General features: G+C 44.7%; 1 protein-coding gene, 1 long non-coding RNA gene and 1 other non-coding gene across 6 annotated transcripts; 1 reads left to right on the top strand and 2 right to left on the bottom strand.

The window, feature by feature from the left end:
• Positions 1 to 14,273: 14,273 nt before the first annotated feature.
• INF2 (inverted formin 2) lies at positions 14,274 to 101,625 on the bottom strand. Of its 4 annotated transcripts, none has more exons than XM_036748906.1 (23): positions 101,374 to 101,541; positions 62,708 to 63,107; positions 56,391 to 56,506; positions 55,725 to 55,884; positions 53,884 to 53,917; positions 49,171 to 49,312; positions 47,315 to 47,456; positions 41,161 to 41,949; positions 35,884 to 36,029; positions 35,563 to 35,624; positions 33,758 to 33,860; positions 33,148 to 33,233; positions 29,641 to 29,741; positions 28,731 to 28,801; positions 28,528 to 28,635; positions 26,862 to 26,932; positions 26,060 to 26,180; positions 24,474 to 24,638; positions 22,220 to 22,322; positions 21,604 to 21,765; positions 17,984 to 18,574; positions 16,608 to 16,667; positions 14,274 to 15,661 (listed from the first exon to the last, which is right to left on the bottom strand). In XM_036748906.1, exons 2-22 carry the CDS (start codon positions 63,096 to 63,098, stop codon positions 16,609 to 16,611), a joined length of 3,723 nt encoding a protein of 1,240 aa, XP_036604801.1. In that variant the 5' UTR covers positions 63,099 to 63,107; positions 101,374 to 101,541; the 3' UTR covers positions 14,274 to 15,661; position 16,608. The 4 variants fall into 4 exon arrangements, with proteins under 4 accessions (XP_036604801.1, XP_036604802.1, XP_036604803.1 ...); XM_036748907.1 differs by having other exon boundaries at positions 16,608 to 16,664; XM_036748908.1 differs by having other exon boundaries at positions 17,984 to 18,571.
• On the top strand, positions 20,828 to 26,711 carry LOC118841474. Its single transcript, XR_005009859.1, has 3 exons — positions 20,828 to 21,045; positions 24,465 to 24,560; positions 25,031 to 26,711. It is a non-coding gene; the product is annotated as an uncharacterized LOC118841474 (long non-coding RNA).
• On the bottom strand, positions 51,857 to 51,979 carry LOC118845214. Its single transcript, XR_005010076.1, has one exon. It is a non-coding gene; the product is annotated as a U6atac minor spliceosomal RNA (small nuclear RNA).
• Positions 101,626 to 123,111: the final 21,486 nt, after the last annotated feature.

Below are 123,111 nucleotides of genomic sequence, written 5' to 3'. Positions count from 1 at the left end.
TAGGCGGAGTCAGGGCAGACATAGTATCCAGGTGTATTGATTTTTACCTGTCCTTCACCCACATAACCAAAGAATGTACCTGCGTCACTAAAGATATAAAGGTGCTGCTTGCTGAACTAATAAACGGAGTCACTCACCATCTTTTGGCTCCCGCCCCATTCATTGTCTGTGAGATCAGGTCCTTTGCTAGGCAAAGGCCTGGGTCTTGGGGGGAACCCTGAGAAAGTTACGAGGCTTCGGGAGCCTGTAACACAGAGCTGCGCCAGCATCTTGTGGAGAGGACAGTGTAAATGGGCCCTGCAGCTGGGAGAGCAAGAGGGGATCAAGCCATGACACAAGGAAGCAAAATATCTGAACTTTACCCTCCATAACTCCCATAAGTTACCCATACAGTGTAGGTCCTAGGGGAAGGACCTTTAATAGCAATCTTGGTTTTGTCTTCCTTCCCGGGGGGAATCTAAGTCCTTAGGATAGTACCATAAAACTGGAAGTCTGTAAGAGTGAGACTTACCAGTTGGGGGGTTGCCTCTTTGGTAACTTTAAGTTCCTCTTTCAAGGAGAATCCAAACCACTGGGTGGTATATAGAGACTATATAGGGCCCAGGGCAGGTTGAGGATGGGGGAGAAGGCTGGTTTTAACAATGAGAATTATGCTCATTGTTTATGGACTGCTATGAGTCCTATTCCTGATATTCATTATTATCTTGAGTGCTTGTTTAGGAGCTGGAGATCCTTTTATGCACATCTCTGGAGACCTAGACATGAGCTTTGTTCTTGTTATACTTGGAGATTTCTCAGAGGCTCTGGGTGGAGCAAAAAGAGCCAAAGTGAGTGATTTGGGGGAACATCCCCAATATTTTACCCAGTTTATGAAAATGCAGAGTTTAGAGCATCTGGGGGCACTGGGCTACAGTATGCACAATTAGAAGAATAAAACAGTCCCTGCCCTTAAGGAGCTTATATTCTGCTGGGACATACAATATATACATAGGTATGTAAATGGAAATTAATTTGAGAAAGAAGAGAACTGAGCTGAACCTTGAAAAAATCTAGGGATTCTTGTAGAGGTCAAGAGAAAGTACAGTCCAGGCATGGGGGACACTGTAAAAGTGTGGAGGCAGGAAATAGAGTACTGAGTTGATGAACTAGTAGACACATTTAGCCAGACTATAGATTATATATAGGGGAATAATGTGAAAATGTGGTACTGGAAAATCAGTTATTGCTAAGGAGACCCCTGAGAAAACCCCAGTTTGTGTAATAAAGACTGGACTCAGACATTTTGGCATTTAGCAAATGTCCCTGGGGCTCCGTGACTCCACCAAGGAATGTCAATAAGATTATCCCAATTAACAATGATAACCTGTCAGAATCTTTTGATCTGTCAGGACCTTTGTTCCTGTTCCCCCCCACCCTGTGACCTGGCCTGTAAATTCCAAGAGATAATTAACCTCTGTACCCTGTATTTTCTATATAAACTACTTCACCCCAATTCGGGGTCATTTTGATTTGGGTGAAACTCCGAATGGTCGCCGGCTAATAAATTCTCCATTTAAATTTATACTCTGTGGCATGTCTCACTCGCTTCTGGTATAACAAAATGAGTCTGGAAAGGTCAGTGGGAACCAGATTATAGAAGGCTCTAAAAATGTTTTGTATTTTGCTCTAGAGCCAATAGGGAGCTACTGAACATTTCTGAGCAGCAGGAGATGCATGCTCTAATTGTGTCTTCAGGAACTTATTTTGGCAGTTTGGGAAGGGTGGGTTGGATAAGAAAGGGACTGAAATCAGGGAGGCCAGTTAGGAGACTATCAAAAGAGTCCAAGGGAGAGGCAATGAGGACCTGAACTAGTCTGGGAGCCCTGGGACTGGAGAAGAGGGGGAAGATTAGAGGAATATTGTAGAGGCAGAATTGATGACTTGGCAATTGATCAATATGGATATGAGGGAGAGGAAAGAGTCAAGGAGGGCTGCAAGACTGGAAACTGGGTGACTGAAATAATTGTTATGCTCATAATAGAAATAGGGACATTTGGCAGAGGGGAAAGTTCCATTGGACATCTTTTGTTTGAGATACCGATGAGACATCAGGGTAAAGATGTCTATCAGGCTGTTTTTTTTTGGCTTTTTTTTTTGGTTTTTGGCAGGGCAATTTGGGTTAAGTGACTTGCCCAAGGTCACACAGCTAGTACACGTGTCAAGTGTCTGAGGCTGGATTTGAACTCAGGTCCGCCTGACTCCAGGGCCGGTGCTCTACTCACTGCGCCATCTAGCTGCCCCTTATTAGGCTGTTTTTGGCTTTGGCAGTCATTTGTTCGTTCGTTCGTTCGTTCCTTCCTTCCTTCCTTCCTTCCTTCCTTCCTTCCTTCCTTCCTTCCTTCCTTTCCTTCCTTCCTTTCCTTCCTTCCTACCTTCCTTCCTTCCTTCCTTCCTTCTTTCTCTCTCTTTCTTTCTTTTCTTCCTTTCTCTCTTTCTTTCTTTTCCTCTCTCTCATTCTTGCTACCTTCCTTCCTTCCTTCCTTCCCATAGATGTGTCATTTTCTTTTTTTATGTATGTATGTGTGTATATACATACACACATATATATTCATATATACATACATATATACATATATACACACATATATATGCATATATACACACAGACACACATACATATCCCCATTTTATTATTTGCTTTTAGCATTTTTTTAGGAAATTGGAGTTAAGTGACTTGCCTAGGGTCACATAGCTAGTAAGTGTCTGAGGCCAGATTTGAGTGCAGGTCCTCCCAACTCCAGGGCTCCACTGCACTATCTAGTTTGCCCTTGGCAATCATTTTCATAGAGATGATAATTGAACCCTAGGAAACTGGTGAGAACCACAAGAGAGAAAGTATAAAGACAGAAGGGGAGAGGATCCATACAGGAGACTTGAGGGACACTCAAGATTTATGTGTGGGAGATCAATGATGAGGCAGTGAAGGAAGCTGAAGAGGGGACATCTAGGCAGGAGAAGAACCAAGAGGGAACAATGTCATGGAAACCAGAAGAAGAGAGAATAAGCAGGGAGACAGAGTAATCAACAGTGTTTAAAGCTGTATGGGGCTCATTTGATTTGATTCTGTTAAATACTGGTTAAGCACTTTGTATGTGTGATGCCTTATGCTGGATTAAATATGCATACAAACACAGTCTCTGCCCTCAAGCAGCTTAACATCTAACAGTGGCCATATGAGATACACAAATATCTATAATAAAAAGTAGAAAGGGTAAAGGAGAGACCCAGAGAAAGAGCTCTAGGAAAATTAGAAGGAAGAGAGATCGCTTTCAAGTGGGAGGATAGGAAAAGTTTCGTGGAGGAGGATGGGCCTTGGAAGGAGAGAAGGATTTCAGCAGGCAGAGAGGCAAAGAGTATGTTCCAAGCACGGGGGAAAGGCCTTTAAGAAAGCACCAGGATAGGAGGGAAGGTGGGATCAGGGAAGAGTGAGTGGTTCTGTCTGGTTAGAACATGGAGTTGAGTAGAGTGATGTCTGCAGCGGTAGGCTGGAGCTAGATGATAGAGGGCTTTGAATGCCAGGATAAGGAGTGGGTTTTTAATCCGAAAAGTAATGCAGTTGTCAGAAATTTCTTCATGTTGAATCTGTCTGATCTCCTGAAACTTCCACCTGGTCCTGCCAAGCAGAACAAGTCCAATCCCCTTCTTCTACAGCACAGCACTATAAATACTTGAAAAAGAGATCACAACTTGTCTTCTCCTTTCTCTCTCTTTTCCATCCCCCACTCCAACTCCAAGTGTTCTTTTCCCCTGGGGAACATCTCCAGTTCCTTCAGTTAATTCTCCTATGTTAGTATAATAATAATAATAATAATACTGAAAATGATAGCTAGCGTTTACCCAGCACTTTAATGTTTGCAGAGTGCTTTATAAGTGATCTCACTTCATCCACACGATAATCTGGTAAGGTAGGTGCCGTTGTTACCCCTAGTTAACTGAGGAGGAAACTGAGACTGAAAGGTTGTGACTTTCCCAAGACCACACAGTCAGTAGATATCTGAGACAGGATTTGAACTCAGGTCTTCCTAAGTCCAAGTCCAGAGCTCTAACCACTATGCCACCTAGCTTCTGACTCCTCATCAGCTTAGACGAGCTTGTCTGGATGTCCTTTGGCTTGATGATGTCCTTTCTAAAAGGGGCCCCTAATTTCAGAAAAACCTGGAAAGAACTGATGCGGAGTGAAATGAGCAAAACCAGGAGAACATTGTACACAGTGACAGCCATACTGTTCAGTGACTGACTTCGATAGACTTAGCTCTTCTCAGCAATACAATGATTCAAGACAATTCCAAAAGACTCATGATGGAAAATGCTATCCACATCCAGAGAGAGAACTGTGGAGTCTGAATACAGATCGAAGCATACTATTTTCATTTTTCTTCCTTTCTCATGGTTTTTCCTCTTTGTTCTAATTCTTCTTTCATAATGTGACTAAGGTGGAAATATGTCTAACATGATCGTACATGTATAACTTATATCGAATTGCTTGCTGTCGTGGGGTGGAGGGAGGGAAAAAATTTGGAACTCCAAATCTTACAAAAATGAATGCTAAAAACTATCTTTACATGTAATTGGAAAAACCAAAATGCTATTAAGTGCCAAATAAATAAATAAATGAAAGGGGGCCCTGTAGGAGCAGCTAGGTGGTACAGTGCACTGGCCTTGGAATCAGGAGGACCTGAGTTCAAATTTGGTCTCAGACACTTACTAGCTGTGTGACCCTGGGCAAGTCACTTAATTAACCCTGATTGCCTCTAAAAAAATCCCAAAACAAAATGTGGCCCTATAATTTAACACAACACTTCAAATGGGTGATCAGGGCCATGACTAGAACATTCCATCGTTATGATGGAATGGTGCTGGGAGCCAATGAGGCCTATAAGACTTCCCAGACTAAGTCCCAGCTCTGGTCTCCAACTAAGCCATTAACCTCATCACAAATATTCTCTTGGTCACAAGAGGGACTGCTTCTTCTTTGCATTTGCATAAGGCTGAGAAGATTAAAATTGATGCTGTATAATTTCTTATTTATCTTATTTATAATTAATTGATCTTGTCCTGTAACTGTTTAAATTGTGGTCATTAATCTCCAAACTCAGTTCAGAGATTCAGGCTGGCCTGTAATGAATTGAAAGGAGTAGATACTGGTTTGGCATTTTCTATTCAATTCTCTTATTTATATTCTGTATATTATATGTTATTCCATTCTGTAAGCGGTGCTATTTTGTAACCATATTCTGTATCATGTAACAAACCTAATCCTTTTTGTCTCTAAGTAAAATGGTTCACAAGTTCAGAAGCTAAATCTCCCTCTCTGAGGCTGGATGTATAAGCTATAGCTCTCCTATAAACACTATTAATTAAAGAGAATTTCTCATGGGAAACATTTCAGATGCACCTGAAAATTATGCCTGCCAAAAGAAGTTTGTTACCTCATGTAACTTCAGATTCTGAGAAGCTAAATGATATCTGTGTGCCACCCTGGGAACCAGATTAAGTTGACCTCACACTAAGCCCCTATCCTTATAAATTTCAGATGGCTTTATCTTAAGCCCAGGTGCTTCCAAGACTGGTACTCCTGTCTGGTATCTCTGACCTTAAGATGCAGCTGGACCCTATAAATTCACGAAAGGATTCCTTAGAGACAGAGAGTGGTGAGCCTGATTTCCCACATGTTTATGCCCTCTCCTTAATGTGACCAGTCATAATTTCCTAAATCCATGATGTTATCAATCCTATAACCAATGTTGTGATTTTTTTGTTCTGTTCTTTGTTCTTTGATTATAAAAGTGTAATACACCTGCAATTTGGGGTCTTTTGGCTACTCGAGGAGCCAAGAGGTCTGCTTTGTTGGTTGGTAGTGCCCCTGTCAATAAAACATTCAGAGAAAGCTTCCCTCTATTTATCCATTTGTTAAATTCCAATTGAAACAAGGCATTCCTTATATGTGGAAAGTACTTTTTACATCTACCTCAATTCCCTTCCTTCTGGGCTCCACTCAGGCACTCTATGAAGCCTTCTCTTGACCATAGCCATACTCCCATGTGAATACTCTTTCCCCCCTCACTTCATATATTCCTAGAGCTCATTGTTCAATCTTTACGCCCTTGACTTCGTACCTTGTATATGTATGTGCATATATAATAAACATATATGTGTGTATATATACATGTGTATATAATATATATGTATATGCATATATATATATCCTATTGCTGATACTTTCTCCACATAGAATGTAAAGTAGAATGCAAACTCAGTAGAATGTAAACTCAAGATTTATCCTCTCTCTCTGTCTCTCATTTTGTTTAATGATAATTTCTAAGCAAATGATTCAAAGATGTATATACCCAGTTCCAGTCTCTCTTCTGAGCTCCAGCCTCCCATCACCAACTGCCCATTGGACATTTCAGACATCTCAGACTAAAGCAGAGCTTCGTTATCTTTATCCCCAAACCCACCTTTCTACTGAACTTCCCTATTTCTGTAGAGGACACCACCATACTATCCACCATACTATACTCAGCTCCTCACTCTCCCTAGTCCCAGATATCCAACCCATTGCCAAATCTTGCTCTTTCTAGTCCCACAATAGTTCCTGTTGTTGCCTTATATAGCCCTCACCTTAGCTTAGGTCCTCATCAGTTTCCATGTATCCTATTACAAATCTGTGGCCCTCAAGTCTCTGCCCACTCCAAACTATTCTCCATTGAGCTGCCAGAGGGATTTCCTTTTAAGCATAGAACTTGTCATGTCAGTTTTCAGTAAATTACAGTCACTCTGTCATCTCTAGGATCAAATCTAAACTTTCCTGTTAGGCTTTTAAAGTCCTTCACAAACCGGGCTCAGCCTCTCTTTTCACTTTCATTAAATTTTACTTCCCTTCCCACACGTGGCAGTCTCTATGTTGTTCTCCCGCATCATCCCATCTCTGGCCACATTCTATGTTTATGATGCACTTTCTTCTCATCTCTCCTTTAGAGAAGTCCTCACTTCAAGATAATGCTCAAGCACCACCTCTTCTATAAGGGTTTGCCTCCCCCACATGTTAGTGCCCTCCTTTCCTAACTACCTTGCATTTAACTATCTTTTTCTGTATGCATATATATATGTGTGTACCAATATATATATGTGTGTATATATGCATATATAAATATTTATGTATGCGTGTATAGTCTCCTCTGATGGGATATAAGTTTCTTTGTATCTCTAGTACCTAGCACAGAGCTTGACACATAGTAAGTGCTTAATAAATGCAGGTTGTTTGATTGAACTAGCACTTTGGGGTGGCAAGAGTATTAAGAGACTTTGCAAGATACCATGGTAGATGTGGGGTGTTTGGGGATCACAGAGGATCAGGGGAAGCAAGGGACATTTGAGAGGGCACAGAGTATCAAGGGAGCCTTATACTGTCAGAGTGACTCAATTCACTGGGGGGATACTACACTAGAATAGGACATTATAGTAGATATGGGACATTAGATATATTCAGGCAAGGAAAAGCAGGTATAGAGACTTTATGGTAGATACAAGGCATTAGGGAAATCAGGAATTAGGAGGACACAGTGTCGAGGGAAGCAAGGATGAGTTAGACAGGGAGTCACAGCATTAAGGGCTGCCTAGAGCAAAGCAGGGGCACCTCTCACTTAGACTGCTGCAGTAGCCCCCTCACTGGTCCCCCTGGCTCAGATCTCTCCTCTCTCCAGTCCATCCTCTGTTCTCTGATCATAAATCTCTGCTGGTTCCCTTTTACCATGGACCAAATACAGACTCTTCTGCTTGACTTATAAAGCCCTTCTCCATCTGGCTGTGACCTATCTTTCTAAGCTTCTTATACAACAGTTCATACATAGCCCCTTCAAGCATCTCAGTTTGGCTGTTCCTCACACATAACATTCCATAGTCATTCTCTATATCTTTTGTACTATCTGTTTCCCAGGTCTGGAATCCACTCCTTCCTCATCTCTCTCTCCAAGAATCCCTAGTTTTGTTTTTCAGAATTCAACTCAAATACTACCATTTCCTCATTGGTACTTCCCCACATCTTACTTGCCTTGTATATATTTGTGTTGGACTCAGTGGAGAAAACACTTATCTGCCCTACTCAGCACACAGTAGGCCCTTGATAAGTACTTATTGATTAATTAATAAAGAGCTAGTAGAAAGAGAAAAAAAACCTTAGGGGAAATACAGTGTTACTGGATTCACAATGTAGGACATGGGGTGGTAGTAGTGGTAAATATATAGGACATTATGGTAGATATCAGGGGCAGCTAGGTAGCACAGTGGATAGAGTGCAGGATCTGGAGTCAGGAAGACCAGAGTTCAAATCCATCCTCAGACACATACTAGCTGTGAGAACTTGGGTAGGTCACATCACCCTGTTTGCCTCAGTTTCCTCATCTGGAAAATGAGCTGGAGAAGGAAATGGCAAACCACTCCAGTGTCTTTGCCAAGAAAACCCCAAATAGGGTCATGAAGAATCAGAGATGACTGAAAATGACTGAATAACAATAGCAAAGATGGTAGACATAGGACATTAGGGGAGGCACAGTCCATTGGTGAGGGGCAGAGGACAATGGGAGGGTATGTGGTGTCATGGGAACACAGGACCTCATGGGAGGAATTGGGCATCATTATACAGGAGATCAGGGTGTAATGGGACATGGAGCATTAAAAACGACACAGAATGAAAGGGAGTCACAGGTTACTAGAGGAGACAAAGGGATAAGGGGAGGCATAGTGGGCGAGAGGAGACATATGGCAGTAAGGGAGGCACAGGGTGTTAAAGGAGGTGCAGAACAGAAGGGAGGCATAGGATATTTTGGTGAGAACATTGTGTTACAGGAGGCAGAGGGTGTTAAGTGAAATTACAGGGTATTAGGAGATAACTTGGTGTTTTTTTCCTGGGATGGAGGCAGTTCACAGGGAGTTTGGGAAGGCACAGGGCATTTGGGAGGACAAAGAGCACACACACACATACCACAGGCTTGTTGTGGAAACAGGAAGTTTGGAGTACACAGGGCATCATCTCAGGCAGAGCCAAATTAGGGAAGTCATAGGATATTAGGGGAGACATTTGTGGACATATAGGGTTTTCTTGGGGGTGGCACAAGGCATTTTGAGAAGTACAGGACATCAGGAGCATAGGGCATTTTGAGAGATAGAATTCAAAGAAACAGATGACATCTGGAAAATCATGGATTGTTAGGGTATATGAGGTATTAGGGAAGATGAGAATGTTAGAAGAGGCACAGAGTGTGAACAGGGTGTGAGGGATGCATCTGTCATTAAAAAAGCATAAGGCTTTTGTCAAGACCAGGGGTGGGGAACCTGCAGCCTCCAGGCCACATGTGACCCTTTGACTGAACCAGATTCAGTCACAGGGTTGCACTTGAGGACCTAGAGGGCCACAGGTAGCCTCGAGGCCGCAGGTTCTTCACCCCTGCCTGAGCATTAGGTGAAGTACAAGGCGTTAGGGAAACAAGGTTTATTATAGGAAGAATACACAAACCATGAGAGGAGATAGGAGAAATTATGAGGGACATGGGAATCTAGAAAAAGCAGGTCATTAGGGACATTAGCATGTGATAGGGAAGGTGTAGGGCATTATGGCAAACTTGGATTGCTAGGGGAAGCACAAGGCAGCATGGGAGATACAGGGTATTAGTGGGAAAAAATTCAGATCATAGATTTAGGACTAAAGTCATCTAGTTCACTCCCCTTATTCTACAGCTAAAGAAACTAAGGTGGGCAGTAGTTAGGTGACTTGCCCTGTGTAGGAATTAGATGGCAGGTTGAATTCACCTCTCTTCATCCAGTGCTCATTCTTCAGTGCCATCCAAAGGGCACCAGGAAAGGTCTGGAGCAGTAAGGGAGGTGGAGGGCACTTGTGGAGACACAGGGCATTAGGGGAGACAGTGTATTAGAGGAGCCCATTGGATGTTAGAGGGGAAGCAGAGGGCTCTCCGGTAGAACATAAGTTCCTGAAGGGCAGAGGCTCTAGGTATTTAACAAGTATTTGCTGAATACATGAATTAAGGGAGGCCTAAGGAGCCTGGGGAAGCACAAGATGTTAGGGGAGGCACTGGGTAATAAGGGAAGCAAAAGAATCAGGGACCATAATTCAATTTAATTCTACAAATATTTATTTAGCATCTATTATGTACAAGGGACTGTGCTAAATGTTGAGGATATAAAGGCAAAATCAAAATAGTCTCTGCCCTCAGGAGGAAGAGAACACTGTCACCTGAGGGAAGGATGGCATTCGGGGAAGGTTTTCTAGAGGAAGTGGGAGCTGAGCTGAATTGGATGGAATTCTTAGAGGCAAAGGTGAAGGTAGGAGGGAGCGGGGAGTACGTTCCAGGCATAGAAGAAAGCAAAAAGCATGGAGGTGAAAAAAATGTTTAGTCCTGGTGCAGGTAGACCAGTTTGATTGGAATCTACAGTATGTGATGGGGAAAGATGCCAAAGGAGTCAGAAAAAGTCGGTTAGGAGCCTGATTGTGGGGGTGTTGTCTGACGAATTCTTATTTAATTTTGGGGGCAGTGAGGAACCGTGGAAAATTTTTTTTAACAGGGAAGAAACATGGCCTCATATGTGCCTTAAGAAGGTCATTTTGGCAATTGTGCAGAGGACGGATTGGGGAGGGGGGAGGTTGGAAGCTGGGAGGTCAATTATAATAGACCAGGCGATGAAGGTCTGAAATGGGATGAGCCTTTTAAGAGAAAAGAACTGAATGGACATGGCTACTTTTTGGACATGTGGATCATGGAAGCAGGAAGGGTCAAGGGTGACTCTGAGGTGGCAAGCCAGGGTGACTGGAAGGACAGTGCTGCCCTCAGCAGACATCAGGACATTTGGGTCAGGTGTGGACATGCTGAATTTGTGTTGGGGCACCTTGGAGATGCTGGCAAAGCTGGACTAGATTTCTAGACTAGGGGACAGCTTTGGGCTAGACATACAGACTTGGGAGTCACCTGCATAGAGATAATTGAAGCTGCATGAGCAGATGAGCTCACCAAGAGTTTAAAGGGACAAAAGACAACACAGGCCACTTTTCTCACAGCCTTCTGCCATGACTTTTACTACCACTTTACAGATAAAACTATGAGGCCCATAGGGATTAAGTGACTTGTCCAAGGTCATATAGATAATAAATATTAGAGGCAGGCTTTGAACCCAAGTATGTCCTGATTCTGGGTCTCACACTCTTCCCACTAAACTGCACAAGGCATTATGGAAGACAGAAGGCTAGCTGGGGTGAGGGGTGTCATGGGCAGCATAGGACATTGGTGGAGGCACAAGGTCCTTGAGACAGGGTATTAGGAGGGCACATGGGAGTTAGGGGAGGCATGGTATCTCAAGGGTGGCACAAAGTATCAGGGAGATACAGTGTGTTGCAGGAGGCACAATGTCAGGGGGAGGTAAGTTTTGTAGGAGCACAGGTTGGCGGGAAAGGAAGAAAGGCTTGAGGGGGGCTTAGAAGGTTGTGGGAGGTGGAACACTGGAACGTCTTCGATGGGAAGTAGAGAGGGTTATAAGGGCCAGGAGGCATTCAAGGAAGCAGTTAATATTACAGGTGGCACAAGATGTAGGGCAGTAACATGCTAGAAAAGCACAATGTGTTCTAGGAGGTGCAAAGCATCTGTGGAGACATGAGACATCCCAAAGGGAACAAGATAGGCACCACAGGAAGCAAAGCATCGGTGGAAACACAGGCAGTTGTCACAAATGGTGTTCCTGCACGCCTAGGACATTGGGTGGGGCGGCACATACTGTGTGGAAGGGGCAGATTACAAGGATCGATGGGGACATAAGGCCTTAGTGCCGGTACAGACCATCAACAAAGTCACAAACAAGACTTTATTTAAACACAAAATGTTAAGGGGTAAAGAGAGGAGTTATGGGGTACCCAGGTTGTCCCAGGTACCTGCATGTGCAGACTTCATGACAAAGGGCCTATGCATAAATAAAGCTTGTAGCTCAAACCTGGGGCTGGGCCATCAGGTCCAACCCTGTGCTTCAGGCAGGCTCAGGGCACCCACAGTGTGGCCTCAAATAACTGCTGGGCTGAGCCAATGAGAGGGAAGGAGCTTTTCTAAAAATGGCCGGGCCGGTCCCAGCAGCTGGGGCTCAGGCCTGTCACATGCAGGTCTAGAATTAGAACCACCCTCCTCTCTCCAACAGGCCCGTAGCTTGAGTGGGAGTGAAGGCAGTATCAGGGATACATGGATCTGTCTCTATAGGGAGCCCTGAGCCCAGCAGAGAGTTGGGAAATGTTAATAAAATTCTCAACCCCTCCTGCCATTTAACAACATGCATGACCTTGGCAAGCCTCTGAACTTCATTGGGTCTCAGTTTCCTCATCTGTAAAGTGGGGAAGTATAAAAAGCCAGGGTCCAGATAGCTCACAGCCCTCTCAGGGAGCGGCAGATAGTAGAAAGAACCCTGGTCTTAAAAGTCAGGAAGCTAGGTCTCGATGATATTTCTGGAGCTGTGTGACTTTAGGCAAATCACTTCCCCTCTCTGGGCCTCAGTTCGATCATCTGCAGGATGGAGCTAATACCCCCACTCCCTCCTCAGAGGGTTGAAGTGAAGAAAGTAATCTGGTAATCTGCAAAGCACCACAGAAAAGGGAACTCCGACCCCTCACCCCCATCCTTGCCTTGCCACCTCTGGGTATTTACATCTCTCCCAGGATGATTCTGACTTGAATTTTACTGTGTGGCCTAGGACAAGTCACACTGTGCCTGTGGGCCCAAGTTTCTTCATCCTCCATCCTTATTTCTAAGATCCTCTCTAGTTCTGTCACTGAGTTTATGACGACACAATTAGAAAAGTTCTCTTCTCAGGAACCAGAGACGTTCCTGATAGAGTCCAAAGAGGATTTAAAGACTGGGCCTGGGGGGCATCTAGGTGGCGCAGCGAGTATAGCGCACTGGCCCTGGAGTGAGGAGGACCCGCGTTCAAATGCAGCCTCAGACATTCGACACCTTACTAGCTGTGTGACCTTGGGCAAGTCACTTAACCTGAATTGCCCTGCCTCCCACCTCCCCCTCCACATCCAAAAAAAATATAAAGACTGGACCTGGGAGTTGATTGATATAGAAAAGTTATAGGAAGGCAGGTTTCATTTCAGTGTAAGTGAAAGGTATAGGAGTTGGTGCTGTAATTCATAGGACTGCTCCCTGTGTGAATGGGGAACTCCAGAATGAGGGAACTCCCTCCACCAATACAGGTCACCGCTTTGTCTGTCATTTTTATTCTCGGAGTTGTCTAGAGCAGCACTCACACACACTCAGGGTCACGCAGCCTGTTCTTCCTGGGTCCTACGTCGGCTCTTCCTCAGCTTTGCCACAGTGCCTCTAGAGTCTACAGAGCCAGACAAGATTCTCCATAGATGTGGAGACAGTTACAGACACAGAGACAGAAAGACACACCAACACCCAAAGGAGAAACAAACAGAAGCATGGATTTTAAAGTGGAAGAGGACAGACAACCCGATCCTCATCTGTGCTTTCAGAAAAAACCAGTTGGTCAGGCCAGACAGGCGGAACACACTTTGCTACCTCTAAAGAACCACCAGGCCCACTAACACAAGAGGTTCTTAAACACAAACCAGCAAAGAATGGTGTACAGCTGTTAACTGTGGCCTTGGGGAAATTCACTTTTATTGGGGGTGGGGAGGAGCATCAGCATCAGTACAGTGGACAGCCTGACCCACGCAGGGCAGTTGTTTGGGGGAGGAGACAGCTGCGCCCACTCAAGACTGTGGGGTAATCTGGAGCTCCACAGTGATAACAGAGCTAAGGGGTGGTGCCACCTGCCCTCACCCCCAACTGCTGGTGCCTTCTGCCAACTAAGTAGGCCTCTGTGGTGAAAACTTCCATGGGTGAGAGGGATCAGTCCACAATACTCAGGGGAAGGGGAATCTGCCTGTTATTACCACTAAGCCCCCCAGATATGGTCCTCAGATACCCCCATGAAAGCAGCGGGCATGCAAGGGACTTAGGCTTTCAGCTTAGAGGAAGAAAAAGATTGTGGGCGGCTGGGATTTTTTAAGCCATCAGCTTCCACAGTCAAGGCCATGAGAAGCCACTCCCCCCTCCCCACCACCTACAGGTGTCCCCTGCACCAGGGGATCATGGTATACTGCTAGGGAAGGGATGTGGCCTATGAGGCCAGCTGGACCGGCTCACTTTGCCTTAATGAGATTTGACACTTGCTCCAGTGAATAAAGGAAGATGTAAAAATTTTATTTCTTTGAACAATTTTGGAGGATTGTGTGGCCAGCCTGGCAGGGGTCACAGATGGTGAACTCTAAACATCAGGCCACACTCAGACTCTGTTCCTCTTGCCGGCCTCTTCCCCAATCCGAGTGACATCCCCATACGTACTGCATGTTGGCTTTCCTGTGGTTGGCTTTCCATCAAACTCTCCCATCTACTAAGGCTTCCATAGCCACTGCTTTTGAGTTAAAGAACTAAGTTTGCTGCTCAGTCTCTCAACTTTGCCAAAGGGGAGAAGTGAAAGCCTTCGTTGGAGCTTGGATGGACTGGGGTGTAGGAGGCAGCCACTCTGCTCTCTCTGATCCCCATCTCCTTGCCACTCCTGCCTCCCCACCCCACCCCGCCCCGCCCCATTGACTTTTAAATAATAAAGTAAAGAGGATGTTAACTACCAGTCTTGGGAGGCATCCGGGTAGGTAAATGATCCAAGAAAGCGAGTGGATGGCAGAGAACATCAAATCCCCGTAAAAACCCACATCTCATTTAGGATACTGCTCAACAACTCAGTTACTCTGAGCCTCAATTTCCAAATCTGCCAAATGGGAATAACGCTGGCATTATGCCCCTCACAGGGCTATTGTGGGAAGTGCTCTGTAAACCTTAATGCGCTATAGACGTGGGAGTTATGTTATTTTTATTCCAAAGGAATGAATATTTACAAAGCGATACATGCCAGGGGGTAAAAGCTAGGATGGTTAACCAGGAAGGTCAGAGGCATCTCGTGAAACAACTGCCCCATTACCATTGCACATGGTAACTCACTGGAAGCGCACTGCCATCGAATATCGACACTCTGAGTCCCAACAATCACCAGAGCCTTTGCCCCCCAGGGGTACTTATGAAAAAGAGCTATTGGGAGGGGATGTGGCGGACACTGGGCTTTGGTTTGGGGGTGTGGGTAGGCTTGCTAGTTTAATTGAGCAATAGGTCTGGGATTGGGCCCCACCATCCAAACGAGGTGATGGCTAGAGCATTCATCTCTAGCTGCCCTCCAAACGGGAAAGAGGCTGCCAGGAGTCGTCCCGCGGATCCAAGGCAAGCTCTGTCCACTGCCATCTGTCCCAAGTCTGGGGTGTCACTGGTTAGCAAGCTCAGTAGACACTGCCCTGGGTCCCATCAATGTAAGGCACTGAGTTCTAGGGTCTCTGGTCCCCAGTCCAGAACTCCCAAGGAATAGGAGTATCTGTCCCTGAAACTCTCCATGTGCCCTCCCACCCCGGCCCCTTGTGGTATAAGTGTCCTCAGTCCCATGATGCCACTGCAGCAGAGGGCATGTATGAAGTCAGCCTCTGTCTCCAGTCTTCCTCACTTGGCTATGGTCTTGGGCCTGATACCTGTAGGGAAGGAAGAATAAATAGTTTTGTTAAGAAGGACCCTCCTCTTCTTCCCATCCTCATCATGCCGCTGAGCCGTCTGCATTCGAGAAGGGGCACAGTGCAGACTGAAGTGGGGAAAGACCCCCTGTTAGTGGGAACATCAGCCAAGGAGACAGGACACAAAGATGCTGCACCTCCGACTTTGCTTCAGCCTGAACAAATGGCTTCACGATTTTCCAACAAAAATCTAAGAGTAATTTCATTCAGCCTTAGATGATTTTACTTCCCATTCTTAGGATGATAGCAAGGGATCTAAGAGATCACCCAGTCCTGCCCCCATATTTTACTGAAGAGAAAGAGGCTTGGGAAAGGAAGGAGACAGTATCAGACACAGCAAGTATCAAAGCTGAGATTCAAATCCAGATCTTGAGTAGACAGTGGAACAGACCACTGGGTTTGGATTTTAGAGGATCTGGGTTCAAAGCAGAGCCTTGCTACTTACTGCTTCTGTGACCCTCAGCAAATCCTGACCTCCTGGGGCCTCAATTTCCTCCTAGTGAGTCCATTCACTAAAGCTTAGCAATGATAGGCTAGGACAGAAAGAACTAGCCTATTGACGGACTTGGAGTCGCATTTGCCTCAGTGCAGGAGAGAAACAGTCGGCGAAAGCGAGACCAATGGTTACCTTAACATGGAAACGTTGGCATTTTAAGATAACCAGCAATCTTTCCTCATCTGAGGAGTCAGAGAGGGGAGAAGATGAGGAAGGAGGAAGATGGGGGGAAGAAGAGTCTGATCAGCTACCAACAGCGCATGTTTGCCACCAGCAGAGAAGCCTGCCAGCTCCCAGGGGAAAAGCACCACGTTAGCGGAGAGTTGTCGACACAGGACTTGGGAGAGCACCGTGCCACCATCGCCACCCGGGTTAGTCGACAAGAAGAAGCCTCTCTGGCCATTTACCTACCTCACTGGACCACACAATGCCATTTTGTTTTATGATCTCCAGAATCAGAGTCAACCTCTGCTTTTGAATAAAAGACACATGAGATACCTTGTCACACAGAGCCAAAACCAAACCAAACCAAACCAAAAAAGGAGACCTATAGTTCTGTCTGAGAAGGCAAACTCCCCTAGGACAGGGAAAGAAGGGAGACAAAATGAGGCTCTACAACCAGTGATATCAAACTCAAATAGAAATGGGGCCTAATCCATACATACACTGGCCACATGTTGACTTAACTTTAACATGTAATGCTGTCTGTTTCATTATATCATTTATTTATTTTATTACATATTTCCCAATTACATTTTAATCTGCCTTGGGTGACCCTTGGGAGTGTTATGGGCACTCTACATTGTTTAATAATGATTCAATAAACATTTAATAAATGTGTTAATGAACTGTGTGCAGAGCCCAGTTCTTGGCCTAGTGGACAGCTCGAATTCTTTTCCATGCTAGGTCTGGAGAGCAATAGGAACCAGTAAGTATATTGGTTGGTGAGTGAGTACCGGATATACCCTGAGATTTGTAATTGAATCCTATGAGTGAAGCAGTGAATCAAGTGCATCGGCATTCCCATTGTATGGACAAGGAAACTGAGGCTGAGAGAGGTTTAGTGACCTGTCCCAGGATCAGTAGAGCTGGGGTAAGTGCCTGAAGTGGGTTAGAACTCAAGGGCGCCTGGCCCCAAGTCCAGCCCTTCTATCCACTATGTGTCATTACCATACTGAAAAAGGATGATGGGGGTGTGTGTGTGTGTGTGTGTGTGTGTGTGTGTGTGTGTATGACAGTCTCAGCCATGAGTCCCTGTCCAAAAGATAAGGGGAAAGTGAACGAAGCTCCGAGTTAGTATTAGACATGGCGTTGTCCTTCATGTATGAAAATGAAATGGCATGAATAGCGCTTTAAGGTTTGCAAAGCGCTTTATAGAGGCTGTCACATTTGATCCTGGGAAGTAGGTGTTCCAATTAGCCCCACTTTGCAGATGAGGAAACTGAGGCTGAGAAAGGTTATGGGACTTGTCCAAATGTCTGAGACTGGATCGATCTGACTTCAGGTCTTCCTGACTCCAAGTCTAGCACTGGGCTACCTAGCTAACTCACTAGGGGGGATGGGCTTTACTGAGCCATCCACACTCTCTTAAGCCTAGTCTCTTTTGTGACCAAAGGGCTGGCTGGGGTCTGGGCTCAGTCTAGAGGTAGAGTCAGGGCTTAACTGAGTTCTAGCTGGTATCACCAGGGACCCTAGGAAGACCAGGTACCATAGGCCCACACAAAAAGAAACACCATTAGCCGCTCAGACTTAGTGGAGAGGGCCCGGGAATGGACAAAAGAAGTTACCTTCATGGCTCCTAGGGTGCCGCTTCTTCCTCCGCTTCCCAGATCCCTTCTTGGTCCGCTCCTGGGATCGAGGGAGGGTCCCAGAGCCTGAGGAATCAGTAATAGCCTCTTCAGAGAAAGACCTGTCCAGAGAAGTGTCTAGCACAGAGTCTGGTGCTGTGTCTTCCTCCTCCTCCTCTCCCTCCTCTGGAGGTGTTGGCTCTGCATCCTCTGACCTCTGACGGCCATTCTCAGGTCCCTCGGCTGTTCTGCCAGCCTGGTGCTCTGTGTCTTCATCCTCTGCTCTGCTGGCATCGACCTCGCTGCCTATGTCCGTTCCCCAATGGAGGGGGCCACTGGAAAACTTGATGGGCTTCAGAGCCTTGGAATCTTCAAGCAGCACTATATGAGAGTCATCAGGAAAGCTGGGCATCGGTGTGGAAGCTTTGTTGCCCTCTGGGCTTGGGCGGCCAGGGCCACTGACTTCGGAGTGTCCCCCAATAGACCTGGGACCATCTGGGTTGTCCTGGTTCCAAGTCTCTCCAACAACAGCAGCAGCAAGGTCAAGGCCCTGCCCGGGCTTGGAGCCGTTGCCAGCATCCTTTATGACTGCTGAGAATAAACATAAGAATGTCAGGCAAGGTATAACTACTCTGGAGGTGGGCATGGTGCTGAATCGTCCTCTTACTTGGTTTTATTCTGAGGAGAAAGCTCAACGTAGCCACATCCACCCCACCACATCATGTTACTGCTTGCATGTAAGCCTTCACTCATGTCTTTCCTGTGTCCTGGAAGTCTCTTCCCTCTTTTCCCCCCTCCCTCTGAGGTCCACCTTGAATGTCACTTTCTCTAGGAAAGGCCCTGACAACCTTTCACCCTCACTCAGCTCTCCCTTCAGGGACCTCCTATTAGCCCTTACAGCCTGAGTCACACAGCCTTGGAGTGAACTTGTTTTATATGTGCCATATTTCCCATCTAATCTTAAAACCCTCCTAGGTCAGGGATTGTTTGTCTTTGGACAGTAACAGACAACAAGACCACCCAGAGCATCTCCTGAAAGAGTGGGCTATTAGGAGGTGTCTTAGTTCTCAACTCAGGGGGTCCCTGCTTCACTTAAGTTTCCACGAGATATGAAATCACTGGCATCAGGATATACTCTGGGGAACCATCTTCAAATAGGCCTACACAGTAATTAGGAGAATCAAGAGGATCATAAAAGGACCTTCAAGGTCATCCAGTTGACATGGAAGCCCAGAAAGACTAGATGCTTTGTCTGAGGTCAGACGGGTAAGTAAGTGGCAGAGCCTGGATCCAAACCCCAGACCTCTGACTCCAAATCCATGACTCTTTCCACTGTGAAATCACAGCTAATTTTCAGAGTTTGCAAGGTAACACACAGATAAACATGTCATGTTTGTTGGTGCTCACCCCTGAAGGGTACTTCCCTACAATCTCCTGTTACCGACATCCTCAGGACTGTAGAGAGACATTGGACAGGGGAGGAGTAGGTAGGACTTTTTTTTTTTTTAAAGATTTTATTCTGAACTTAAGAAATAAAACAAGCATTTCCTTAACGTACTGGAATAGGAAAAAAAAAAAGATGATTGCCCATGAAACTGCAAATTTATTATGTATTAACTTGCTATTCCTTTCAAATATACAGCAAAATTATCATGTGAATTAATTTTTTCTCCCTTGCCCTAGAGATGGCTACCATTAGACACACATACGTGTGTGTATAAACACATATATAGTGTGTATATACATACATATACACGCACATATATGTCTGTATAGATATACATGCACATCTATGTGCGTACGTATATGTACGTAACATACATACGTACGTGTGTGTGTGTGTGTGTGCGTGTGCGTGTGTATGAAATCATTCTATACATAACTTCTATTTATCAGTTCTTTCCTGGGATGTAGATAGTGTCCTCCTTCACAGGTCCTTTGTAGTTATTATGGGTAGGGCTTTGATAATGACGATGATAAAAAATAATAGTAGATGGCATTTATGTAGCAGCACTTTAACGTTTACAAAGTGCTTTACAGGTTACCTCATTTGGTCCTCATGAGGTAGGTGCTATCATTATCTCTGTTTTTACAGTTGGGGAAACTGAGACAGGCAGGGGTTAAGTGACTTGCCCAGGATCACATGGCTAGTTAGCCAAGTCTAGCACTTTCTCTACTGCCATCTAGCTGTCCAAGCCCCTGGCTTTAGTGAGGAGCTATCGATGCAAGGAAATGAGTCCAAGGTCAAGGCCAAAGTGGCGCATATGCCAGTCTGGAGTTGTGGCTGACAATTATGCCACCTGTGAGTAATCATGGACACAATTTCAGCTACTTCATGAGGATGCTGCTGACACCTGTGAGCTTGGCAGCATGCAGGTGAGACCATCCTTCTGGTGCTGTAAAAGGGAGGTGATCAGGACAGGGTCAAGGGCCTGGGTTTGCGACCAAAGCCCAATGGTGGCATTGGGCACCATTCCCATCTTACTTTTCTGAGTGAACTGTCAGGTTCAGAGCCCTGGCGGGGAAGGTGAATCCTATCTGGGCATACCTCACAGAGAGCTGGGATACTTTGGGGAGCCCCAATAAGGCTTGTCTGCCTGACTGCCTGACTGGGAGAGAGAGAGCTAGGATCTGGAGGACTGCTTATGATGATACCCTAATCTCAGGTATGGCTTCGTGATCATTACTTGATAAGTTTCATCTGAGATGTTTTCCTTTTTCCTGGTGAAGGTAGTTAAAATGATAGAGAAAAAGAGGTCAGGGGCAGGTCTGGCTTCCTTCTTGTTCACTCACTCTCTGTGCTCCACTCCCATACCTTCCTCCTAATGAAAAGGCAACCTCAGGGCTTGGAGAGGAATTCCTCATTAAAAGAGAAGGGAAGCAGAAAAGATGGCAGGGCAGAAGTAGCAAAAATTCAACTGACCAGCTGATCAACCAACCAACCAACTGACCAACCAACCAACCGACCAACCCAGACTTCTTGAGCCTTGCTGTGTGTCCAGTTCCAGGTTCATCTGGAGGGATAAAGAGAGGGACTAGACCAGATTCAAGCCCTACTTCTGGTGAGTTTACAGAATGGGGGAGACTCAGGCCTTTTCCTCAGGGATTTCTTAACCTGGGGGAGATAGGGCTTCACAGACATGAATAATCAGAGAGTCTCCAAATCCTAAGAGCAGAATTGTAGGCTCTTAGAATTGTATAGGGTTATGTACTGTCAAAGCTGGAAAGGAGGTTGGAAACCATCTCCTTCAAGTTCTTCATTTTACCGAGGGAAAACTAAGGCAAAGGGAGGCAAAATGTATTGTTCAAGGTCACACAATGAATTGGTGGCAAAAGCCAGGATTAGAACCCAGGTCCTTTGACTCCCAATCCACTGTTCAGCTGCTTTCTCCTTCTAGGCCTACATTTCCCAATATGTAATATAGGAGTACAATTCATATACATAAAACATACTGTGTGGCCCACACTCTTAAGTCCTATAAAAATTCTGAGAAGGAAGAGATCACTAAAGTCTGGTATGAGCAGGGAAGGCTTCATGGAGGAGGTAAGATTTGAGCCCTGAAGGATGGGCAGGTTTAAAAGAGGGGGGCTATCAAGACAGAGAGGGAGCTACATCTTACCAGACTCTTTTTCCTTGCAGGTTTCAGTAGGAGCCACTTTCAGGCCATTCTCCGAGTCCCCTTTGCCCTTGGCAGTCTTCCTCAGCTGGAAACCTTTCCTTATATCAGCCAGAAGGGCATCGATGACACACACTTCCTCCTGTTTTGCCACTCCCTTCCGAACTATAGAAATCCCAGAAGTCCCCCAGTCACCCAGCAGATAGAGCCTGACCAGTCCTGAGCTCTCTGGGACCAAAAGAGCAGAAGACATAGCTTCTGCCTTTTGGGAGCCCCAAGTCTGAAGGGGAGGAAAGAGATGTGACCTCTGCCCTCCAGGAGCCCCCAAGGGGAGGAAGGGATCTAAAAAGGATGTAAGGGTATTTAGAAAGAAAATAAACAATTTCTGGGGACTAGGGTTGTACAGGACTGAAGGGCTGCTGGAATTTCTGGCAGAATTAACCAGGGAGGGCCTTTTGTAGGTGACATTTGTCACCTTGAACCTTGAATTTTAGTCTTGGGTTGGAAAAACTGGACTTGGGCTTGAAGAACAGTAGGAGGAGAGAATTTCTCCCCACCCTGTATCCTAAGCCACTCACTTGGCCCAGATACCCCATGGCTCTCTGGTCCCCCTGCTTACTGATCTTCCCATCTTCCCCCCGGAGCCTTTTGGCTTCTTCAGCCTCCAGCTGCTTCTTCCTCTTCTCTGCCTTGACAGCCTGCTCCTTCCAGTCCTTGTTCTCCTAATAACAAAAAGAGAGAGAGACAGAGAGAGGGAAGGAGGAAGGGAGGGAGGGAGAGGGGGAGAGGGGGAGAGGGGGAGAGGGGGAGAGGGAGAGAGGGAGAGAGGGAGAGGGAGAGAGAGACAGAAAGGGCTTCTGTCAGCCACTGAGTCTCCAGGGGCCTGGGCCTGGGGATTTGGATTTTGTCATAGATGGCTATTTATAGCATCCTAGAATGTCAGAGGTCTTAGAGGAGACCATCTGGTTTAGCACTCTCATTTTCAGAAGAGGAAAATGAGGCCAAGAGAGGGGAAACCACCTGCCAAAGATGACACAGTGAGTCTAGAACATGGGCCTCCTGACTCACAGCCCTGCTCTTCTCTCAATCACTGTGCTAGGTTTCTGTTCAGTTGTCTTTGTGTCCCATGTAAGTATTCCCCGAGATGGTGAGCTCTCTGAGGGCAGGAACCATAGTTATGCATAGTTCTTTTGTGTCAGTGTGGCACTGGGACACAGTAAGCACTTAATAAATACTTATTGACTGAGATGGGAAGGGACCTCATTTGTATAGATGTATCTGTCAGATGGTGACCTCTCCAAGGGCAGGGCAGAGATCACAATGTTTATGTCCTTCTGTCTGTCTGTCCAAGATGGGCAGGGAACCTGTCTTCATAGCTTTGTCTGTCTGACTCAGTGGACTCCCTGAGGGCACTGGCTGTGGCTATGGCATCCTCTCTGTCTGAGATGAGCAGGCACCATGCCAGCACAGTTCTCTCCAGTGGTGCCCAGCCTGGCATCTTGGTCTTTAGCTAAGCCATCCTGATGATGCTGGTATAAGTGCCCCAAATTCCTGGGTTCAGAAAAGAGAGCCTGTGAGGAAGCAGGGTGATGCTCTCTGATGTTGAGGTAATCCTTTGGGTAGAGAAAAAAAGTCAGATGCAAGTTGTTAGATTAATTAAAGAAACTGCTGTGATCATGCAGGCCATCCTTGTGATCATTATCAAAGGACCCTAGGAATCCAGGGCTCCCCTGATGACAGCTTTGGAGTGGAATAGGAAAGATTTTATTGGTATAGACAATTCTAGGTGTGGACAGTCCCTCTACTGATGCAGATGGGGAATCTCATTTGTAAGTTACAGCCTCGGATGGTTGTCTGTAGGCTCTGAGAGGTGAAGGAAGATTTGCCCACAAACAGTACGTGTCAGAGGCAGCATTTAAATCTAGCTCTTCTGGACTCTGGGGCCAGCCTTCTATCTGCTTTGACACAGTGCCTCTCAAATAATATTAGATCCCATTTCTATCATACATTGTTAATTTAATTAATTAGAATTATTTCTATAATAAATACATACAATAAACATTTCCACGGTGCTTTATAGCTTTTGAAATGTTTTCTTCACAACCTTGTGAGGCAGGCTGTGGAAACATTTATGGAAGAGCCTCAGAGAGGGGAATGATTCACCCAAGATAACTTGGCTAATGAGTGAGTATCAGAGCCAGGATTCCAACCCAAGTCCTTATACACAATGCAGACTGGGAATTCTGGTGGCTGTCCCTGTGTGTGCCTCCGTGCCCTCAGCTGCAGCCACAGGTCTTAGAATCTTGGGGATGTTATGAAGTTGCAATGATATGAGAGGCAAAAGGGCTTGGGGAAGTTACGAGTAGCCTGTAGATGGCAGGCATTACTGTGGCATATCTCGCTTATTTGTTTTTACATCCCCAGCACTTAGCGTAGTGCCTGACACTCTGGTATCATTGTTGAGTGGTGTATGACTCTTCTTGACCCTGTTTGGGGTTTTCTTGTTAAAGATACTGGAATGGTTTGCCAGGTTTTTTCTCCAGCTCATTTTATAGATATGGAAACTGAGGCAAACAGGGTTAAGTGACTTGCCCAGGCTCACACAGCTAGGAAGTGTCTGGGGCCAGATTTTGGACTCAGGAAGACGAGTCTTTCTGACTTCAGACCTGGTACTCTATCCACTGTGCCACCTAGCTGTCCCAAGTCAGTACACAATCAATGCTTGTTCTATTTATCTATCTATAAACATTCTTTGTACCCAGCAAGTACCAATGCATATCTATGCAATTTGAATTTGTATTTATAGCACTTTGAATTTGAATTTGTACTTATATCACTGAATGAAAGTTTTCCCTTGTTCACAGGACACTCACCTTCATGGCTCTGATGAAAAGTTCTCGAAACGTCTTCATGGTGCTGAAGGTGTCCTCCAGGGACAGCTTGTGGGCATCCTCACAGAGGTAGTCAGCCAGCTCCACCTTCTTCCTTTCAATGACCTTAAACTCTTCCTCTAATTCCCTGGAGGCTGAGATGCTATCCTGGGGAGAGTCATTCATTCACAGTCTTGCTCAGGATCCCTTAGACACCCCATGCATGAATTGCAGAACCTCTACTAGGAGATCTGCTCCATCTAACTTTGGGGCTGTTTTCAGTACTAGGGATATTTGTTTCCCACTGGGCCAAAACTAGCCTTTCTCTAATTTATGATCACACAGATGTATTGGAGCTAGCCTGAACCAGCTAGAGAGAGGTGATTATTAAATTTCCAGAGTGAGCATTTACTTAAACCTTGGAAATTGGTGAATGCTCCAAATCACGGTCGATTTCTTATTTTGTTGATTGCCTATAGACTTAATAAAGTGATAGACAAAATGCTAATAATGCAGATTAAACTTAAAAATGTCTCTTGTGTATACTTTTTTCCCTTTAGGGAACCAGCTATTAAACGTTTACCAGTATACCACTGGGCAGAATCTTCGAGTCAGAGAAGATCTCAGAAGGCATCTAATATTCTCTCCTGCCCAGCACATGAATCTTCTTGATGGTATCCCCCCAAATTCAGCTTGAACACCTCCCATGATGGGAAGCCTACAAACTCCCAAGACTTCCTACTTAGCTTCTGGATAGCTTTGAATGTAAAGGAAATCCTCCCTAACAGGATCTCTCTGTGACTTCTGTCTCTCTACAACTTCTGTCTAGTGCCTGGTTCTTCCCTCTGGGATCAAGCAGAGAAAGGACCCAGATGTAGCCACTGATGCTTATTCAAGGAGGTGTTGCTAAGAACAAATTCATTGTAAGTTCAAAAGAGCCCTCCCCTTGGATAGCAGCTGATGCTAAAGCCCATTCCCTGCTTGATAATGATGCAGAACAAAAGTCACTAAGGTCTGGAAAGGCCAGAGAACTGGGGCTGGGAAAGGAGAACTCACTGGCCCTCAGCCCACTGCTAGGAACACCTCACTAGTGGTCTGGTTCTTCTTCACTTTCAACCTGCTCAGTTCCACCTTTGGGGACCTTGGTTCTGCCAAGGGCAGGTCCAGACCTGCTTCCTTTGTCCCTCCCACACTGTGAGTTCCCTTAAGCAGGGCCCAGGTCTGCTTCCTCTGCTGTTTCCCCAACAGTGGGTCAAGCACTGACCTGGGCACACAGAGAGAATGGAAGCATTGGTGGGTGAAGTTCAGGAAAGACTTGCCAAATTGCTTAAGTGTCTTAGCACCCAGGGCACCCGACTTTCCCTTTCCTTTTTATGTTACTGTGTTTCTTTCTCTTTCTCTGCCTTTATGTTTATCTGTCTCCCCCACCTCCCCACTTCCCAGTTTCCATCCATCTCTGGTCGTCTCCAAAAGATGCTCCCCCAATATAACACATACTGTCACATGCCTCAGATTGACTGTGCCCCAGCACCCACGAGTTACACCCACCTCCCCCATTCAGCCTGAAGCTTCAGCTGGTGGGCACTTGCCTGGAGGGGCTTTGCATACTGCTCCTGAACCTCAGGAATCCCTGAGGATACCTTCTGCTCCATGTCCAGCAACTGCTTCAGGTTGGTGCTGGCTTCCGAGTGGATGATATCAATATTGATCCTGAGAGTCAGTGAAGGGGGCGGGGTGGGAGAAGGACCTCATTGTGAGACCACAGGTCAGAGATCACCTGGTGTAAAAACTGGAAATGCCTATTTCCTCTCTCCTGATACCTGCTCCCCCCATATTACAAATGAAGAAACTGAGGACCAGAGAGGGCAGTGATAAAATGTAACAGCTGGACATCATTGATTACATCATAATCTCCCCCTTACTGTCAATCATACAGATGGGAAAATGGGCCCATTTTGAGAATCAAAGGTAATAATGTATGTATAGAAGTAGGTGACACCCTTAGAGTCACCGAATGACAGCTGGAAATGAGCTTGGGAGGATGTTTAGTCTAACCCACTCAGTTTTAGAGGAGAAAACTGAGGCCCCTCCAGAACAATCAAAGCCACACAGCTGGTTATCGGCAGAGCCAGCATTAGAATCCAGGTCTCTGACTTCCACTATAAGGATCTTTCTAATAGCTGCATATTCTCCCAGATGTGAAGGATTCTAATTCCATTAAAGCCATTTCCCAAGGTCTAATAGAGAATTTGTTTATTTACGATCCAAATGTAGGATTGGTAGATAATTGAAAATGCTTTTCTTCTGGCTGATACCAAGTGGCCTGGGTGTAGCCACGCTCTCTTCCTCTTGGACATGGGAGCCATAGCAATGGCCAGGGAAGTTTCTTACCCTGCTGCCCGGGAGATGTGCTCTAAGTCATTGGGGAGCTGCAGGAGATCAGGGTGATTTTTCTCCACTTCCTGGAAAAAGACAGGGACATTTCAGAATCAGTGAAGGCGAGGACAGTGTCTTCTCTACAGCAGAAATCTTCCCCAGCTCCACCCAAAACAGTTCTCTGCATATAACAGGCACTTAGTAAGTATTCTTTTTGAATTGAATTTCAGCCAAAGCATCCCTTCCCTTAGTGCCTCCAAACCCCAGCTCCTCTCTGAGGCCTCATTAAATTGGCCACTAGGGTGAGAGCTGCTATGTTCCCTGACCCTGTCTGATCTGGACATGAGCCATCTCTCATGGCTCTTCACTGTTGGTGTGAACCAGATAGCCACTCATTTGTAGAAAAACTTTATTTTCAGCAACATTGCCTTGCACCATTTTTCTCACGATAGCCCCAGCCCCTGTCCCTCCGGGCACGTCCCCTTAGCCTATTTGTGGAAAGGGTCCACCTGGATGTCTGTTAACTGTGGCTAGTCTGTCTACCTGATCTTCCCCAGCTATGGTCAGCTTAGCTTGTTTTAGTTTTGAGCTCCAGGAAGGGCAGAGACTGGTGCCATGGAATTCAGAGGACACTCTTTATGTGGTATCTAGCACAGTCAGCCTGGCCCCTGGTGACTGCTCATGAATGTTGGAGCTGGAAGGGATGGACGCTGGGGACACTGGGGACTGCTTAGTCCAACCTCCTTGCTGTACAAAAGGGGAAACAGGCCCCGAGGGGAGAAGAGTCTTTCTCAAGGTCAGAACTGGTTAAGTGCCAAGCCACTGACTCACTGGGGACAAGTCTGGGCATCTCTAAAACGGGGATCTTGAAAAAAAAACCATCTTATTGATGCTTTTTGTCTTGGCATCACAGTTATTTACCAGCCTCACTTTAGATGAAACTCTTCTTGTGACATTGTGGGGGAAAAAAAGCAAAACCATCACATATCGTGACCATGTCTGTCAATGTGCAAAATAGCCTGTTCTGGTCCAGAGGGCTTGTAAGGTCTCCTCCACCTCTACCATGCTACAATGATGTGAAGTGAATTTCCAGAAGCTGGGGACTTGGGATACTCTGGCCAGCAAGACAGTAAAGAGGTCAGAGAAGCCTGAGAGTGGAGACTTTATGCCCTTTTACTTCAACTTCTATAGGAGGACGGTGTGGCCCTGTGGATAGAGATCTGTCCGTAAAATCTGGAGAACTGGAGTCAAGCTCTGCCTCTGACTCATACTGGCTGCGTGACCTTGGGCAAGTCACTTAACTTCTCAGCATAAGTAGATGAGTGAAAATGCCCCTCTTCTGGCTGATACCAAGTGGCTCAGATGTAGTCATGCTTTCCTCCTTTGGGATGTGGGAGCCATAGCAGTGGTCAGGAAAATATCTTACCCTGCTGCCTGGGAGATGTGCTCTGGGTCACTGGGGAGCAGCAGGAGATCAGGGTGATTTTTCTCTAAGACCATAGAAAGTGCCAGCCTACTTTGGCTGAGGAGTTATCCCCTCTCAGGAGCTCCCTACACCAATTAAATCACAAGAATGATGGAAAAAACAAACAAACAACCTTTTTTATCAGGTAGCAGTTGTGAATGTGGAGAACTAAGCTCCCACCAGGGAATCTTTGGCAAAGGCCTCCAGGAGCCCTACCTCCAAGATGTGATGTAGTAGGGTCACACGGCTCTGGTTGGCCTTGGTTTCTGTGAGTTTGAGCAGGGTACTGATCTTAAAACCATCAGCATCTCCTGTATGACTCCCCTGGAAGAGATCAGGAAAACCATTACTAAGGCTCCTGTTGGCGGGGAGGGGCAGGACCGTCCCTGTGGTCTGTAGTGGGCTGGCAGGCCACTTACATAGTTGAGGAAGTTTCCAATTTTGAGAATCAGTTGGCAGAAAACTGGCAAACGCTGACTGGTGAGGAGACCTGTGGAGCAAGGGATGTTTTTAATGAGTCTGTTTTATGAACAAATCTGGTTTCCAGGTGTCCAAAAAAGCTATCAAGGGTCTGCTCAGGATCTCTTCCAGGGGCCCTAAACGTGGGTTGGGGGTGATATAGTTGTCCTCATGGTTCAGGGATGTTCCCAAACCTAACCAATATCCTTTAATGGCCTCTTACTCGTCTGTCAACAGAAATTTAACTAAACCCTTCTAGAACTAGCTGATATTCCTTCACGAAACAGTTCATAGAATCATAGTATGTAGATTTGGGAGGAATTTTGAGATCAATTCATTTAAGAGACCTCAGAAACTCAGGGTCAGAGGACCTGTGTGATAAGACCAGGGTTGTGGTAGGGGGTAGCAGACCTGGAGTCAGAAAGACCTGGGTTCAAAAACAGCCCTTACTGTGTGACCCTGGCAAGTCATTTAAGCTCTGTTTGCCTCAATCTGCTGAAGATTTTGTCTCAGTTCCTCATCTGTAAAATGAGGATACACTAGAGAAGGAAATGGCAAACCACTCCAGTATCTTTGTCAAGAAAACCCCATGGACAAAAGTCCATGGGGTCACGGAGAGTTTGAGGTTCCTTTCAGTTTTAAATCTATGGTCCTAAAGGAGGACAATGGGGGAGAGACTCCAGTTCTAGCTTCTGAGTTTTAGTCACCATGACTATGTCATATTTCTTGATCTATTCCCTTATAGATTTTACTTGTATCCTCTCTCTGTTTCCACTTTTCAGACTGAAGTGATAGCTTTTAAGCTTGTATCCATACATTTGAGATCCACCTGTGAGTCCCACCCTCTGAGGTCCCTGTGGCTCCACTTACTCTCACAGGCCCTACGGATGACCTCGGCTTTGGGTCGGATCATGTCCAGCATGATGACTGTCTCCTCACAGAGCAGCATGCACTCAATCCGCAGCTGGTAGCTAAAATGGGGAATTAGTGGGGAAATAGGTCATAGGTTCTATATGGAAATAGACGTAATAGGATATATGGAATATATGTGGAATAAACATGGAAATAGGTACTTGGTTCCCCATAATGGGCTCAGCTCCACTGGGAGCCACAGAATCTCAGAACTGGAAAAGACCTGAGAGGTCATGTAGTCCAATCCATACTTGGAGAACCACCATGACTTCCCTAATATGTGGTCATTCGGCCTCCTCTTGAACCCCTCTAGTGATGGGGAGCTTGCTGTCTTCCAAAGCAGATCATTCCACTTTGCTACACTTTAAAAGCTTTTCTTTACATTGAGCCAAAATCATCCTTTCTACAACTCTTTCCCTCCCTTCTCCCCTTTCTATTGCTTTGGGTTTGGCCTTTTGGGGCCAAGAAAAACAAATCTAACGCTTTTTCCAAATGATAGGCCTTTGAATATTTTAAGATAGTGAGAATATGACTCCCAAATCATTTCTTCTTTTGTTTTCCCTTTCCCCTTGAGATATACTTACCCCCTACCAAGGCTGGGTCCTGATACTTACTATGTATCAACTAGATTTTCAGTATTTTGGCATATGTTTTTTACTTCTTTGACAGGAGGAAGATATAAGTGAACTAAAGTATTTTGAAGTACTCACCTATTCTTTCCCATAGCTCCCTCAGTATCATCAGAAGACATTCAGATTGGTTAAGAGTGAGGCTGGGATTGGGAGAATGGGCCAACGAGCTCAGTCCAGACAATATATTATAGGTGGATGAATTTCATATTTAGCTAGGGATGAGACCACTCTACTCTGGGACCATGAAGGGAACAGATGGTTCCAGACCAAGGGAGAATCTGGGCTGGTCTAGAAAACTTTATTTAACCACTAGGCTGGAAATCATAATGCCATTTAGTCTCAGGCAAGGGAATTTTCTTGTACAGGGTGTTCCTAAAGTCTGGACACATAGGCAAAAACACATATTTTCAAGAAACAAAATGAAAGAAATTTTCAACAACATTTTATTTAATTGGAATATTAATAAATAACATCTTAAATATAATTTCCATCATTTGTGATACAAAGGTTGCAAGATTCGCATGAACTCGATGCGGTAACTCCACATTGCCGTCCATTGCTTATGTGTCCAGACTTTAGGAGTACCCTGTATATCCACATCCAATGATCTTCCCTGGTGTGTTATTTCTGAATTTGCATATTATTTTACCCTCTGTGAACCAGCTCTATAAAAGGTGCTTGTAATGTCTAGCATATGTGGAACTGAGGAGGGAGGAAAAGGGAGAAGCAGGGGGTAGGAAGAGACACCCGAAGGTGGTAGCAGTATGTGAAAGGGCAAGGAAATTAGAACTTGGATGCTACTAATTTCGGAGCTTACAGGACCAAGCTGGCTCAGGGGCCAGGAATATCAAGAGGTTGGGCCCTTTGATGAGGGATCAAGGAAGGTTGACAAAGTGGTGAAAGGCTGTGGCAAAAGTCCTCTGGACCAGCTCTGAGAGGAGGAAATGGTACTCTAGGAAGCTGGCCATGGGGTCAGCAAGTCCTAAACCCAATCGAGGCCCAAGCTTGTTTGGCTTTGATTAATTTGTTAATAGCTAGATGTACTGCACATAATCATAGAAGCTTAGAGTGTCAGAGCTGGAAGAGACCTAATAAAGAACTTAAATGGCAGAATTGGAAGGGCAATTACAGACCATTGTGGAGGAAGAAGTGGAGGCTCAGAAAGGAAGGGTATCTTAGTCAAGGTCCCAGAGCAAAGAAGCAAAGAAACTAAAATCCAAGTTTTTCTACCTACCTGCCTGTCTAGGGTGCTGTACAATGCACCATGAAGCAGGGGATGATGGGAAAATCCAGAATCCCTTTGCATCAAGGCCTGATGGCTAAACCTATACAAGTCTTAGGACTACAGATCTGGAGTTATAAGAGACTTTAGAAGCGGCTCTAACTTAATGTAATAACAATGTTCTTGGAAAGAAGAGTATAAAATATTTTTCTAAACAAATCGAATTTTAAACATTATTAGAGAGGTGTTATTTTAAGCCTGTGGTAAATTCCATTCCTTCATTTATCTGCTTTGTAATTTTGGATTTTCACGCTGCTTTCTCTTAAATAAGTTTACCATGCATACAAGACCATGATTCAAGTTATAATTAATGTCTCCTTGACCAGGGTCATGAACCATAACCCTTTCCTCTCTGGGTTCTCCTGCCTCTCTGGCTGTTCTTTTTGTCTCCTCTGAAGGATCATCACCTGTGTCCCACCTTGGAACTGTGGGTGTCCCTCAAGGCTCTGTCCTGGACCCTCTTCTCTTCTTCCTCTGTACACTCTCTCTAAGGGATCTCTTCAGTTCTCAAAGGTTTGTTATTATCTCTATGAAGATGACTCTTGGTTGTATGACTGCCTAGAAGACAAAACCTACTAGATGGGCTGTAGGCACTTTAAAGGTAACATGTCCCAAAGAGAACTCATTATGATCTTTCCTCCGCAGCCCGCCTCCCCAACATTCCTAACTTTCCTCTTTTGTGGGGGGCACCTTAGTCAGGCAGGTTTCAAAGCCTCAGTCATCCTTGACTCTTCGCCTCTCATGCAGAATCAGTTGCTGAACCTTGTTTATCTTTAACTCCCCAACATTTCTCTCATACATATGCTCATCCAGTTACCACCCTGGTTTGGGGCTAGCCTCCTGATTGTTCTTCCTGCCTCCAGTCTCTCCTCTTTCCAGCCCAGCCTTCACACAGCTGCCAAAGCAATATATTCCTAAAGCATAGCCCTATGTCACCCCCTTGCTCAGAAGCTCCAGGACCTTCCAGTTACCCCATGATCAAATACAGACTCCTCTATTTAGCATTTAAAGCCCTTCACCATCTGGCTTTAGCCCATTTTTCTAGGCTTATTACATGCTACTCTCTTTCTACACACTGTTTGTGTATCAGCTAAACGGAATTTTCTTATTTCGAGGTCCAGCATACAACATCCCATCTTTGTAGAGTCAGTCTTTCGTGTCTGGAATGCATGCCCTCCTCAACTCTGACCCTTAGAATCTCTAGCTCTCTCTTAAGTTCCCACTGAATGCCACCCTCCTATGGGAGGTTCTTTGCTGATCATACCCACACATCCGCCAGGACATCTTGGAAGTTATTTGGGACCTACTAGATATATATTTCGTATGTATTTTTAGAGCATAGGCTGTCTGAGGGCAAGGATTCTTTTCTCTATAGCTTTCTCTTCCTAGCACCCTGACACAGAATGGGTGCTTAATAAATGCTGGTTGATCCCCATTCTAAATCTTCCTCATTCTGGGGAGTCAGGACCCACGAGGCTCAGTGCTGCTGTGTTATTAGAGGGATAAACCTATAGAAGGAAGGGGCATGGCTCAGTGCCTTGAAGCACTTACCTGGGAACACTGAGAAGGAGGAGATAGAACTGGTCAGCACTGGCTAACTTGGCTTTCTCCTCTTGGAATGATTTCAGATTTTCTATCTGGTAAGGACAGAAACCAGAAAGGGATGAGGGCTCTTGACCCTAGGAAGACCCAGGCCCTGGGAGCCCAATCTACTGGCAGCAGCCCCTCTTCTCCCTCCCACAGCATTCCTGTGCTTCAAGCCCTGTGTGTTCCAGGGAGTGTCCTCTGACCCCTCCCCAGCCCTCCTCTGACTCCTATCGCTCTTTTGGCTAAATAGCACCCCTTGGTTCTGGATCACATTTTGCCCCCTTTTAATCTAATATCTGATCTGTGCCTGTGTGAGTGTGTGTGTGTGTGCGTGTGAGGGTGTGTGTGTGTATCTCATTCCCTCTTAGACTGTAAGCTCCCTGAAGGTGGGGCTCCTTCCTTGTCTCCTCCAGACCATGTAGCCTCAGGTCTTGGCTAGGATCTCTTCTTTCTCATTTGTCCCCATTGTGTGGACAAACATAGGACTGGTCACACAGAGAGTTTCATAATGTTACTGGGCATCTTCTTATTGAAAAGATAAAGTCAAGAATCCTTTCACCCCAGCACAACTTACTTCATGCTTCTCAGGGAGCAGTTTGAGGAGCTGCTTCAGAACTTCCACATCAAACCTGGTCCTGTCCCCTCTCCGGATCATGTCTGTGATCTCCTCATTGGAGCTATAGAAAGGGCAGTTAGGTGTGAGCTCAACGTTCCAGTCAGCAAAGCCAGGACTGGCCCCGTACGGGCCTCACTACTAAGGAAGTAGTCAAGGGCAGAGAATATCTCACAGTCACAGAGAGACAGTCATAGCCTCAAAGTTGGAGGAGACCTCAGAATCCATCTGGGCCTAGAGTTGACTAGCTTAACCACAGATTGTCCTCTCCTCCCTCGAGTCCCTTGCTCCCTTGTGCTGTTGCCCCTCGAACCCGGTCTATCAAATGAGTTCCTGTACCATTACCCCTACTCCTTCCATTGCCGCATCATTATATGCTAATGTTCTGGAAAGTAATTTGGAACTTTGTGCTCCCAAACTTACTAAACTTTGCATACTCATTGATGCGGCTATACCCCAGTTAGGCCGATACCCCGAAGAGATGAAAGAAAGAGGGATTTTTATAGTATTTTGTGTGTGTGTGTGGGGGGGCAGAGAAATGGAAACTAAGGGGATTCCTATCAATTGGGGAATGGCTCAATAAATTATGGCACGTATGATTGTGCTATAAGAAATATAAGGGAATGGTTTCAGAGAAACTTGGGAAGCCTTATATGAACTGATACAGAATGAAGTGAGCAGAACCACGAGAACAATTTATAGAATAATAAGACTTTGAAAGTCCTAAGAACTCAAGTCTCTACAATAACCAATCGGATTCCAGAGGACCCATGAGGAAACGTGCTACTCATGTCCTAAAGAGAGGTGATGAACTCTGAGAACACATTGAGACATATATTTTGTGGACATAGATACAAGGCAGGAATTTATTTTGCTAGACTATGTATATTTGTTAGAAGGATTTTGTTTCTCATTTTTTTTAAATGTGGGGGGGGAATGGGGAGAGGGTTTTTTGTTCATTGGAAAAAAATAAATTAAATTTTAAAAAACATTGTATGCTGCTAGAGGAAGCTGCAGAACTGGGTCTCTTTCCTCTCAAAAGATGCCCTTTCTTCGTATTTAACTGAGAAAACTGAGGCCAGCTACTGTGAGCTCTCTCTTCTCCCCTACTCCCCTCCTCAGAACTCATCAATGACACTCTCCATTTTCTTTTCCTTAGATCTAGGCTCTAAGATGGAGATCAGAGGCTCATAGGATCATCGATTCGGAGTTGGAAAGGACCCTAAAGTTGGTTCAATCCAAAGTTCCTCATTTTACAGCTGAAGAAACAGTGATAGAGAGAGGTTAAGTGACTTGCCCAGGATCACACAGCTTGTCAGTATCTGAGGCTGGATTGAACTCAGCCCTGGAGTTCTATCCACTGAACCACCTACCCTCCTATCTCCCTCCAGGAGTTTGCCTTTTGGGTCCTTCAAATCCTTATTCATTTCCTCTTGCTCTTCTCTCTTTCCCTCATCTCATTCTTCCCCCCACCACTTTGTCTACTAGGTCCTTCCCCACTGGCTACAAACAGGCCTGTACCTGGAAAGGAGCCTCTTCTATCACAAACCCGAATATTCATCAGGGATTCTGTAGGAGGGACTCCTGTTCCAGAACTGTATTTTAATAGGCATCTCTGGAAGATACAAAGTTCTTCAAAGGAAAAGGAAACTGAAGACTAATGGTGGCATTTCAGGCACTGTGACAGTCAGGCCTGTGATGGAGACTCCCCACGTGGGTGCTTTTGGTGCCAACATTTGGCTTGCCTTTCTGACTCCAACACTTACCATTTGAATTGCTTCAGAAAAATGTTCAGATTGAGACTTTTCTTGGCATCTAGAAATGTAATCTGGGAAAAGAAAACAAAGTGCAACCCCCAAAGGAGGGGTCACATGAGAGGAAGTAGAAAAAGCCCTGGGATGATCTTAGGCAAAGTGCCTTCCCTGTTCTGAGTCTGTTTTCTCATCTGTAAAATAGGATTAATAACCTTGCTCTACCTTGAGGGGTATTGCAAAGAAAACACTCTGTAAACTCTGAAGTGCTTTCCAGATGGGAGCTGCCCCTTCCCAGGTAGCACATCTTGGGCCAACACCCCCCAGCCAGGCTACCTCTTTGGGCTCCTTCTTGGCTGGGGCTGCCTCCTTTTCCTTGGGCTTCGTGGTTGGGAAACAGAAGAGCTGTTCGATGCTGGTATAATCAGGCTCCATGTCCTCACTGCTCATGCTACTCACTGATGCCCACATGGAGTGACTGTCTGGAAGATAGGTGAGGAAGAAAAGTGTCAGCTCGAAACAGAAGTGTGAGGAGGGGAGACTGAGTACGAAGCATACCTTCCACCCCTTGGCAGAAAGGTGATGGAATCTAGGTACAGATCCATTCTCAGGCATGGCGAGTGTGTTGATGTGTTTTGTCTGACTATTTTTATTTGTTATAAGGAAGCAGTTCTACTTGTGGGGGATAAGAAGGGTGGGAGCATGGGTTAATGAAGAAAAAGAAAAAAGTTAGATTCATGGAAATTAATTTAACTCTCAATCATCATTAAAAAATAAAAGTGGTTGTACCAGGTGCTCAATATTCAATCAATAAACCAATCCATAAACATTTATTAAGCACCTGCTGTGTGACAGATACTGTGCTAAGTGTTGGAGATACAAAAAGAGGCAAAGGGCAGCCCCTGGCCTCAAAAAGCTTACAATCTAATTAATGGAGGAAACTATCTGCAAACAATTCTATACAAAGCAAGCTATATACAGGATGAATAGAAAATAGAGTAAGCAATGAATAAGACATTTGGTGAAATGAAAGAGAAACAGTCCTCACCTAAAATTAGTGGGAATGATATGTGGACCATGGAATTTCAGAGCTAAAAGTGGCTATCTAGTCCAATTCATAAATTTAAAAGGACCCCAACAATATACCTAATGAGTAGGCACCCAGATTCTATTTGAAGATCTCTTCTAGTAAAAGGGAACCAGTGGTATGCTGAAGCCAGCTTGAAATGGCTGGGAGAGCTGTTAAATTTCCAGCAAGCATTCGTGACTTGGAAATGTCCAAACTCTACAAATCAGGGCTTGATTTACTGTTTTGTGGTCTGTCTAGACCAGAGGTTTCTGAAGTGGGCAATGCCAGTCCCTGGGGGGGTGTGCTGGAATGATTGGGGGGTAATAGTAGCCTCGGGTGCAACTGGGGGGCATTGAATAAAAATAAGGGGGCGGCAGAAGCATAAGGAAAGAATGGAAGATAAGAAAATTTTGAAAAACCATTTGTACATGTTTCATCTGTTGTGTAAGAAAGTTAAAGTCACAGTGATTACATTATTTTCCAAATAAACACACAAAATACAAGTTATAGCCAATCAGTGGTCAAGTCCGCTGGCAGATCTTAACAAGCAAATGTTGGCAGGTAAATGTGCCCTCATGCATTGTTGGAAGTCCAGCATGCATCAGCAGAAATATGTGCATGTAATGACTTGGCTCTAGCAAAGATCTAGCTCTGCAAGGTCTAAGGCTCCAGGCTGGATCCTTTACAGCAGTGACGTACAAAGGTGGGCCATTAACCAGTAAGGATCCCTGCAGTCTGCATACTGACTTACTTTTAAAAAGCAATATTATCTGTTATATTCTATTTTTATTTGTTAAATAGTTTCTGGTTACATTTTAATCTGGTTCAGGCTACACTGGAATTGTTGTGGGCTGCATGTTTGACAACCGTTTTACAGGGAAGTCTATCAGGACGAGTTGGTTGCCCCAGGAAGCTAGCTCTGGAACCAGGTTAGGGGATTGTAGAATCGCGTTCCCTGAGCTCTATAACCCCAATAGTCTTGGGCTCTTAGTTTGCTCTGTTTAATCTGGTTCCCTAAGTGCTGGTAAAAATCTCAGGTAAGCTAAGATGAAAACAAAGGGATGTAGATGCTTAGGCTAGGCACAGACAGAGGATGAGCAGAAAGAAAGGCCCCAGAGGGCCCTGAAAGCCTGGGCAGGAAAGGTTGAGTTAACAAAGAGAGTCAGAAAGTAAGAAAACTCCAGATAAGACTGGCGCTAGCTGTCTTTTCAGCCTAGGGTCTCATGTCCTCACATGTGGTACTTACTCATGGAGCTAAAATTTCTGGACTGACCTACCAGGGAACCTGTGACTAAAGGGGAGACCAGCTGACATCTGTGCAATGGAGGGAGATATACATGTTCCAAAGGGAACAGAACAGGGGTGGATGGATGGAGGAGTAAGTTGTGTGGATCTAGAGACTTCATGAAGGACAGCTGGTAAGAGCAATGCTCTGTCTTTAAGGGTAATACAGAATAATGGAGGCAACACTGGTTTTAGTCCATAGACATCATTCTGATGCTCAGTCACTGTGTGACTATGGCCAAGTCATTTCTTCTTCTCTGAGCTTGTTTCCTCTGTAAAGACTTGCACTACCTACCTTACTTTCCAATCAGGCGAGGGTGGTGGCCATGGGGAGGGTGCCTGTTTCACCTACAACTTGGGACATTACTGGTTGCTGGTGTGGGAAGTGTGGCTATGGGTACCTCCTAAAGAGGGCGAGGGAACATAAAAAGCAAAGGCAGACAGAGCTTTGGGGAGAGTTTGGGACATGAGAGAAGAGGGCATGTCAAGTCAAATGGGAGGCCTGCTAGTCCTGAAAAGCTGCCTTTACAACCATGTTAGTGATGAAGACTGATAAAGACAGAGGTCTGGCCTGGGGAACTGGAAAAGTCGATCAATTCTAGCTTGCTAAAATAACTTGAGAAGTGTAGGACTAACCAGTCTGAACCTTGGTGGTTTTAAAAACTTCCCATCTCTAATGACATTTCTCTGGTGGGTTATTGCAAGATCTCTTTTCTCTTGTCAATAAGCCCTAGAAAATACACAATTGTGGCTTGGTAACATGTGGAAATGGTGTTTAAAGCGAAAGGTGGAGAAGCTGCCAGATGAGGGTGACCAGTTATTATGGAAGTGTTGAGGGAAGGGGAAAAAGTTACTGGGGAGCAGGACTGAATATCTTTAAGTCCAGGATGCCAAGCAAGCCAGCTAAGGGGCCAAGAAAGTCAGGGAGTTTGGGGCCTGCCTTGGAATGATGTTCAGAAAAAGCTTTTAAAAAAAAGAATGAAAAGGTGCAAATCCTAGGGTGGAAGGCAAAGGACTTCTAGATGAACTCAAAGGAAAAGGTGGTATCTCAGGAAGTTGAGGTGAATCACTGAGGCCAGGAAACCATGGCAACCACCTCAGGAAGTCTCCTTAGTCGATCCAGTCTCAAACTAAGTTTCACTAACTCTGAAGGAAATAAACAACAGTTAAGTGATCTTGTATGGGAAAAGATAGGCTGGCCTACATGGCACAGACCTAGGAAATACTGCTCCTACCATGGTTGCTATGTAACAGTTTCTATCAATTCTTTGCGTGACCTACATGGATCACTAAGTATAGACTCCCAAGAATGTCATCCTTCTATAACTTCTGACGGCAATGATCTGTTACCAAATTGCCAACATAAAGCCTTCCATTTCCACAAATGAATTCACATGACTCAGTCATCTGTCAATATATCGTTGGCTGAGTTCATGCAGGTGTCACTTTTGGGGGCCTTTTGATTCCATTCTTGGATCTTAACTGTGTCCCAGGCGCCATCTTGAAGTAAACCACTTTCAGTTACATTCAGCAAATTCAATGGTAAGTACCTGTTATCAGCCTTTACTGTGGTTTGGTCAAATTATGCCTGTGGATCCCAAAAGTATTTCTGAAGACTTTTGACCTGGTTATTATGTGCTCTAAGAATGTCTATCAGTCTTATTTCTCCTTTTTGGCGAGGGAGTGTTAATCTTTCCATAGCTTCTTCAGAACAACGAGCTTTGAGTTTCACTAATCTTGTATGGGGTTTCTGGTTAGTATACTTGCCAAATCTCTTGTGAACAATTTTACTGTGGATTGAGAAAGATTTGGAGTCAGAAAATCTGGAAAATCTCATCCTTTGCAATAACTAGCTGTGTGACTGAGAACAAATCACTTTGTCTTTCTTGAGTTTTTATTTCCTGATCTCTAAGGACAATGAAACCTGTAGTACTTATCCCATAGGGTTGTTATGAGGCTCTAATGTTCTCATCTCTGCAAACTTTTCCATCTTTGCACACCTTAAGGTGCTATGTAAATGTCAGCTAATATTCACCCTAACAACAGGAATAATTTATGCATCGTTAATACAATGAACTTACTCAGCGGAAGCTGGTAAAGTTCTTTGCTAGTAATTCGTGGGCCATTGAGAAGCTTTAAATTCCAGCTTTTACCTGGCCCTCCTGTTTTCCAGTTTTGTGGAGAATCAATAATCATATTCCCCAACATAATCGTTTTCTTGCTCATTAGATATGGGCTTGTCCATAGTCACACAGCTAGTCACTGTGGAGTGGGATCTGAACCCAGACCTTCCTGATTCCAAATTCAATATCCAATCCACTGGGCCCCATTACCACTCCAGACTACTATGAATTATGTAGTTTGGTGACATGCTGTGTGGCTATTATCCAAGAACCAGCAGAAAGGTCCATCCCCAAGGGTTGGCTTGAGAGGAGGAATTTTTTTCAACCACAGTTAACTCATGAAGGGTCCTTAGTCCATGAACCTTTTTTTAAGTATTTTGCTAACTATCCCTTTGTAATCTTATGTATTTATTTTATGCATTTAAAAACGTTATTCTGGAAAGGAATCCATAGGCTTCATCAGATTGCCAAAGGGACTCATGGAACAGAAAAAGTTGGGAATCCCAGGACTAAAGGATGGTGGGTTGGAGATCAATGTTGAAAGGAGGACTCATACTCATGAAAATGATGGATCCTTCAAGTGTTGAAGGGGGTGCTGTGAACCAAAAGGGCTGATGGGTAAATCCTTCCCTGGGGGAGGGTGATGTAAACCAGGGATGTAATCAGGGGAAGCAGGCACAGCCTTGCAGATATGTGGCTGAGATGATGGCCTGATCTGCCTTCTAGTAGCTGGTGTGAGGACAACAGTGAAGCTGAGGCTACAGGGAGAAGGAGAAAGAAGGGGTTTTTGATCCCCATACCCAACTTCTGCAGCTATGGGGGAGCAGCTGAGGACGGATCAAATCATGCAGTGGAAAAAAGGGGAAAAACTATAGATGAGATGGATCTGGGTGGTATCCTTCCTCCCTTCCTACTGCTCTGGCTGAGTCATAGCTGCAGAGGACTTAAGAGACCTAAAATGGAGAAACTGAGGCCCAGAACAGAGAGGGGATTTGCCCAGGCCTTCTGACTCCAAATCCACTTTCTTTCCAATAGACCACAGTGCATCTTTGCAATATCTGGCTTCTCTCATGACTTGCTCTTCCACAAACTACTCTCCAGCTGCCCAGGAAGAAGCTGCCCCAATACCAGACATACCTCTTACCACGTTGGAAGGGAGTTTCTGCCAGTTCAGCTTTTTCATCCTCAGGGTAGGAGGGTTCACTTTCCTATGGTTTGGAACTCTTGCAAAACCCAGACCACGGTCTACCTGGGCAACCACTATTTCTTCAATGCCATTCATTGGAGGGGGAGGGGGGACACATGCCATGCCAGGCAGAGGGGGAGGGGGAGGGATGCCACCCAGGCCAGGCAGAGGGGGTGGGGGAGGGATGCCACCCAGGCCAGGCAGAGGGGGAGGGGGAGGGATGCCACCCGGGCCAGGCAGAGGGGGAGGGGGAGGGATGCCACCCAGGCCAGGCAGAGGGGGAGGGGGAGGGATGCCACCCAGGCTAGGCAGGGGAGGTGGAGGTGGAGGGGGAGGAGGAGGAGCAGGAGGAGGGGCACAGGTTTTATTGGACATAGGAGTGGCTGGAGGGGGGGCCCATGCAAAGTTGGGCAAAGGTGGAGGGGAAGGTGGTGGGGGGATGCTGGCTGTATTAAGGAGGGGGGCTGCAGCTTGGGCTGGAAAGGGTGGCTGTGGCTCAGGAGTGGCAGAGGCTGTCTGCAGACGGATGGCTTTAACAGTCTCTGTACTATCATTGTCTGAGGACGGCCCAGAGGCTTTTTTCTTTGGGCTCCCTTTTGTTGATGGTTCCACTACATCCAGGCTAGTTTGGATACACTTATGGGCCGTCTTGACCAGGCTACGGATCTTAGGGCTCTGATGAGGCCGCATCTTCATGGACAGGAGTCTCTCCACTATTTCTTCAATGCTGCTTTCTTGGACTGCAGAGAAGGGACAAAGACAGAATAGAGTTAGGGAGATAAGTATGATGGGAGATAGAGGGGGGGATAGGAGATAGAGGGTGGATGGGAGATAGAGGGGGGATGGGAGATAGAGGGGGATGGGAGATAGAGGGGGGATGGGAGATAGAGGGGGGGATGGGAGATAGAGGGGGAAATGGGAGAGAAGGAAAAGAACAGTGAGTACCAGAAAGGGATGGACAGCCCCCACGAGAGCTGGACTGGGGGTGGGGGGAAGCAAGTGGTGCCCTTTTGCGAACAGGCAATCAAAGAGGAATAAAATTCTAAAATCTACTTAGCCTAGAGAAGAAAAGACTTGTGTGGACATAGAGGATCATAAATTTAGAGCTGGGAGGGATCATGAATATTTAGTCCAAACTCCCTCATTTTACAGATGAAGAAACCTGAAGTACAGCAGTGAAATGATTTGTCCAAGGTCACCCAGCCAGAAGGTGGCAGAGCTGGGATTTGAACCCAGATCTTTTGACTCCAAATCCAGTCCTCTTCCCACTAAACCACTTTTTAAAACCCTTCCTTCCCTCACTCCCAATGATCATTTTCCAGTATGGAAGGACTGTCATACAGGTAGGATTAGATTTGTTCTACTTGTCCCAGAGATCAGAACTAGGGGGTGAGCTTGAACTTGGATCTGATAAGTTTTTCTAAAAAGACTTCCTAACTCATTGGAGCTATCCAGAGGCAATCAATATGTGGGCTGGGAGACAGTGAATTCTCCATCACCAGCAGGAGCTGGGTGACCCTGTCAGGGAGGCTATAGGGGGGCTCTCAATCTGGGTGGGTAGGGTTGGATAGGTAGGACTAGAAATTTCTGAAGTTTTTATCCCCCCCAAATCTGAAATTCTGATTCCGTTTAAGTGAAGTGGGAGACTAGAAATGAGCCGAGAGGCTGAGTAGAAAAAGCTGTCAGCAGCTCAAAAGTGGAAAAACAGGATTTCATCGAAAAAAAAAAGAGGTCCCCTCCGTCTTTGACTGAGACAAGGCTAAGATGAAAGTCTCTAAGCCCATATAGAGGATGGAGTTAGAGAAAATCAAAGCGAACACTAATGGAGAAGTGGTGTGGCCCAGGAGGAGTATGGGAATTAGCCAGAAGAGGTTTGAATCCTGACTTGACCATTTGCTACCCTTTGGACTGTGGGTATGTTCCTTCTCCCTCTCTTGCCTCAATTTCTTCTGTAAAACGATGGGTCAAGAAAGACGAAAGAAACAGGAAAAGGATCCACTCATGCAAAAATATTTGTAACGTTTGTCTATGGTGGCAAAGAACAGAAACTAAGGGGCTGTCCATCAGTTGAGGAAGGTCTTCACAAATTATGAGATATGAATGCAATGGAATATTATTATACCCTAAGAAGTGGGGGGGGGCAAGAGAGGAAGAGCAACAAGCATTTATTAAGTGCCTACTAGGTGCCACGCATTGTGCTGTAACTTTTCAAATATCTCACTTGATATGAGAAAAGGGACTGTTTCAGAGGATCCGGGAAGAGGCTTGTGTGAACTAAAGAGGAATGAAGTGAGCAGAAACAGAATAATTTATCCAGGAACAACAAGACCCTCAAGATAAACAACTTGTGAAATATTCAGTGACCTAGAACAATTCTAGCACAGACAGCCTTGAGCTGCCCATCCCCCAAGAGGTGGGCGACCTATTCAACATACAGTAAGAGATGCATATTTTCAGATACAGCCAATACAGGAATTTGTTTTGCTCGACTACATAAAGGTTTTGTTGTTTTCTCTTTTTTTCCAAATGGTGGGAGAAAATAAGTGCTTGTTAATTGAAATCAGTGGAACTTTAACAAAAACAAGGGGCCATCCAGCTCTAAAACGCTATGACCCTGGCTGTGTGTCCTGCCTGCACATTCTTAGACCTCTGTCAGCAGGGAGCTCCAGGGCAGAGGGTTAACTTGCCCTCTGGCCCATGACTCTTCCCAGCTGGGAGCTCCTTAAGGCTCTTGATTTCAGGGGCCTGAGTCACCAGAATGGAATGTTCTAGGATGGACACTTGGCTCCAAAGGGCTGGCCTGTGAAATTGGGTGAGTCTCTTCCCTTCTCTTAAACTCATTTTGCTCTGTAAAATGAGACAGTTGGACCAGATGATCTCTAAGAACCCATAAAATTTTATGTTCTTCTCCACTGGTTCTGATTTCTGCTCCTACAGAGCCTGCTTATCCTCACATTTTTCTAGGGGCCTCATCTTTAAGGTCCTGGTCTTTTCCAGCTCCAAATCTTGTTATTTTAAGACAGACTCATCCACTAACTCCTGGAGAACAGACCAAAGGAACAGCCTGCCTCACCTAGCAGGAACTGAATCTGGGAGACAGATTCCCCCCAAGTTAACATCACAAAGTGGGTCAGGATCTGTGCATAGCAGAAGCATCTAGCACCACTGATGGGAGTTTGGGGGTCCTGGAAGGGATCCCCTTCACCTGGCTTTCTGCCCCCATTTTCTTCCAAAGGGCTTGTTTAAAAGCTGGACGTTAGTTGGCATAACATGGGACTGGTTTATGACCCTCATAAGCTGAAGTTCTGAATCTGAGAACTAGGAGATCTGCCTTGGAATCCTGGCTCTCCAATTTACTAGCTAGGTGACTGTGGACAAGTCCTGCCTCTCTGAGCCTCAGTTTCCCTTTCTATACAATAAGGGATGTGAACTAGATCAGAGTCTTTTCAACTCTAAAAAAGTCTATGACTCAGATCTATAAGTAGTGAGCGACAGTTAGATAGATGCGACAAGGACTTTGTCACTTACTGGCTATGACCTTGAACAAATTAATTGTTCTCTCAAGGCTCTGGTTTTCTCATCTTTAAAATGAGAGGCTTGAACCCTGAAGTCTCTTTTGAGTTCTAACATGTGGGCATGCACTCTGCCAGCCCCTTCTTTCCAGATCCAGTAAATCTGTGGGGCGCGTCCAGGATGGCAACGAGGCAAGGCAAGGGAGTTCTGTACATAATCCCTAATCATGCCCCATTCCAAGGGCCAGTCTCATCACTCCCCGAATGACCTGAGCTCCCACAGGGCAGGAACCATGGTTTCTTCACTTAAATAGATCAGATAGATATAAAGTTTTTGACTCAGTCCAAAAAGCCAACTCCACAAGTACAGTGTGGAGGAGGCACAGAATGTCTGTGAAAAGAAGCTGGAGGTTTTAGTGGACTGCAAGCTCTGTGAGTCAACATTATACTAAATAGTAGACAGAAACTCGGGCTGTATTAAGTGAGGCAGCGTGTCCCGAATACAGAAGTCATCATTCTGCTATCCTCTGGCTCTGGTCAGGGCGCACATGGAGGACTGTGGTCAGCTAGGTGGTGCAGTGAATAGAGCACTGGCCTGGAGTCAGGAAGACCTGAATTCAAATCTGACCTCAGACATTTGCTAGCTGTGTGACCCTGGACAAATCACTTAACCTTGTTTGCCTCAGTTTCCTCATTTGTAAAATGAATTGGAGAAGGAAATAGAAAACCACTCCAGTATCTTTGCCAAAAATACCCAAGTGAAAAGTCGGAAAGGATTAGTCTGAAAATCTCTCTCTCTCTCTCTCTCTCTCTCTCTCTCTCTCTTTCTCTGTCTCTATCTCTCGGTCTCTGTCTCTCTCCTCTCTGTCTCCCTGTCTCTGTCTCTCCTTCTCTCTGTCTCTGTTTCCCCGCTCTCTCTCTCCCCTTCTCTGTCTCTGTCTCTCTCTCCCTTTCTCTGTCTCTATCTCTTTCCCCCCTCTCTCTCTCCCCTTCTCTCTCCATCTGTCTCTCTCTCTCTCTCTACCTCCCTCTCTCCCTCTGATCAGTTCCTTCTATGCCCACAGGAGGGCAACTGGGAGGATGAGGTGACTGGAGAATATGCCATGAAGGTCAGGTGAAGAAATTGAGGGCATTAAGCCCAGAGAATATGAGCAATGGGCCACAATCGCTGCTTCTAAGCACCAGCAGAAGGAGGACTGGACATGTTTTGCTTGACCTAAAAAGCAGAAGTGATTGGGAGTTGCTAAAAGACAGATGCTAGATCAGTCTAAGTAAAAAGTTACCATCCGAGCCACCCTCCCTCCCAAGTAGAATGGGTGACCTCAGGAAAATGTGATTGCTAGAGGACCAAGATGCTGAAGAGAGGAATCCTGTTCAGGTCTGGGTGGACTAGATGCCCTGTGAATAAGCTTGGGGACTCTTGCAAGTTTGGGAACCAGGGGTGGGAGTGGGGATGGCAGTAGGAAAGGTTTAGGGCTGAGATCTCTCATCTCCTTCCTTAGACCCAGAATGAGACTAGAATGAGTTAGAGGCCAGTTTATTTCACCCCATCCTGTCAGCCTCTCCTGAGAGCTTTCCTTTTCTTCTCAGACATATCACACTGCATGCCCCAATGTCTCCTAGAGACAGGCTAGAACCTCAAGGAGGTCCTCAGGGGCTAGCGGAGTGTCATGTATGAGGTGCTAAGAAGGAGCAAGTACTGGGATAAATGGCTGGCTTTCTAGGAAGTCAGAGCAGACAAAGAACATCAAAGCTGGAAGGGTATAGTAAGGTCTAATAGCCAGGAGAGGATGTGGAATTGGGAAGATATTGTTGTTTGTGTCCCAGTTCCTCCACTTCTCAGCCTTCTGATTCTGGGAAAGTCACTCCCACAATTATCACCAATTTCCTCAGTTAAAAAAAGAAGTAATATTTGTACTACGTATGTCTCACAGAGTTGTGAGGAAAGCATTTTCTAAGCCCTAAACTATATATATATATGTGTTATTACTGCTCTTACTTTTACTATCTGATCCAACCCTCCCACTTTACCAAGGAGGTGAGTGAACACCAGCAGGGCAGTGCCTTGCCCTGGGCCATAGAGAAAGTGCTAGAAAGGGATTTAAGAGTTCAGGTCTCTTTAAGATTTGGCCTGTGTAAGTACTAGGCTGCCTGTCCAGTGTGATGGGAGGGTCATCAGAGTGGCCCCTGGCCGGAAGAGTTCTCTCCCACTTACCTGGAGAGGTGAATTAAATACCACCACTAGCACCTCCTTCATAGAATCACAGAAGCTCAGGTGTTGGGAGTGACCTTGGAAGTCATTTTTTCTATGGGTTCAGGATTGCCCTCTCAACCAATTTGCTGAGGGCAATTTCCTAGTGCAAACATTTCCTAGTGCAAACACTTCCTAGTGTACCTGAAATGATCAGATCCTTTCTGAAACAGGTTTAAATCAGTGAGAATCTGAGTGGGAAGAGGACTAGGCAAGGTTCAGAGTAGGCCTGGCTGTCTGTGGGCCCTCAGAAAGGAAGAAGGTGGGAGGGAGGCCATGTTGTACAGTGTTGTCTGAGACAGAACTGGAGGATGGAGATGGTGACCAGGGATCAATCCTTACCATCACTGGCTAAGAGCACAGCTCTATTCACCAGGATTTCCAGGGCTTCCCACAGCAGCAAGCTGGAGGGCTGGGTGGGTTCCAGGTACAGGAGGCCTTGCAGGACAGAGAGTAGTTGGACTGAGATGGGGGAGCAGCTCACCTGGAAGCCAAGAGAAGGACCTGTGGTCAAAATCATCTGCAGCTGTCTTCCTTGTGATTCCTCCTTCCCCTCCCCACAGAGTGAGGAAGGACACCTCTGCTCCAGCCTGGGCCAACCAGGCCCATTCCTTAGGCCAGGGGTGGGGAATTTGTGGCCTCGGGGCCACATATGGCCTTCTAGATCCTTAAGTGTGGCCTTTTGACTGAATCCAAATTTTACAGAACAGATTTTAGGCCATGCCCAAGGGCTAATGCTTCAGGGGTTCAGATTACTGTGTTCTACCTTTGTCTCCATGTCTCCCCAACTCAAGCCCTGACTAAGGCCACAGAATCCTAGAATCTCTGAAGCTGAAAGGAACCTCAGAGGTCTCTTATCCAACCTCTCCCATAAGAGTACAAATCTCTTCTGCAACTCCTGAAAGGATCACCTAACCTCTGCTTAAACACTGACCGTGACAGGGAACTCATTACCTCACTAAATAGTCTATTTTATTATTAGGCATTTACAAATGTTAGAAAAACTTTCCCTTCATATTGAGCTTAAATTTGTCTCCTTTTAATTTCCCTGTCTCACTGCTAGGTCTGCCGTCTGGGACTGAGTACAACAAGTCTGCTCTTTCTTCCAAATGTCAGCCCTTAGGATCTGAAGGCCTTTCTTTGTATCCCCAACACTTAACACGGAGCCTGGGACATAGTACCTGTTTATTAAGTGCTTATTGACTAACTGTGATTCACAACATGGTTTAGCAGAACACCTGCTGCAGCAGGACTGTGGGAGAGCTGAACTGGATTCCCAGATCTGTCACTAACAAGTCCCTTCTCCTCTCTGGGCTCAGTTTCTTCATGCATGAAACGAGGTTTTGGGGCTAAATCATCTGTAAGGCCCCTCTTAGCCCTAACATCCACCCTATGTTCTAAGATTCCTTCAATGAATCATTCCTCTCTCGTAGGCCTTCTTTGCCAGACACAAAGTCTCCATCTGATCCTCTTATGTCCTGGTGTTTCTCTCTCCTTATGTTAGCTGTTCTCCTCTAAAACGCATTCCAGTTTGTCTGAGGCCTTCTTAAGATGTGGTGACCAGAACTGGTTACCATCTACACAATCTGCCCATTCCCCAGCTACGGTCTGACTGGAGCAGCAGGCATTAAGGATATTATCTGCCTTACTCTGGATGCACCGATTCAGTCTTTTTCCACATTTTGCTACCATCTTACTCAAAGGCCATTCCTGGGATTTAGAGCTGAGGGGATCTTTTAGATGATTTCATCTTGTCATCTCTTACCCTCCCCTCACTTCCAGTTTTATAAATGAGGTGATCGAAGCTCAGGGAAGCTGGTTTGTCCAAAGTCACACAAACATCAGAGATGGGATTTGAATACCAAGCCTTAAGTCAGAAAGACTCATCTTGCTGAGTTCAAATCTGGCCTCGGATACTTCCTAGCTGTGTGACCCTGGGCAAGTCACTTCACCCTGTTTGCCTCAGTTTCCTCATCTGTAATATGAGCTGGAGGAGGAAATGGCAAACTGTTCCAGTATCTTTGCCAGGAAAACCCCAAATGGGGCAACGAAGAGTTGGACATGACTGAAAAATGACTGAACCTCTAACTCTACATAGAGTGTTTCTCCCCTTTCCTCTACACTAATTCCCCTTCATCTTTACCTGTATCTCATTATCTAGGGCAAGAGCTACTTCCTTCCCTTGGATCTCCCCTGACCTTATTAAACAGAGTGGAGAAGACCTCTTGGTGACTGCTCATGTCAATCCCATCGAAGATTCTGAGCAGCTCCTCATCATCCTCGGACTTGGCATCCACAAAGGTATCAATCTGGATCAGGATGTCTGCATCTTCAGTGTCTCTGCAGCAGGATGAAGAGCGGGAAGTGGAACTGAGAGGGGGTAGGTATATGGTAGGGGGAGGGGGAGTAGGAGAGGGAGAGATCTCTGCTCTCCACCTCTAACCCATCCACCCAGGGACAGGAGGGTGGCACTACCACTACTTCCTCAGCAACCCAAAAGGTCCCTGGTATCAGTATCTCCACAACTGCATCATACAGAGGTGAGAAAAAGCCCGGGCCTCTCCTGGGCTGGTCCAGGTTGGGAGCATTGCAGGACAGCCTGCTGCCTAGTCATTCAGTAGCCACTGAGAACAATTGGTTCTCATATATATAGGCATTTAGGAGATGGGGCTTCTCCCAGGGAGATACAGAAGCAAACAAGACCACATGGTGTCTGGGCCCCAAAGCCCACAAAAATCCAGGTTTGATGTCTTGCTTCTATCAGGGTCACAGGACATTTGTGTGGTCATTCACGTACATTCTCTCTATGCTGCGAGATTACATGTTCCTATCTTTTAAGTTCCCAGGGCTGTACATGGAGGAGGTGCTAGATAAATGTTTGTTGAATCGAATTGTATTCTTGTCCTATTTCCAAGCAGAGGTTCAACTCTGAAGGCTAAATCTGTGTCCTCTAATTCTCTTCCCCTTTCTTCTTGACCTTTGCATAGTAGATGCTCAAGAAAGGCCAACTAGCTGACTGGTCTCTGGGATTGTTTTGGGTTGGATTCCTGTCTTTTTCAAACACAATCTCTCAAATGTTGATCACTAGAAGCCTACATGGGTTTATGAAGCACAGGTCATATCAGAGCAACCTCTTTTTGAGTAAGCCTTTTTTGACTTAGTTACTAGACTGGTAGACCAGGGGACACTCTAGGCATAGAATATCTGGATCTTGGCAGAGCATTTGCCAAAATCTCTCACCCTAGGGGTCAAAATGAAGAGGTATCAACTAGATGGTAAGTTTGTCATAGGGATTTGAACCTGTTTGGTCAACAGGGACCAAAAAGTTAGGATTAATGATCTAACATCAAACTGGAAAGGGGTCAGTCAGTCAGTCAACAGAATCCCTTGGCCCTGTGCTATGCTGTTATCAGTATCCCAGATCTATGGCATTTTCCAATTACACAAAGCAGGGAGAGATTTCTAACATGTTGAATGATAGCATCATTCCCAAAACTATAATGATCGGTCAAATCTAATAAGATTACATTTAACAAGGGGAAATGTAGATAAATTCTTACACCTGGATTAAAAAAAAATCAGTTCTAACAATAGGATGGAGAAAGCCTGGCTAGACAATTATTTGTAAGAAAAAAAGATCTGGGAGTTTTAATGGACTGCAAGCTTAACAGTTGGACATGACGTTTACCTGAGTCTGGGTGAATACAGGAATAGTGTGCCCAAGATAAGAGAGGTGCTGCACCCTACCCTCATCATACTATATCTGCACTACAGAGCTCAATCAGGATGAAGACAGATCAAAGTGGGCTTGTAGGTAAATGAAGGTGACCAGGATGGGGAAGAAAGTGGTGACCAAGCTGTCTGAGACCCAACTGAAGGAACTGAAGACATTTAAGCCTGGAGAAGAGAAGACTTAGAGGGGATAGGAGAGCTGTCTTTCAGTGTTTGGAGGCTGTGTGGTGCAAGAGGGATTTGGCTTCTTCTAATCAGCTCCACAGGGCACAACTAAGAATCCCAGACAAAGCTGTATCAGGAGGCAGGTTTCGGTTTGATAGAAAGAAAAATGTCCTATCAGTAAGAACCATCCAAAGATAGAGAGCCTTGGGTTATAAACCCTACATTTCGAGGAGCAGCTGGATCACAGGATTGCAGATTCAGAGCTGTGACGGACACTAGTGACCACGAAGTCCAACTCCTTTAATTTACAAATGAGGAAACCAAGGCTCACAGATGTTGACTTGCTAAATGACTTGTTCAGAGCTTCACAGCTGGTAACCATCTGAGGTAGGATTCAAACTCAGGTCTCCTTCACTAGTTCCTTCCCTCTGGTGATCACCCCCAATTTATCCTGTTTGCATCTTTTTTGTACATACTTATTGCATGTTGTCTCCCTCATTAGACTGTGAACTTCTTGAAGACAGGGAGTGATTTTTCCTCCTTTCTTTGTATCCCCAGAGTTTAGCATAGTTCTGGGAATATAATAGGCATTTAAATGATGTTGGTCCAAATGACTCATGATGGAAAAAGCTATCCACATACAGAAAAAGAACTACGGAGTCTAAGGATACTATTTACTCTCTCTCTTTTTTTTTTTTTGTTTCTCCCTTCTCATGGTTTCTCCCATTGGTTCTAATTCTTCTTTACATCATGACTAATGTGAAAATATGTTTAATATGAATGTATATGTAGAGTCTGTATCAGATTGCATGCCATCTTAGGGTGGGGGGAGGGGATAGATGGGGGAGAAAATTTGGAACTAAAAATCTTGTGGAAGTGAATGGTGAACATTAAAAATAAACTAATTAATTAATTTTAAAAAAAAGATGTTGGTTGACTTGATGACTTCAAAGGCAGGGCTCTATCCACAGTGCGACCTACCTGCCTAGGAAAATGTGGTTAAATGCCACTGAATACATGGCACTGTTATATCTGTACATGAGCAAAGCTCATTTAGAACCTCTTCTGTCCTCAAGAGGAGTACTAACTTTCTCTCCTTTCCCACACGACTGCCTGTAGGCAGGGGTATGCTGGAGCCAGTTCCAAATGGCTCAAGAGACCCAACTGTTTAATTATCAGTTTGAGTCTGAATGCAGATCAAGGCATACTATCTGCTCTTTCTCTTTTTTGTTGTGTTGTGTGCCTTCTTTCTCGTGATTCATTCCATTGGTTATAATTCTTCTTAATAACGTGACTAATGTGAAAATATGTTTAATATGAATGTATATGTTGAGCCTGTATCAGATTGCATGCCCTCTTGGTGATGGGAGGGAAGGGGAGAAAATTTAAAACTCAAAAGCTTGTGGAACTGAATGTTGTAAATTAAAAATAAATAAATAAATTTAAATCTTAAAAGAATTCACAAAAAATAAGTTTGAGCATTTGCACCTTGGAAATTGGAAAATGCTACAAGTCAGGGTTTGATTTATTATTTTTGATTGTCTAGATGTAATAAAGTGACGGATAAATTGTTATTAATACAAACTAAGCTTTTAAAGTGTGTCATAAGTACATCCCTCCCGCCTCCAAGCTGGGTTGTTAAATATTTACCAACGCACCCTCGCTTGAAGAGGACAATAGAGGGATTTCATGAGGTGGCACAGAAACCCCTGAAGCCATTTCTAAGAGATTTTGACTCCCTTCCAGTGAAGCCAAGTGAGAGGGGCCCTATGATTAGGTGATCTAAGACTGTATGACTAATTCAAACAATAACTCAATTCAGATGGGGAGTCTGCGCTGCCATGATATCGAGACTGAATCATCACTAAGGATATTGGCAAAAGATGGACAGGGATGGATGGGTTGTGAACCTATGTGGCTAGAGGGAACATTCACAAGGATGAAATCGCAGGTCCATCTGAGACGACGGTTACCGTTCCCCTGAGTTTAACAAACAAAGGTTGGCTTGAGTGACAGCACAAACACGAGCGTTCTGGAAATGGCTCCTACCAGCTCTGAAGTATGGGCATGCGTACCTTGGAAATGAGCAAATGTTACAAATCAGGATTTGATTTCTCAAGGCAGCTGGGTGGTCAGTGCGGAAAGTGCTGGGCCCGAAACCTGAGTTTGAATCCGGCCCCAGACGTTTACCAGCCACGTGACTTTGGGCAAGTCACTTTTATTACTTTTTGTCTCAATTTTCTCAACTGTAAAATGGGGGTACCTCCCAGAATTGGTCTGAGGATCAAATAATATTTATAAATGCTTAGCGCAGTACCTGACACGTACTTAGTGCTATATAAATGTTACTTATCATTACTGTTGTTTTATTGATTGTCTAGACTTAAGTGATGGAGAAAATGTTAATAATGCAGATTAAAATTAAAAGTGTGTTGGAGAGCCGGTTGTTAAACATTAGCTAGTAACCCCTTGAATAAGGGATTCTAGTTATAACTAAGAAAATACGTCTTACGAGCATGGATTGTTTTGAATGATGATCGAAGGCAAAACAGATCAGTAGAAAGAACCCTGGGTTTTAGTCTGAGGACCTGGGTTGAAATCCAAGTTCTGCTACTTATTAGCACGTGTATGACCGCAGACCAGTCACTTCCTTCTCTAGTTCTGTTTCCTCATTTATGAAACGAGAGGGTTGGGTTTGTTCTCCAAGTTCCCTTTCTTTATATTTCAGTTCCAGATCTATGATCCTATCATCCCTGACTCCTGATGGGATACAAGGCTGAGAGTGCCAGGATGCCCCCTGCTGGAGAGATAAGGAAGAGCTGTCCAAAGACTGTCCTCAGGGCACCCAGCCTGAGAGGGGTTTTGCGCTGACAGCTGTTTGGGAACGGAGTGGATGGGAAGGGGATGGAGCAGGAAGAAAGCCTGGAGGAGATTTGGGGATACACATTTAAACTGAAAGCGAATTGGGCTGGGGTTAGGAAGATGGCGAGGGATGGGGAAAACAGGAACCTTACCTTAGCTTGGTTAAAATATCCAGCACCTGGAGACCTGGGGAAATCAGACCAAAAGCAGTTATTGCGCTTGTTATCTCAGATAGGTCAGTGACCATCATTGGTTAAGAAGGGGTATATTATCTGCCTCGGCAGAGCAGCATCAATAGATGAACACTGCTCTATCTTTATTTAATTGCTGTGAGAGGTGGCGGGGAGGAAGGTAGGGAAAGGCCTGTTATTCTGGGTTTGACAGATGAGGAAAATGATGCCCAAAGAAGGGAAGGAATTGCAGCAAGCTAAGGGCAAAGACAAGACCTGAGCCTAGTCTCCTGACCCCTAAGCCCTGGCGGGTGGGTAGGGGGACCCCCGGTCTTTCCACTGCACCAAGTGACCATTAAAACTGCAATCCAAAAACAACCTTTGGTAGCTCCCTCCAATTCACAATTCCCAGGCCACCACATTCTCAGGAGCTGCCTTGCCTTGGGGACCACATACTCGGTCCATACCCTTTCATCTCCATCCTCCCCTCCACTTCTGATTGGTGGGTGCCTGGGGTGTGGTTGGGGGAGACACCAAATAATTCAGACTAGCTGTCTCGCTTTACTCCTGGACCCGTTTTCAACAGCTGGGGCTCAATATCGTGCTCCCACCTGCTCTTCCAATGGGAGGAGGAAGGTTTGCCACCTCTAAGGAAATTCTAATGAATTCTAAAGAGACTCTACAGGGGAGTTTCCTTATATGGCTTGAGCCAGGGGAGCTTAGGTGGGAGTTGATGCTTGACTTGCTTTGGAAGGGAACAAGGCTTCTCTGGAAGGTGAAGTGTGCCTACAGTAGGAAGGCCAAGGCCTGGTGCTCAAGGCTGGCCGAAGAATACATGGAACACTTGTAAAACTTTATTTTAGGAATGCAGGGATTATCTGCTGTAGGAAGATTAGGTGAAGGGGGGCCATTCTGGGACAGGTGGAGGTGCCAACAGAGGGTCCCCAGGGCAGCAAGGAGAGGGGCACCAATTACACAGATAACCAGGAAGGAGTAGTCCAAGGGAAAGAATTTAAATAAAATCGGTTGCTAGAAAAGCAATGGTCTTCTACTGTTATAACACTGCTACTTAGCTCCACCTGTAATTCATTTAACCTTTCTGTTACAAATTTAGATGCGATAGTATTTTTGTTGGGACAAGTACCATAAACTACGTAGCAGGTTCAGTATTGATATATATAGCATATAGGTTCAGTACTGACAATGCTTCATCGTCTATGGTACATATGAAGAAAGATGTTATCTGCATCCAGAGAAAGAACTGATAAATAGAAGTATATACAGAATAATTGTACATATATGTACCCATTTGTGGCTAATGGTGGCCATCTCTAGGGTTAGGGGGAGGGAAGAAAAAAAAAGAAATTTTCATGATAATTTGGTTGTGTAATTGGAAGGAGTAGCAAGTTGTGCATAGTGGATTTGTGGTTTCATGAACAATCATCTTTTTTTGTTGTATTATGTTATGGAAATGCTTGTTTTATTTCATAAATAAAAATATGTTTTTTAAAAAGCAGTGGTCTTTACGGTCCAAAGAGCTGACTGCAAGTGCAAGCTCAGCCATCTACTAGCCTGGGCGGTCCCTTCCCTTCTCTGGGCCTCCATTCCCTCATCTGTACGATATCTGCGCTCGCTCCTCCCCTCCCTTCCAGGGTTGTTGTGGTCCAAGTGCTTCGTAGACTTTGGGGGCTACGGAAATGGGGGCAAGCTGTTTTTCTCGTCGGGTCAATGCCTCGTCTCTCACTGAGGTCGGCTCAAGGCTTCCTTCCTTCCTAGCTTCGGCTTTCTCTTCAGGAAGGAGGGGAAGGGGCAGAGCTGGTTACCGATGAACTCATTCCGGAGCTGAGTTCGGGCCCTGAGCTCCTCTGTACCCAGGATGATGGCATTGATGACGCTCAGTAGGGTGGTGATGTAGGGGACGTTGTCCGTGTTGGAGAGCTCGTTCATGATTACACTGAAGCGGTACTGCTGGCTCTTGACCACCTAGGTGTATGGGATACGAGGGAGGTCAGAGAGGGAGATCAGAGCCCTTGGCTAGGTCCCATTCCCTCCTGTATCCAGATAGTCCTATTGGCTATGTCTTGATGAAGCGACAGCCACCATTACTTAGTGTCTGCCCAGGAAGTCTCTATGGGCATTGTTGGGGAATATTAACTTATGTCCCTCCCATCTCCCCGCTCAGCTCACTGAGGACAAATGTGTGTCTCCCTCTCATACTAGGAGTCTTGCCTCACCTCCTCAGATGGGGCATCCTCCAAGGGAAAGGCTGTAGCTTCCTCTTTCTCTGGCTCTTTTCCCCACCCCTTGTCCTGGCCTCTGTATGTAAGGTTGCCTAGTGGTGGTGTGTGTTTGTGAGCGACTGGAGGTCTCTGGTTAAAACAGAGTTCCAGATAGGAGGTTCCCTGGCCTGTCGGTTGCCATGTGTCCATCAGCGTGACTTCCAGGCTCCCTGTGGGATACCAGGGGCGAGCACTTTGTCTCCATTTTACCTTACAGTGGTCCAGGGCATCCAGCGTTTGCTTGTGGCCTTCAGGGGAATAGATGGAGAGGGCGGCTAACAGCTCAAACACTTGCTTTTTGACCATCACGTTAGATGTGTCCAGAGCTGCAGAGAGAAAGGAGATGAGAATATGAAAGGAATTCTCTCTTCGCAAAATGCCATATTCACTGTCTTTCCAAACAAGGAAGCCTTCCTTGACTGCCCTAGTCAACAGTGAGCTCTGCGTGACTTCATCTTCTAGAACATTTATAGTTTAAATCACTCAAGAACCTCAGAGGGCCATGGTGGGAAGGAGCCTTAGAGATGGCCGGCTCCAACAACTCCTTTAATAGATGGGGATCCATAAGTCAGGAAAAGGGTAGCGATTTGTCTCAGTTCACCATGCAGCCCCCATGATGCTCTCTACTGCTTTCTAATTGTTTGTTTTCTCTCCCTAGACTCCAAGTTCTCTGAGGAAGGGCTGGGCTGGGGTTGGTGGAGGGTTCTGCCCATCCTGTCTCTTTAGAACTCTGAGCTCCCAGAGGGTGGGATCTGCATTTGGTGCTCTAGTTCCTCTCCCACAATGGGGTCTGCACAAGGCTGTTCTCTCTGCAAGGCTTAGAACGGATCTCCATGTCCGTCTATTCTGTGTTTCTTCTTGAGGAACCAGTTCGCCCTCTCCTGGCATAAGCAGTCTTATTGGTCCGGGGCTTTAAATCCCGATCATCCAATAAGCTGTCCTGGTAAAACCCTGGCTGTGGCTTGGCACTGACTCCAGAAGTCACAGCTGGGTTCTGGGGACGCTTAGAAGCCTCAGGACCTAGAACCTTCACCCTCAGTCCGTTCGCTCCAGGTTCCCTGGCTGTTAATACCCAGCCCACTCTAAGGATTTTTCTGTGAGAATTTTTCTCTTCTGGCTGGCACATGTAAATGTGTCTGTTTTTTTTTTTAAACTCAGCACCAGCTGCTATTTTGATAGATGCGGGCTGGATACCCGACTTTGTCTTCCCCGAACCCCATCACTTTCGGGCGCTTCAAATGTATGTGGGTTTTTTTTTTAACCTGACCTGCTTTCTGAAGCACTTGGGTAGAAAGAACAAGTCCTGAATAGAAGCTAACTGAGCCAGGCTACTCCCACGGGCCCTTGGGGTGCTTCCTCTGAGTTACTTGCTAGCTATCTTTCAGCTACTCAATGGAGGGCATTCAGGGCCTCGGGGGAGTCCATCCAGAGTGGGGGCCCTCCTCCCCAACTGTGCTAGGGACCCAAATTACACCAACACTCCTATGCCTCTGATCTGGCTGTGAAAACTGACTCGAGCCCAGTGGCTGAGAAGCCTCCCTGGATCTTGGTTTGCCTGTCTGTGAAATCATGGGACGTGGAATGAATGATTTCTAAGGTCTGGATTTTTACATTCTATTGTTTTTTTTTTACTAATATGCTATAATATATGTCCTAAGATTCTTCCTTTCCTCAGAGGCAGCTAGGTGACATGGTAGATATAGTGCTGGGTCTGGAGTCAGAAAGACCTGAGTTCAAGTCCAGCCTCATCAGCTGTGTGACCCTGGGCAAGTCCCCTTACCTCTCCGTTTTATAAACTATAAAATGGGAATAAACAGCTGCTATCTCTTGGGGTTATTGTGAGGTAGAAATAAGAATAATTGTAATGCATCTGGCATATAATAAGTGATAAATAAATGTTGGCTATTATTATTATCAGCACCAGGCCTGGAATTGGGACAGACCTCAGTTCGAATCTGGCCTCAGACACTTATTAGTTGTATGTTCCTGACCAAGTTACTTTACGTCTGCTTGCCTCAGTTTTCTGATCTGAAAAATGAGAGTCATACTGAGCACCTCTCCCCCAGGATTGTTGTGAGGATATGATGATGTAATATTTGTAATGTATTTTGCAAAACTTACAGGGCTCCACGAACGGTATTGTTATTTATTACTATATATAATGTTACACATATATTATTATATATAACAGATAATATTACACATAAACATACATGCATACAATATTATAAAACCCAGGACCTGCTCTCCAGACATTTACATTCTTGTGAGGAAAAAACGACAAAAGGATGAAGCGGTTTGTAAACCTTAAAGCGCCTAGTGTTTATAAAAGAATCCAGATAAATGATAATTTCATTGCTACGCTTCCCAGATCTGATAGGGCTGGAATCAACATCAGAGAAAATACAGAACAGCTGAAACACAAGGCCAGAAGAACCTTCTAACTTGTGCCCTCGGCTGTGCCTTCCCTGGGACCATCCGTTCCTGCTCTGCTCTGTCCCCAAGAGACTTCTGAACGGGGTACAGAATAGCTGCATCTAGAAAGATGCTGATGCTGACACACTGTGCTCTATGGAAGGACTGCCTGACTGTCAAAAGTCTGCTTCTGATCACGTTCCTCCGCTACTCAAAATCTTTCCTTGGCTCCCCATTGCTATGGAATAAAGCCAGAACTCCTGGGTGTAGCATTTGACAGCCTTTGTAACAGGGTCCCAAATGAAGTCTGAATTCCAGTGTTTGTATCTGTGTGGCATTGGGCAAGACACTAACTGTCTCTGGGTTCTTCCTCCATAAGATAAATGGGTTATGCTAGTGGATTGCCAGAGGCTATTCCAATTTTAAAGTCCTACAATCCTACTATATCTTATATGCACCCTCTACCCCAATTAAATTGGGTGACTTGAACACATTCCACTGTCCCACTCTCAGTCCTGACTGGTGCCATTCCCTTTACCTGCCATGCTCCTTACCCACAACCCTTCACTCGACTTCATCTGTCAAAGTCCTACCAGTTCTTTCTGGCCCAGCTCAAGTGTTGCTTTATCCAGGAAGCCTTCCCTGATCTCCACCAGCTGGAGCTGATTTCTGCCCTAAACCCACACAACACTGGGTCTAACTTTAGTGTAGAATGGCTGTTATAGCAAGATTGGCAGTGCAGGGTGGCAGAAAGAGCTCCAGATGGAGTCGGGAGATCTAGGTTCTTATCTTGGTTTGCCACTTATTTCTTTTTTCTTGGATTATTTATTTATTTAATATTTTTAGTTTTCTGCATTGATTTTCACAAGAGTTTGAATTACAAATTTTCTCCCCATTTCTACAATCCCCCCCCACTCCAAGATGGCATATATTCTGGTTGCCCCATTCCCCAGTCAGCCCTCCCTTCTGTTACCCCACTCCCCCCCATCCCCTTTTCCCTTACTTTCTTATAGGGCAAGATAGATTTTTATGCCCCATTGCCTACATATCTTATTTCCTAGTTGCATGCAAAAACTTTTTTTTGAACATCTGTTTTTAAAACTTTGAGTTCCAAATTCTCTCCCCTCTTCCCTCTCAATCCACCCTCCCTAAGAAGGCAAGCAATTTCACATAGGCCACATGCGTATCATTATGTAAAAGCCTTCCACAATACTCATGTTGTGAAAGACTAACTATATTTTGCTCCTTCCTATCCTATCCCCCTTTATTCAATTTTCTCCCTTGACCCTGTCCCTTTTCAAAAGTGTTTGCTTTTGATTACCCCCTCCCCTTATCTGCCCTTCCTTTTATCGTCCCCCCTTTTTTATCTCCTTCCTCCTCCTTTCCTGTGGGGTAAGATACCCAATTGAGTGTGTATGTTATTCCCTCCTCAGGTCAAATCCGATGAGAGCAAGATTCACTCATTCCCCCTCACCTGCCCCCTCTTCCCTTCCTACAGAACTGCTTTTTCTTGCCACTTTCATGTGAGGTAATTTACCCCATTCTATCTCTCCCTTTCTCCCTCTCTCAATATATTCCTCTTTCATCCCTTAATTTGATTTTATTTCTTTTAGATATCATCCCTTCATATTCAACTCACCCTGTGCCCTCTGTCTATACATATATGTACATTCCCTTCAGCTACCCTAATACTAAGGTCTCATGAATCATACACATCATCTTTCCATGTAGGAATGTAAACAAAACAGTTCAATTTTTTAGTAAGTCCCTTGTGATTTCTCTTTCTTATTTACCTTTTCATGCTTCTCTTGATTCTTGTGTTTGAAAGTCAAATTTTCTATTCAGCTCTGGTCTTTTCACTGAGAAAGCTTGAAAGTCCTCTATTTTATTGCAAGTCCTTACTTTGCCTTGGAGCATGATACTCAATTTTGCTGGGTAGGTGATTCTTGGTTGTAATCCTACCTCCATTGATCTCTAGAATATCATATTCCAAGCCCTTTAATCCCTTAATGTAGAAGCTACTAGATCTTGTGTTATCTTAATTGTGTTTCCACAATACCCAAATTGTTCCTTTTTGGCTGCTTGCAGTATTTTCTCCTTGATCTGGGAGCTCTGGAATTCGGCAACAATATTCCTAGGAGTTTTCTTTTTGGGATCTTTGTCAGGAGGCAATTGGTGGATTCTTTCAATTTCTATTTTACCTTCTGGCTTTAGAATATCAAGGCAATTCTCCTTGATAATTTCTTTAAAGATGATATCTAGGCTCTTTTTTGATCATGAATTTCAGGGAGTCTAAAAATTTTTAAATTATCTCTCCTGGATCTATTCTCCAGGTCAGTGGTTTTTCCAATGAGATATTTCACATTGTCTTCCATTTTTTCATTCCTTTGGTTCTGTTTTATAATTTCTTGATTTCTCATATAGTCACTAGCTTCTACTTGCTCCAGTCTAATTTTTAAGGTAGTATTTTCTTCAGTGGTCTTTTGGACCTCCTTTTCCAATTGGCTAATTCTGCCTTTCAAGGCATTCTTTTCCTCATTGGCTTTTTGGAGCTCTTTTGCCATTTGAGTTAGTCTATTTTTTAAGGTGTTATTTTCTTCAATATTTTTTGGGTCTCCTTTAGCAAGTCATTGGCTTGTTTTTCATGGTTTTCTCACATCACTCTCATTTCTCTTCCCAATTTTTCCTCTAATTCTCTAACTTGCTTTTCCAAATCCTTTTTAAGCTCTTCCATGTCTTGAGACCAGTTCATGTTTTTCTTGGAGGCTTTTGATGTAGGCTCTTCGACTTTGTTGATGTCTTCTGGCTGTATGTTTTGGTCTTCTTTGTCACCAAAGAAAGATTCCAAAGTCTGAGTCTGAATCTGAGTCCGTTTTCACTGCCTGGCCATGTTCCCAGACAACTTACTTGACCCTTGAGTTTTTTGTTGGAGTATGACTGCTTGCAGAATATAGAGTACTTTGTCCCAAGCTTGAGGGGCTGCGCTGTTGTTTTCAGAGCTATTTCTCACAGCAAACTCTGCCACAGCAGCGCTCCTCCTCCCCCAAGAACCGCCAACCAGGATTGCGCCCCATGTCCAGGCAGGGCAAATCAGGCTTTGCACTCCCACTCTAATCCACCACTTAATTCCTCCCACCAGGTGGGCCTGGGGCCAGAAGCAACTGCAGCTGTAGTTCCTCAGAGCTGCACCACCTCCTCTGCCCCTGGAGTGGTGGCCTAACCATGAACTCCTTTCACTCTGTCCCCAGCAGCTTTTCCCACTAACCTTCTCTGGGGAAAACACATACCCTCTTTCAGACTATTTCTTCCTCTGTAAAATTAGGGGACCAAACTGATGCTGTCTGTGTTTCCTTTGAGCCATCATAGTCTGTGCTTCTGTGGTTACTAGGTATATTTCCTACTCTGCCCCACTGGACTATTAGCTCTGTGAGAGCAGGGCCTAATTCCTCTACCTCCTCTAGATTCACAGATCCTCATAGTTGGAATGGAGGATCCGTCTTGTCTCACTTGTACCTGAATAAAATTCTCCTTCAGCTCTCGCTTGTATTCCTCCAGTGAAGGGAAACTCACCACGTCCCAAGAGGCCATTCCCTCTTGGGCGGCAGCTCTTAGGTTTACCTTCTATTTAGAGCTGTCCAGAATTTGCGGGACATTGGACAATACTGGGGTCTGAGCCCAGATACTTAGAGTAGCACAGCCTTAACACCTGGACCTGCGAGGCACTTCAAAGCTCAAGTCTTAATCCTTATTATACTGAAGAGGAAGGTGAAACACAAGTAACTCTCATTTATATAGTGTTCTAAGTTTTCTAAAGGGCTTTCTGTACAGTAACCCTTGTGAGGTATGTCATATTTTAATCCCCACATTATAGGGCCTAGATAGGTCATGCATTTTGCCCTATATGGTCATATATCCAGTTACTGGCAGAGTGAGAATTTGCACCCAGGACCCTGACACTGGAGATGTCAGTGATAAAGCAGTCCTTTTTTTCACTACCACTACACTCTTCCTTCCCAGGCTTAGCCACATTTGGAGCTGATTGTCCAGTTTCCCCCATGCCCTTGTCCCCTCTCTCCCTGGCCAGCCCCTCAGTGGTGGCAGCCAGCCCTTACCCTCTGAGAGCTTGCACACGTAGCCCTGGTTGCTCAGGATGTACTCGATTCCCTGGTGGGCATTCATGATGGCCCGCACACAGCTGATGCATGTGAGCTGCAGCAGGGCATCAGCTATTCTTGCCACACCCCGGCCCGATAGCCGGGCCAGGGCCTCCAGCAGCAGGTCGAGGCCACTCTGCTCCAGGAACTGCACCAGCCAGCCATCATCACTGTTTTCAAGCCGCTTGCGCAAGCCAGAGTAGTTGACTACGGAGGGCATCTGCAGGAGGCGGATGCATAGCTCAGGGTCGGCATTTTCCAGGTTTGCCTCAGTGGGGTCCCCATCCTGGGGCCCCAGCTTGTCCTTCAGGGCAGCCCATTTCTTCTGCACTCCCTCCTTCCCTGACATCTTGCCAACCTGGGTAAGGGAGAGAAACAAGAAACAAACCAGATGTATTAGCACAGTGTCAGAAGTCTAGAGGCGGGAAAAAAGAATCAGTCTAAGGAAGCAACCCCATCCTATGAGACAAGAACTTGGATTCTGCCACCAACTTTGCAGTGTCAGTGTGGGCAAGTCACTTGATATCTGTGAATAACGGATTTTCATCTCAGGATGGTCCTTAGAGACCATCTAGTTCAAACTCTTGACCTTACAGTTGAGGAAACTGAGGTCCAAATATGAAAGGAAGGAATGATGGAAAAAAGCATTTACTAAGCACCTAACGTATGCTGAGCATCGTGGTAAGCGCTCTCCAAATAGCATCTCATTTGAGACTCACAACAACCCTAGGCTGGATGTCACTATTATCCCCATTTTACAGTTGTGCCAGCTGAGGCAGGCAAATGTTAAGTGACTTGCCCAGGGCCGCACAGCTAAGAAGTGCCTGAAGTCTTAACTTCAGGTCTTCCTTACTCCAGGCTCGGTACCTCTTACTTAGAACTTAGAACTTAGGATTCAGGAGACCTGAACGTGACATCTGATGTTAAAACTTGGTCCACAGAAAGTGGTACCATCTCCTATCTCTGAGCCTTGGCATAGGCCAGGGGTGGGGAACCTGCAGCCTTGAGCCCATGTGTAGCCCTCTAGGTCCTCAAGTGCAGCCCTTTGACTGAGTCCAAACTTCACAAATCTTTAATAAAAAAGATTTGTTCTGTAAAGCTTGGACTCAGTGAAAAGGCTGTACCCAAGGACCTAGAGAACCACATGTGGCCTTGAGGATGCGGGTTCCCCACCCCTGGCATAGGCTGCCCCTTATGCCTGAAGTGGGTAGAGGGGTTCTAGCTCTCTCCCAATAATTTGCTGCATGACTTTGGGCAAATCCATTTCCTTTGATGGGCATCCCCCAGCTACTTTTAGAAGCTGTTGATGGTGCTGCCTTTATGCATTAAGAATCAAAGACTTGAAAGAGAAACAAAGTGCCCCATGCATGACAGGAAATTTTCGTGTATCTGTGAAGGCAGAAAAGTGGGAAAAGGGTTTAATATAAGCTGGGCATGGAAATGCACTTGCCTTCCTAGGCAGAAGAGCATCAATCTTTGAGGGAAGGGAACATATACTTTTATCTGTGTCCCCAGAATGCAGAATAGTTCTTAGCACATAGTAGGTGCTTACCAAATTCTTGCTGACTATAGTTTTTATTCAGATAACCTAGACTTGAATACCTACCATCCTGATCCTGCTCATTATTCTAGCTGCCCATTTCTAGCATACCACTTTCATAACAGTGGGCACATACACAATGACAATGCTGGCTGATGCAAGGAGAGGAGGACAGTTTGTGATTTCTTTCCAGTTTCCTTCCTATGTATGCCCCACTCAATAAACATGAAGAGCTTCATATGGGCAGGGGAATTGACATAGTCCCTCACCTCAAGGTGGGTTCAAAGATCTCTGCAGACAGTGACTGAAGTCATGAATTTAAAAGACATTTGCTCCTTGGAAGGAAAACTATGGCAAGTCTGAACAGCATTCTAAAAAGCAGAGACACCATCTTGCTGACGAAGGTCCATGTAGTCAAAGCTATGGTTTTCCCAGTAGCAATGTCTAGCTGTGAGAGCTGGACTATGAGGAAGGCTGAGGGCAAAGACTCAATGCTTTCAAGTCATGGTGGTGGAGAAGACTTTTGAGAATCCCTTGGACAGCAAGGAGATCAAATTGGTCAATACTTAAAGAAATTAATTCGGATTATTCATTGCAAGGTCAAATACTGAAGCTAAAGCTTAAATACTTTGGCCATATAATGAGAAGACAAGACTCATTGGAAAAGTGCTGGGAAAGATTGAAGACAAAAGGAAAAGGGGATGGCAGAAGATGAGATGGATAGCCTCATGGAAACAATGAACATGAACTTGGACATATTTTGAGAGCTAGTGGAGGCCAGAAGGGCCCATGGGGTCACGAAGACTTGGATCCAACTGAGCAACTACCCTCAAGGAACTCACAGCGTAACTGAGGGGATTCAATGTGTTCAAATAAATTTAAGTAAGATAGGATGCGATGGCGTCAAAGGAGAGATCTGGATATAGTGTTCTAGGGAAACAGGAGGGGAAGGTGATTGGGGAGCGGGTCAGGGAAGGCTTCATGGAGGAGGTCGCTCATGCGTGAGACCTAGAAAGGAAAAAATTGTTTCAACAGGTAAACCCAAGGACAGTGTTCCAGGTTTAGAAAATGGCTAGTCTGAGCAAACAGGAAGATATGGAAGATGGCAGGATGAGGGTAGGAGTAATCTGGAACTAATGAAAGATAGGAATGCTGGGCTTGTACTTTTTGTATATACCATAAGGCACTGCTCAAAGTGCCTGCAAACGCTCAGGCACATCCAACATTAGCTTCCATGTATGCTCAGGGAACCACTATGATTCACAGATCATTTTCCTATCCTTTTTCCCAATCTTAGGGTTCCTTCACATTTTGGATTGTGGATATTCACGAGCAAGGGTGGAGGCTCACAGATGGAATATCTGAAAAGGGCAGTATAGCCTTCCATAAAGAACATGGGATATGGAGTCGGGACTGGGTTGGAATGCTAGTTTTGTAATTTACTACTCATTCACCTTTCGGTGGGCCATTTCGTTTTTCTGGGTCTCAGTTTCTTTACCAGCAATATAAGGAGATGAGACTAAGTTGTCTCAGGCCTTTCTAGCTCTAAATCGACGGCCCCCGATTGTAGGCTGATGACTGGTATGACCCGGGTCACTGTCCCTTCTTCATTGCAGAGGATTGTTCCTATTGTTAGCTGGCTCTCCCTGGGACAGTATAGACTCTAGCCCAGTGGCCCCACAGAAACACCTGGCTTTTATGACTGATCGAGTGCAGTCACTAAAAAGGAATGTCCTGGCTAGCCTTCAGGGTGGGAGCTTGGCTCAGGCTGAAATCCAGGTGTTCCCATTGAAACTGGCCCTGCCCTAGGATTCTGCTTCTGGAAGCAAAGAGAGGCCAGGGTTTTAAGAGGGAAGATTTCTGTATCATACAACATGAAATGGATCTAAGCACTGCGCTCACCCAAAATAAGACACCCATTCCATCCAGAGGCTGCTTTTCATCTCTTACCCCACAAACCCCAAAGCTCTGGGCCACTTGTCCAGGGAGAGTCTTGAGGGGAAGGGGGAGAATGTGGACAGAGGGAGGAGCTCCCAGCATGCATTAGGGAGCGCCCAGGCACCAAGACAAAATTGGGTCAAAGTCCAAAGGTAAGGAGGAGGAAAAAGATCCAACCCAATTTCCTTATCATTGCCTAGGCAAACACGTTTTGTTTTTTTTTCCCTTCCTTTCCCAAACTTTTAGCAGAGTTTAGAGGGAGAAGGAAAGTTTCCACCCCGTCCAGGCCTTGGAAATCATCTCTACCATAATGGGGTTAGGCAAGCTCCTTCAAGTTCCTTCTACTTCTAAAATCTAAGGTTCTACGAATGCTTTACCTCCCCCACCCCTCCCCCAGGGCTTCCTACTTGAGTCACTCTACCAAAATCCCTTTCCTCAACCCCCCAGGTTTTAGGTGTGTAACCACGAGAAATAAAGTACAGTAACTGTTAGTTAATGTTTATTTATTGTTCCTACCTGTGTGACCAGGCAAGGAACATGGGCCAGTCACACAGCCCCAAAGAGATAACACCTGGACAGTTACATCAGTTCCTTTGAGATCCTAAAAAGATAAGAGGGAAGTCCCCAGTACATTGAGAAGCTCTGGGTGAGAATCACACAGGACAAGGAGCGGGGCTGGAGAGGCTATGAATTGCATGGGTGGACTGTTTACCTAAGGGAAATCATGGTGTCCTTAAGGACATCTCAAGGTCAAAGTCCATGAGGCGGGGTGTGGGGGGGGTGGGGGGTGCCAATATAAGGGAAAAGACTGTTTTCTTTCTTCTCTGACCCTAGGGTTCCTGGGGAATAGAGCTCTGTCTCGTCTCAGACATCTGGTTCCTGAGGGATCATCGTGATCTTTCTGCCTGGGCAGGGAGTTAAGGATTGTCACTCAAGACAGTTTATGTCGTCCATTCATTCTCCTCCCACAAATGCCTTCTACAACAAGTTCCTGAGTCCTCTTGTTATCTCTCCATCCCATGATCCTCACCCACCCCCTCCCCGTGATGAATGTTCTTTTTTTGAGAAACTTTTGATTCCTGTATTGTCCCTCTACCCCCCCCCCCACCAGCCCCCAAACTATCGGGCTGCTTTCTCCATCTGCCCCAGCTTCTTTGGTCACGAACATTCCTGACTCACAGGAAGTCTCTCCCCATCTCAGGCATCCGTGGGAGTAATTGGAGGTTCTGATTCTGGCAAAAAGTCACCGTGTGACCCTACTCAAGTCCCTTCCCCTTCCTTGGCCTGAATCAGCAAAATGAGGGGCTGGAGTAGGCATTCTCTTAAGGCCCCTTCCTGCTCTGACATCCCAAGAGGCATTTCTCTCATTAGTACTTATCAAAGCCTTTTCTGAACTCCTACAGCATTCTAGTGATCTGGGTGGGTATCTTGCCTCTCCAACCATATTCTGAGCCTCCCAAGGACAGGATCCAGATTCTTCTTCCAGCCCCTCACAGTGGAGCAGCTGGACAAATAAAGTGGGAGAGGGAAGGTGGGACTAAGTCTATTGAAACTGGGTGATGGCACAGGCTCAGTGCAGGTGTGGAAGGGATACCCCAGTGAGTCTTCATCACATACTGCCTAAGGCTCCCTACTGGCATCTGATTGGCCCCAGTCAGTACAGGCTTGGGAGGGAGGGAGAAGCCCAAGTCTGTTTTTGTTTTTGTGTGTATTTTTCTTTTAAGTTGCTTAGAGCGATTCAGGTCAGAGGATTTTTCCCACGACTTCTATTTAGAATCTGGTGTCCTGTTCCCAGTCCATTCTGATCCCTCTGATTATTTCAGGCAGATCCTGTCTGGTCTGTCTGCAATGCTCAGTGTTTTGCTGCAAGCAGAATGGCGACATCAACAAAGGTCCTTTTTTGTTGTTTTAACAAAACAAAGAAACGCAGAAAACCAAGAAAGTATATTGCATGAAAATAGCTAAGCAGAATACAACACAAAAATGCAGTAGTAAATAACCCAACAAGGTTTAGTAAAAGAAAGGAAAACTGAGTGTTTTCAGTTACAAGGTAGGAGCAAATATCGAGAGCAGAAAAGGACCCCCGGACTTCTATTTAAGATGTGAAAGGTGGTAGATAAGCCGATCTAGGTCAGCCAAGGAGCTGGTCTCCTCTACAACCTTTTACGATGTCATCTTGATATTTACTGTATTCGAAATTAAAACATCTTAGTATTATCATACAAAAAGTTTTGACCTTGTGGATCCCTTGAAAGTTTCTGGGAGACCTTCAAGAGTCCCTGGACCACACTTGGAGGACCACTGCTCTACACTACTCTCCCTCCCATAGAGGAATCTAGGTGGCTAAGCGGATAGAGCCCTGGGTCTTGGGACAGGAAGACCAGAGTTCAAATGCAGCCTCAGACACTTACTAGCTGTGTGACCCCAGGGAAGTCATTTCACCTTGGTCTACATCAGCTTCCTCATCTGTAATCCTGCCTTCCAGGATTCTCAAATGAGATAATATTTGTAAACACTTAGCACAATGCCTGGCACATAGCAGGCACTTCATAATTGCGTATTCCCTCCTTTCTTTCCCAGTGCTGGGAGCTCTTTACATGGCATCTTGGATGGGATCTATCATTTTGCCTTAAGGCAACTGTGCTGCCTGGGGGTGGGGTGGGGTGAGAGGAGCAGAATCTCCTCAGTTCACTCTCCTACTGAGCCAGGAAGATGAGGAGTTTCCGGGACTTCCAAGGTAGGATAGGAGATATTTTTAGTTCCTCTATGAGCCCAAATTTTTTGGCTGCCTAGCAACAAGCAAGGAGCAAAAAGCACACTAGAGATTTCCAAGACAGGCTTCCCATCCTTGAAGGCGGTGGTGATGACAGTGAGGACAGAAGCAGCAGCCCCAGAGGGAGAGGAACTCCAGGAAGTCCTCCAACTCCTGGAGGAAGCCAGTTAGGTAGGAAGGTGCTGGAGGCCAGTAGGTGCATCCACATGAACTGAGATGAAGAAGAGTCAGGAGGGGACATAGAGGGTCCGTAATAGCTGCCTTTGAGAAAGCAAGAACCAGGTCCAGGCATCTTACAAGGAGACAGATTTCAGTTTAATACAAAGAAAAACTTCCTAATAATCAGAGATGCATAATGCTGTAATGAACTGCCTCAGGAGGAAATAAGCTGTCCACTCCTAGAGGCTTCAGGAGGAGACCCAATCAACACATGTCAGGGGACATAGGATCATATTATGAATATAGACCTGGAAGAGGCCCTCAGACACCATTTAATCTCCCCCCGCCCAATTTTACAAATGCAGATGCACCGAGAAAGTCCAAAGAAGTTAGTCGACTAGACTAAGGTCATACAGGTTAGCAAGTAGCATGGCTAGGATTTGAACCCAGGTCCTTTGACTCCAAACCCAGCTGTGTAGAGGGAATTTCTCAGAAACAGTTTGGACTAGATAACCTCAAAAGACCAGGGAGATGGGAAGAGGGAGGGTAGATGCCATCCCTTTAAAGGGAATAAAGACCACCCTAGACAATGAGAAGCAAGTCTCATTCTGCAGATGTTCTCTCCCCCCTAGGGACCCTTTATTACAAAGTTCCTATCAGCTCTCCTGAGTTTCCTCTCAGGAACCCCTAAGCATCAGGAAACCAGGCAAGAAGTCACTGCTTGATGAGCAAATGAAGGTCTTTGGAGAATTCTGGGATGAATCTGCACAACATCCCCTCTTTCTTTTGAAAGTTCCTTCAACAATCACCAGCTTCCCAAGGGGAATTTGTACTTTCAGAGTTGGGGCATGAGACCGGATTCTAGTCCTGGCCAGGACCCCTACCCTTCTCTGGGCCTCAGTTCATCAGTCTGTAAAAAAAACGAGGTGGTCAGAGTAGATGCCCTTCCAATTCTGATGTTCTCTGTGTTATGATTCCAAGTGGGGCCAGGAGAAGGGGTGGGGAGATTTGTGGGGCAGTGACAAAGTATTTATTTGCAGCTCTTACCCCCATACAAACTCTGCTCAGCTCCAGTCCTTTAGGCACTGACTGGCAAGCCTGAAGCACCCTGGCCAGTAACCTTATCACGGGGTGTGTGAACAAACGTCCGATTCACCGCCCATCAGTATGGGAGCATTCTTGGCCCCATGACAAGGCTTTCAGAGAAACAGCTGCCCTGGCTCGGAGCCGGGTTCTGGCCTCTCCTTAACTGTTTATGCTACTACCACAAGGCTCCCCGAGTTTGGGTAAACCCCTGCAGTCTCCTCCACATCCTGTGCTCACGGTGCTGCTCCACCCAGGAAGTTAAATCTCTCCACTCTGACCCCACCTGCAGGAGTCAGCCCAACCCAGACAGCCGAATATGCCCAAAACAAAGGGAAATTGAGTAGGAGGGCTCAACAAACACACTGAGAGGTTTCTGGATATAGGAGAAAAATCACTCCGCTGGAAAGCAGGAGATCTGGGTTCTAATCGGTGACACAGTGAACAGAACATTGGAAGTGTGAGTTCAAATCCCACCTAGGCCAGTTACTTAAGAAAAATGTTTTTAATCAAAAGAATTCTATTTTTTTCTTCCTACTACCCCTCCCCCTACTAAAAAAGAAAAGATCTTGGTAACAAATAAACATAGTCAAGCCAAACAAATTCCCTCACTAGTTCTATTAAAAAAATGTCTCATTCTCCTAGTCCACTACCTCTCTTGTCAGGAGGTGTATAGCATCGTTTATGATGGGTCGTCCAGAATAACGGATGGTCACTGAAGCTAGATGGTGAAACGGATAAAATGGAGGAGCTGGAATCTGGAAGACCTGAGTTCAAATCTAGCCCCAGACATCAGCTGTGTGACTCTGGGCAGGCCACTTTAATAACCCCGGGCTGCCTCAGTTTCCTCATCTGTAAAATGGGGATAATCACCACACCCACCTCCCAGGGTTGTTGTGACAATCCAACAGGAATATCTGTAAAGTGCTTCGCGAACCTGAAAGCTCTCTATATGAACGCCAGCCATTATGACTCCTGTGAAGATTCTCTAAGTGATTTGCTCCCATGACCTTAGATGAATCACCTCTAAGACTAGGGATGATAATCCTCACATTGCCCACCTCACAAGGAAAGGGCTGTTTAATGTGGAAGCAGGACAGAAGTGGTGGCGAGTATGATGGTGAGGTACCAGCAGCTTGTTCCTCTGAAGCAATCCCCAGGGTCCTGTCTCCACAGGGGCACAGACTGGCTCTGCTGACACCTCTGTCTGTCCCAAAGCTCAATAGTATGCCAAGCAAATTGGAGAGAGGGAGAGACAGAGAAAGAGAGAGAGAGAGAGAGAGAGAGAGAGAGAGAGAGAGAGAGAGAGAGAGTAGAAAGAGAGAGAGAGACAGAGGGAGAGAGAGAGAGAAAGAGGGAGACAGAGAGAGAGAGAGAGAGAGAGAGAGAGAGAGAGAAGAGAGAGAGAGAGAGAGAGAGACAGAGAGAGAGACAGAGAAAGAGAGAGACAGAGAAAGAAAGAGAGAGAGAGAGAGACAGAGAGACACACACACACACAGAGAGAGAGAGAGACAGAGAGAGAGAGAGATTACTACAGGGGGAGCTCACCCAAACTGCTTGGGTCCCGGATAAGAGAAGTGATGAGCACATTTAGGAAACCTGTTATTGGCTCCCATAATGATGGATCGCCAGAGCCACCTGTCCCATCCCCCGTCCTCCGTCCCGTCCCGTCCTGTCCCGTCCCCCCCCCCCCCCCCCGCCCAACCAGGGATGCAGCTATGCTTGGTTCCTAGGTCAGGTTGGGCTGACTCTGCCCCATGGGGAGCAGAGAGGAGCCCATCTACAGGAGCACTGAGGGCTTAACTAATTTATGAAAGAAGAGGAGGAGAAGCCAGGGCTTCTTGGCTTGACCCCCAATAATGATGTCTTACATCTGCACAGAGTTTCCCCATTTGTTCTCTCATTACAACCTCACAAGAGCACCAGGAAGGAAGCAGAGCAGGAGTTTGCCCTCATTTCACAGGGGAGGGAGGTGAAGTTCATAGAGGGGCAGCAGTGATTTACCAAGTCTGGTCCAGGCTGGCTGGAGAGCTGCCTTGATCACTTTGGCCCCCCACAGAGATCTTGCCTTCCCTAAATCTTACAATACTTAATGGCTCCTGCCCCTACCTTTGTTCCTGCTCACATCCTTCCACTGACAACTCCCTCCCTGCCCCCTGGCCCCCACCCTGGGGACATGAGACAAAAGAAACAAAACTCCCTCATCCCCACCCCACCCCCACACACAACCCCCACCACCAACCTTTTCTCTGACCAGCTACATGCTCCTTAGACCCCAAGGTTCAGTGTCTGTGTTGGTGATTTTATTAATTACTCAACTCCCAATGCTGGACAGACATGAACCCTGCCCTGGGAAAGCTCTGGGAGAGACAGGAGATGGAGAGCCAAGGCCCAAGTTGGGCAATGATTGGGCAGTCATAGATTTGGAGCTGAAAGGGCAAGGGAACAAAGCCTTGAAACAAGCATTTATTAAGCATTCACTATGTGCCCTGCACACAAATACAAACAAAAAGCAAGACAGTCCCTGCCCTCGAGAAACTTACACTCTAACAGGGCAAGACAACACACAAAAGGGAGCCGGAATGAGAAGGATCAATATCAAAGTCCAGAAAGTCCAAAGTATGACTGGGAGGAGAATGGACCTTATAGGTCATCCAGTCCAAGTTCCGTATTTGACAAAGGAGGTAAATGAGGCCCAGAGAAGCTGGATCCCATTAAGCCTACAAACGTTATGAGTCCACCATATTGTAAGACATTGTGCTGGGATAGAAAGACAAAAACAAAACATAGTCCCTGGCTCAAAAGAGCTTACATTGTACTGAGGAATACATGAAAAGAGATAAGTAAACTCAAGATAATATGAGGTGGGAAAGTATTAAAAACTATGGAGAAATCAAGAATATTTCCCTTCTATTGGTCAGGTGCAGCATTCAGGAGGAGTTTCTATCTTATCCTAGTGGAAATAGGGAGGTATTGAGAATTCTTGAGGGAGTGATGTGGCCAGCCCTGTGCTTTAGGAAGATTATTTTGGCAGAAGTGTTGAGGGGAATAGAATGAAAGCAGGGAGATTAATTAGGAATCTACTGTTCTAATTCAGGTGAGAAGTGATCAGTACTTGAAAGAGAGGTGGGAATGGGTGTGGGGTGGTGGATGAAGAGAATGGATGTGAAATGTTGTGGAGGAGAATTGTCCAGACTTGGCAGCTAATTGTATATGAGTGGGGAAGAGGGGAAGGAAGAGTGAAGAGCCCGAGTGACTAAAAGAATGTCAAATATAGCACTATGGGAAGGGAGAGGGGTGGGGGGGGAGGTATGTGTATTATTTGTGTTTCAGACACTGAATACGATTATGCTGATGGATTGTCTAGGAGGAGATGGCCAGCAGGCAGATGGTGAGGTAAGACTGGAAGGCAGGCAAGAGCTAAGGTTTGGATATAGAAATTTGGAAGTCATCTGCATAGAAATGGTCCTTGAACCTGAGGAAGAGGATTGGGAAGGATGCTGGGTTTGGAGACAGGATTTGAATCTGAATTTTTGCTGTGCTATTTAAAACCTGTGTGATCATGGATCGCTTCCCTCTTTGGGCCTTATTTTCCTCTTCTGTAGAATGAGAGGATTGGGGTAGATACCCTTCCAGGCCTTTCCTAACTTTAGAGCTGTGATCCCACAAGCCTATGATATGCAATGGATCCAGGACTGAACCCACAGATAGGGAATGGTGCCGTGATGATCATCCAGTAATGGAGACACAGGTAGGAGAACCAGGAGAGAATATCCAGGAGAAGGGGATAGTTAAAACTGTCAAAAGCCATGAAGAGGTTTAAAAAAAGGAGGATGAGGACTGAGAAAAGGTCATTAGCATTTAAAAGAACATTGGTAGAGATAGCACTACTAGGTCTATAACCCCAGAGCTAAGGAAGAGGAAAAGGACCTGTATGTACAAATATGTCTACAGAAGCTCTGTAGAACTGGGGAATGGCTGAACAAAGTATGGTGTATGAATGTGTTGGAATACCATTGTGCTGTAAGAAATGGTGAAATCATGAGTAGAGCACCGGCTCTGGAGTGAGGAGGACCTGAGTTCAAATCTGGCCTCAGACACGTGACACACTTACTAGCTGTGTGACCTTGGGCAAGTCACTTAACCCCAATTGCCCTGCCTTCGCCCCTCCAAAAAAAAAAAGTAAAATAAAAACAATATAATTAAAAAAAAAGAAATGATGAAATTGGTGGTTTCAGAGAAATGGGAGGATCTGTATGAACTCATACCAAATGAAGTAAGCAGAACTAGGAGAACAATTTATACAATACCAATATGTAAAGATAAACAACTTTGAAAGTCCTAGGAACTCTGATCAATACAATGACCACCCACTTCCTGATGGAGACGTGACAGACTCAGAATGTAAACAGACAGATCTTTTTGGATATGCCCAATGTGGTAATTTGTTTTGCTTGACCATACATGTTTATAACAGAAGGAATTTTGTTTTTCTTGCTTTCTGACTGAAGGAAGGTGGGGAGAAGAGTCAAATGTCATTTTAAAAAAAATTAATTAAAAAAAGAGGAGCATTGATAACTTTAGCAACAGCAGTTTCTGTAGAGTGGTGGGATTGGAAGTCATACTGCAAGACATTGAGAAGTGAGTGGGAGGTAAGAAAGTAGGGGTAATCAGTGCAGTTTAGCTGTGAAAGGGGGGAGAGTTACAGGAATATTGCTGGAGGAGGCCAGATCAGATGGAATTTTTTTTTAAAGGAACCAGTCAATTAAACAGCAGGCATTTAATGAGTATCTACCATGTGCCAGGCATTGTGCTAGAGGCAAGGGATCCAAATATAAGGAATGAAACAATCACTACTCACGTGGAACTTAAATTCTAATGAGAGGCACTTTGGCATGTTTGAAGGTAGTAAGGAAGAAACCAATAGATAGGGAGTCTGAGGATGAGAGAAAAATATGTGTGTGGGATTAATGAGGGTATAATCTGCTGGAGAAGGTAGGATGGGATGAGACCAAATGCACCTGTAGAAATGCACCTCTTTAATAAAGACTGAGGGTGGAGAGGGAGAAGTGAATGGAGAATGATGTGAAGAAGTCTGAGATGAAAAGGATGGGAGAAGGGGAGGTCCTGTAGAATGGGCTCAATTTTCTCAGCTGAGTAAGGGACAAGATCCTCAGCTGGGGGGGGGGGGGTACTGAGGGGCAGAGGTGTGGGAGATGATGAGGCAAGAGCAAGTTTTGAATAGCTTCTGTGGAGGGTGATATTGGGAATCAATTAGGGAGAAATAAAAGGACTGCCTTGCTGCAGTGAGGGCCCGATGGAAGCTGGATAACACAAATTTATAATGAATCCAGTAAATAAGGTTGTGAGATTTCTTCCAGTTCCATTCAGCCACCCATGAGTAGTAGTCAGGGAGCTGGATGGGGGAAGTAACCCAGGACTGAGGTTTGGAAAGACATGAACAGTGTCGTGAGAAGGGGCAGAGGAATTTGAGAGCAGAGGATAGTAGAGAGTTAAAATGATTAAATACTGAGTCAAGATTGGAAGTGAAGGAAGGGAAGTGAAGCCACGGCCTGAGGAAGTAGTGAGAGGCAGAGAGATTGGAGATCTCCACAGAGTGAAAAATAGGTTTAGGAGGAGGTAGTCATAGGGAGAGGTGGAATGTTAGTGGAATGTCAGGGTTCTAAGGAAGTGAAGCACTTGGGGGTAAGGAGTTCTAGTATGTGACCATCCCTGTGTGTGACTGAGGCAGAATGAAGGAGTAGGTCACGAGATTTAAGGGAGCAAAGGAATTGGAAGGTTAGGAATTCTGAAGGAGAATCAATGTGAATGTTGGCAGTCTCCTAGCGAAGTATTAGGGGAGAGAAAGAGGGTCAGCCAAGATTTAGGTGAATGGGAGGATATTTTGGGTTGGGAGAGAGAGGTTTCAGGTAGGTTTGAGAATATGTGTGTGGGGGTGGGGAGAGGGAGAGAGAGAGAGAGACAGGGAGAGAGAGAACGTGTGTGTGTATTTGAGATGGGAGAGGGAGTAGGGAAGAGAAAAGAGAGAAAGAATAAGTAGATTTTTCTGCCTAACAATCTTTAGTTAGAGGTGGGTGTTTTTGTTCTTGCTGACCAAAGATCAAAGTCATTCTGGGTCTGGCTGGCCTAGCTCCAAGATGGCTTCTCCAACAGTAGTAACTCCCATCCAAGGAAGCCTCAGTTGGCCTCTTGGTGCAGCTGACATTTCTGTGGCTTTACAAAAACCATCTTGGGTCTAGGATTGACAGCCAATGTACCTGACCCATTCTGTTCGAAATTCTATGAGGAAGCTCCCAAGACACAGAATCACTATTATTTACAACTTTTTAGCTGCAAAACTTCTCCCTTCTCAATTCCACACATGAATTTTCCTTCCTCCCTCAGTCTTTCCAGTTAGTTGCCAAGCATTTATAAAACACTTACTATGTGCCAGGCAGTGCGCTGAGTGCTGGGGACACAAAGAATGGCACAAAACAGTCTCTGCCTTTGAAGAACTCATATTTTAATAGCAGAAATACTATTACAGCAGAAATCAACCAAAAACATTTAAGTGCCTACTACATCCAGGCACTGTACTAGACATTGGGACGACAATACAATGAATAAAACAGTGCCCACTTTCAAGGGACTTACATTATAATGCAAGAATGTATACGTATACTCACACACACACACACGCACACACATACACATACACATAGAAACACACACCCAGACATGGTAATCTATCCCCTTTACAATCTTACAATACTGAACCTTTCTTCCATTATTTACCAACTCTTATCTTTCCCTCCCACTCTCTTCTACTGAACAATTAAAAAAAACCTTTCATAACAAATTTGCATAGTCCAACCAACCAAATTCCCACACTGACCATGCCCAAAACTATACTGAAGCTTTTTTCAAAGTCCATTTCAAATATAATCTGGACGTAGTCATCTGACATGAGACTTTAGGCTCAGATCAATAGGTCAAAAATAATCATCTCTATTTTACAGATGAGGCCAATGATCACGCCACATCTGGAATACTATGTCCATGTGGTAATGGACAACCAGACAGCACTTGGTCACTACTGACTGGGGAAAGGAATAGGGGTGGGAGGTTAAATGGTGTCCCCTACAGTTAGCAGCAAAGCCCAGGAGACCCCTGCTCTTCCCTTAGCTTGGAAACTTAGGGGCTGTGATTAGAAAGGGGACTGGGGACTGTGATGGCCACTGAGAGTCACTGGGACCAGAACATCCTGTGGAAACCAAAGACTTTTGGGCTGTAAACCAGGAGACCTGGGTTCTAGTCCACTATGAGCCCTTGGATATGCCAATTCTTTCTCTGGGTCTCAGTGTCCCAACTTGTAAAATGTAGATCAAACCTTTAGCCCTGTCTAAAACATGGGGATGTCATGGGAATATGAGTTTAGTGTGGTAGAGTTAAAAGACTTGTTTTCTCTCTGCTATTTACAGTGTGACTTGGGCCAAGTCATTTTCCCTCTTTGTGTCTCAGTGTTCTTGTCTGTAAAATGAGAGGGTTCAGTTAGACGATCTTTAAAGTCTTTTCTAGCTCTAAAAACCCATCATTTTGTGAGGATTGTGAAAGTGCCATCATCAGGAAACAGAAGCCCATTGGGGCTGCTATCTTTCTTCAAGGATTCCCAAGGCACTTAGTCCCCATCTCTTCTCTGCCCTTCTTCAGTCCTTACTCTGCATTCCAATTAGTGGTATATATGGTTAGGCCATTCCATTAGAATGAGGGCAGGGACTCTTATTTGTATGTTTAGAGCCTTCCACATGGTATACAGTTAATTTGTGATGAGCTGAATTTATTTTTTGAATTGAAATTGTAGAAGGGGCATCCACAGACAACCCAGAAGCATTCTTACTGTTACCTGGCAGGCTGGGAGGGTGGATTGCTCTGCCCCCATTCCAACACATTATTACCTCCCTCCTCCCCAAAAGACCAAGAAAAAACAAGAAAAGCACAAGCAGAATTTCTCACCTCAAAAATATTCACTACCCTTGTGAGTACAATCTGTCCTCACTCCCACACTGTCTTTGCCCATATCAATGCAAAGGGCAGATTATGGACAAAACCAGTTTCTTAGCCTGGCATTCCAGGCTCTCCGTCCAGTCTGGTACCCAGTCTCTCATTTTATCTGCCTCCTTTCTCTCTCCCTGCCCTCACACATATGAGAGCATTTTGTGAAAGTGGAAATTTCTCCCAGGACTTTGCCTGGCCCTCTCTTCTGTACCCATAAGCTCACCCTGCCTTCCATCACACTTACCCATGTACGTATCTTTCCTGCTATGGGATTGTGAGCCCCTTGAGGATAAGACAATGTATTCCCGATGCCCGTGAGTGAGACTGCTCGTAGGCAGTGCCCCCTAAGTGCCTGTTGAATTGAATAAGCTGGTATCCTCTTAAGGACAGAATCTGGGATGGGAGCAGGAAACTTGGGGTCTTGGCCCCAGTTCTGCCCCTTATGGCCTTGAGCTGGGGCCATTCATTCTCCTTTTCTTGACCTCGGTTTTTTCACTAGCAAAGGACTGGTCTAGATAGTCTAACATTTTATGTGGAAATTTCCATACAATTGTGTTCCTTAAAGCTGTGCTGAAGCAGCCTTTTCCTCCCCCGATTCTCTGGTGCCCCCTTTACTCCCCTCCCTCGTCTTCCATGTGTTCCATGTTCAGCTCCAAGTACATTTTAGCACCACTGTTTGCCGATGTCAGGAAAGTTGACATCTGTCTCTCTCTCAAGAATCCCTGTGAGGCGGCACATGCTTGCTCAGGAGGAATGGGTTTGTCAGACTCTGCCTGTCTGGGCATTCTCTCTCAGTACACCCTTGGGCAGCTGGGGATAGGCATGCACATACATCCAAGTGAGCTTCTCAGACACACAACTTGACTTGTTTGTTCAATGTTCCCTGAATTGTTTTTCCCACAGCCTCATTTTCTTCTGTCCTTGCTTCTCAGAGTCTGAGCTGCTGTGGGTCTGCTTACCTGATATCAATATCTATCAATTCCCACCCCTTTTCTCCTCCTACCCCCAAATCATTGGAAGAACTGACAGCTCCTGCCCCATGCATACCCACTGCTTCTATCCTGGCATCAAGAGCCTTAAGGGATTTTTGTGGTTATGTGATGCTGTGCTGCAACCCAGAAAATGGGTCACTTCTTGTATACACCTTGCATTCACATCTGGCTTCACTTGGAAGGAAAGAAAAAAGGAAATACACATTTATTAAGTGTCTATTATGTGCAGGCACTGAGCTAAAACCTTTACAAAGAAATGGGTCACTTCTTACACACTTCGCATTCATTCACCTGGGCTTCTCTTGGCCAACTGCTTCTGTTCTGGCTGCCTCCCTATAATGGCAAACAAAGTAGGACTTTTTGCTCTTTTTCTTTTGGAGTACTTCTCAGCACTAAGACAATCAAGTGCCTTTGATTGAGTCTTGCCTTTGTTTGAATCAAGAGTCTTTGATTGAATCAAGAGTCTTTGATGACCTGTTTAAGTCACAAGAAAGCCTAAGTCACATGAATTTGAGTCACATGGTTGTGACGCCCTCTGTGGTCTGACCCTGAAGAAGTGTATATTTACTCTGAGGTTAGCATTTTGCTTAAGGGCTCACTCATTGGAAGAGCATTCATGTAATTTGGCCAGACGAGACTCTGGGTAGCTGTTAAGGAGTGCCCCACCCTTGTCCTGGCTTTGAAAATCCAGATGTTGGTGCTTCTTTCTCTGGTAACTATGTATGTAATTGGCAGACAGCTAGAAGCCCTGTCTGTTGATTTGTGTTATTTGCACTATTTATATAATTTCTGCTTGTAATTTCTGTTTGTTTTCTCTGAAGTTCAGGGTGCTGACTTTTTCCCCTGAACTAAGTGAATGATATATGTATGTTTAATTAAAGTGAGATTGTAAACCCCTTTAAATTGCTTTCCTTCAGAAAATTAGATCAAAGAACCTGTGCTAGAAGCCCTCCTGTGTGCTGGTGTTATTGGTCTTACACCTCCGCAGCAGCTGCTAGTAACATTGGTGTTACACTCCCCTCTCAACATCTCTGGCCCAGCAACACAGACCTAGGCTATGTTTATTCTCTGAACACATCTCAGGGCCAGAAGACAAATCTGCACAATTTTGGGTGTCAGGAAACATGGATTTGAGTAACCTGGAAAAACCTGATTTTGAGTGACCTAGAACAAGTACCTTCCTGTCTCTGGATCTGTCTCCTCATCTGTAAAATAAGGGAGTTAGACTCCTTGCTCTTTAAGGTCCTCCCAGCTCTGGCATTTTAATTTTTACGGTACTGGTCCCACCCATCAACTGGATAAATTTCCTGAGTACCTTAGGAGGATCTGACACCAGGAGTGGAAACAGAGGAGGAGGAGATTCAGGACATGCCCTGGGAGAACTCACAGTCCTGGGTGGAAGACTAGACTATCACACACAATGGCGTGAATAGAGAATTACACTACACTGTTTGGTCCAGACAGTGACCTGGGTAGATCTCCAGATTCCTTCTTCCTAGACACTACGACTCTGTTTATGAAGCCTAAGATAACATTAGTTTCTTTGGTTGCCATGTCCTGCTGTTAATTCATTTGAGTTTGAAGGCCACTAAAACCCTGTTCATTTTCCCCCCAATACCTTCCCCCAATTGTTTCCACGTATTTCTTTTTTTTTGAGGGAGGAAGGCAGGGCAATTGGGGTTAAGTGACTTGCCCAAGGTCACACAGCTAGTAAGCATGTCATGTGTCTGAGGCCACATTTGAACTCAGGTCCTCCTGACTCCAGGGCCAGTGCTCTACTCACTGCGCCACCTAGCTGCCCTTTTTCCCACATATTACAAATTGTCTTTCCCATCTTGTACTTAAAAAGTCGATCTTTTACACTTCCCCTCCCCCAGGGTAGGAGTACATTTATCTTTACTCAGAGTTGGGCCATCATCCCAGCCTGCCAATATTTGTAGGTCTTGATTCTATCATGCAACACAATAGATTGCCTCTTCTTATGATCTACACATCTCATATACCTTGTCGTATGAGCCTTTATCTGAGTCTGATAAAAAAACCAATATGAGTTAAGGTCATACCCTTCTACTAGAGATGTCTCTCTAAGGTAACATCAACCCATTGGAGACACTTATTAGGTCTGATTAGTGGTTATCAAATGCTGTAGACTTTACCTACTCAGTAGCTCCATCGTCTGTAGCCAGAGTATTACAATAGCAAAGTTGTCCCTCTCTCCACCCCTCCACTCTATCTGACACTGAGTCAAATCCCTGATGCTCAGCTGTGACCAAACCACTTGACTCCCCTGACTAAATACTTTTCCTGGCTCCCCATTATTTTCGCGAGATGATCTAAATTCCTCAGGGTAGCATTCAAAGTCTCAGCCTACTTTCATCGTCTATTGTTCCACACAAATGTCTTCTGCTAGGCTGTCAGTCTCTCCTGTTTCTAGTGGTTCCCAACATTTCCTCATGCTGTTTCTCCCCCTCCGTCTACCTTGAGGACTTAAGTCACAGAATAACAGATAAGCACTCAATTAACTCCAGCTGTACTGGCTCTCTGTGGGGAAAGAACTATAAGCCAATTTATTAATTAGGATAATGTTTACATTTCTATTAGCATCTCTAATTATCTGTTACCTCTCAGATCTTTCCTATCACTAGGCTCTTTCAGTACGTGATAAAGTGTGAATTTCACAGCTAGGTGTGAATTTTCCCTGGCTCCTCAGCATCCATGCAGCACCTTCACATAATTGAAGTTATATTCAAGGCACAATTAGGCTACTACATCCATTCCTGGTAGCAGATGGATGGGTGGGACCCGACTAATGGACCCAATGGTCCTCTACCCTTAGTCTCCACAGTAGGGGAGGAGCCAGGAACAGTTAAAAGAGATAGGGACCTGAATGAAGTCAGAAGACTTCATAGAATCTCAAAGCTGGAAATTACCCCAGAGGAAATTTAGTCCAACCAAAACATGAGCAGGGATTGTCTGCATAAGATCTCTGAGAAGTGGTCATCCATACCCCCACCAGAAGATATCCAGTGACAGGTTGCTGGATTCCAGGGTATATGGTAGGAGATATAAGGTATAAGAAGACTGGAAAGGTCAGGGTTCAGGGCAGGTTTTGGAGGACTTTGAATGCCAAAGAGGATTTTATATTTGATCCTGGAGGTAATGAGGAGCCACTGGAGGTTATTAAATAGTGTGTGTGACATATTTAGACTTGTACTTTAAGAAGATGAATTTGACAGCTGAGTAGGAGAAGGATTGGAATGAGAAGACTTGACACAAGGAATCCACCAGCAGGCTATTTCAATAGTCCAAGTGTGAGGAGCTGAAAGCCTATACCAGGGTGGTGGTATTGCAGAGGAGAGAAGAGGGCATATTTGAGTGATGCTATGAAGGCAAAACTGGTAGGTCTTGACAACAGGATATGAGAAAGAGGAGTTAAAGATGACACACAGATTCAAGTCTGGGTGACTGGGAGGATTGTGGTGCCCCTGACAGAAATGGAGAAGTTGGGAAGAGGGGAGTGTTTGGGGAAAAAAGATAACAAGTTCAGGTTCGGAAATGTTGTGTTTAAGATGCCAGTGGGTCATCTAGTTCAAACTGTTCAAACAATTATGTACAATGAGATATAGACAGGATAAATTAGAGATACTTAACAAGGGGAAGGTGCTAATATTAAGGATGACTAGGAAAGGCTTCTTACAGAAGCTATGACTTGAAAATATGACACTGGAGATCAGCAGAGAGGTAAGGGTTGGAACAGATTTAAGAATCATCAGCAAATAGATAATAACTGAATCCATGAGAGCTCATGAAATCACCAAACCAAATAATACAGAGGGGAGAAGGGGGCCCATGACATAGCCTTGGGGGTCCCAAACCCACAATTAGCAGGCATAACTTGGATAGAGATCCAGCAAGGGAGACTGAGGAGTGATCAGGTAGAAGGTATTAACAAATGACCCCTGACCAAGATTGCAAAGAGTTTATTGGCTGAGAAGAACCTGCAAGGACAGAAAAGCTTACAAGGGAGCAAAGAGTGAGAAAGCGCGCACCAGCAAGCTCTCAGCTGCTTGAAGGAGGTGTAGAGAAGGGTGAGATATTAATAGTTTCGAGAGGCTTTCTGTCAGGGAGTGGGGATTAAGGGAGAAGACATCTGTAGACACAAAAATCCAGGAAGCAGCATAAAGTTCCGAGCAAGGTCCCAAGTCTGCAGCTGCTGCTCAGGGTTGCCCTCGTCAAGGCTTGCTCTGTGGTGTGTGGCCACTATCGGTATCTCCAAATTTGGCTAGAATTCCCTCACAAAGGATCATTGTTGTGTCAAGCAGCCCAGGGCTTCAGAAATCTTTCTGATTGGCTGGTTGTTGTGTTACCCCAGTGTCCTGCTCCCCCGTAAAGAAGGGAAGCTCCAACGTACCTATAGTCATTACAAAGCTCACAATTCACAAACAAGGAAAGAGACAAGAATATCAAGGAGAAGAGGGTGATTGATGGTGCCAAAGACTATGGAGAAGATTGAGAAAAGGTCTTTAGATCTGGCTTTAAGAGATCACTGGTAACTTTGCAAAGAGCACTTTCAGTTTTCCACTGAATGATGCATAGAGAATTAAGAAGAAAGAAAGGAAGTGGTAGGCAGCCTTTTGGAGGCGTTTACCCACAAAAGGGAGGAGTGATATGGGATGCTACCTAACAGGGAATGAGCATAAGGAAGTTGGCAGTGGGGGATGGGAATGGGATTTGATTGACAGTTTGAGGTTCAGAATCACTGGAGAGTATGAAGAAGTGGGAGTTTGTCAATCACTGATGAATGAGTTCAGGTGGGTTATTAATACTCCTAGGAGTTTAGCCTCAGAATGGAGTTCTCTCAAGGCGTAGGCAACTAAGGCAGTGAACCAGCTGGAAATGGTGTTTCTTTCCTATTACTGCAGGCAGGTGTGTCTAGAAGATAGAACAGGCCAGAAGGACTGGTGTCTCTGTCCCCTGAAGGCAGGAAAGGTTGCCTGGAAGTGAGAACAGGTCAGCCTAGAAGACTCCAAAGGGAAGGCATAGCTCTCATCCCATGCTGATAGGAAAAGGTGAACTCAGGAGACTGCAATGCAATGGTGTCTCCCTGAAGCCCTATGAGCAGGAAGAAGACAGCTTAGGAGATCAGGCATGCTCTCTGTCTTCCAGCAATGGGGCCCTTTCTACTTCTGGACAAATACAATTATGTCAAGATCTACCTCTCTGCAACTATACGCCCCTCCTCCATTGCTGCTAGTTCCATCCCTGAGGGTCAAGCAGAACAAAGCTAACCCCTAACATCTCTTCTGTATGAATATGGTTATCACAGCTTTGCTCATTCTTGAGGCAAGCCCTCCCCAGTTCTTTCAATGGGTGCTTGGTTGGTGTGGTGCCAGACTCTTTACCACCTTGGTTGCCCTTTTCCAGATATACTTCTTGCCAATGTCCTTCTTAGAACCTTGGCAGCATTCCTGATCTCCTAAGTTGGCTTCTTCCTGCTCATACGGGATCAGGGAGACACCATTCCATTGCATGCCAAATCTCCTGGGCTCACCTGTGTTGGTAAGCAAACTGGGCTCTTAGCACTTAGTTCAACCAAGTGCCCTTGAAGAGTTTGGCTTTTGTTTCCTTTGAGTAATTCAGTGTATTTCATTGAGTCTTACTAAATGCTAAGCCCAAGGCTCTAACCCCTATTAGGTGTTAACCTAACCTATGTGGATGTGAAGCTCCCAGGGTCCTAAGGGGAGGGGCTAAAACCAGAGCCAATCACAGGAGCCTAAGTTCTGGTCATTCAGATGACGTTTGATGATATCTAAAATGCTTTAAGAAGAGAAGACAGAGCCATTTGCACAAGGCTCTCACTTTTGGTGGCATGGAGACTCTGGGCAGCTGTAGCTAAGAGCTCTCCAGCTTGTAAACCCGGAGGTTGGGACTTTGTTAAACTCTGGTAACTATGCATTGGGATTTGAATCAGACAAGGTCTGTCTGTTGATGTTTGTACTTTGTATTTTGCTCTGAAGCTCAGGGTGCTGGCTTTTTCACCTGAACTAAGTGAATGGTATTTGTATGCTGAATTAAAGTAAGCTTGTCAACCCCTTAACGTTGCTTTCCTTACTAAAGCAGATCAAAAGAACATGTGCTTTTGCAGCGTACTGGCAGCATTCTTGTTGTTGGGGCTTGTGTTGGTCTTTCACTCCGCACAACAGCTGCTAGCTGGATTGTGGAAACATCATCTCTTCCTGCCAGTGGGGAATCAGAAGACTCCAATGGGAGTCTTCTAGGCTAGTCTGTTCTCATTTCCAGGGGACCTTTCCCTGCCTTGGCATCTGAAACAGAACATGCTACTCTAGATGTGGTCTGGCCAGGGTAGGATACGGTGGGACTACTGTCTCCTGAGTCTGACTCTCAGTTTCTTCATCTTTAAAATGAGGGTAAGACTTGTGCTCTCTCTTTCCTAAGGACTATTTTGAGGAAAACACTTGGTCAGTCTTCAAAGATTATAGAAATATGAGCTCTTAATCATTCACATTGTAGCTGGGAAAGGGCTTCCACTGTAGTCCTCCTGTAATGCTGTATCCTTATGTGGAGAGGACTCTGGCTTCCTGAAGGCCAGACTAGCAAAGAGCAAGTTCCCAAAAAGCTTAAAAAGACTTTGAGAACAGGCCCAGGAATGGGTTGCAGCATGAGAACTAGCATGGCAGAATGCAAGGGTTCTTTACCTTTTTGGGGTCATAGATCTCTTTGGAAGTCTGGATGATAATAATATAATAGCTACCATTCAGCCAGTTCTTGGGATAGCTAGGTGGTGTGGTGGATTGAGTGGTGAGCCTAGAGGAAGGAAGACTCATCTTCCTGAGTTCAAATCTGTTCTCAGACACACTTACTAGCTGTGTGACCCTGGGTAAGTCACTTAACCCTGTTTGCCTCAGTTTTCACATCTGTAAAATGAACTGAAGAGGATAAATGGCAAGTCACTCCAGCATCTTTGCAAAGAAAACTCCAAAACTTACTACTACTACTACTATTCTGGTGCCCAAGACTTGTCTGTGAGAGTAGGAGTTGGAACAAGGATCCTCAGTATGCCCTTAAATTTCAGTAATCTAATGGACTTACAATTAAATGAAAGGGGAGAAAAGATCTAACAACATAAGGCCCAAGCCTCTAGTCCCTGGTCTATTATTTGGCTTCAAAGTTCAGGGCCACGGAAGGGAATGTGGTCTTGACACTGGGTTATCTCAAAGAAGCTATCTCTTCCTTCCCCCCCTCCCACTAACAAAGGTAAGATGGAAATACTAACATTGCTTTGGCTATTGGATGGCAGGTATCTTGGGTTCTGGGTCTGACACATAACAGCTGTGTGACTGTGGGCAAGTCACTTAACCTCTGTCTGCTTCAATTTCCTCAACCAAAATGGAGACAATAAGGGCACCTATCTCACAAGGTTGTGGTGAGAAACAAACGAGCTAACATTTGTAAAGGGCTTAGCACAGTACCTGGCACATAGTAGGGGCTTAATGCTTGTTCCCTTCCTCAAAACCCAACACTAGAGAGTGTGTTACGGAGAGAAAGGCTCACTGGGTTTAAAACAGAGTTGTGTCACTTACCATTAGCCTCAATTTCTTCCTCTGTAAAATGAGAATAATTCTTACACTCTCTTTCTCTACTTAAAGCTGACGAGGATTGATTGGGATACTGTGTGTAAAGGTTTTGTGAATTATAACTAGAAGTGACAGATCTGGAGAAAGAAATCAGAGTTCTGGTTCATATTTTTATCCCTTAGTCACCAGCTTCTTCATCAAGTAATTCCCAGTTTGACCTACTACAGACTCTTCGAACAGTAGCAACTCATCTGAACTCCTGCCTAACATCTTCTACCCTTTCTTCCTTCTATCTTTCTCTCTAGACAAAGAATGTTTTAAGATGCTCTTATGGCCATAAAAATAAGATTAATGTGAGAATTTCTTTTTTTTTTTAATTTTGAAAGCATTTTAAGTACTCAGTAATCATCCTTCCAAAGAGATACAGGAACTTGTGCTACTCTTGGTCTGGCAGGCAAAACTTTTCCTCCTATGATCCTGTCACAGACATCTGCTGACACTGGCCTCTGACTTTCTGCCATCTCTGCAACTGGGAACGCCAGGTTCCTCTCTGCCAGCTGAGTATAGTTATAGAGAAACATAGGAGCCACCACGGAAGAGGAATGTGACTGGATTCCTGGTCTTAACTATAGCTGGGAGACTGAAAAGAGGCATTCTTCTCAACCTTAAATGACATCCCAGAAGAGGGAGGCTAATCATAGAAACTGCAGAGGCACAGAACTGAATGTCTATATTCCAAATATGTGGGGAGAATATTTTACTCTACTATTTGAATCTTATCTGAGGTTATCATAAGAGAAAAAAAGACAATTCAAATTCTATAAAACTAAATTTTGCAGGAACGAAATCAAATATGTATAATGAAATGAGAAACTGATTACTGGGAAGAAAATCTGCATTAAGTATCTGATTAAAGTCTGATATCAAAGTCATATAGGGATTTGACACAAATTTATAAGACCAAGAACCACTCCCTAATAGGCAAGTGGTCAAAGGATATGAACCAGCAATTTTCAGAAGAAAAGTAGATGGCCCATAGTCATATGGAAGATTATTCCAAATCGCTAATAAAAAGACAAGTAGGAAAATTAAAATAACTCTGAGGTTTTACATTCACATATTGTCAGTAGTGACAGTCAACGTTGAAGGGCTATGTGAATCAGGCACATTCCTACATTGTGGGTGGAACTGTGAAGTGGTCTTCCCGTTGTAGAAATTAAATTGGAATTATGTGAGAAAAGTCAGTAAGTGGTTCAAATACTTTGACCTGAGCACTCCTACATACACAATTACAGAAAGAAAGGTTACAGATAGATGGATGTATGTAGATATATACATATGCGTATAATACAAAAATATATACAGACACATATGTATGTAATATTCATATCAGCACTTTTTGTAATAGCAAACTGGACCATGCAGTGGGTCCCCATCAATTGGAGAATGGACAAATTATGGTATATACATATAATGGAACATTATTGTATCATAAGAAGTGACGACTAATGAGAATTCACAGAAATCCAGAAAGACTTGGGTGAATTGACACAGAGGAAAGAAAACAAGATAGAGCCAACAATTAGGAGACATCTTGGGGCAGCAGAAAGAATTCTGGATTCGAAGGCAAAGAACGTAGGTTAAAATCCCAATTGTGTCACTTACTATCTATATGACCTTGGACAAGTACCTAATCTCTCTGGCCTTTGATGTCCTCATCTGTCAAACAAAAAGATCAAACAGTTACTTTCTAAAGTCCCTTTCAGCTCAGAATATAAGTGTGCACAATAACTCTAATAATATAAATTAGAACAATTTAAATAAACCATCTAGGTCCTTGAGAGCTGGTAAAGAAATTCACCCTCCTCTCCACCCAGAGGTGAAACTAGGGATGTTTAATTCCATATAACAAGGTTGGCTTTAATTCAATGTTTTTGTTAGAAGGCAGAATTCAAAGGGAAAGGGAGAGGATAAGTGGAAATTACTTTTTAAAAATATATACAATAAAACTTAAACTGCAATAATGATTATTTTAAAAATAAGTTGTACGAAACAAGATGAAAATCAATCTTTTCAAATAATAAAGTGCCTTGCAAACTTAAAAAAATTTATCCTTCAAATTACTTTATCTGGACTGATATAATGGCAATTTGTATGTATGTAGGACTTTGTGTCCAGTCAGCATTCCTTCCACCCCATCCCAACTGCTTTTCCTAACTGCATAGTTCTCCTTTGCTCTTAATCACATTCTACCTTGTATTCTACTCATCTGTATACATGTTGTAATTCTTCAGTAGCCCTCTAAAAGGGCTGAAACTGTATCATTTTTCATCCTTGTGTCCTCAGTAGCAAGCCCTCAAACAATGACTAGTTATAAAGTTCCCTCTATGTGCCAAGCACTGTGCTATGGATACAAATAGCAAGAATGAAACAATCCCTACGCACTAGTATGTTCTCCTGGACGAGACAATAAGCACAAATAGCAAGATTTGCAGCATAAATACAAAGTTAATAAATACAAATATATGCAAGGTCTTTAAATAGAAGATAATTTGGGAGGAAGGGTACTAGAAGTTGGGGTGGGGAGGGGAGGGAAAGTGCATCAGGAAATGCTTCAAGCAGAAGGCAGTTCTGAGTTGAACCTTAAAGGAAGAGAGGGACTTGTAAGGCAAAGAAAGGAGAGGAACAAGTACGTGGCTGGACATGGAATGATGATGGATGAGAGATAATGTTATGTGCAGAGAAGATAAGTTTGGCTGCATCACCAAGAATAGTACGGAGAGTGAAGTTCAATGGGACTGGAAGGGTAAGATAAGGCCAGGTTGTAAAGAACTTTAAAAGCTAAACAAAGGAAATTATATTTTATGCTAGAGCAGGGGTGGGGAACCTTGGGCCTTGAGACCACATGTGACCTTCTAGGACTGTTCAAAGGGCTGAGCTTGAGGACCTAGAGAGCCACATGTGGCCTCAAGGCCAAAGGTTCCCCATGCCTATAAGCTATAGGAAATTGATTGAGTAAGGAGTGACACAGTTAAATCCATAGGAAAGAATTATTTAGGCAGCTGTGTGTAAAATGGCCCAGAACTGAGTCTTTAGGCAAGTAAGTCAATTAGGAGGCTGTTGCAATAATCTAGGCCAGAGGTGATGAGGGCTCCACCTAAGGTGGTGGTTGTGTGGGTGGAGAGAAGGGGCCAGAGGATGCAAAAGATATTTTCACGGTAGAAACAAGATCTGACAAGTGAATTGGCTTGCTGGATTGCGGGGAATAGCACGAGTGGGGCCCTGTAAAAAGCTTGTCTGCGTCTAGCTGCAAACAGCAGGCATTCAACCAACACTTCGCGCCAATTAGCTGGCATTTTTGTAAATAACTCAAATGTCAAACAGAACAAGATGATTACATTCGAAGGGGCTGCTCAGCTGTGAGAAGTGAGGGATAAAAGGTGATGGGGCACATGGGCTGGCCTTGGATTCAGAAGGAAAGAAGTCAAAAGTCAGCTGCTTCTTGTCCTCGTCAACAGCAGTAAACTTGATCAGGATGAGGGTGAACACCTGAAGCAGGGAAGGACTGAAACGAGGGAAGAACCATTAGAAAAAGAACTGGAATGGATCGGAGATTTAGAACTGGAAGGGACCTTCGAGGGTCATCCATTCTAATTTCATTTCATAGATAAGGCAAGGGTCAAACCACAACTTGGCAACTAAAGCAATTTATAAAAAACAACAGAGCACCAGCCCTGGAGTCAGGAGGACCTGAGTTCAAATGTGACCTCAGACAATTGACACTTACTAGCTGTGTGACCTTGGGTAAGTCACTTAATCCCAATTGCCTTCCCCCCTCCAAAAGAAAAAATTAAAGCCAAAAAAAATTTTTTTTAATAAAAAACAACCACCTAAATTATTATGGATTAAAAATAGTACTAATTCATATGCCCCATTTTTTTAACATTGAAAAATATTAAGTTCAGGTAACTAAAGTAATGTAGGTCCCCCATTTCTCTTCATTTATGGAAGTTGGGGGAACAGGGGTGAGAAAAATCACTTAAAGTAAATTGGGCCCTTTTTAGGCCAAGTACCAAACTGGAGATCATGCAAAACGCCACCCACTATAATAACAACATAGACATTCCTTTGTAAACTTTAAGGTAGGCAAAGCTCTTTTACGTGCATTATTTAATTTGATCTATACTTGAACAATCCTTTGAAGAAGGTGCTATTTGTCTTCTTGCTTACAGCTGAGGAAACTGAGGCCGGGAGTGACTTGCTCATTGTGAAACGGCTACGAAGTGACCGGGCTGGAACTGAATGAACAGTCTCATGTTATTTAACACAGGCTGGGATGGAAGATCTCCTAGCAAGTTCAACCAGACTGTCTAGTTTGAGAATCAATTATTAAAGTGGATACAGAGATAATGAAATCTCAGTGCAGCACCACATCTGTGCATTATGGAGATTTCTGCTGCCCCTGTCCCTTCCAGCGACCCTAACTCCACCTGCCTTCCAGGGCTGTTGTGAGGATCAGCCAATCAACAAACATTTATTAAATGCCTATTAGTGCCTGTATGTAACGTGGATTTTAGTGTGTGCAAGGTGCTTTTCCGTTATTCTTTTTGAGATAATAGTTCCCAGGATCATAGATACTAGTTCCCAGGCTCCGTGGCCACAACAATCATCTAGTTCCCAGGTTCATGGCTTGTAAACATCTCCACCATGCTCACGAAGCATTATATACTGATAAATAATATAAACATTTGAGTTCAGCTCGTAAATACCCACTGTGATGGCACAGTAAGATATAACAATGAGTTAATATAAACTTGTGAAGCTATGGCTGGCAAATTGCCTTCTTTGTCTGTTACCCTATAGATCAAGTAGGCACTGGTCAGTAAGTGGGGAATAGGAATGCACAAGGGGGATGTGCATGTGTGTTTGCCTCAACTGGCCCCCACTGAGGCTTAGGGGGGAATATGACAGTGTTATGCTGTGCGTGCCTTGATTGGCCCCCATCAAGGCTTGGGGGGAATCTGTGTGCTTACCTCAACTGGCTCCCATTGAGGCTTAGGGGATGCTAGGAGTTATGCTCCCATTCTCGCCTACTCTGTGAGAAGAGTAATTAAGGAATGCTGTAGGAGTTGGTGCTCCTATTATCAGCAACGCCTTTGAGAAGATTAGAATAAAGTAAGTGACTTATCTGACCCCTTATTATGTCTCCATTTCTATCTTCCTGTCTGCCCAGATAAAGACTGAACCTGCTAGCAGCTCTTCTGTGCTACCTGTGTGACAGTGCCAGTAACAAATGCGGTAATATTTGTAAAGTAACCAGCATAATACTTGGCAAATGGTAGGCACGTGGTAAGTCCTTTCCTTTCCCTCCTTTCCTTTCTTCCTCTCTTTCTCCTTCTCTCCCTCTTTCTTTCCTTCCTTCCCTCTTCCATGCCCCACCCCCCCAAGCTCTGCTGATAACTACAGTGGAGCATCTTCCTCATATCTAACCTGATCATGGAAGATCTTGAAACATATGCTTGGGGCTGGATGTCGAACATTAGGAAATATTAATAATTCTTATCTTTCTCCATTGGTTAAGTCTGGCTCCCTCAAGAATGGCCTAGATGACCTATGCAAATCTTCACCATAGATCTCAGTCCCTATCTGCAGACCCCAAGCCACTCCACCCAAGCCTACAGTTAGGCAGCCCTTCTCTCCCTAGGGCAGACTGATTATTGGACTGTCGGAGCTGGAAGGAAGCTTAACATGCCTCCATTTCCTCACAAGTAAAGTGAGGATGATGACAACTCTTCCCCAACTCCCTTACAGGGCCATTATAAGGACAGAGTTTTCTGTAACCTTGGGAATTATAGAAATGTGAATTATTCTCTAATGTCGCTTCCTCGTGGGAAGCAGAGGCCCAAAGAGGGACAGGGATTTACCCAGAGTCACCCAGGTAGTAAGCAGCAGAACTAGAGTGCAAATCCACTCTCTAGTCCTCAGACTACCAAGCCAGTGATGTGAGAAGGCTTCTGGGTATCTGCCAGCTTCCTACAGACGATGAAATTTTAGCAGAGAAGAAAAGGGATTTGCCCAAGGTCACGCAGATAGTAGATATTGCAAAGGGTCCACAATTTGACAGATGCCCAAGTGCTATCATTTTCATATTCATTTGCGTAAGGTTGAACCAGACGCCTGCGAGGAGTCTCTAGAAGCTGCAAGATAGCACCAGCCTTCTCCTTAAATGACTCAATACAACAAACAAGCAGATGTATCTTTAGTGCGTGTCTTGGATGTGTTGGTATGATGATTTTTCAAGTGTACAAGTGATTGACAAAAGTTCATTTAAAGGCATTATCAAATTCACGATAACTTTTTGCCGTGCTTTCTCAGCCACTCATTAATAATTGCTAGTATTTATTTGAAAAGCTAATGTTTCTATAGTACTTGTATATACGTCCCAGGCACTCCATAATTATTATCTCCTAACAACCCTGGGAGGTAGATGCTATTATCCCCATTTTAAAGACAAGGAAACTGAGGCAAACTGAAGACCAGGCCCTAAGAAAACTGAGGTAAGCAGGGTGACACAGGTAATGTCTGAGACTGGATTTGAACTCAGGACCTCTCTCTAGGTCCAGTGCTCTATCTACTGAGTTACTTCTTGTTCAGTTATATCCAGCTCTTTGTGATCCTGTATGGGGTTTTCTTGGCAAAGATACTAGAGTGGTTTGCCATTTCCTTCTCTAGCGGATCAAGACAAACAGAGGTTAAGTGACTTACTCAGGGTCACATAGCTAGTAATGTCTGAGGCTGCATTTGAACTCAGGTCTTCCTGACTCCAGGCACAGTGCTCTATCCACTGAGCACCTAGCTGTCTCCTCTAATCAACAGATACTAATACTGTGGCTACTACCCTGTCAAGGTACATGACTTTTTTTTTTTGACGGAGGAAAGCAAGGCAATTGGGGTTAAGTGACTTGCCCAAGGTCACACAGCTAACATGTCAAGTGTCTCAGGCTGAATTTGAACTCAGGTCCTCCTGATTCCAGGGCTGGTGCTCTGCTCACTGCACCACCTAGCTGCTGCACATGTCTTTTTTTTAATGTAAAAAAAGGAGTCCTCATACTGGAGAAGGTCCGGAGCCAATGCTCCATCTAGGCAAATGCCTTCATTCTTCCCAGTAGCAAACAAAGCATCACAAAGTGAGTTGGTGGAAGATTTTAATTAGAATCCATTTGTTTGAGTTTCTTCCACCCTTTCCAAGATGCTAAGAATTCTAGGTTTAAATATGATTCTGATCCATTATCTAAGTACTAGAGGAATCAATCTGTGGTTTATCCCCTTCTCTCCAGTAAATAGATGGCTGGAAAGTCAGAAGTGGATTAGCAGGGCAGGAAAGGTGATAAAATTTCACCTGGGCAGTACTGGCATCATCGCTGACTCTCTGGTGAAGAAATGAATAACTCAAATGAAATCTGGAGCTTTGGAGGGAAGGTAAGTTCAAAGCTTAATTGAAGTTCCGGTTTCTCCAGTATGCCTTCCATTACCTTTCTAGCCCACAGCGATCTTAAATCTAAACCACAAAGTTTCGAAATTGTTTGGGAGCCAGGGAGGAGCGGGAGCGAGGAGAAGTGAGAAAGAGGAGACGTTTGTTGTTAAAAAGTAAACAAATGAAAAGAAACTGCATGTAGAATTAGAGCGGCAGAGACGTGCAATACTATCCAGTCCCCCTTTCGCTCTGGAGACAGAAGTCTCATCTCAATGCATCCCATTTCTTTACTGAACATCCCTGTTAGGAAGTCTGGACTTAGAGGGAACAGAAATCCTTGGCACTGCCCTTCCTGCCCCCCACTGCTGCTTGGTTTGCCCTGTGTGGGACCATGTAGCCTATTCCTATACAAGGGCCCTCCATACACTTGACACAGTTGGCATGTCCCCTGTGACCCTTCTACTCTTCAGCCCAACACCACCACTGCCTTCAGTCATCTCTGCGTATTGCATGGTTGTCAGCTCCCACCTCACCCTGGGTGCCCTCCTTCTCTGGAGGCCTCCAGATTGTCCGTGTTCCACCTGCATGCATGATCCAGCCCAGATATGCACTCCATACCCCAGATGTGTTCCCTGAGTGGGACTATTGCCTCCTCTGCTTTAGAGATGAGATTTCTGTGCCTCTGGTTTCATCAACCACCCAAAGAGCACACACTCACTGAGCACCAATCATGTTGCCAGGTTGTTTCACTGGGGAGTGGGGCTCCTAAGGTAAATAACAACTGGTCTTTGCTCTTAGGAAGCTCATGGTTTGGTTGGCAAAACATGACAGACACAACCAAACAAATAAGGTGGCATTTGCTCAGGCCGGTGAGCAGTCAGTGACTCCAGGTCAGAGGCCACTTTTGGGTGGGGTGACCTTTCAGTCTCTCTAATGAGGATGGGAGGAGTCTGGAGGGCCTTGGTTGTTAACTCTCTCTCCTCTCCCCTACAGCTGGGCCAAGCTCCAGGCTAGACAAAGTTGTGGAACCAGATAAGGCCTAAGAGGTGGGATGCCAGTGCCCCAGGGATTCACAGGGTTTAAAGACAGGAAAGATTGGCTCTAGTCTGACCCACCTCATTTTTCACAGGAGGAATCTGAGGCCCACAGAGGGGAAGCAGTTTACTCGGGGCTACAATGGTAGTAAGTCCTACTACAAAAGTAGTAAGTAAGCAGGAATCTGAAAACCAGTTCTTCTGAAGAGATCTTACAAGCCATCTAACTGAACTAACAGATTAGGAAACTGAGGCGAAAGGAGGTTGTGACTTGCCCAGGGTCACACAGTTGGGAATCACTTGAAGCAGTTAGGTCTTCCTGACTCCAAGTCCAAGGTTCTATCCACCGTACCACATATCGGGCCCCCAAATGCAGCGAGTGGCACTGCTGACCAGATAAGCCAGTTTGCATAAAATATCAAAAGCTATTAATAGTTACTTTCCTTACACTATTTGTACTTTTTAAAAAATAGGGACATTTAATGTCTTCACCTAAAGGGAATGAACAGTAGTACTAATAAATCAGTTTCCTTATCTAAAAAATGAGGGGGTTGTCATCAGGTCTCAAAGAATGGTTTGTCCTGAGACCTTTTAAGGGGGTCTTTGAGGTCAAAATGATTTTCATAAGACTACTAAGAATGCTATTTGCCCATTAAAATACTTCTCCCTTTTCCAACTACATAACTGTGGGTCTGGATTTTCTTCATACGTTTCAACCAAAACAATCCTCTGCAACAGATTGAATGCATCAGCAGATAAGACAATCCAGCTGTCTTCTATTAAAGAAATTTGCAAAGATATGTGAAATGATGTCATTCTTCTCATTAAATTTGGTTTTGGAAAATATAGTTATTTTTCATAAAAATGTTATTTATGCTAACATGGAATAAGCTTATTATTTTAAATAAATTAATAAAATCTTTTTAAAATTTATCAGTTTTAATTTCTAATTCAATAAAATTTGATAGATATAACCCACATAAACACAAGCTCTTTGAGGTCCTCAACAAATTTTAAGAGACCCAAAGAGAACCTCTTTGGTTCTGATATCAAATTACTGGCCTAGATGACCTCTAAAAGTTGAACACCCCTAAACTTACATGTTTCTATTTCTTTGTATTGTACCTGGTTGTTCTCAGTTTCCTTATCTGTGAAATGGGTTTCTGGGACACCATTCACTTCTGGTTCTCCTCCTACCTGTCTGACCATTCCTCTGGTCTCCTTTCTTGGATCCTCTTCCAGATCATGCCCTCTAACGATAGATATACTTCAAGGTTCTGTCCTGGCCCTCTTTTCTTGTCCCTCTATATACTACTTCACCTTTACAAAATCTTTCAGTTACACCTTCTCTCCTCTGAGACTGCCACCACTCTGGTGCAGGCCCTCATCCAGATTATTGCAACAGCCTGCTGGTGGGTCTGCCTGCCTCAGTATCTCCCCACTCCAATCCATTTTCCATTCAGCCACTAGAGTGATTTTCCTAAAATGCAGGTCTAATCACCATCCCCACCCACTCCCCAATAAACTTCAGTGGCTTCCTATTGGCTCTAGGATCAAATATAAAATGCTTGGTTTGACATTCAAAGCCCTTCACAAACTATGCCCCGCCCCCACCTTTCCAGTTTTCTTATACCTTCCCCCCTTCTCCCCAGTATGTACTCTTCAATCCAGTGACGCTGGCCTTCTGGCTCTTTCCATCTGTCAGCTTCAGGCATTTTCTCTGGCTGCCCCCATGCTGGGAACATTTTCCCTCTTCTACTCCAACTATTGACCTCCCTGGCTTCTTTTAAGTCCCAACTAAAATCATACCTTCCACAGGAAGTCTTCCCCAACCCTTCTTAATTCCAGTGCCTTCCCTGTTAATTAACTCCCGGTTATCCTGTATATAGCTTGCTTTGTATATATTTGTTTGCATGTTGTCTCACCTGCTAGATAGTATGCTCCCTGAGGGCAGGAACTATCTTTTGCTTCTTTTTGTGTCCTTGTTACTTAATACAGTACATAGTAGGTGCTTAATAAATCTTTATTGTTTGATAACAATACTGATGACAGCACCTACCACAAAGGACTGTTGGAAGGTTCAAATGAGATAATGTACCTCCTAAAGCATTTTGCAAACTGTGAAGTGCTATCTATGTTTATATCTATACCTATATCTATATCTATAAATGTGTGTATGTGTTTAGTTATCATCATCACCACCACCACCACCATCATCATCCATATTGTCCCCAACTTTTCCCAATTCAGAGCTGGTTGTGAAAGGAGGGAAAGGGTTTTGAGTAGTGAGGGCAGTTTCTTTTCCTGGGGGTAGCAAAAGGCATGGCTCTCCCTTTGCAGATTCCCATAGCCTCTCAGAGTTATAATGAACAGCCCTGAAGTTCTGAAGTGTTCCAGCAGGGAGCCAGGGAAGTTCCCTGGTTGCTGTGACATTGTCTTAGCAGCCTTCAGGAATTAGCTAACTCTTTCAACCCACTGAAAAATAATTGCAGTTTGATCAGAGGAGAAAAGAAGCTATTTAAGGTATTAGCTTAAAAGGTCTTATGTGTGAGCACAGGCAATTAAGGCTGACATCTACATCAGCATCCTACACAAAGCCTGGGAAACACTTCATGTCACTTGTTAACTCCAGGTTACTCCTGAAGACCTTTTTATGCCATATTATCCTCATCCTGCCACTTCCCGGAATACTCCCTGATTCACCAGGAGACTGGTGATTTCTCATCTGCTTCCTCATGACCCCCCAGAAGATCACCTTTTCCTCCTTTCATAAAGGGCACCCTTCTCCCTGGAGGAAAGCTTGGAGTCAGCAGGCCTGGCTTCACATCCCACCTCAATCATGTACTGGCTCTAGATATCTCCCTGTCTCTCAGTGCATCAGTTCCCCCATCTGGAACATGAGGATAATGATACCAGAAGAGCCTGCCTCATAGGGTTATGAAGAAAGCACTTTGCAAACCTTCAGGGTTATAGCAATTAGCATGATTATTCATGTACACCTAATAATACTGACTCTAGTCTTAAGCCTTGTCTTAGCAGGTGAATCTGTGTCATTATCTGTGACACTGAGCTTCAATCTCCGCATCTCTAAAATGGGGGACAATAATAAATTCTACAGAATAAGCTCTCTTATAGGGGTGTTACATAGAAAGTGCTTCGTAAACCTTAAAAAAACCCCAGCAGCTAATAGTAATAATGGTTATCACCAGGCTGTGAGCTCTGGGGTCAGTGCCCAGGATAGGACCTCTGGCAACTAGGAGCTTTTGGACAATGAAGACAACAGTGAACAGGGCATCATGGCATAGAGAGCCCTGGACTTAGAGTCAGGAAGACCTGAGTTCAAATTCCTACAAATGATACTAACTAGCTGTGTGACCCTGGAAAAGTCACTTGGTGAATGTCATTTTCCTTCACTGCTGGGTGGCAAAGTGGAGGATGAGGGTGTTGGTGATGATGATGGTGACAGCTACCATTTATATGGTGCTTATTACATGCCAGGATGGAGGACCTGACCTGAAGTCAGGAAGATCTGAGCTCAAATTTGGCCCCAAGACCCTTAGTAGATGTATGCCCCTGGGCAAGTTATTAACCTCTGCCTCAGTTTCCTCAACTATAAAATGGAGATAATAGCCCCTCCCTCCCAGGGTTGTTGTGAGAATCAAATGAGATGATACCTGTAAAGAACCTAGCGAAGTGCCTGGCACCTGGGAGGTGCTATGAATGCTAGCTATTATCATAGGTGTGGCACTTTTCTCACTGGGCTGTTCTGAGGCTCAAGCGAGGTAACAGGTATGTAAGGTTTGTAAAGTGCTTTGCAAACTTTAAAGCAAAAGTCAGCTGTTACTATTCCACTCTCACCTACAATACACACCTCATTGCTGGGATACAACGGCTTACATGGCTATCCCCAATATTTGCCAGTGGATTAATCACAGCTTATGTTTAGTTCCAGGCAGATGTTCTGATGATAGCCCCTGCCCAGAGTCATCGGGCAAACCTTCGGGTGCCTCTAGGATGTGGGATGTCTGTATCAGGTGTTTCCCTCTGACATTGGGCAGGTACATGGCTCCTGAGCAACAATATGAACCTTCAGGATGCAATCCTGCTGAGGCCAAACATGGGTTTGTGTACTGTTTGCAGGGCTTGGTTTCTTTGCCCTTCTCTGCTGGGTGTTTTTCTCCCCTTGTACTGGAAACAGAGAAATCAAGGGGCCATGAGCTCCCCCTTCTCTGTCTGGAGACTAGCCTGAGGTCAGGAGCCCTGTCTTTTCCTTCCTATCTCCCCAGCAGTCATCCACCAAATAACTTTGGTTGACAACTCAGGAAAGGGTTTCAGTAATCGTTAACTATTCCAGGCCATGATTCAGCTACAGGAGGAAAATCCATGACCTGTGTTAATGCACAGCCACAGACAGACTTCTCTCCCCCCTTTAAGCCCAGGGAGCCTGTTGTTTGTGGGTGTTTCTCATAAAATTCAGTGACTCTCAGTTTAAGCTGGCAGTCCGGCCTCAGAATTGCCTTTCCCAGATCCTGCTCCCCACATTTATTCCAAAAAGAACACGAAGACATAAAATCTGAGGTCCCATGGGGCCTTTCTTTGCCCTTCTGCCAAGTGAACTGGTGCGTCTGTGGCGGGTGGGTGGAACAGAGGCCCGAGATTCCAGTCCTCGGAACAGAGGCTCCTCTCCCAGAACACTAATTTTTCGACAAGCTGACTCTCTACCCACAGCCTGGAACTCCTCAAAGTTCCTGCTGGTGGAAGGCACTCCCTCCCTCCTGCATCCAAAGGGCCAGGATGCTAAAGGGTTCGAACTCCAACAGAGGGGAAAATGATAGGAAACAGAGCTATAATTCTGTACAAATAGTGCTTAGTCCCAGACCACCAACACGGCGGAGGACTTTACCTCTCCCTCCATTGTCCCTCTGGCAAACATCCTCTACCCCCATTTCCTAAAAACCCCAAAGGGATGAGGAATACTTAACAAAAGCTCGTGGATTGACAGAGGGTAGAACAGCTCTCCTCTCTAGGTGATTGTAACTGTAGTTGGACTGTCCTCTTCATCACCATGTTGTGCCCCCTCAAAACTATTTTTACAAACCCTGCCTTAAGATTTTCCTAACTAGGACTTGCTTGGATAGCAAGAATGGGAATCTCCTTGTTTTCCCTCCAGCCTGCCTCCTACCCGCCGCACCCCAAACCTTCTATCCAGCTTCCACCCTCTCTCCACTTCTCACTACTCACTGCCCCCCCCCTTCCTCTCCCCACCCCGCCCCCAACCAGCTGCCAATCTCTTTCCTACCTACTTCAGTCTTGCAACCCCCTACCCTCAGGGTCTGATGACCTCAGAGTCACCACAGGAAAGACATAAATACTAGAATATACCCAACCCAAACCAAAGCGCTCAGACCCACCCAATCCCTTTGAACAGCGGAATCTAGAAACAAAAGTTGACGTTTCCTCCCTCATTTTTTTTTTTACTCAGATTCTGAGAATGAATAGAGATGGGGCAAAACTGAAAACTGGGTGCAAAGGAGGTTGGAGAATTTAATCCAGAGCAAAATCCCCGCTTCTCCCTGCCCATGGGGCAAAATCTGCCTTAGAGGAGGAGGCTATTCACTGGAAGAAATAACAGAAGGGGATTCAGCCACAACTGCCCCTGGTGCCCGGGGTGGGAGTGTCGTTGGGGCTGGAAGGATGGGGAGGAAGGGGGAGGCGCCCGGGAACCTGGGTCTTTCTCCCCGCCCCCAGTCTTTTTTGGCCCCGAAACCAGATCTGGGAGGCTGCAGTGGCGGGATCGGGCCCCTGGCCCCCTCCAGCAGACATGCAGGGACACTGGGCAGAGGGCTGCTGCCTCCCCTTTCCCATCTTTCCCCGCACGCTATGCACCCCAAAGCTGCCCAGAGGACGAGGGGCCAGTTCTGCTCGGGCACCCCTTCGGCCACAGCCTGCTTCCCCCTAGCCTTAGTTTACCCCAGACTTACCAGGAGGGGAGAAGTGGCACCGCCGGAGATTTCCTCTGTAGGTCTGTCTTGCCTGTGTGATTCAAAGCAGCGTCTCGTCTGCCCGTCTGTCTGTGTCAATGCCTCTGCCAGACAGAACGCCGACTCCCGGCGCCTGGCTCCTTGGCACTCCGCTCCAGGCGGGGCTCTAGAGCTGGAAAGTGGAAGCGCTGGGGTAGGTGCGGAGGCGGCGCCCAGCCCTGCCCAGCCCAGCCAGACCAACCCCACCAGCCCCGCCCCGAGAGGCCCACGTGGAAGGAGCTGAGCCTGGTACGGCCAACGCCCCGGGGCTTCTGGGGAGCCCTAGGAGGGGAAGGGAGTGGGCAGGGGGGCTGCTGAGGCCGCTGCAGGGTGAAGGGGTGCTAGGAAACCTGGGCTCCAGCACTGGCTCTTCTAGCCCAGGCTCTAATCCCCACCGTTCACTCCCTGTGTGACAGCGAATGAGACATTTCTCCGAGTCTCAGTTTCCCCATGTATCAAAGGAGGCTGTTTAGAGATCTTATGAGATAACGAATGTGAAAAAGAAACCGCCGGGGTGGTTGGAAAGAACCCTGGATCAGGACGCCTGGGTTCAATTCGGCTTACAAGTATTAAGTAGCAAACATAGACAAAGGATTTGTTTTTTGGGTTGGACCTGTAATTTCATTAGTATAAGAAAACCCCCCTACTAATACAAATCAGCACTGGCTCTAAAACAGTTTAAGGACTGCCGGGAATTAGGCCTAGTGACTTAGTCACACAGCCAGCCGAGGCAGCACTTGAACCCAGGTCTTACTGACTCTGAGGATGGCTCCCTATCCCTTACAACCTGTTACCATCTTGTATGAAGAAGGACTTTCTATTCTTCGAGGGGAAGAGAGATGGCGGGTAGGTGGAGGGCAGATATACAGATAATAAACAGATAAGTAGAACACACAAATGTTTCCTGACTTTGGACTAACACCCACACACTCAATCAGTTACCCTCCCCTCATTCCTATTGCAACCACAGCAGTGGTATAACTCCCATTCAGTCCTACTGCCACCATCCTTTTTCAGGCCCTCCTTCCCTCTAGGCTGATCGGGGGCCATAACCTTCTAATTTTGAATCCTGACTGGTCTCTCTAGTCCATACCCTCCACAGTCACCCAAGTGATTTTCCTAAAAAGCTCACCTGACCGTGTGACCCCTCTACTCAATGAAATCCCATGATTTCCTAAAATCTCTAGGATCATGTGGCATTTAAAACTGTTCACAGCTTGGCCAATTTCTATCTTCCCAGGTCTCTTCCACATTACTCCCCTCTGCTCCCTACGGTGTCCAGTCAAACCTGCCTACCTGCTCTTTCTCAAACTTGCCACTCCCTCTCTGTGCCCTTAGAGACAGCTAGGTGGCTCAGTGGATAGAGCTCTGGGCCTGGAGTCAGGAAGACCTAAATTCAAATCCAGCCTCAGACACCTAGTAGCTGTGTGACCCTAGGCAAGTCACTTAAAGAACATGTGCCTGTTTCCTAACACTTACCCCCCAGGGTGTTGTGGGAATCCAATGAAATATTTGTAAAGTGCTTATCACAGTGCCTGGCTCATAGTAGCCCCTTAAGAAGTGTTTATTTCCTTCCTTCATTTGTACTGGCTGTCCCCCAAGCCTGGCGTGCTTTAACATCTGCTTCTTGGAATTCCTGCTTTCTTCAAGACTGTCTTCAGGGCCACCTTCATTCAGTGCAAGGATTTTCCTGATCCCCAAAGCCAATGGTGCCTTCCCTTTATAAAGTAACCTTATATCTATGTTGCATGTATCTTCTATATACATTCATAGGGTCTTCCCCATTAGAACATAAGTTTCTTGAGGGCAGAGACAGTTTTGCTTCTGTCTTATTCCTAGGTGCTTAGCATTGTGTCTGGCAGTTGGGTGCGTTAATAAATGTTTTTGGATTGATTAATGAATCACCAGTAAACTGCTTCACCAGCTTCCTAGGTAAGAGGCGGTGTCTCTGGGAGATGTCAGCCAAAACTGAAGGTCAGAATTGACTTGAGTTGGTTGAAATCAGACACCTACAGGGAAAAGCCTTCAGATGCAAAGTAGACATTCCCAACTCTAGAGAGAATGGGAGGTTTGAATACCTTTAAAAAAAATATGAAGAAGGCTGCAAAACAATGAGCTTGTCACTGGGAGTGGGGACTATATTCACATCTTTGTCCCAAGTCACTAATCCACATAAGATTAGAAGAGGGGTATGGGAGGTGAAAATAATTAAATTGAAAATAAGTGGAATGGCTTACTGTTGCTATTACTGTTCGTTCTGTCTTTTCAGTAGCGTCTGACTCTTCCTGACCCTGACACCGTTTGGAGTTTTCTTGGCAAAGATACTGGAGTAGTTTGCCATGTCCTTCTCCAGCTTACTTTACAGATGAGGAAACTGAGGTAGACAGTGGTTAAGTGAACTTCCAAGAATCACACAGCTAGTGTCTAAGGCTGTATTTGAACTCAGGTCTTCTTTAATCTAAATGCAGGCCTCTCTCTACTGTGCCACCTAGCTGCCATCAACATAACATCCAGAAATAATAATTTTAAAATTGTATTATTCTGAGAGACAGTTTGAGTCTATTATGCTTTTGACTGGCCTCAAATCTATTATTGTCTTTTCTAAGTAGAACTAAGTATGACTTCCAAGTTAAACAGAGAGTTGAACCAACACATTTTCTTAGCCATTTGCTCTATGTAGATGACGTTAACCTATATGGCTCTACTGAAAAGCGAAGTAAACAGCTCCTTCCTGGAATCATTCTCGGATGACATTAGAATGGCATTTGGATTCAATACGTATACAGTTTCTGATGTGTGCCAAGGAAAGGTAGAAACTAAAGACATTAAGCTTGAATTTGGAGATCAAATTCAACCAATGGGTGCAGGTGATACCTACAAAAAACTGAGCTCGAGGCCAAATGCACCAAACGTAGTGATATCAAAGACAAGGCTGTGGCTAAATATGTTGAGACTTGCTGACATCTTGAAATCAAAGCTGAGTGGGAAGGACATGTTTAAAGCAGTTAACAACTATGCAATACTACTCCTAATTTATACCTTTGGGACAAAGACCTTGGATGGAATTATAAAGTATTTTAATAAAAAGCCTGTACAATATTAATGGAATTTAGGGCTTGTCACACTAAAGCAGCTAGAGAAAGATGAACATTTCCTTATCATTAGATTGTAAGCTCCTCGAGGGCAGGAATTCTTTCTTATTTGTATGCTTAGTGCTAAGTTCAGTGCCTGACACACAGTAAATACTTAATAAATGTTTATTCTATCATATTACCACAAAGGAACAACTAGGTGGCTCAGTGGATCAAACATTAACCTGGATTCAAGAAGATTAGAGTTCAAATTCCCTCTTAGACACTTAATAGCTGTGTGATCCTGGGCAAGTTACTTCATTCTGTTTGACTCAGTTTCCTCACCTGTAAAATGAGCTGGAGAAGGAAATGGCAAACCACTCCAGTATTTTTGCCAAGAAAACCCCAAATGGGGTCACAAAGAGTCTGACATGATTGAACAACAACATAATAATAAATATAAATAAGTATAGAGAGCAGTGAAATACAAAGTACTTTGGGAGAGAGGCGACAGCTTCTTGCAGAAAGTAGTACTTGAGCTCAGACTTGAAGGTGGTGAGGGATTTGATGTGGTAGAGATGAGGGAGCAGTGTTGGGGACCAGCCTAAACAAAGGCTGGAAATGGGGTGTTGTGTATGAGGAACTGAGAGAAGGGAGTCCCAACAAGGCTAGAATGAGGTTGGGGCCAGATTGTGAAAGGATTTAAAAACTGCAGAGGAGTTTATATATTGTCCTGGAGGCAACAAGGGAACCATGGGAGTTGATTAAGTAGGGAAATATCATGGTAAGAATACCCCTGAAGGAGAATAAATTTGATGAAGTAGACATATGAAGCAGGCAGGATGCCGGATGTGAGATATGAGATAAGGTATAGGATGTGACCAGCCATAGACAATGCATTGATGCCCTCATTATGGACTTATGTGTGTTCTTTCACAAAGCACCCCCAACTACCATGGCATTCTGGAGGAGCTCTTCTCCCCATTCGTGTTCTCCTTGCTTATCTGTAGGACAAAGACACCTCCAGACTACCTGATATTCCAGGTATTCCAAAGCCATGCTTGCCCCTCCTCCCCTTCTCTTACTCCCCTTCCTCCTATCCATCAAACTGTATTTAGACCAGACCACTAACCTGGCTAATTGTTCTGCCTACCATGGAAAGCAGGCCTTCTGGGTGCATTACCCCAATAAATGCCTTTCTTTAACTTAGAGATTGTCCAAGTGAATTCTTTTTTTAAAATTTTTTTCTTTAATTTATTTTTAGTTTTCGACATTCATTTCCACAAGATTTTGAGTTCTAAATTTTCTCCCCCTCTCTCACCTCCCCCACCCCAAGATTGCACGCATTCTGATGACCCCTTCCCCGAGTCTGCCCTCCCTTTTATCATCCCCTACCCCATCCCTCTTTCCCCTACTTTCCTGTAGGGTAAGATACCCAATTGAGTGTATATGTTATTCCCTCCTTAAGCCAAATCCCATGAAAGTAAGGTTCACTCATTCACTTTCACCTCCCCTCTTCCCCTCCAGTGTAAGAGCTTTTTCTTGCCTTTTTTCTGTGAGATAATTTACCCCATTGTATCTCTCACTTTCTCTTTCTCCTAGTATATTCCTTTCTCGCTCCTTAATTTTATTTTTTTAGATATCATCCTTTCATATTCAACTTACCATGTGCCCTCGGTCTACACACACACACACACACACACACACACACACACACACACACATATATGTATATATGTTTTCTATTCAGCTCTGGTCTTTTCATCAAGAATGCTTGAAAGTCCTCAATTTCATTGAATGTCCATTTATTCCCCTGAAGTATCATACTCAGTTTTGCTGGGTAGGTGATTCTTGGTTTTAATCCTAGCTCCTTTGACTTCTGGAATATCACATTCCAAGCCCTTCAATCCTTTAATGTAGAAGCTGCTAGATCTTGTGTTATCCTGATTGTGTTTCTATAATACTGAAATCATTTCTTTCTGGCTGCCTGCAATATTTTCTCCTTGAACTGGGAACTCTGGAATTTTGCTACAATATTCCTAGGAGTTTTCCTTCTGGGATCTTTTTCAAGAGGTGATCAGTGGATTCTTTCAATTTTACCCTCTGGTCCAGAATATCAGGGCAGTTTTCCTTGTAATTTCTTGAAAGATGATGTCCAGGCTATTCTTTTGATCATGGCTTTCAGGTAGTCCAATAATTTTTAAATTCTCTCTTCTAGATCTATTTTCCAGGTCAGTGGTTATTCCAATGATATACTCACATTGTCTTCTATTTTTTTATTCCTTTGGTTCTGTTTTATAATTTCTTGATTTCTCATAAAGTCATTAGCTTCCATTTCCTCCATTCTAATTTTTAAGGAATTATTTTCTTCAGTGAGCTTTTGGAACTCCTTTTCCATTTGGCCAATTCTGGTTTTTGAGGCATTCTTCTCCTCATTGGCTTTTTTGACCTCTTTTGCCATTTGGGTTAGTCTATTTTTAAGGTGTTACTGTCTTCGGTATTTTTTGGGGTCTCCTTTAGTAAGCTGTTGACGCATTTTTCATGATTTTCTTGCATCACTCTCATTTCTCTTCCCAACTTTTCCTCTACTTCTCTTATTTGCTTTTCCAAATCCTTTTTGAACTCTTCCATGGCCTGAGACCAATTCATATTTTTCTTGGAGGCTTTGGATGTAGGAGCTTTGACTTCGTTGACTTCTTCTGGTTGTATGTTTTCATCTTGTCACCAAAGTAAAACTCTAAAGTCTGAGTTTTTTTTACACTGTTTGATCATTTTCCCAGCCAATTACTTGACTTTTGAGCCCTTTGTGAAGGTAGAACTCTGCTCCAAGAGTGGAAAGTGCTCCGTCCCAAGCTTCAGGGGTTTTGTACAACTATTTTCAGAGATACTTCTAGGTACCTGTGAATTTTCAGTTCTTCCAAGGTGGTATGATAAAAGGACAGCTGTTTGCTTCCCTTCTGGCCTGTGCTCTGGTCTCTGAGTGACCTCAAGCAGTATTTTCTGCCTTGGGACTGTGAGGAGGATTCCCTCTCCACAGTCACCACAAGCTCTGTCACACCAGTGCTCCTCCTCACCCCAGGACTACCACCCAGGACTGTGACCCAGATCCAAGGACAAAACAAGAGAATACTACCTCAGTGCTAGTAAAGGGATCCTTGCAATTCTGCTTTGATCAGCTGCTTGATCCCCCCACCGTCTGTGGGCCTGGAGTTCTGGAAGCAACTACTGCTGCTGCTGCCACTGCTGCCACCACCTCTGCCACCCTGGGGCTGGGGCTGGACCATCCTCTGTCACCCAAGTCCTACAGAGTTTTCCCACTAACTTTCTATGTTGTCTTTGGTGTTTGTGGGTTGAGAAGTCTGGAAACCACCACAGCTGCCAGTGATTCAGTCCTCTGAGCCCTGCTCCAGCCCTGTCTGTGCCGGTGGGGTCCGTGCTGGACTACGCTCCACTCCCAGCCTGGTGTGATGGACCTTTCCTGTTGACCTTCCTGGTTGTCTTGGGCTGGAGATTTATTTCACTCTGTCATTTTGTGCATTCCGTAGCTCTAGAATTTGTTTAGAGTCATTTTTTATGGGTATTTAGAGGGGTTTAGGGGAGAGCTCAAGCAAGTCCCTGCTTCTACTCTGACATCTTGGCTCCTTGCCTCCAATGGAATTCTTTCAGGACACTGGGACACATGAGTCTATTCCTCATCAACTTTAGCAGGCAGCAGTGTGTAGGCCAGACTAGAGTGGGGGAAAGACTTGAGGCAAGGAGACCAATTAGGAGGTGGTACCTAAAGGCGTACCTGTGTGAGAGGAGAGCAGGGGTCTGATGTTGATAAGTGTTGTGGGAGTAGACATGCAAAGTTTTGGCTTTTGAGTGGATAGTGAAAGAGAATGAGTAGAGGATAATGCCATAGTTATGAACCCAGGAAACTGGAAGGACGGTGGTGCCTAAAAGAATTATAACAAGAAAGCAACTTGACCCAGGATTATTTCTATCTAAACCCCATCAAAAATTGAGTAGAATAAGATGATAATAATGATAACAATCCTGATATTTATACAGCCCTTTAACATTAAAATTTTTTTTTTTTACCTTCATTGTCTTATCTGCTCTTCATGATAGCCCTGTGAAGACTGTGTTGGATGGAGCTAGGTAGACAAGACCATAGACCGAGCAGTTCTGTGAAGATTTAGTCTCCAAGGAGCGTGGTCTCCCAAACCAGGCAGCCCCAAATCTCAGTGGCAAGATTCAGCCCTCACCTTAGGGAGCCCCTTATGCAAATAGGAAGATAAGGATTTGGGACCCTCCAGACCTCCTACTCTGAGAGGCAGATGTCTTGCAGAGTATATAGTGTTTACTGTTCTTTAATAACCAGGAGTCAGTCAACTAGCATTTATTAAGCACTTATTATGTGCCAGATACTATGTAAGTTCTAGAGATAAATTTAAAAAAAAAAACGCAAAAACAATGCCTGCCGTCAAGGAGCGCCCATGAATAAAGGGGCACTACATGCAAATGACTATGTGTAAAAAAGATCTATGCAGAATAAATTAGAGGTAATATCTGAAGGAAGGCATTAGCATTAAGGGGAACCAGGAAAGACTTCTTGTATAATGCAGGGTTTTAGTTGAGTGTTGATGGGAACCAGAGAAGCCAGGAGGCAGAGTGGGAATTCTAGGCACTGGGGAAACCAGTGAAAATGTAATCAGGGAATGGTGTGAGGAGCAACAAGGAGGTCAGTGTTGCTGGATTACAGAGGACTTAGAGGTACAGATTGTAAATGTCTTTTGGAGAATTTAGAGGAGAAATATAAGAAGACAGCTAGTGGGGACAGAGATAAAATGAAGGTGTTTTCAGGAAGGGGGAAACTCGAAGACCATCTGGATGGAAAACATTTTTCATTCTCTAGATTCTACCACTGTAACTCAACTGCAGCCTTCTCCATTGGCCCCTTCAGGCCACACCAAGCACTTAATAAATACTTCTTGACTAGATTTGACATGACTTGGGTGTGTTTATAGGCTTCTGGGAAGGAAGATGGAAGATTAGTGAGAAGGGAGGGATGACAGAGGGGGTAATCTACTGGAGAAGATGGGATGGAATGGGATCACTTGCAGAGGGGTTTACCTTAGTGAAGAGAAGGGCCATCTCTTTATGTGAGATGATATGAAGGAGGAGATTGTGGGGGAAAGCATCTGAATGATTTGAGATAAGGAGGAGGGAGAAGTGAATGACTTAGGTTTTTCAGTGGACTATGAGGCAATGTTATTAGCTGAGAGAGTGGGGGGAGGGGGAGCCCTGGGAGATTCGAGGAGGGACAAAAAGGTCTAAAAGGTACTGTTGTGAATGGGATAGTGAATCAGTTAGGGAGGTGGAAAAGGATTATTTTGCCATAAGGAGGGCCCCTTTGAGAGTATTTAACATAAATTTGTTGTGTGTCTAGTCAGCGTGGTTTCATGGTCCTCTACAGCCAGCTTCTTTCAATACCACATATTGGAGTAAAGGCAGTGGATGGTGGGTGTAATCCAAGGCTGGGGCTTGACAGGCCAGGAGTGGATAGGAAAAGGAGGCAAAGGACCAGGGAGTAGAAGATAATGTAAAGTTGGGGAAAGGAGGAGAATGTAGCCAGGGCAGGACAAAGATTGCTCTAGCAATCCATGCAAATTCATATGCCTCCCCATCCCCACCAAAAAAACCCCCAAACCTACATCCCAAATGTAAAAAATTCCTAATTTTGCATAGCTGGGCAGAGGAGGGGGAGGGGAGGCCATTAAGACTTTCTTGCGCTTCCCTTAGAGGCAGCACTGGAGAGACCCTTTTCCTCAGTCAGGATTACTGATATATCAAAGTAGGCAGACTGCCTGAGATGTCATCATCATCACCATCATCATCAAAACCCTTCATTTTTCTGCCACTTAGTACTTATGGAGCACTTTCCTCAAAACCCTGTGAAGTTGGTTTTTGTTTGGGGAACCTCTCTTTGTGGAAACTTCCTCTACCAATACAGATTAGGAGCTCATTTTACAGGAGGAAACAGAGGCAAAAAGGGTTAAGTGACTTGCCCAGGGTCACACAGCTAGTAAGTGTCTGAGGCTGGATTGGAACTCAGGAAGATGAGTCTTCCTGACTCTAGGACTTGCATGCTATCCACTGTACTACCTGGCTCCCCTTACCTCCATACACTACAGAGCTATGGTAGTCTTGAATGTACCTCTTGTGAATTAGATGGGACAAGAATTATTGTCTCCTTTTCACAGATGAGGAAATGGAAGCCCTTGAGAAGTGAAATAGTTTGCCCACCAAGCGGCAAGTGTTGTGGTACTGAGACTCAATCCTAGGTTCTCCGCCTCAGAGACCAGGGTTCTTTTCTTTCCTTTCCATCAAAATCCGTCCAGAAAAGGTGCAGGTCATGTGGTAACAAAACATTTCTTTATCGTTAGATTGTAAACACCTTGAGGGCAGGGATCCTCTTTCTTTTGCCTGTCAGTATTGCCAGCACTTGTCAGATGGTAGTAGATGCTCCCAGGTCAGATTCCTGCTTCTCAAGAGATGAACCCATCTCCTTATACGTTTCCCCTTGACCAAAGCCCTCACCAGTGACTGAACTTAGTTCTCTGTCCCCTGAATGAGGCTTGCTTTCTTTGCTCTCTGTTAAGGAAGTAATTAAAGAGATCCTGATAGGCCAGAGTCTAGGGTTTTCTTCTAAGGATGTGCCCTTTCTAATCACTCCATTTAGACTTTCTTATCCAAAGACTTAGTTACTTTTTCAAAAATTCAAACTACAAATAAACTGAAAAGTCATTGTGTGATTTTATTAGTGTGGAGGAAATCCCCATGTGGAAATTCCCACTGATTCAGTAACTTTTGGTTTTAGAGAGTAACCCAGGGGCACTGTGAACTTAAGTGACTTGTCCTGGGTCATAGGGCTAGTATGTGTTGAGACGCCAGACTTGAAACTTGGGTCTTCCTGACCCTAAGGCCAGAACTTTCTTCACAGACATCAAGACCAGGAGAACACTTTCTAAAAGGACAGTCTACAAGGGACTCCCCTCTACTCCTTGGAAGCTTCACTTTGATCACCTTTCTTTTCTGTTAACCTTTGCCTCATTTCCTCTTTAGTGTCTTTAGTAAGCTCACCTTAGGTCTTTATAATGGATGTCTCCTAGAGCTTCCTATTTTAACCTTATTAGCTGTGTCAAGTCATACCAATGAGCATTTATGTGATTATGGGGTGCTTGGACTCCAGCCCTAAGACCATATCTCTCCCCACCCCAAAGACCCTATCTCTGGCAATAACTCAAGATTAGGCCCCTTTGAGGCAAATAAGAACAAGTTGACTTCTGTAGAATTTCCCTTGTATGAATAGGACTATCATGTACTGATTCTCACAGTATACAATCCAGAGGTCAAGCTATAGATGTCAACTTCGGAGGCTATCTTGTACAAACAGAACATGGACTACCACTCCCTAACAGTTCCCTAATCCAGCCACAGATCACCTATTTAGCAAAATTGGCACACCATTCACTGTACTTTTAATATAAGCTTTAGATCCACCCTCATTAGGTTGCAAGTTCCCTAAGAAGCTCTGCCTGTTTATTGGCGTTTTGACAAACTTTTGCCACTTGACTGGAAGACTGCTTGAGTCCTCAAACTCTTTCCAGACAACTCCGCCCTGTACGTCAATAGTTTTAGGATCTCTGCACCCCTAAAACCAAATCAGTGCTAGGCAGAGTGCTGAGTGCTGAAGATACAAAGCAATGCAAACACTTTCAGCCCTCGAAGAGCTCACAATCCAATAGGGTGGATAAAAACAAGTAGATACAAACAATAAAGGATAAACCGGGAGTGGTCTCCAAGGGAAGATTAAGGGGAACTAGGAAAAGCTTCTTGTAGAAAATGGAAGTTCTGCCAGGGAAGCCAGGAAGAGATGAGGAATGAGAGCATTCCAGGCATGGGGGCAGCCAGTCAGTGAAAATGACCAGTCAGGAGATGGAATGTCCTGTTCGTGGAACAATAGGAGGCCAGTGTCAATGGATCATAGAGTACTGCAGAGAATGTTGTCAAACTCTGCTGACTGAAGCAGACCTTGTCCCCATTCCCAGAATTGCCTGAGGCTGAGCAGACATTATCACTCCTGGTCTCAATTTTGTAAACATCCTAAACTTTCCCACTCTGGGATTCCCAAGCTTTCTCTTTGGACTTTCAGTAGTTATGCAAAACAATTTACCTGGTGACGGCATAGAATATCCATACCCCCTTACACTTGCAGCCCCTCTTCCTAGGCCCAAATACTGCATAAGAACCCTGTATCTAGCTGCCTTTTCAGGCTCCCCACCACTTGCTGCTGAGAAGAACCCCAGCTGTAACTCCTTGCCCTTACTAAAGATAATACTTCTTGCTGTGTTGGTTGCTTTCTCATTAATTCAAATTGAGGATGTTAAGAGGAATAAATAGTAAGAAAACTTGAAAGGTAAGAAAAAATCCAAGTTGCAAGAGGATTAAAAGCTGTGTGTGGCCCTGGGCAAGTCCCTTTAGGCTTTCTGAAACTATTTCTTCATCTGCATGATGGGGTTGATAATACTTGTATTTTCTATATCACAGATTGTCAGAATGAAAATGTTTGTAAGCATTAAAATGCCACTGGAATGAGAGCTATTATGGGGATTGTTCCTATTCCTTCAGGTTCTTGGAATGTCCTTCACCCTTTTCTCCCATCCACCTGTTTATCCACCTAACTATTGATGAGGTATGTATGACCCTTGCCCTTTTTCCCAAATAAATTTGAGTGCCCACTTCTTGAGGGAGGAAGAAGGTGAGATTCAAAGACTGGTCTAGGAGAAGGCCATTATCTCAAGTACCACTTAAAGCCACTTTAGGAGACCATGAGATTCAAGTGGGTTGGTCAAGGAAATAACAAAACTATGAAAGGAGGGCCTGCCCCACCCCCTTCCGTCCTGGACCGAACAATGGAATAATGACATGCCTAGATATGGCCAAAATCTGGACTATTGTCCCTGGTTGTCCCATGGTTTAATGACATGCCTAGATATGGCCAAAATCTGGACTATTGTCCCTGGTTGTCCCATGGTTTAATGACATGCCTAGATATGGCCAAAATCTGGACTATTGTCCCTGGTTGTCCCATGGTTTAATGACATGCCTAGATATGGCCAAAATCTGGACTATTGTCCCTGGTTGTCCCATGGTTTAATGACATGCCTAGATATGGCCAAAATCTGGACTATTGTCCCTGGTTGTCCCATGGTTTAATGACACGCCTAGATATGGCCAAAATCTGGACTATTGTCCCTGGTTGTCCCATGGTTTAATGACATGCCTAGATATGGCCAAAATCTGGACTATTGTCCCTGGTTGTCCCATGGTTTAATGACACGCCTAGATATGGCCAAAATCTGGACTATTGTCCCTGGTTGTCCCATGGTTTTCCTCTATAAGAATCCCTAGCTTCCCTTGGCTAGTGAACATCCCCTTTAATGTGGTATCTCCCTTAATGGGGCATCTCCCTTTATTGGGTGTCCTCCTTAAGTGGGCATCTTCCTTAAGGGAGGGTGTCTCCCTTTAGTAGGATGTGTCTCCCTCAAGGGGCTGTCTCCATTGGGGGACTGCTCCTTCTCCCTTTCGGGGAGCTAACCCTTCTCCCAGGTGGAAGGCTGTCTCTCTTAAGGAACTGCTGTCTCCATAAAGGAACTGGCCCCTCCTCCCTTAAGCGGGCATCTCCCTTAAGGGGAGGAGGAGCCTGCTTGGTGTGTTGTATCATCCACAATAAATGCCTTTACTTGATTTGGAGACAGCCTGAGCAAATTCTTTTGAGACAACCTTGTACCCCAACATTTTGAGGTGCTCCTGAACCTCAACAACTCCCTCCTGAGCACAGCTGCTCAGAAGGGAGACATTTTTCACTGGGCTGAAGGAGAGCCTGGGGGAAGAGGAGACAGGAAGTGGTGACTGAAGGATGAACCCTCCTGAAGGGCACCTTTCTTGTTTAGAAATGCAGATGAAACTCTTGCCACTGAGCTTCTTATGGTAGTTGCAACCACAAACACTGCCCTTCAAAAGCCTCTAGTAACTTCCCATTCTCCTATAGGATGAAGCAGGAATTCCTTAGCCTGGCATTCAAGGCTCTCCACACTCTGACTCTTTTCAGCCTTCTCCCACTATGCCTTAGAACTTAACATTTCTTTCTTTTTTTTGCCTTTTCTCATGATCATACCTACATTTGTGAAGAGACAGGATGGGGCTAAGTGGAAAGAGTAACAATCCGTACTCAAAGGACCTGGTTTTGAATCCTAGCTCTATAAATCAATTCTGCTCTCTGAGCCTCAGTTTCCTTTTCTGTAAAATGAGAATGTTAGAACAAATGACGCCTAAGGTCTGGACCTGCTTTAAATTGTGTCCCCCCTTCTTGATATTATACATAGTCTCTCTCTCTCTCTTTCTCTCTCTCTCTCTCTCTTTCTCTCTCTCTCTTTCCTCCTCTTTTTTTCAATACTTCATGAATGATTTATGTTTTTTATATGCTAGGTACTTCTCAATAATGGCAGCCCACACCCCAATAGAACCCTCTCTTGTAACAATGCCGACATCAACACCAACAACAGAAGCAATATAGGACTATGTTTGTCTGAAAAGGCCATGTCTACATCTGCATGGACATAATTCTTTAGATTTTTAAAAATGATATCTTTTTATTACATCCCCTTCATTTTAAACCATATCCTTCTGCTCTCCTTCCCTCCCCAGAGTTACTTACTAATTAGAGCAATGTTAATTATTTCCTACATATACACCTTGTTTGTACATATTTGTTAGATTGTGAGCTTCTAGAGGGCAGGGACCATCTTTCACTTCTTTTTGTATCTTCAGAGCAGCCTGGCACTTAATAAATGCTTTTTGATTAATTCATTACTTTTAGCCCTCCCACAACTTTATTTCATGAAGCTGGAAGCTGAGGTCCAGAAAACAATGAAGAAAACAATTACATCACTCTCCCAGTAATTTATTGGGGTGGGGTAGTGGTGGTGGTGAAGATGGAGGTGGCCAGGATTTGGAAGGAAGCTGACGGGTAGTTTGGCTGAGAAAACCTCTCTTCTGGTCCTGAAGGTGAAGGCCAGGCCTGCTGTTCTCCCTTAGCCCGACCTGGGACAGTCATAAATAGTGGGGGACTAAGCACCTGTGGTGGACCTGAAGGTCATGAGGCCCCATCTCTAGCCATGGCTCCCAGTCAGTATCTCTGGGGCTGATCACAAGTAGAGCCAACAAGTTGAGCCAACAAGTAGCCGCCTTCTCTCTCACCTTCCAACTGGAATGCTTTGAAACAACATTCCAGGGAGGCTGTAGAGCAACTGAGGAGGATAAATGAGAACTCTCTGGGCCATCACATTCATTCTATCCCAGCTGCAAAGAAGATCAGCATTCTATTCACACAACCAGAGGAGATGGAAGAAACATTGCAAGTCATCTCGTCTTATTGATGATAATGATGATGGTACTTCCTTCTATGGTTTAGGGATGCATGAATTAATTAGTGCAGGTGGCTCCTTGCAGAGGGGAATTTTCCCTACTTAATAGTATTTTCTTTTTTCCAATTACATGTAAAGATAGTTTTCAGCATTCAGTTTTATAAGATTTTGAGTTCCAAATTTTTTTCTCACTCCCCTCCCCCCTCCTGAAGACAACAAGCAATCTGATAAAGGTTATACACGTACAATCATATCGAACGTATTTCTACATTAGTCATGTTGTGAAAGAAGAGTCAGAATAAAAGGGAAAAGAACCGCACAAAAGAAAAAAAACAACAAAAAAGGAGAAAATAGTATGTTTTGATCTGCATTCAGATCCCATAGTTCTTTCTCTGGATGTGGTTAGCATTTTCCATCATGAGTCTTTTGGAATTGTCTTAGATCATTGTATTACCGAGAAGAGCTAAGTCTATCATCGTTAATCATCACACAGTGTTGCTGTTACTGTGTACATGTTCTCTTGGTTCTGCTCACTTCACTCAGCATCAGTTCATAGAAGTCTTTCCAGATTTTTCTGAAGTCTGCCTGCTCCTCATTTCTTACAGCACAATAGTATTCCATTACATTCATGTGCCACAACTTGTTCAGCAATTCCCCAGTTGATGAGCATCTAGAGGGGAAGATTATAATCCGTCCATGCCTCGGCAGACAGCTTGGGGGTTCAGAGCCTCACTGGCCCTGCTATGAGTGACGCACAGGACACTGAGTATCCACTCAAAGCATGTACTCTGTTGGTATCACTTTGGTCCTTTCCATATCACCACGAGCATTGGAGGGAGGAGAGTGAAAATAGAAGAATGATAATAAAATGATGATGCTTAAAATGTGTACAGCCCATTATAGTTTTCAGACTGCTTTTGTGTGTGTGTTATCTCATTTGATTTCCCCACAACAGCCCTTTGAGGTTGGTAGTATAGTTATTATGCTCCCTCTTTTACAGATGGGTGCACTGAGGCTCATAAAGGCGAAGTAATTTACCTAAGGTCACATGCTGAAGAAGCAGGTGGAGCTAGGATACTAGCCTAGATCTTTTAACTACAAATCTAATGCCTCATTTCACTGCACCACAGCTATCCAACCCCAGAGAATAGATGGATTCCTTGTGCAAATAGATTTTTTTAAATCAAAGTACATTCAGCAAACATTTTTAAAGCTAAGTTTTTATTGATGTCGTTTGATTCTAGAACATCACCCTAATATCCTCTAGCCTTCTTCTCCCCCAGAGAGGCATGGTGTAAAACAAATAATATTTTTAAAGACAAGAAAAGGAGTAAGAAAAAATTCAACATAACTGATCAATATATCAGGATAAAGTCTGAAAATGCACCACACTTAATGGCCCTCCCACCTCTGCAGAAGGATAGGGTAGGGATGTCTTTTCATTATTTGGTTCTGGTCATGTTTGTTCAATGTTTACTTTTGATTTTTTTGTGTGGTTGTTCTCTATGTTTACATTGTTGCATTTATTGTGTATGTTGTTTTCTTGTCACTGCTTACTTCAGTCGGTATCAGTTCATGTTGATCTTTTCATGCTTGTCTATATTTATTGTATTCATCATTTTTAATAACACAGTAATATTTGATTATATTCATGTACCATAGGTTGTTCAGACATTTCTCCAGTTGGTGGCCATCTACTTTGTTTCCAACTTATTGCTGTCACAAAAAACACTGCTACAAATATTTTGGTATCTATGGAGATTTTGTTCTTATCAATGGCCTCCTGGGTTATAAGCCTAGTTATGGAATTTCCAGTTCAAAGGGTGTATGCAGTTTAGTCACTTTATTCGCATAATTCTAAATTACTTTCCAAAATGATTTTTATTGAGGCACAACTCCACCAACAATGCACTAGTGCTTTTCTTATAACACACCTCACATTTTGTCATCTTTGCTAATTTGCAAGGTATAAAGCAAAACCTCAGGCTTCAACAAATCTCTGGAGTCATGCTCAAATCTTCCTTTCCCTTTATTTTCCATAAGTAGATCATTTACTAAAATTTGTCAGTTCTAACTCCACTATAGCTCAATATCCGTTCCCTCTCTCCACTCCTAGCCAACACCTTCATTCATGCAGTTATCACCTTTCACCTAGCTTCTTTATTCATTTCCCTGTAAAAGAAGCCCTTCTTTGTCTGACTCCTGCTTATGTTTCCAAACTTCAAATTTTCTTCACACATTGTATGTTCCAACCAAACTAAACGGGGAACAGCAAGTTCCCTGAATTCAGCATTCTGGCTTCAGGCATCAACGTTCCTGCCTCCAGGCTACTGTCTTCCTCCTCCTTATCCCTCCACCTTAAGAATGCTGGCCATTTTACTCCCTCCTTTCTGCCTCGTAGAATCTTGGAGTTCTTTGAGGTTCAACTCAGGTGCTACATTTGTGGGCAACCTTTCCTGATGTCCTTGGTTGTTAGTTCGTTCTCCCTCTTCAAATCATTTTGAACATACTTATCTGCTTAAACATGTACATGTACTTTTCCAGTGGGAAGTCAGCAGGAACTAATTTTTTATATCTCCAGTGCCTAGTTCCTTACACATAGTAGTTACCTAATGGATATTTCTTGAATGAATGAGTGTCTTTATCAACACCAAAGTATTTCAGTCTAGAGGTGCAGATGGTCCCTCTAGGTGATCTGACATAGCCATAGAAAGTCAGAGTAGAGAGATGAAATAGTCAATAGTAGTAGCCTTGATGCTTTCTTCTGAGAGGTGTGATGTAGGAAAGAATGCTGGATTGGGGGTTAGAAGAGTCAGATTTGAATCCCAGCTCTGCAACTCACTACCTGTGTGATCTTGAAGAAATCATTTAACCTCTCTGATCTCTTCATCTCTTCATTTGTACAGTGAGGGGATTAAACAGCTGTGACACTATGATCCTTGGATGAAATTTCTTCAGAGGTCATGAAGACAAAGAAAGGGTAACTTTAACTTCAGATATCCTGTTCCTTGAAGGAGAAGAGTTTGGTTTGAGTTTGATTCCTATTTCTTTTTATTTTTTATTTTATTCTCCCGTTTGACCCTTCCTCTCCCTAGATCTGGTGACTCAAGAAAGCCTTTCAGCTCCTCAGGACCATATGGAAGCAGAAGTCACCTGTTTGCCACCACAATAGCTTATGGGGCACTGAGCCAGGGCTGTTCCTCCTCTTTCAGTCTGCCATGTTCCCAAGTCCCCCTCTCCCAGCCCAAAGAGCACTGCAGAACATGGATAGCAGATCATGTTTGACCAACACAAAGTTGCTTTAGGGACAGGAAACCTCAGCCTTTTCCTCTTCTGAAGAAAGCACCAACAGATCTGCTGGGCCAGCTTAGGTCAGGCCTGATCAAGTCACCTCATTCTGGATGGAGCCAAGGGGTGGAGCTGGAGAGTGTAGATTGGACTAGCTTTTGCAGGCCTCTGAGCAGGAAACGTTTCCCTGGGCCTTTATAATCAAAAGTAAGCAAGCTTCCTGAAGGGAGGGACCAGGTCCTTACTTAGCACTTTTATGGGATCATAGACTTACAATTGGAAAGAATAGTGTAGCAGACAGAACATTTGCTCTGGCATCTGAGGATCTGGGTTCTTATACTACCTCCCTGGGCTTCAGTAGCTTCAGCTCCAGGGGGTTAGACTAGATGGCTTCTGAGGTCCTTTCTATCTCTGAAGCTGTGATACTGTGTAGAGGGATCTTTGAATTTATTATTCCCAGTTCCTTAACTGGAAAACATGGAAGGAAGGGATCTGACTGAGTTTTGCATCCCTCTAAGGCATTTATTATGTAATACAGCTGTCTGAGTTTGTGCCATTAGACTGTAAACTCTATGAGGGCAAGGACCACGTCTAATCTAAACTTTGTATGTCCCCTCATACCGAATCCGTGCTCCAGTGGGAATGACTGCTGGATGAATGAATGAATGAACTCAGCTAAAGAAATACTCATCAGGTACTTACTGTGTCTAAGGGTCCTGTGCTCAGCACTGGGGATACAAGAATGGAAAAGAAATGATATAATCCTTCCCATAATCAGCCATGATGCATACAAATAAGATTCCAGGAATGATTTGCAAAGGGAGTATCTCTTTTAATTGGAAAGATAAGGGATGACTTCATGGAGGTCAAGACTTAGCTGGTAGAGATGATAGAGTGAATTACAAGCCTGGGCACAGCCTGTATGAGCGCAGAGCAGAAGGCCGAAGGGGGCAGGAAGAGTTTGGCAAACAGTGAGTTGTCCAGGTTGGTTTCTCCTAATGGCATCTCTACCAGTTTGATATGCAAAAAAGATATTATTCATCCATTCTCAGCAAGCATTGAGTTATTTCCTTAGGTACAATGGATTTTAACTTTGGTATACATTTTTGAAAAAAAATATTATTTATTTTTAACAATCTTTTAAACATTTTTTGAGTTCTTAATTCTCTCCCTCCCATTCTTCTCTTACCCACTGTGAAGGCAAGAAATGGGATATCAATTACACATGTGAAATCATGCAAAATATCATGACGAGTGTTGTATTAGCCATGTTGAAAAAAAAAAGCAAGAAAAATAAAAATACTTGTGCCTCAACCTGTACTCGGAGTTCAACAGTTCTTTCTCGGGAAGTGGTCAGCCTTTTTCATTGTGAGCCCTTTGGAATTGTCTTGGATCATCGTATTGACCAGAATAACTAAGTCATTGCAGCTGTTCATTGTTCAGTATTACTGTTGCTGTGTACAATGTTGTCCTGGTTCTAGTCCATTCACTTTGCCCCAGTTCATATAAGTCTTCCCAGGTTTTTCTGAAATCGGCCTGCTCGTCATTTCTTATAGAAAGCACAATAGTATTCCACCACTATCATACGCTACAACTTGTTCAGCCATTTCCCAGTTGATGGGCATGATACACCCTCTTTCAGTGGGGTGAAACAGAAACCTTGTTAAGGATCATTGTATTCATTCTCCATATGGGAAACTTGAGGACGGAGTATGGTGAGGTAACAAGATCATTTAGTGAGTCAGGGACAGAACAAGAATCTAACCTCTTCCCGTAAGTCTATATTCCCCCTTCTTCTTGGTCTGAGTTTATCCTAAGCCATTCACTCTCTTGGAGTCAGTTGAGAATTATGGCCTGTGGCCACTAGGCTATTTTTTTTTCTTTATTTTGAAAAAGAAAAACCCAACAACAGCCCTCATTAATACGTTTCCTTTTTACATCATCTTCATTTTCCTGTATATCTTTCCCCCTCCCCCAACCAGGAAGCCTTTTCTTATAACAAAGAATAAAAAAGAGGGGAAAAAAGTGTAAAACCCAATATACTGACAAAATTCAGTAGCTTATGCAGCATTTCACAGCCATTCTGCAGAGACCAGGAGATGCATTCTTTTCTTCAGGACCAAAGAAGAAATCCTCCAGATTATTTCAGATGTAAAACTGTTTTTCCTGTTTCCAGAGGGAACTCTGAGTCACGGGAATAGCAATTGCCCGTCTGGTGAAACCAGTTTCCAGTTGTGGGTTAAGACTTACAACACCGGTCATCTGACAATGACGAAGCAGAAGAACCTAGGAAATCAGGAGGATACAGATGGAGATTCACCCTCTAAGCTTCCAATTATATTTATGCTGCCATTTTCCCCACTTTACAGGCTCACATAGACAGAGAAGGCCTCGCAGTTGTGGAAAAGAGAACAGAACTTATAATCGGGAGACCTGAGCTAGACTCCTTGTCTGGCCATTTCATAGTTATATGATCCTGGTGAAGTCTCAGCCTCTCTGAACTTCAGTTCCCTCTCTGTTAAATGGGCATAATTAAAAATCCTCTGCCCCTCTTTCCTACCTGATATTGTGAAAGTGAACTACAGCTAGAGAAATGTGACTTGTTTTTCTTCCCTGAGGGGCACATTCCAGATTGTAGAGGAGTAGGAGGGTGAAGTTCACCTTGTGCATTCGACAATTCAACAAAAATTGATAAGAGGGTGAACAAAGTAGGATGTGTGTAGAGAAAGACAACCGGGATGGTGAGGGGACTCAAAACCACATCTTTATCATTATTATGATAATAATTGTGATTATTGTTAATAATTAGCTGAAGAGCTGATCTCGCTTCTCCTAGATCCAGTCCTGAGGGCTTTGCAAGAGTATTATTAATACTCTCTGATACCTCACTCAGGGCCTCTCTCCAAGATCTGCTGGCTCCTCCCCTAAGAGTTCAGTCCCTGTAGGTAAGGAGCCTTGAGTTTACCAAGCTTGAAATTTGGAAACAAGTTTATTTATGAAAATGTGTATAGAGAATAGATAAGGGGCTACTATCCTTGAAGGAAGTGTGGGCAGCGGACAGAATGTTGAATTTCTAATTAGCGGATCTGGGTCCAAATTCTATCTCTGCCACATACTACTCATATAATAACCTTAAATAAATCACTTAACCATTCTTAGACTCTGTTTCCTCAACTCTAAGAGGGTTAGATTAGCTGACTTCCAAGGTCAACTCAAAACTTATGATTTCAGGATCATTTAGTGAGGCATCACTTATCCCCAACCTTAAGGTGAATGATATTTCCTTCCCCTCTCCCACCAAAGGGTCTGATGGGTTGTATGTGATCTATTCTTAGAGGATAGTGTGAGTGGAATTGAGAACCTCATTAAAAAAAAAAACAACAGAAGAATGTCTCTCCCCTGACCTGGTAAAGTGGAGAGAATACAGATTCTAAAGTCCAAGGGCCTGGCTTTGATTCCTGGGTGTGCCGTATACTAGCTATGTGACCCTGGATAAATCTCGTACCCTCTCCAGGCTTCATTTTCCTCACCTATAAAATGAAGGAGTTGGACCAAATGACCTCCTGAGATTCCCTCCTGCTCTAAATTGATGAGCCTATGAGCTGGCCCCTTTGTTCAGTAGCCCATGTCTTAGTTTTTTTTTTTAACCTTCTTCCCTGTGGTACTCTGCAGAGCATGGCCACAGAACTTTATGGCTCTCATAATTGAGGAACTACTTCAGCAGACACTGTGTCTGGCTCATGTTATCCATTGCTACTCCACCCTAGGGGCCCATAGCTTTCTTTTCCTTTTGGCTCCTATTTTGTGGAAGCCCTGTTCTCCCCCTGTTTTACATAAGTGTTTCTGGCATCTGACATTATGGAAAA

The sequence above is a fragment of the Trichosurus vulpecula genome, chromosome 3 (genome assembly GCF_011100635.1).
Source record: "Trichosurus vulpecula isolate mTriVul1 chromosome 3, mTriVul1.pri, whole genome shotgun sequence".
NCBI classification, from domain to species: Eukaryota; Metazoa; Chordata; class Mammalia; order Diprotodontia; family Phalangeridae; genus Trichosurus; species Trichosurus vulpecula.
This window is presented reverse-complemented; position numbering and strand designations above follow the sequence as displayed.

What these genes read in the sequence shown, in the direction of transcription:
- INF2 (XM_036748906.1), bottom strand. Translation starts at nt 63,098, where the DNA reads ATGTCAGGGAAGGAGGGAGTGCAGAAGAAATGGGCTGCCCTGAAGGAC. An exon ending in CATCCGTAGGGCCTGTGAGA is followed by an intron (nt 28,802 to 29,640) that starts GTAAGTGGAGCC and finishes CTTGCTCCACAG; the next exon opens with GTCTCCTCACCAGTCAGCGT. An exon ending in GCACCCTAGGAGCCATGAAG is followed by an intron (nt 16,668 to 17,983) that starts GTAACTTCTTTT and finishes TTTATTCAAAAG; the next exon opens with CAGAGGTTGACTCTGATTCT.